This window comes from Myiozetetes cayanensis, unplaced genomic scaffold, assembly GCF_022539395.1.
Source record: "Myiozetetes cayanensis isolate MyiCay16 unplaced genomic scaffold, myiCay2020 scf2-11, whole genome shotgun sequence".
Classification (NCBI taxonomy): Eukaryota; Metazoa; Chordata; class Aves; order Passeriformes; family Tyrannidae; genus Myiozetetes; species Myiozetetes cayanensis.
The window spans coordinates 1,082,885-1,200,052 of NW_026087411.1; the positions used below are offsets into that span (position 1 = coordinate 1,082,885).

The 117,168-nt window shown below is 50.0% G+C and overlaps 1 protein-coding gene across 6 annotated transcripts; it reads left to right on the top strand.

The window, feature by feature from the left end:
• Positions 1 to 3,582: 3,582 nt before the first annotated feature.
• SPTBN1 (spectrin beta, non-erythrocytic 1) lies at positions 3,583 to 115,183 on the top strand. 6 transcript variants are annotated; one of them, XM_050316968.1, is made up of 36 exons: positions 3,583 to 3,715; positions 36,736 to 36,932; positions 68,298 to 68,449; positions 72,413 to 72,586; positions 73,140 to 73,231; positions 73,821 to 73,901; positions 74,619 to 74,734; positions 75,567 to 75,679; positions 76,254 to 76,441; positions 77,682 to 77,799; positions 79,061 to 79,219; positions 79,798 to 80,100; positions 80,874 to 81,027; positions 81,675 to 82,545; positions 82,670 to 82,804; positions 83,424 to 84,180; positions 84,436 to 84,638; positions 89,218 to 89,308; positions 92,738 to 92,884; positions 94,329 to 94,592; positions 95,165 to 95,389; positions 95,587 to 95,676; positions 95,909 to 96,187; positions 97,326 to 97,456; positions 98,691 to 98,895; positions 99,042 to 99,416; positions 101,117 to 101,361; positions 101,833 to 101,971; positions 102,844 to 102,928; positions 103,842 to 104,038; positions 104,720 to 104,829; positions 105,407 to 105,470; positions 110,375 to 110,613; positions 111,800 to 111,973; positions 113,297 to 113,339; positions 113,732 to 115,183. In XM_050316968.1, exons 2-36 carry the CDS (start codon positions 36,785 to 36,787, stop codon positions 113,945 to 113,947), a joined length of 7,083 nt encoding a protein of 2,360 aa, XP_050172925.1. In that variant the 5' UTR covers positions 3,583 to 3,715; positions 36,736 to 36,784; the 3' UTR covers positions 113,948 to 115,183. The 6 variants fall into 6 exon arrangements, with proteins under 6 accessions (XP_050172925.1, XP_050172926.1, XP_050172928.1 ...); XM_050316969.1 differs by lacking the exon at positions 3,583 to 3,715 and adding an exon at positions 3,978 to 4,081; XM_050316971.1 differs by lacking the exon at positions 3,583 to 3,715 and adding an exon at positions 4,295 to 4,412.
• The last annotated feature ends 1,985 nt before the right edge of the window (positions 115,184 to 117,168 follow it).

The following is a 117,168-nucleotide window of genomic DNA, read 5'->3' on the forward strand; positions in this document are numbered from 1 at the left end:
AGCACAAGGCAAGAGAGTGTTTGGTAACAAGGGGAAAAGGTTTTTACAGAGAATTGTGCAGATTTCGTTGGGACAGATAAACACTGAGGCTTTTGGACACCTTCCCTCCCTGTTTCCCTTTGGTGCCCACGAGGAAACTTCGGTGCATCAACACCTTTAACCCGTGGGGTTGAGCCTCGAGCTGCTGCACCACCAAGGGGGCTTTAGAGGGGCAACAAACTTGACTGTGCATCCTCTGGGACTGGGTTTCTTTGTAGCCATACCCTGTGAGTGGATCCTTCCCTGTGGAGCCCACAGGACGTGAGAGCAGGTCCCGAGGCATTAATGTAATGCCTGGAACACAACGGGAGTGTCTGCAGGGATGTTGTGGTAGGCTGGCCCCAGCCCCTGCCAGCTCTCGCTGATGCTTCCTGTCCCTGCACAGGGCCTCCTGCCAGGGCTGCTCCGGCCTGGGGATGCTGGCAGGGCAGCAGGAAAGCCATCTTGCCTCCACGCTGTCAGCGTTTCCACTGCCGACTCCGGTGGCGTGGGAAGGAGGCAGCAGCTGGCCAAGGCCAAGCCTCTGCAAGGGCCCTGTGCTTGAGTCATTTTCCAGGGTTTGGGATGTGGGACACGTGGAGAAATAGGCCTGAAGCTCAGGGGAGCTGGTGGTGGAGAAAATGGTTGAGAATAAATGCTGTGGGCACAGAGCAGGAGAACAGAGACATAGGACTTCCTCAGCAAAAGGGTATGGCCATACCCTTTTGCTGAGGAAGTCCTGTGTCTCTGTTCTCTGTTTGCCGTGGCTGATGGGAAACAGAAGTATCCTGGTAAATGGATGGCAGGGAACGCTTTGCTACAAAGTGTTGCTGAAGGTATTGGTGTAACAGAGCTGGGTGTAACCCAGGTGAGGAGGAGAAACAGAGTTCTGTGAGGAAACGTTTGTGCCAGAGGAGCTTCCAGGCACCTTGTGCACGTAGTGAGGGAGCTGAGTTTTCCCCTCAGGCAGCTGATTGCCCCTCTTTGATTTTCCTCCCAAGAGCTTGGCCGAGTCTGCCACGAGGCAAAGCAGCAGTCTGGGTCTGTGCCTTTGAGCCGTGCTCTGTCTGCAGCCGGGAGTTGAGGGTGGAGGGCAGGTGTGTCTGGTGGGAGGAACGTACCTCAGTCACGCTGGGAACCTGTGGAACTGGAACTCTGAGAGCAGAGGGCTTTTCCAGTCTAGGGGTACAGCCAGGAAAGAGTTTATTGCAGTCTCTTGGTGTGTGTGTGTGTCTTCCATGTTCTTGGGAATTGCCAGCATCCCTGAACAGAGTTTTTTGAGTTTAAGTATTGCCTTGGTGATTGTGTCTCTTCGTATCTCATCTAGATGTGCTGCTTTTGTTTCTGCTTGGAAGTACCTTGTGCAAATTCAGATGTGGCCCTTGGGGACGTGGTTTACTTGTGGTGGGTTAATGGTTGGACTCAATGACCTCAGAGGACTTTTTTCCAACCTAAACCACTCTACCATTCTAATTTTGTTTCACTTTATTTTTAGGAGTGCATGAGGTTATTTCAACTAGGATTTATTTTTAAACTGTCTGTCTGAGTCTGGCAGGTGTTTACACACCTGTGCAGTGTTTTCCCCTTGGAGAAGGTGTCAATATGCACGTGGATATATTTCTGTGGGATGAACATCAGACAATATGATTGAGTGCAGTGGCTTGGTAGATTTTCAAAACTAAAAAAACCAGATTAAATCCATATTTTCCTGGGCAAAATGCGTGTAAGGGAAAAAAGCCTTGAGCTTCTGTAAGTAACTACAAAGTAACAGCAGAAGGGGAATGACTTCACCCAACTTTTTGTTTCCCCTTCCAGTTCATTTAACAACAGTTTCTATCATACCCATTCATCCCACCCCTTTCAGCTCGGTTAATTGAAAGGGAATGTGGCCATCAGTGGGAACAACCTGTCTGTCTAACTGGGATTACTCAGTGATATTGAGAATTGCTGGTAATTAACCTTGTAATTACTCCCAGATGAGTTGTCACCAGGCTGGATGTTTGGGCTTTGTGGCACTGTGAGTGGAAAGTTCGTGCTGAAAATACAGACCAATAGTTGCAGTAATTTTCGAAAATGAAACCATCATCCTTTCTGTCAAAGCTGGAGATGCTGCTTTTATCCAGCAGCAGCAAAATGTCTGTACCTGCCCCATTCTTCACCAAATGTGGGCTCTGTAAAAAGAAGAAAGTGACTGTTAACTGGGATAACTGGTTGGAGCCCACAATGCCCCGGATATTCTGGTTCTTGCTTCTCCAGGCGTTCATTCCTACCCAGTTATTTCCATGGGAATCAATGGCCCACCCTTGTTTGAGCTGTGGGGGTTAAGACAGACACAATCCTAAAATACGCTGCATGTTCTCGCTCACTCCCAGACATTGCAATCTCTTGTCCCTGCCAACTTGCTTGATGGATATTAATAGTGGAGTGAAGGGTGATTTTTTGGGATGTTTCCTAATATCCTAGCATTTGAATATAATTTTTAGATATATATTTATACACCTATTTTTACTGCATCCCAAGGACTGGATGTGAAGCAGCACAGGTGACAAACGTGGAAGTATACTCTTATTGAGGTTCTTGTAGGCTTCACGGTGACAACATTTCAAAGAACCTTTCTCAGTGCCAGAGGAGCTTTTCCCAAGTTTGAGGGGCTTAGTCCATTCACACTCCCACTGGAAATCGGGTGTCTGAGAAGCTGTGGGGAGGTGACTCTAGGGGAGTGGTCTTGGAAACCAGCGGAGAACAAAATATCCCAAAGAGCCAGGCTGATAATTCTGACAGGCTGGGAAGGAAGCAATATTCCAGAGATTACGCCAGGAAGTGGATATTATTGCTCTGGCAAAGCAGCTGAGTGTGGAGGGGCAGGAGCCAGAGAGGGAGTTTGAGAGGGGCACAGAGGAGAGTACCTGCAGACAGCAGTTAAAGAGTTAGGAGTGAGTGCGGGGATGAAGAGCACGGAAAAGGGAATGATAACTAAGGAGGTGAACTAATCCAGTGGTGGTTTGTTGATTCCTTAACAAAGGACATGGATACCCCTGGTCTGTAGCTGTACTGAAAGCAAGGGGTGAGGGACAGTGGAGAGGAGGGAATGAGTATGGACACAAGGAGGGTGAGGATACACATAGGTGGAGCAGAGGGACCAGGATTAGCACAGAAATGTCTGCGTCTGACCTTGGCTGTGGAAGAGGGCATGGGGGAAGGAGGAAAGGCAACCCTGGCTGTGGAAATAGCAGCTTTCTCTGGAAAGACAGGCAAAATCCAACCTAGGAAAGGAGGAAAAGGGAAAGTACCGCAGAAGGGCAGCTGGGGTCGAGTTTCGGGGGTTGCATTACACTGTCAAAGGGAGGCTGTTTATGTGGGAAGGTGGCAGGACTGGAGCGGGAGAGGATGACTGCAGTGGAGGAAGTCAAAGCCGGGATGGGGTTTCCACTAGGAATGACAGAGCAGCGGGAGGGAGAGCAGCACTAGAGGAAATGGATGCTGGGGGCGAGCCAACATTGTCTTTGCGACGGGAGCGGGTGTCAGAGGAGGAGGGGCGAGAAGGCTGGAGAGACCCAATAACCAAATAAATGTACGGGAGAAGGGAAGGCGAGCCGGGAGCGGCTGGGTAACACCCGCGGGAGGCTGTGGGAGCGCGGGCCGGCGGAGGGGCAAGACCTGGCGTGAGCGCAGGGCAGGCCCCGCAGCAGCAGCACAGGTGAGGGTGCCCGGGGGATGCGGGGAGATGAGGGGGGCCGTGCCGAGCCCCCCGCACCTCAGGGTCCGCAGAGCAGGGATGCGGGGCCGCGCCGAGCCCTCCGCAGGGCAGCGATGCGGGGCGAGGGACGATGCGGGGCCGCGCCGAGCCCTCCGCAGGGCAGCGATGCGGGGCGGGGGATGATGCGGGACCGTGCCGAGCCCTCCGCAGGGCAGGGATGCGGGGCGGGGGCTGCCGCGCTGTCCCCGCCCCTCGCTCGCCCCTCGCTCCGCGCCGGGCGGAGCACACGCAGCGCAGCGCCGGGGGCTGCGGGCACCGCCGGCACCGCCCGCCCTCCGCACCGAGCGAGAGCCGCGCAGCACGGAGGTAGGGCCGGCGGGGAGCCGCGCATCGGGAGCCGGGGGGAGCTCCGCGCTGCCGGGCGCGGAGCGGGGAGCGCGCAGCGGGCCCGGCGCTGTCAGACGCGCGGCGGCCCCGCCCTGCCCGGCCCTGCCCTGCCCTGCGGGCCCGGCCCGTCCCCGGGGCCGCGGCCGCCGCCCTGCCCTGCCCCGCCGCCCGCCCGGCTCGCTCCCTCCCCCGGCCGGAGCCGCCCGCGGTGCCGCCCCCGCGCAGCCGCACGCCCCGCGCGGTGCGGTGCGGACGGCGCGGTCCTGCTGCTCTGCTCTGCTCTGCGCTGCGCTGCTGCCCCGGAACGCACGTAATGCCCGATTGCCTCGGCACCCTGGGCGGGGGGCGGCGCGGGGGGCGCTGACAGCGCGGCCCGCCGCGGGGCTTTGTGTGCGGGAGCGCTGCGGGCGGGGGCGCGGGGCTGGGCGCGGGGCTGCGGTCCGAGCGCTCCCGCAGCGAGCGGCGCGGTGCGAGGGGCGGTTCGGCCGGTCGGGGCTGGCTCCGCTCTTAGGTGGGTACAGGCCTGATTTAACAAAAAAAATATGGCAGACTTGTGCTAGAGACACAGACTGCAGCAGCGCCGAACGCCGCGCTCAGGGCACCGCGGCGGCAGGGTTAGGCAAGGGCTGATGTTTTTCCTCTCGGAGCGGTATTACTAAAGCAGAGCGAGCGCTGAATTTGTGATGTCGGTGTCTTAATCGTGAGTAAAATTGTTTAAAGGTGAGTAGTGATCTGTATTTCTGTATTGTGCTCAGCGTTGTCTGTAGGTATAAACGCTAAGTGTTCAAAACCAGGAGCAGGATTGCGGGGAGAGGGAATAAACTGTCAAGATCCGGAGCGTTCGGCACATCCTTCGACCTCTATTGACAGGATACGAGCATTATGAAACCTGCTCATTGAGCAGTTCGCGAGAAAGACTGGAATTCCCGCAGCCCGGCGGCCGCTGACTGGCATCTTGGGGAACAATGCTCCCCGGAGCCGGGGCTGGGGAGGCAGGGCAGGCGGGGGAATCTGCTCCGAGGGATATCAGCCGTGTGAAAATGTCAGGGGGGGCTGTGACTCCTCAGGCCATTGCAGGAGGGAGGACTTGCATATGCTGAGCAGGCTCTGGAGAGAGAGAGAGGCAGGAGATGAAATTGCGATGGGATAAAGGGCTGGGAAGGTGGGTGATGGCAGTGAGATGTGATTTCTACAGAATTGGTATTATCCTTCAGAATTCTGGTTTTTCTCTCTGTTTCTCGGTAACGCAGAAATGGCTGTAGTGATGCCTCCATGACTTAGCAGTGGTTGTGGGGCTGTGGGGAGGGACTAGGGGCTGGCTCTTGTGTCACAACCAGTGCTGGATAGGCAAAAAAAAAAAAAAGAAAGAAAAAAAAGGGAATATCTCGTTCCTTGATGCAGTAGCAGAACGGTGGAATTACCGAGGGGCTCAGGGTCTGGAACAGCACCCGGCTGGGTTTGTCTGTAATGCAGGTTAAGTGCAGCAAACGGCACTCACTAAAGCAGGATGCAGCATTTGGGGATAAAACAGCAGCTTGCAGCAGTTGTGTGGCAAAAAGCATCAGAGATGCTGTTTCATCTCTGAGGTGGCACCGATCCTGCAGCTTCGGGGTTGCTGTGTGTTACTGAGCCCTGCCTGCAGCCAGCAGCGAGCAGAGAGGGGCAGACCCCTCACGGTCTGTGGGAACCCAGGGCTCTGCCCCTGTGCAGCACAAACCAGTCTCATGGAAGATGTCTCCTTCTCCTTCATCCCTCGGCAAATGGAATCAGCCGAACCCCCTGTGTTGGATGGGCCTGGAATGCTCGTGTGCATTACGTCACCTGACTAAGGATTTATTTTTCATGTGGGTCAGTTACGGCGTTTCACATCTGTAGTTGGATTGCCCGTAAAATTATTGTATTTCATGAGCAAGGGGTGCCTGGAGATCTTCTGTGGAGCACGGAGGGGAAGCTCTGTTCGTGCAGATGTTTAAGGCTCGGGCTGCAAAAGTTATTCAGCCCCTTAATCTCTACAGGCACCTAAATTCCTTAGTCATCTGATCTGGGCACAAGTGCACTACCAGGACAACGGTTTGTCATTGCCCATTAGCCATGAGTCAGCTCCTAAATCCTGCCCGGGCCGGTGGCTGTGGCCACAGGCCTCCTGCTCCCCGTTTCCTGGGCCCAGGAAAACCTCTGGAAGTGGTGGAGCCCCAAGGGCTGGATGGACAGCCAGGGCTCGGAGCCACCAGCACCCCTGGGATCCTGGGGGGTTGTGTAGGAGAGCAGAGCCTGGAAAGTCCCAGTGAGACCAGGCCTGTGCTGGTGGTAGGAGCTGTGTGGAGCCATAAGGGATTTTCTGGCACACCAGCTCACGCCATGGGCTGCTCCTGTTCCCGGCTGATGGAGCTGCCAGCACGTTGGACCCTTCCCTCTGGAAGCTCATGGCAGCTTTCCCAAGTTAAACCAGCAGGAATCTGGCCTAGAGATATTAAATGTGAAAACCTAGTTGCCTCCTCTTGCTTTCTAGTGTATTTGCACCTTGGAAATCACCTCGTGTTTGGCTGTTCTCACCAAATACCACTTGTCTGGTGGAGCAAGTGTTGGAGTCACATGGCACCCAGGGGGGTGTGATCCCTGCTCTGCAGAGCCTGTGGCAGAGCCTGCTTTTCCCCAGTGCTGGTTTTTTTTTCCCCCCACATCTGGTTTTCATTTGTCAGACTTTTATTATTGCTCTTAAAATGATCTGTTGTGAATTTGTTTTTCTAATGAACACGAATGCAACGTTGCAGCAGTTACAGCTGGACCTCTCCAGGCTTTGCCTTCCTTTAATGAAAAAAGGGTTTCAGAGAGATTACATGGTAAAAAACAAAAAGAGAAAGACATAATAAAAATTCTTTTTATGCCCAGTAGACCCTAACTTATTCAACAGCTCGATCAGAGTGATGCAGATCAATTCCACATAGACTTAAGCAGACAGGGTTTTTTCTATTTTGTCCAACTTTATTTCATTTTCATGTATTGTTAATCCCAGACATATTTTTTTGCTGGCCATTCCTCATTAGGAAAGCCCAGTTTTGCATGGAAAAAGCTTTGATGTGTATTGTTAGGTGATGGTTGAGTTCCTAACAGATTTTATGGCAGGGGGGGTTGTGTCTGGAAGTGTTATTAGTGCTTGCAGTGAAATGTATGTGATTAGCAAAAGATATGCACCAGGGATTGTGAACATCTTCCTATGGCCAAGGGCAGATTAAGGTTGAGGATTATATTGAGCTATTGTTTTTCAGCACCATTAACATTTTTCTCGGCCTCTTCTCTGCGAGGGTTTCTCTCGTCGAATGGTGAACCTTTCAGGATGTTCTTACTTTGTCACGTCTCTTCACTTTCCTGATGCTGTCTTAATGTGTTGATTATATCTAATATATAAATATATATATTCTCTTGCTTTATTGCACAAACTCGTATTTATTTCCAGGCTGTCATGTGTTTTATCACAGCAGAAATCCCTTTGGTGTGTCACCAGAGAAACAAATGACACCATCGTGCTGTCACTTTTATTTCACCGTGTGCTGAGTACTGGAACTTTACAAAGAACTGTGAGTTGGTTTGATTTGTTCAGCAGCCCTTCACGTCCAGAGGGCAGTGGGAGCTCGACAAAAGAGCCCCTCCTGGAGGCAGCAGGTGCTGCCCCACACCTGTCAGGCACTGGGAATAGCCTGGCTGGTCATGCCCTTGGAACAGGAGAGGTGTGCCATTAACACCCTGTCCTGGGAGCTAAAAATACTCTGCCATGGAACTGCTCACAGGTAGATCTTCCACATTTAGCAGTTTCGCTGTTTGCTGGGATTCCAGACAGGGGCTGTTCCCTTTTGGGAGAAGTAACCAGCCCTGAAGTGACACCTGCTGAGCAGTTTGCCAGTGATGTGTGAAACACACTCAGGAGTGACGTTCCTAGATTTGGTCTCCTGGTTTTTGTTCACACGTAGAGCGGTGCAAAAAGGGAAACCATCTCTCCTCTGTGCAGGAAACATGGATGCTGTTGTGGGTCAGAGAAGCTGTGGCCTTGCCCTGGAAAAGAATGAGAAGCAACGTTTTTGTATTTTATTTTTGAGACAGGAATAGAGACTGACTGAAAGCTCAGTTTGACTGGTGTGGCCACTGGGTTTGGTTTTGCTGATCGTGGTTCAATTCAGCTGTGATGATCCCTGAAATGGGCATTTGCTACTCTGCATGTGGTATGTGGGGTCTGGAGGATACAGAGTTGCAGACATGGAAAGATTTCTGGGGTGGAAGCTGTAACCAGAGACAGGAGATGCAGAGCTGGAGCAGAGCAGCTCAAGGAGGGACTGGCACCCGGGTTAGTGGGTTTGGAGGAGCCAACTCGATGAAGTGAGTGAAGTCTCCCTGTAGGAAGTGCTGGAGTGGCTGTTGAGCTCCTTCCTGCCCTCGGTCTGGAGGCACTCGCAGACCTTTCCCTCTGGCTCTTGTTCTTTCACTTTGCCTCCAGGTTTGGTGAAACAGCAGCCCATGAAGGTAATACCTGTGCTAAAATCCCGGGGGCAGGGCTGCAGTGGGGTGCCTGTGCTGGTCAGGAAGGATCACACCCCACCCCAAAATGTGAGGAGTTCTATTTTCCCTTTGCTCCCCTCCTTGGAGCCGTTATTCCCAGAGCTGGGTGGGAGGTGCTCCGAGGTGACGCAGAGGTTCCTCTCCAAGCCTGGCCTGGCTTTGAGGTTACACTGGTTACCCAATTTATCCCAAGCCAGACCTACAGGCACCTTTGGGAAGGCTTTAATTTTCCCTGGGGCATTCAGCCCCTGTAGTGTCCCAAGAACGTGGTCAAGGTCTTCCACAAGACATTGTGTGTCCAGATCTGCATCTTTTGGTTCTGTAAGTTCCTGCCTTTTGTTCTGGATTAATCCTATTGCTCTGTGGGTTGATTTATTACAGAATGACATGGAGGGTCTGCTTTTGACTGCTACATGATAAAAGGGAGCCTTGTGTTTGGAAGGGCAAGGAAGCTGGGGATGGATCTTGTTTCTCAGGGCGTGGGCAGGTCAGAGCCTGGGTACACTGGGGCTGATCTGTGGGTAACACAGAGCACACTCTGCTTTCATGCACCAAATGCTTATTTTTTCCACTCATAAAATCAATTTTGCTCAGTGTCTGAACACCACAAACGCTCCAGCTAATTATAGCAAGTAGCTCCTCTGGTTTTCTGGCTTAGAAGGGAAAAGGTGCTGCCTGCTGTCTGTAAACTACTTTCAGATAGATAAATTTATTTGGGCACCCACAGGTTCTGGTTTGGGCATTCCAAGCACTGGGTTTTTTCTGCAGCTAAAGTAATGATGAGATTTTCTTCCCAAGGGCTTTCACTGCCTTTTCTCCCAGCAAACAGATATTTAGTGGGAATGTTTTGGGGTGATCTGTAGCAGTCCCTGCAGGGGGGTGCCAGTGGCACACACATTTATGGCAGCACTGGAATGCAGCATGGAGCTGATCACTGGACCCTGTGCTTGGAGAGAGCAAGTTTTACCCCTCACCAGCAAATTCCTGGCTCTGTGCTTTGGGAAGGGGGCTTTGGGCCTAAATCTGCCTGGTGCAAGGCAGTGGGTGCTGGTTCTAGGGAGGATCATCCCATAGAACCCCCGTTGTTGGAGCCTGGATCACGCGGGGGCTAGTGAGGGGAGGCAGGAGAGTTCTCCATGAGTTACCAGGAATTCCTTGTCCTGGGGGATCCACATGTGGCAAAGAAAACATGGTTAGTTTAACACTTGCTTGATTTTTTGTAACTTAAAATATTGTGACCTTTTTCTGATCATAATGCTATGAGTAATTCCCTACAATTCATGATAGTAAGAATCGAGCGGATTAATTGCTACCTTTTTATTTTCAACCTTTTTTTGCAGTAACATATTCTTACAGTAATTTAAAATGCTTTTAGGAGGCCAGATCCTAAGCCTGGAAGGAATCTGGTTGGCTTTGGTGGAGCTATGCTGGTTATCACCAGCTGAAAAATCTGCCTTGCAGTCCCTAAGTTTTGATAAAACAAACACTGGAGCCCGTTGTGTTTTATTCTGTTGGTGTTTTTGGCATCGCAGAAGCTTTTCCTGATTGTTTTCCTCGTTTGAAGGCTGATTGTACTGAGTGACCTCTTGCTACTGAAGGGTGGGTCAGTTTATGTGGGAAAGTGTTAGTCAGTGTGTCTGGGAGATAAGTGGGACTGCATCCCAGCGAGCCGTGTGCGTTAAATCCTGGAATGTGCTGGGGCCGTGCCAGGAGATTGGGAGCAGGACTATGCGACAAGCGCGAATGCAGTCACACTCTCCCAAAATAGCCCTGTGGATAACAGGAGATCTGCAAAGTTATCACTTACCTCATTTTCGCACAAATTCCTTCCTAAAAATGGATTATTGACTGGGGGCTCGGTGTTGGTTTGTTTTCTTGGTCACGTATTCCACTCGCGTTTTGAGAACGTTCCGGGCGCTCCCAAGGCTTTGGCCGAGGGTGGGATGGGGCTGCAGGGAGGGAGGGAGAAGCTGTGGTAAAACCACACAGCCCCACAGTCCCAGCACAGGAAGAGCCATTTTACATCGTCATCACCTGAATGAGAAGCGAGGTGGGTTTCATCTCAGTGTAGGTCAGTAGGAGCCTCTTCAAATTCACCCTGAGCTGCCTGGAAGCACCGAGGCAGAGATGAATCAGTTGAGCGGCCTCAGACGTGCCTGGGCTGGCTGCGGGTGACAGGATTTTGGCACCAGCCCCCGGATCCAAGCAGCCAGTGTTTGGATATTCAAATGAGCAGTGGTTTACCACTGCAGACCGTACATGGGTTTGTTTGAGGGTAAAAATAAGCCAATTTGATGTTCGGCCCCGTGTCAGATGTGTCAGGGGAGGAATGTGATTGCACAGCTTTACTCCTTGGCATAAGCCCTTTAAACTTGAAAGCTGGGACGCCTCAATTACTTTCTTACAGAAAGAGGATGAGTTGGCTTCTAAATGGGCTGGTGTGAGCGAAGTGTGGGGGCGGCCAGGGAGCCAGGTTGGCATCCCCTGAGTCAGCAGGTGCTTGTGCTGAGCCCCGGTGTGACTCCGCTTAGGGAAGTGGGGGTGGAAGTAACCATTCCCTGGATGTTTGCACTGCTGCAGGGACCTGCACAAGGAGCTCGGCAAAGGGGAAAATAAAAGTGGGAGCGTTAGGGAATCGTGAGATTGAGAACAGAAAGTCGCGACCTTTCAGTGCCCGCAGATTTGCGCACCCTGGAAGAGGCAGATGGATTTGTTTCATCTGTGGAAAAACACCCTTCGGCTCCTGGGCTGGGGTCAGCTCTGCAGCACCACGAGGTGTGACTCTCCTGAGGAGCCTGCGCCAGAAGTGACATCCCAGCCCCAGGAATTAGGTGCGCACGGTGCCTGGGAAGAGCGGTGTCCCATCCCCTGCGCCGCCCTCCCTGGCAGGAGGCTTAGCCAGGCTCTGTGTTCTCCTGGTCTCCAATCCCTCAGGAAAGGAAGGCTGTGGCAGGGCTCAGGGCTCTGAGTGGTGGCTCCCTGGCTGTGCCCCCCGGGGGGATTCCCTGACCCCGGGTGCCCCTCTAATCCAGCTTTGCAGCTTTCCAGCGCCCGGGTGTGCAAAGGAGCTTTAGTGCCGCTCGGGAGCTGCTCCGGGCACCGAGGCTGCACCAAACTCAGGTAAAAGGTAAAGAGAGGCGAAGGGAAAAGGTGCAATCCGATGGAGTTCCACTGAGCTTTGTCTGCCCCGGCCTTGCACACTTCCAGATCTTGTATTGGGAGGCATCAAATTGTCCAGAAACGGCGGTTTACGTAAGAGATGTGAATAATGGCTAATAATAAGTTAGACTGCCCTGAAGAGCTGAGAGAGGGGGGAAGCAGGTTATTTTTAGAGGTCTATTCTCATTGTATGCTAGACAAACAAGAATTAGATGGCTTTGAGTTAAACATATACCACAAAGAAGTATTTTTCCCAGAAGAGTATTGAAGTCACCGTGGTGCTGTGATGATCTGTTCTATCTGCCAGATTAGGAGTTAAACTCACAACTGCTTCTTCACTGTCTAGTAAGAAAGAAAGGTCCTTTTATGCTCATTCTCACTGCAGTAGTGTGAGTCTTCTTGCTCTGTGATGCTTGAGAGTGAAGGATCTGAACCCCTGGCTGTTGCACGGCTAGATCCCAGCATGGCAAGTTGTGCCATTTACACCATCACACTGTGGGGAGTGAGGATTTAAATCATCTTCAGACAGAAATATTCACAAGACCATATCTGAGGTAATTTTGTATCACTCAGTTACATTTCTGAACCCTGCTAGGAGTGTAAAGATTGTAGAAAACACGACAGGAGGCCGAACCAGGAGTGCGGGTGGCGATCCCTGCCTGCGGGCAGGTGTGGGTGACAGGGAGCACACAGCTCTGATCTAGCTGTGTTTTTAGTCTGAGTAATCCTAATCAGGTAGTAAATCCCGAGTGAGATTATGGTGCTGGAGCGTGTGGGACAAAGATCAGCCGTAGGGGCAGAGCTCCCCAGGGGCCTGGAGGTGCCTGGTGGGACATTTCCCGAGGGGCTGAGGTGAGCCCCAGGCGTGGCTTTAGGGGACCTTCCCGTGGGCGGGCGCTGGGCTGCGTGTGCTGCAGCAGAGCTGACAGGTGAGGAGCACATGGACATTCCAGGGCGAGGCCGAGCTCAGGGATGTTGCTACAGCTGCTGCTGACCAGCAGAAAATGCCAGGAATCACTGGGGCTGCAGTGGCACAGCTCCCTGCAGGGTTCACAGTCCCAGAGTTCCCCACATTCCTTCACCTCGGGGGCAGCTTTGCGAGCAGCACACCCCTCTGTTCCAGGGGCCTGCAGCAGCAGGACAGCTGTTTGCCTTTTTAACTGCTGGTTGGCAGGAGCTGTGGCAGGATGCCAAGGAGCCAGGCAAGAGCCTTGGGCCTGCAGGGAATTGCCAGCCCGCTCGTGCGATCGGCGCCCTCGGCAAAAGTTAAATGTGCCCGTGTATTTTGGGATAAATCCTTCTCCTTTTGATGTTTAGTAGCTGGGCCATAATATCTAAGAGCGAGCTGGGGGGGCATGCAGAGACATAAAACAAGGGACAGAAATATCTTTGGATGCATTTTTAATGCTCTGGTTTGCAGCTTGATCAAAAGGGTGCAGTTTGATGGCGATGAGTGTTGGGAAATGGTCACTGTGGAGGCAGCAGGATTGCTTTGTCAGAGTGGGATGGATTTCCAAATTGCATCCCAAGCGTGTTATTAGAGGATTAAAGGGATGGGCCGTTCACCTTGGCTAACTGTCCTGAAACTGTGCTTAATAATACCTATCAATATTATGGAAATGCTGCTGTAACAACAAACCACAGTTTGAATTTGCTTTGTGCCTTGCAAATGACAAAGTCACTTGTTCCAGTGTTGGGAATGATAATCTTGTTTTTCCCAAACAAAGAGTGCTTCAGTTGCTGGTGTAGTGATAAATATTTAATTTTCAAATGTACCACCTAACTTCCTTTTCTCTGAATTGGCCTCAGCAGAGGGTAACAGCCTGCAATGTTACTCCTTCATTCATTAAGTGAAAACTTAAGAGGAGTTCCCATTTTTGTTGTCTTCAGGAGCAATAAATCCTTATTCCTTATGAAAATTCATCTGTTGTGGTTTTGACTGACATCACCTGCTGCCTGGAAAAGGCAGGTTTGTCTCTGCAGAGGGGAAATAGCCTCAGTTTGCACCAGGAATGTGTAGGTTGGATATGAGGGACAATGTCTTCCCCAGGAGGGCTGTCCCGCCCTGGCACAGCTGCCCAAGGGATGGTGGAGTCATCCCTGCAGGGTTTCCAGCCGTGTGGATGTGGCACGGGGGGGACACAGGCAGTGGTGACCTTGGCAGTGCTGAGTTCATGGTCGGGCTTGGTGTTCTCAGAGGTGTTTTCCAGCCTAAATGGTTCTGTGATTCCGTGGTTTTAGCACTTCCAGATCTGCTGGCATTGCGGCAGAAGAGCCAGGGGAAAAAATGCAGTATTTATTGACTTCAGTTCTCGGGGCAGAATGGTAAGGGAATTGGTTCAGAATTCAGAGCCTGGGTGGCTGCTGGGTTCTGCTTCTGAGTGCTCATCTTGTCTGTGCTGATAAATGGTCCTTCAATGTTGCACCTCAGGGTTTGTCACCAAGAATCACTGGGAAAACCCCTTGCTGCTCCTCTGAGAAGTCAGTGAGCCGCCCCTGAGACGGGATGTGACCTGCCAGAGGGAACAACCTGTTCCCTGGGGTGCTGGTTTGGGAATCAGGGCGTTATGGTGGGTTTGGGAGGCTCCAAACTATCTGCAGCATGTTTTCTTCTTAATAATAATAATAAATACCCTGTTGTGAAGTGATTGTATTACCAGCTGGTTCCTGCTCCTCCAGCAGTGGCATGACCAAGTCAGCCTTGCCTGGGGTTTGGGTTTCTCCTCCGGGGACTGCTGAGCCAGTTCCCAGAAAAGGTGTCATGTCTGGGGAAGTGAAGTGCCCTTCGTGTTTGGTGACGGGCACTTGGCACATTTTGCTGTTGATTAATTGCTACAGGAGCCAGGTCTCTTCACTTGAGGAATGATCCTGGGTCTGTTGGTGTGGAGTGATTTCCCTCCGGCTGTTCCTGATGGTGGCAGATTTAGCCACGGAAGCCTCTGGGGACCCTCTGTGAGGTGGGGTGGGGTGGATCTGAGTGGTGTTTGCGCTGTGTTTGGCAGTATGTTGTTTAAAAGTTGTGTTTTGTGGGGGGAAACCCAGACTAACCAAACTTTGTGGGCTTCCTGAGTCACTGGTTTAGAAGGAAGGCCACGGGCTGTCTTGTGGTGTCAACAGCAAGGGGGAGGAGGCTTTGTAATTTGAGCATCTATCCAGACAGAAACCCAGCAAAGACCAGAAGAAATGCAAACCTATAGTTAATTTTAGCTGGGAGTTTGGGATGTAGGGGGTTTCTTATTGACTTTTAATGTCAAGGGCTGTTAAGGGATGGGGAAGAAAGGAGCTTCTGGGGCAGTTAGTCCCAGAGCAGCGTGAGCTGGGACACCAGGCTGGGCTCAGCAGCTGGTGCTGAGGAGCTTTCATAACAGGAACCTTGTGTTGTGCTGCATGGTGGTGTCTGTGATGTCTCCCCGGCTCTGTTTCCATGCAGAATCCCAGAGGCACGGGAAGCACAAGCCCCACGCTCAGAATTGACTGTCACACTGTCGTCTTTGGTTGCCTCTCCCTGTATTACAGTGCTGTGATTGTAAATCATCCACAGAGCCACCGCATTGCTAAAAATAGGCCATCCCTTTTACAAATGCTATTACAATTCTGATATTCAAATGCTAAACCCTTCTCTGCAGCGTTAAAAATAGCTGTGAATAGATGGAGAAATTCTCTCCTTGGTCTCAGCTGAGCAGTTAAACATGCAGTGTGTCCAGGGCTTGATCCCGAGCCTGGCTGTGTGGGAGCTGGGGCTTCACCCCTGTGCCTTCACCCCTCATCTGCTCCTGTTGTTGTTGAACACAGAGGACAAGTGGGTGGGAGAGAGAAAAGAGCAGGAAATGGATCAAAGGAAAGTGAAGAGCAGCCAAAATGAGATGGGGGAAATAACAGAGCGGAGGGGAAACAAAACCACAGATTTAAAGCAGAAAAGTGGACGAGGCTCCCTCCCAGCCCCGATGCCGGTGGGACAGGGACCGGGGTGTCAGTCAGACCTGCCTCCTCGGGAGGCTGCGGGTTCAGCCCTCAACCACTGAAAATTGCAGCAAGCCACTAATTGCCTTTGGGAGGCCACTGACAAGGGTGGGAGAGATCCCAGGGATTGAGCTTGGTGGGAGGATCAAGGGCTTGGCAAGTTGGGATGTGTGCTCCCAGTGCTGACACCCACAGCCTACATGCTCCAGGAATGCACAAATGAAAGGCAGGTGTTTATTTCCCTCTCCCCCCACAATGTTCTTGTGCATTAACTGAAGTAAAATTTAATAATAAAATACCATTTCGGCAAAATAACTTCCTTCAATTTGCCATCAACAAAAGACTTATTGGAGAAGAGAATTTCTTCCAGGGTGAAGTAAAGGACAGGCAAACAGGAATGACCATTGTAGATTTAGTGGGGAAAAAAATGGACTTGTCATGTGGCCTGAATGTCATCTTAATGATATTATGAAGCAAGGAAGGAGCCAAACAATGCCCACCTTTTATCATGGAAATGAAGGCCAGAAAGGCTTTCAGCAAACACTGTTTAGCCAAAAATAAGGGCAAAGGAAAATCTAATTTGACCATGTAATGCAGTTGGTCCAGGTGAGTGATGGGAGGACTGTTCTTGCTGCCTTTGAAATTCCAAGTGCAAAGAGATCCTTTTCTCTGTTCTGGAGGGAGGAGACCAGCACTAATATTTGTCAGCTTAACCTGGGTTCAGCCAGTTCCCTTCAGATGGAAACCTCTCTGATGATCAGAGTGCTCCTGGGAGAGAGCCCTGGGGCAGGATATTCCCTGCAGTCCCTGCCCTGTGCAGGGCAGATCCCTCAAGGCAATGAGTTTGGGCCCTGGCACTGTGATACATGGCCTAAGGGGCTTGTCCTGGATTTATCCCAGGAGGAATGCTGCCAGGCTGGGGTGCTGTGCTGCCAGGCTGAGGTGGGGAGGGAAGGGCACTGGAAATCTCGGTGCCGTCCGTCTGTCTGGGACCGCGGCCCTTCAGCCCCGTAGTGCTCCCCCTCCGTGCCCAGCAGCTGCCTCTGGAGCTCTTCCCGCCTTCAGGAGGTGCTCCAAGGCAGGCAGGGCCCCTCTGTGCTCTCCCACCTGCTCTGGCACCATCCTGCTCTGCTCACAGCTGTGCATCAGCTGGCTCTGGAACCACAGCAAGCCGAGTCACCTAAACCCAAAGGGCCACGGATTCCAGTGGCAGGTGAAGCACCAGGAAAAGCCCTGCTGTGGAGAGGGGAGGGGATGGCTGGTCACACACCACCCCCAGGGTTCAGTCCTGCTTTGCAGAGGCCTCTGGGTGCTGTTCAATTAGCCAGTGGTGTTTCCCTGGCCGGATCAGCTGCTGATGTAAGCAGAGCCAGGATTACTGAGCACATCTGTTCACCTCACACTGGGTGCCTCAGGTGAGATTCTTGTTCCTGCTGTCCTGCTGAAGGTGGCTGCCTTAGCTCAGGTCTGGACAGACACGCATTCATTCGGGACCCTTCCCTCAGCGATCAAGGCAGGACTGAGTGGCTGCTCCCTGGCAGGTGATGCTGATGTGGGGAGATGTCCCCAGGGGTGCTGTGCAGCCCTCAGTGCCCCCCAGGGCCTTTACCTGAGCCCAATTATCCACTTTGCAGGAAGGGTCTGACGCAGCTGTAGCACCTTGTTAGTGCTTGGTGAGCACTTAAGTGCATTATTTTAATTCAGTGGCATCCTGGAGGGATTAAATTCTGGACACTGGCGTTGTTTCCTGGGCAGAGCACACTCACTGTGAGCACAGGGCCTGCCTCTGTTCATTCTTATCCTCCTCTGTGTTGCATTGGAAAATGAGGGATAGAGAAGATGGAAGTGAGCAGTGCCAGCTCTAGATAGTCCAGGTGTGGAGGTTGTGCATTTCCCTGACAGTGTGGTGGCACTTCCCAGTGGTGTCAGTGATCCTGGTGTCTCCTGCCAGCTGTACCAGCTTCCCCTTTCTGTCTGGCATCCCCACATCCTTCGCCTCATCCAGTTTGCTTCAGTTATTTTCATTCTGAATGTCATCTGAAGAGCTGTGTGGGGCCACAGGGTCCCTCCAAGCCAGTAAATCTCCTGACCCTGCCAGCCCGTGCCCGAGTTGCTGCAGCCATGGCTTGGATTTTCTGTTGGAGGATATGAAAGTAAAAGTATCTGAAATAGCTTAAGGGGCCTTGGCTTCAGTGCTCATTTTTCACTGACAAAATCCAGGCCAGCTTTGTAAAGGTGAGCAAAACCCAAAGTTACGTGAGGAGGAATGCTGAGACTTTGGCTGGAAGGGAAAGAGAGGCTGTCCAGACTTCTGGCTGGCTGTTCTCAGGAGGGGTTGGTTGCTGATCCCTCATCCTCAACTGGCTCGTAAACCACCCTTGATTAATCCAGTAGCAGGTTCCAGTGGGAGGAGAGGGAGCTGTGCTAGTCTGGATGAAGGAGAATGTGCCCGAGGAGCAGGCAAGGCCAAGCTGCAGCTCCTGCAGAGCTTCCAACCTGCCCCTGATTCTGCTGACTCAGGACCCCCTTTCTGCAGCCGGGAGAGCCTTCCCTCTGTGCTGGGAATCAGGATGGCCCAGGGCAGCGAGCGGGGATCTGACAGGGCTCACGTGTGCAAGGGTGGTTTGGGGGAAAAAAGACCAAAAAAAAGCCCTATCAGCATTCCCAGGGCTAGAGAATTCCTGCACAGCCCTGTGGCCACCTGCTGCTCCCAGGGCTCCTCCCGGGATGTTTTCTGGTGTGTCCACTTTCCTGTTTAACTTGCAGTGAATTCCGTGTTCTGATGGGTGGGATTTTTTTCTGGGGGAAATCTTTGTGGGTGTTCCCTGGACTTGCAGAGAGGGTGATAACCCCCCTCTGATCCTGGGAGCCTCCCTAAAGCCTGGGCAGGGTGCAGGGTCCCAAAATCCCCGTGCTAGAGACAGAGCTGCTGTAGGGTGACTGTCTGGGGTAAGGGAAGGAGGGAGGTGATGGCTTTGCCTGGGGCTTGGAGCATTGGAGACCCAGTTCATTTGGATGGGAGCTGCTGGTGTCCAGCACCCAGGGAAATGAAGCTGCCAGCATCATGCAGGTAAGGAAGACACTCTGGACTGGAATCTCGGTGCTGTGTTGTCTCAAATGAGGTGTGTAGAGATTGTTACTTTGGGGGTAAAACATTGCTTTTGTTGTTTCCTGCCAGTTCTGTTGATAAAGAGAATGGTGATGAGGCTAAATGTGAACCCACCAGTGGAAATGATTAGTGTTAATTAACGTGCAGTAGCTGTGCAGTCACCCTGTCTCTGCACAGACCCCGTGCTCTGCCCTCCTCCCAGCTCAGTGTGTGGGAGGGACACTCAGTACCCAGCAATCCTGCCCCCTGGTACCAGGAATAGGTGGGACGTGGAGCTTTCCTGTCACTCGGTGTCAAAAATCAGTGGGGGGAGGTTTAACACCAGAGGTGCAAACTGGAAATGTGAGTATCCATTTCTCCCAACCCGCAGTCTGCCCCCTTGCTGGTTTATTGACCTCTCCCAGCACCCGGCTCTCCCCGTGCGCGGTCGGTGGTGCCTGTTGTGTTCTAGCTGACAAACTGTGTGTGTGGGGTTTGCTCCTGCCTGACACCTGGATAGGGAGCCCGGCCCCTCCCCTTGTGCTGGCTGGGTGGGAGATGAGCTCATGGATCCCTGCGTTGCCTGGGAGGAGCTGGGAGGCAGCAATCGTTTTCATCCCTGGAATGCCAGCCCTGCTGACTCTCAGAGGGAAGGCAGTGCCTGGCAGCCCTTGGGCTGGACGGAATGTCTGAGGCTCTCCATGATTTCCTGCTCTCCAGATTCCCCTCCTGCCTGTAACCCACACCCAGCACTGCTTTGCCCTGGGTTTGGCCAGTCTGGAGAGGTGCCTTGCTGTGCTGCAGCTCTGGAGGCAACAAATCCAGCCGTGTGTCACGGTGCCCAAGGCCTCGGGATTGGGATGCTGGATGGGGCTCTGATGGTCCCAGCAGGTGCCAGCATTGCTGATCCTGAGCTGTAAGCAGCCTCAGGGAGAATGGCCTGTTTTAAATCAGTGTTCAGTGCTGCTGTTCCTGCCTGGTACGTGGGTTTCTGGTGTTGAGTCAGGCTTGGACAGTCCCCAGTTTTGAGTTTCACCCCCTCTGTGTTCCCTGCAATAGCATCTTTTAATGTTGTGGTTCAGCAGGGAGAATCTGAGAGCAGCCACTGCTGAAGGGAGCAGAGGAATACAGAGGGCTGGGTGCCTGCCTTGGGAAATTGGAGGCTTTCAGCAGCTTCCAGAAGTTCAGAGGTTTTATTTTAAATCAGGATTTCTGTTCATCTCTCAGTTGATTTCCCAAAATTCAAGCTTCTGGAACAGGGTAGCACTTGTATTTGTGCTGCTTACGCCCATTTTACATCAAAATACATCACAATAGGCTCTGGGAAGTGTGCAGCAGAACTGAGCTGCAGAACAGCCCCTGTGCTGGTGTACAGGACCTGTGATAATTTGGAGTGGCATGAAGTTCTAATAGGCATTAAATCTTTGCTAAATATCCAGCATAACTCCTGTGTATCTGCAATTAATAAGTAATTCAGCCATGCCAAAGTCAAGCAAGCACAAATCCCCTTTATACTGTACCATCTGTCTAATCTATCTGTGTCAAATATGGCTTGTTTGGGTCTGCCCTTCTACAGTCTGTGCCGGGCAGATGTCAATTAACATTTCTGGTCACCAAAATACTTTTCTCTGGGTGTTTGTAGCTCAGGTGATCAGCCTGGCTTTGGTGCTAGTTTGGATAAGGTATTGGGTAAAGGAGAACATGGGAGTCAGCACAAATACGTTTTTGTCATGGTTGGCCAGGGGTTTTTTACAGCTCCAACCCCTTCCCAGCAGTTCCTGAGCACAGCATTCCTGTGGAGTGGCTGAAGAAGGGCTTGTCCTTCGGGCACTTGCAGGGTGACAAGCACCAAAATGGATCTGTGGATCCCTCTGTTGCCCAGAGCCTGTTTGGTGTGGGTTCACTGCTGCCCTGGGACAGCTCTGCTGTGTTTGGCTGTGACTTGCATTGCGTTTGTGGAGTGCCAGAAAGGAATACTTTACAGGAGCTGCTGTTCCATCCCCGCTCCGTTGCTGTGTGGGAGCCCTCGGTGCTGGGGCAGTGCAGGTAGAGGTGTTGCAGTGGGACAGGACTAAACCCTGGGTTTTGCAGGCACCCTTTCCTGAGGAGGTCCTTCCAAGCCAAAGGGATGCAGTGCCACGTGTCCTCCTGGCTTCCAGGGGTCGCAGGAGCAGAGGGAGCTCCGGGGGCAGTGCTGGCTCTGGGGGCTGTGGATGTGTGGCTGCACCAACACATGGGGGCTTGTTCTGCCTCCCTCCTCTGCACACGGGGTGAGTGACTTTCAGGAGAAATAGGGATTTGCAGGATTCAGAGGTCCTGGAGGGTGTGTAGGACAGAGCCAGCCCCCGGAGCAGGGCAGGGGGGCCTGCAGGAGGGATGCTCAGGGGCGGTGTGACTGGTACATCCACGTGATGCCCGGGTTGTGATGCAAAGCTCTCAGCTTTGCCAGCTCTGGTGCCCCTGCCCTGCCCTGCCCAGGGTGTGAGCACAGCCTGCTCCCTGTGGGTGTGAGCACAGCCCACTGCCAGGGCTGGGGACCCAGCACAGGTTTGCTGTCTGGGGCTGTTACTGGAGCAGCACACCCCCAGCCTGCACTCCTCATCCCAGGAGAACCACACTGCAGAGCTTCTCCTGAGGTGCCTCTTCGGAAAAAGCAGCCACGTACAATCTGAAAACTGTGCGCTTTTACTTATTCAGTGGCCTTGCCACGCTCTGCTGCTCATCCACCACCTTCCCTCTGCCTCACTGGCTTGGTTTTTGTCTCCAGCCTTCACTTGCGTGTGCTTTACACAGAGAGACTCCTGGTCTCCAGACAGCCCGCTGAGCAGGGAGAGCAAACTCCAGCATTCAGGAATTAAAATGGCTGAGTCGCTGCGTGGTGAGACGGTGTTAAGATGGAGCCAAGCAAGCAGATCCTTCTGGAAACAAGAGGGGTGGCTGTTGCTGTCCCTGGTGAAGTGACGAGGCTCCTTCCCGGGTGTTGTTGGCACTGGTGCCGTCACCAATAGAAATGTTTGATTTAGAATTCCACCTTTGGTGCTTCTCCCCGGCCGCAGTAAATCCCAAGTGGTGCACGAGTAGAAGCCAACAGGAAGAGAAAGGACAAAGCCCTGCTCCCAGCTCAGCTTTAACCTCTTGCTGTCCCCAGCACGTGGCTTTTTGTGGCGAGTATAATAATTGAAAAACTGGCATGGTGTAATCCCGAGGTTTATATCAAAGCCTCTTACGGGTGCATCACGCATTTCCAAACACTCCCATTAATGTATTCTCTTGGAGAAATGCACTGATCCAGGCGCTTCCTGGGTTTACCATTCCAAATAAGGATGCCTTAATTACTGCTGACCTGATTTGAATACGGGCCGGGCTGATTTCATTTAAAATATTGATTGCATTGGATTGGTTATGCTTTTGCTTTATTCCTGGAACAGCCATCGTCCCCTCTTAAATCTGTGTGTTGGGATCCAGCCTTATCCCTGTTCCCATCATAGAGGGACGCAGTGCTGGGCTGACCTTGCCAGTTAAAGCTCTCCTTTTGCTTTGCCGTGTCATTCCTCAGTTTCTGCAGTGGTAGCCGGCTCTGGTGTGTGGGTGGAAGCCGTGGAGAGGATGGTGGTCAGGGCTCCAGGACACATCTGGTCCATCCCAGGCTGCGGTGCCAGCACCACTTGTGAGGTCTGGGGGAGCTGCACTTTCCCTGAGGAACTGTTCCACTGCATTTCTGGTAACGGGGGGAGCTGGGCTTTCTCCAGATCCACGGGAGCTCCGGGGCTGACATCAAAGCACAGCTGGTCGGGGAGCGAGGAGAGCATCCGACCACAAATAATTGTTCCAGCTAGAAATGCCAAGTGACAGTGAATGGCATTTGAAACAAGTGCTGGGGTGGGTCTGCTCAAAGCTGTTCCTGGTAGGGCTTAGAGAACTGGTCCCACTGCATTTAAACTGTCCAACCAGTGTCAGGTCTGAAATCCTGCAAAAGAAAGGACTTCTCTGGTTGAGCGTTCCTTTGTTTTCCCTCTGTGCTCTCGTTTGGCAGTGCTTTGAAAGCCTGAAGATTTTGGGTTTGCCTTGAAAGTGAAACAAGGCTGAGGATTTCCCGCAGGAAACGAGGCTTTTCGAGCCTGCGGAGCCAGCGAAGAGCTCTCTCCTCTGGAGGCTCCTCCTCGCCCAAGATGGCTGTGGAGGGATGTGTGGGAGAAGGGAGAAGCAGGAGGATCTGGAGCGCTGCCAGCCCTTTACAAGGGCTGTGTAGTAAACAGTCATTAGGTGGAAAATGATCAGGATTAGCGCTTTCTAAATGGCCCCAGGGCTGTGATGTTTTTTGGGGGGGTTGTTGGGGGTTTTTGATAGTGTAAATCTGTGGGTGAAAATGTGAAATTTGTGAGAGCCTGAGCCCTTCCAAAGCAAAAGCTAAATAAGGTTCTGCCGTTGGGCTGTGAGTGTTCCTTCATGACTGTATCACCCTGCTGTTCTTATTCTTCCTTTATAGCTTTTTAATCCTTACTAGATTAAAGAATCATTGTAGGTACATGAAATAAGATAATATTGACATAGGGACTCATCTGTTCAGAGGCCAACAATGAGGGCAAGTGAAGGATGCCTCTTCCTTCCCGTGTAGGAATTGCTTCATCTATTTCCATAACCCGAGACAATTCAAGACCTTAGTCTGCTGAAATTCAGGGACAAGGCATTCCATGGGAAGCCCTGGATGCAGGGATGTGAGTGGCTCCAGAAACTACAGTGGAGCTGGATATGATGAGCCACAGAGACTGCTGCAGCTTTGCTGTCCTTGGAGGCACTTGGACAGATGCAGATCTGATGATGAAAGCAAAGCAAACCCCGACAAAATGAAACACCAAAACCCCGTGAATTGAATTGAATTCTGCTTTAGTGCCTCAGGTTGGAATTTAGAGCAGATTTGGGTGGCCTGTGCAAATTCTGAGAGAAACAGCACCGTTTCTGAGCCACGTTTTATACACCTGGAAGAACCACAAGCAAAAGGGCTGAGGGTTTCAGGCCATCACTCCACCCCTTGTGAACAGCAGAAAACAGCTCAGTAACTGCTCAGGCATGGAGTCAGTGTGTAGTGGAGGTGTTTCTTCCCTGAAAGCACAACTGTGACTGATAAAGTGCATTTCAGAGCTGTAGGAGAAACTTTAATCTCCTTAGACTTATTCCAACCAAATGTACCAGACTGACTCTTTTTCAGCTGGGAACTGGGTGTCTGAATCTGTACCGAGGTCCCGACCTTCATGTGACCTGTGATGTGTCAGCCAGGGGCTGGGGAGGATGAAATCACCGCTCAGGAAGGATTTACCAGCAGCTGTGGGAAAGGTGGAGGGAAATGCCAGGTTTTCTGGCCAAGTCCAGGTGTGTTTGGGCAGGGAGGGGAGGGAGCCTGGGTGCCGCAGCAGAAGCATCGCTGTGTTGGTTTGCAGCAGTACAACCTCTTTTTGGTGGTTTAGCCTCCCCTGTCAATGCCTGGAGAAACAACCAAGTGGAGTGTGCCTCATTCTGCTGTGTTGTGCTGGTGGACAGAAACTGTGATGTAATTTGAAATGGCAAAACCATCACAGGCCAGTTATGAAAAATGCCAGTGACTTCCCTGTGTTTGTCCTTTCCTAGTGGTTGCTCTCAGCCCCAGAACTTTGCACCTCCCCAATATTTTGTAGAATTGGTTTTTAATGAACCAGACTGGCTGGGACTGGGTGACTTTTGCAGGCAGCTTAACCTGAGCCTTGGCCTTGGTGAGGTTTGGGCTCTGTGTCCCAGGGAAGCAGCAGTCCCCAAAAACATTGAGCAGATGTTGCTTGCCAGATAATAGAAAGGAAAAAAAAAAATGGTGAAAATCATTAGGTATTTGGAATACTAAGAGGTTTAATCATGCATTCTAACTGCTGGGGATCTGGCATGATGTGTCAGGTTTAGTTTTTGGGCCATGAAGTAAGAAAGAAATGGTCTGATTGCTTTCGAAAGTTGCCAGATAATGAAAACAACTGCCAAGATCTTATTTAAATATGAAATGAATATCGAGTGGCATTTATGGAACTCTGAAGGGAGATTGTTACTAAGAGGAGACAAGTGGAGATCAGAAGTTATTGGTTTCTGCAGGAGGAATTCTGGAATATTCTTCCAGGATAGCACACATAGTTATCTTATTAAAAACTCCAAAAGCAAACAGGTGATAGAAACAATCTGAAAGATCCTGTCCACTGGGGAGAGCTCCATAAATCTTCAACATCTGTACCTAATTATTGAGCTTCTCCAGGCTTTTTTTTTCTTCCTGTAGTGCACATTTCTCACTATGAACTAATAGTACATAATAATAAAATCTTGGGTGTCTGCCAGCACAAACAGGGCTTTGGCTGACTTTTCCAGTGTTTGTGGAAGTAGGAAAGCAATGCAGCTGTTGGGTTGGGCCTGTGCCAGCTCAGGATCCATTTCCCAGACAAAAAACTCCGATCAGAAAGAAATAACCATCAGATATGTTCTGTATCGTTGCTTTGGGCAGGTTTTTTATCGCTGTCGTGGCTGTGGGGTCTGTCGGCGGGTCTGGGGCTCTGCACCTCGAGTGGCCACACAGTCACAGTGGGTTTGCTCGAGGTTCTTCCCCCGTGTCTCAGGAGATGGGTCTGAGACCATGGTGTGGGAATACTCGGTGCTGCTTCACTGTGAGCCCAAGGCAAAGAGCCATGAAGGTTTTGGGCCAGTTTGCTGTTATTTTGTTCCCGTTGCCGTTTCCCTTCCCGGGGTGTGCGAGGCGGGCACTCCCTGCACACCAAACCCTGCCTGTGTGGGACCAGGAGCTGTTTGTAGCCAAGTGCCAACAGCAGTAGTGGGATATTTGGAAGGGGACAATGTCATTGGTGTGTTTGTTTGCCTGTTTTGCTTGGAGAAGGCAGAGCTGTGAATAAGGCGCAGGACCTCGTGCCCTGGGCTGCTCTCGGGGAGCCAGCGTGTGTGGCCCTGGGGAGCAGAGGAGCCCTTTTCCCGGCCCTGCCTCCTGGAAAACGCCTCTGGCTGGTTGTGCAGCCGAGTTCCAGGCTTTGAGGGGTCAGTGGGCAGGGCTGGTCGGGGTTTTTGTGGTGGCTGTCCTTGGCTGGAGGAGCTGGAGTCGCTGGGAGAAGTGTCTTGGGCGTGGTGTGCAGGACAACACTCTGAGTGTTAGCAAACTGACATGGAAAACCTGGAAAGAGCCATTGCTGTGTCACACATAAAATGGTAAATATCTCTGTCTCACATAAGGCAGCACATAAGGATGTGCACTAAAATATTTATAACAACAACAAAAAACCCAAAACTCAGCCACAGTAGAAACATCAAAGAACTGAAATACCGACCTGAGTTATTTAAGATGTAGCTTTTCTGGGCTTTTGCTTCCCTCCTCTCATCTTATTTCCCAGGGTTTTAAATTCTGGCCCTTGTGCTTTTTCCTCCCGGGATGCATCTCAAACTGTTTGGTCACAAATGTCCTGAATAGCAAATTGACTTAATTTAGATGGCATCAAGGCTCTTTAACCCATCTCCAGGGCGGGATGCTCGGAGGGCCTGCAGGCGTGCATTGCAGTGAAGGCAGTTATGATATATATTTCTTTTCCTTGCCTGACTATTTTATCTATGCATCAGATGAAAGTTGAAGGGGAAAGGTTTCTGTTAGTCTTGTCGGGAGTTGGCCGAAAAAAATGTGAAGAATGTAGAAAGGAATTAACAGCTGGTGTCCATTTAAAACTTCCATGTGGGCAAACGCAGGGAATCTGCTCGGTTTTACCTGTTGTCTTCCTCTGGTCAGGGCCCATTAACCCCCAGAGGTTTAGTTCAGGATGAGGAGGCCAGTTTGGATGTGGTGCTCTGGGTTCCCTTGCCAAGAAACTAATGAGTGGATGATGTGTTTTGTTTCCCCTGGGGAGGATGAGACACATTTCCTCCTCTCTGGGAGCCAGCGGCTCAAGCTGTGCCTGGTTACTTGAATCAGAAATCTTGTTGGCCCTGTAGGATCGTGCCATGCGCTGTCTGACTTGGTGATTTACTTGACTGCTGACATTCCCCTCCTTTCCCGGGGAAGGATCCTTCTCCAAGCAGCTTTGGCTGCGGTTTTGGTTTAGCACAGCCAGGGATGTGCATGTGCAGTGCTGCTGCAGTTTGTGCTGATAGGCAGGACCATTTTTAACACCCCTGTTTTCAAGGGGGTGTTTAGTATCAAACTGCTCTGTTTCTCAGTTCACTTTCCAACCCGTCGTTAATCCAGTATTCCCTCACCATCAGCTAAACTCTGTCTTCACATCATCTCACCAAAACAGAAGTTGTTCTAAGTTATTCTGCGTTTATTTTCCTTGAAGAGAATGACATTGACTTCGGGGTTGGTGCTGGAGCTCCGTGTGCTGCAGTAACCAGCTGTTGCTCCAGCTCTGTGCCTGCTGTTCCCTTTGGGAGCGTGTCAGCAAACCCTTCCCCGCTCCCGCCCCCGGCATCTGGGGTTTGTTGCTTGTTTGTTTGCTAATTCAAAACCTGCCGACTGCGTAGCAGGTTATTTCATCCAGGCTGGCCCTTTAAATTGCTTCCATGCCTGCCTGGCTGTGAAATATCGCTAATAAACAGAGTCCAGAACAAAAGCCTCCACAACAAAACATCCTTTTCTCCCTGGGCGTCTCCCTGGGTGCGGTTTCCCACCGCTGCTCTGCAGTTCGGGGGCAGAGCCAGAACAGCTCGCTCTCATTCTTCCTCGCTGGAAGTTGTCATCGATCAGGCAGCCTCCCCCGAGCAGCAGCTCCGAGAGGGAGGAGGCTCCTGCACACAGCCTGTCCCGGATTTCTCCTCCTGGGCTGAGTGATGGAGCCTTTCCCTGCCCTTACATAAAAACCTCCGGCACGGGGGAGGTTTGTCGAGGTGTAAATCAGCGTAGCTTGACATTCCTGCCTGTTTTCGTGCCCTCTCCCTCAGGGGCACGGCAGGATTGGGAGTGTGCTGAGCCTCCCACGGCTGCCTCTCGTTCCGGCGGTGGCTCAGCTCGGCACTGCGGCAGGAGCCGGGTGGGCGGCAGCCTCCTCCTGGGCTGGGATCGGGAAAGGGAGCACGGGCAGAGCTGCGGCTCCCGCTCAGCCACAGCTTCAGTGTGTGCTGGTTGGGCTGGGGCCGTGCGGCGGGGTGGAGAGGGGGGACAGAAGGGCAATGGGGACGGCAGCTGGCTGAGCGCTCAGCCCGGGGACTTGGCAGCCTCCTCCCGTAAGGAGGTCAGAGCGATCGCATCTCCTCCGGAGACAGGAATGTGCTCCTGAGGGAAGCGTGGCAGTGCCCGCAGGCAGCCCCTGTGCTCACACAGAGCCAGGGCAGGGCTGGGGGGCTCTCGCTGCGAGTGTAGTTCGGGGTCGTTTCTGGGTGGGACGCAGAAGTGGGGCAGAACCCTCCGGGTCTGGCTTTGCGGTTGAAGCAGCCCCGTGGCACAGACCTCTGGTGCCTGTCCCTCCCCAGACACTTGGCTGTGGCTCTCTTCACTTGAATGAATAAAACAGACACAAGCCCATATCAACAGCTGTGTGGTCACACAGAGGCAATCGCAGCATTTACTGAATGACCAAGTGACTCCCGAGGGGCACCTTTTCCCTGAGGGATGTTGAGCTGTAGGTTGCAGACTGTCAGGGCCCTTGGGCTGCCGTTGTCTCCGTGATGCTGCTCAGCCAGGTCCCACCTGGCACTGCCAGTTTGCTGGAGCGCTGTCCAAATCAACAGTGATGTCACCGAGGGCACTCGGGGTGTCTGGCACTGCCTGCCAAGGTTGGGTCGTGGCCGGGGTCGAGAGTGAAGCTCCTTCTGCACAGACAGTGGTGCCTTCCTCCAAAGGGGAGCCAACTGTCTGACAGACCCGAGGCAGCAGGACTGGCTCTGCTTCCAGCCCTTCCCACACACACAGCAGGTTCCCAAGGCTCTGCTTCTCCTAAGCTGGGTCAGAGCAGAGAACAGGACATGGGAAACTCCTTTCCAAGGGTACCTGGTTTTTACTGGGACTCTGCTCTGCATGAGCACTTGAAAAATACTAAAAAAGACTTTTTGGGTTTTTTTCTTCCACTGTGGAAAAAGGTAAATACCACTGTAGACAGTTGCCCTGTATTTTCACATTCCTTTGGTGAAGGTCAACCCACAGATAGCCTCCAGAACATGGTGATACTAAATATTGTCCTCTAAATGCTCTGTGACTGGGGAAGGAATTTTATTTGGTAGTTTCTTTGGAAGCCTGCTGATAACTAGTGAAATACATCAGCAATTCCACGGTCAAAATCTTCTGAGTGTTTGTTAGTGGCCTGCTGACAGTGGTATTCCTCAGAAAAAGGCCTGGCACGCCAGCTGCTGGGTGCAGACGAGCCCCTGGATCAGTGCACACAGGAGCTGTCCTGTAAAGCCCTCACAGCATGCAGGATGCTATTCCAGTCCCCTCCAGAACACAGGCCCTGGGTTTGCTGCTCGTTTCTCACTTTTCAAAGTGACCCAGCTGCGTTTGCTCTTGGATGGCCGAGCACCGGGACAAGGCTGAACGGCAGATTTGGCAGATTTGTTTAAAACTCGTTAACTGACACTTGAATTTTCCTCCGTGGGAACACCTTCCCCAGGCCTAGGCTTTGGAACAGGCACTTTCTGGATGGGTTACCCTACTCAGAAATGCAGCTCTGCCTGAAAATGGGATGTAGAACTTAGAAAGGATGCAGGAATGGACGTGGGGAGAGAAACTGCAGAGCAGAGCTGGTGCCCCAGGCGTTCTCCAGCTAAGCCATTTGCATGGCAGGGCACTCCCAGATATCCCAATAGTTCCAGAGCTGTCTTTCACTGACACAGGAAACCCTATGAAGGTGGTGGAAGTGTTTTTCAAAAGTGATTGACCAAGAGCTGCGGATTGAAATCTGCGGCAATGCCTTTGTTGCCTCAGCAAGAGAAGCAGAAAACAGGATGGCGGGTTCAGAGAACGCCCAGCTGATGTTTCAGTGGATGCTTTGGGTGCTGAGTTACATCTCTTTTGGCCATGTTGGATACCAAGGTGGTTTGTGAGTCGAAGCCGTGCGTGATCCGTGGATCTCACCGGAGCAGCCATGGACTCCCTGCTGTGGGTACTGCAGTTGAACTGTACTTGTACAAACCTCCCTTGCCCAGCAGTGATCCTTGAAGGACAGCCACAAACACACAGGGAAAGAGGTTGAGTGCTCTGTGTTTTTCCTAAAAACTAAACCAAGGGTTGTATTCTTTGAGCTGGGCCTGGCGCTGGCGGTGTGGGGGGTTTATTCCCACAGCCCTCCTGGGTGTGCTGTGTAACACAGGCTCTGCTGGATCCCAGCAGCCTTTCCCTGTCAGAGGGATGGAGGAAGGAGCTGAGGGCTGAGCACAGAGCCCTCCCCTCAGCAGCTTGGCACAATGTGTTTTACATTCTTGAAGTGATGAGGGGAAAGGAAAGGCAGTCCCAGGAGGGATTCTGTGCTCGCTCACTCCACCCTGACGTGTTACGAGTGGTAAGTTCAGTTCTGCCTCATCTTTGTGCTCCTCTTTATTAACTTCTTTCCAAAACCTGCCACTTTCTACCTAAAATGTCTCCGATTTTTTCTGCTTTAGACTTTTCATGGTTTGTACAGTTGGTGGAGGAGCATGGGCTTCTCTAGAGGATGGTCGAGGCAATGTCTACTCGGGGATGAAATCCATCTGAAGCCTCTCCCTGCCCCCTCTGTGTTTAGGAGGCTCTCCAGATAATATTGCCTCATCTTGGGTTGCGTCCTCAGCTGGGTGGAGCTGCCTCAGGTTACAGAGGACAAAGCAGGATGCTGTATATCAATTAAATTATTGAAGTTATATATCAATTAAATTATTGTAAAGTCTTCAGGAAAAGGTGGGATCCAGATTTGCTAGGTAGTGGATGGGAAAGGGGGTGAAACTTTGTCCCTCTAAATGCAGAGAGAATCAGGTCAGAAGGTTTTAATGGTCTGTGCTGGAACTGGAAGGTTTGAAGTAGAGATTCCTGTTCACTAAATAAGCTCTTTTCGTCTCTCTGAGCTCCTCTGTGCCCTTGGCTGTGCTGGGCTCCTTGTCTGTGCACGTGGTGCTGGGTGTGCACCAGTGCCCTGCTGGCAGCACTGGGGTCTCCAGCGGGGCACTTGCTGTTCACAGTGAGCAGCACAAACACTTCCTCAAGTTGTTTCAGTGCTCATTTCATATGTACCCATGTCCCAGCGGGAGCCTGATATCCCAGGGACCTCAGAAGGAAAATAAGAGGCTGCAAATCACTCCCAGCTCCCTGGTCGGTGGTTTCAAGTGATGGGTTATCTGAGCTGTGGGAAGCAGAGCTCACTCGTGAAGGACGGGCTGCGTGATTTTAATGACCTTTGCAGGCTTTTCCAGCCTGGATTGGGAATAAAGAGGCTTCAGTCTTGCCTCGTTTGTGCATTCCTGGAGTGCCCTACACGCTGATTGTGGCATTTGAGTCCCTGGTAGCACAGCCTGTCCCCCTTGGCTGTGACCTTTCAGGGAGCTTTGGGCTCTCGGCCTCCACGTCCCGGGGCCTGGACAGCCAGAGGAGCCGGCACCACAAAGTACAATTGGCTGGGGAAGCAGAGACAAAGGCATGGAGCACTCTGGGGCTGGAAAATGCAGAAACACTGCGGTTCTGTTTGCTGAAGGAAAGATGGGATTGGGAGCCAGACCCTGCATGCGAGAGAGGGAATACTGGAGGTCAAGGGAGTCACAGCCTTGCTGAGTTACTGCCTTCATTATTTTGGGATTGGTTTGGCAGCTGAAACAACAAGCCAGAATGGGAGTGTGTTATCCTCACTGCCCTGTCAGGACAGGGAAGCTCCTGTCCCTGGAAGTTCTGTGCTGCAGTTCAGCAGCACAAAGCCTGGGCAGGGGAGAGGCTGGAAAGCATCTCCTGGGCTCCTGGTTAGGGAACGGCTGGAACTGGGAGGTGCATTTTCCAGTCTTTCTAAGCTCTTTTATGCTCAGGAGTTCAGTGTTTCAATCCAAGGGGTCTGTAGAGCCCTGGGTTTCTAACCAGTGTTTTGTGAATACTTGAGGATTTGACTTGTGGGGGTGTTTGTGTATTTTCATTTTGCATCCACCCTCAAGCCTCTCCAAAGATGTCCCTCTTGACCTGTGCCTGGGCCACTTTCCTCTTTGAGGAAGCTTAAGGTGAGAATCCCACCCTGATGGGGTGACAAAATGTGGCCGGAGGCTGGGAGTTCAGAAGAACTTCCATTCCCTAGCTTAAATATCAGTTTAAAATGACATTTCAAAAATTATTAAATGCTTGTTGTGCTGCTGTTAGGAGCGAGCTGAATGTTGCTCAGAATAAATGCAAAGTTTGTTTATATTTTAATTAGATTTTCCTTTTTTTAATAATAATCACTGCTGTAAAGTGAATTTGTTGGAGTGATGAGATGGTCTGAGCCACCAGTAGGAGAGAAGTACAGACTGGGAGGGAAAGTATCCTGCAAAAAGGGTGATGGAATTGATTTCTGTGCTCACCCAGCCTTGGTTTCAGAGGGGTACCAGACAGGAGGGAGTGTGTAATTCTGGTTTCCCTGAGGTACATATCTGATCTGTAGGGTCCCTGTCACAGTGGTTGTGCTCGTGCTTGTCCCCAGACCCGTGTGCTCTGGTGACCTGCAGGTGTCCCTGTCCCCTTTTCAGCCCCGTCACACGTGCAGTGGGAATGCAAGATAAACACACAATTCAGCTTTATTGCCAGAAAAAACCCCTGTGATAGGTTGGGTAGTGTGTCTGTTTACATAAGCAGTGAGACCATTTGGGCATTGCTGTTCAAAATAGATTTCCTTCAATCAGAACCCCATGAAAACCTCTTGACAATCCTTGGTAAGAGTAACATGAGTCTTAAGTACAGCTTAGCGTGTTTCTTGGAAGAATAGTAACTCTTGAAAAAACAGTGTTTACTTTAAAGATAAATGTAACTATTAGGAAGTAATTCCAGATGTGTGGTTATGGCAGAACTTCAGGGATTACAGTCTCAGCCTGTTTAGTGAATTACATGATTGCATTTAAAAGTAGCCAATGAATTTTTTAAAATGAATTCATTCTTCAGATGGGCTGAAAAAACCTGTTTATTTTCTATTATCTGAGGAGAAAACAGAGCAGAATCTGGTGTATTTCTGTAAATAAATACAAAAGGTCTGACCCCTGGATATGGCCTTTGAAAGCTGTCTGAGAAAATGCTCTTCCTGGTAGCTGACTTTTTTTTCTTCCAGCCATTCCTTCTTTTTGAAGATAATGCCAACCCCCCCGCCCTCCACTTATGCAATAGGTTTTAAAGAATGCTTTGAAACGAAATGGTTTGATCTCTTTTGTCTCATGAGGTCCTCTGGCACTGTATCCGTGGCAGAAGGCAAGTGTTGTGTTTTATCAGTGAAGAAGTTTGGGGCTGTACAGACCTTTCTTTGCCTGTCCTGGTGGGCCTGTGCTGTGGGTTCAGGGCCTGGAGCTGCTCCATGCTATTTATTAGTACACCCCTGTGCCTCCTCGTCCCTGGAATTGCCTGCTAATATCTCCAAGCCCAGGTGCAGCCAGCGCTGGCAGGTGACTTTAGGAGCATCTGGACTAGCTGGGAAACCCCAGAGCCTTTTAAGCCCTATATAACATCCTAGAGCCTGTCTGATTTGGGAATGGTGATGAAACCGGGACCTGCCATTCCTAAAGTGCCTCGATCCCAGTGTGCCTGTGTTTACCAAACCTTACTGTGGCTTGGCTTGGAGGATGCTGCCCGGGATGTTGACAGCTGGAATTTGTGCTGCCTTTGGCTCTCCCCAGAAAACATTGTTCCTTTATTAGCTGGGTGTTTCAGCTCAAAGCCAGGCCAGGATGTTTAATGACAAAGGCTTCCCTCAGTGCCTGTGCTCTGTGTTCCGTGGGGCTCTCTCAGTGGGGTTGGTGGGTGCTTTGTGCAGAGCACTGCAGGTGTCAGGTTGAAATAAATCTGTAAGTGTGTGCGTGTGACATGTTATACACACACAGGGTGTTCAGCACGTGTCCTTCAAGTGCAGGGCTGATTCCATGGGTGACAATTACACTCAAGGTCGTTAATAGCGGACTCAGCTGCTTTAGGAGCTCCAGAAAAATTCCCAGCCGTTTCCCCCCCGTTATTCTCTGAGCGGTTGCTGGTGTCTCTCGAGTCATATGGGGACATCCTTAATGTAGAACCAAGATGTGCCGCTGTGGCCCAGCCCAGCTGCAGGACCTGCACTCCTGCAGGCAGAGCCTGGAGGTTTCTGCTGGAGCTCGTGTTTATCTTCCCTCCCTGTTCCCGGAGGCTCCGGCGGGTTGTGCTGGATCAGAGCTGCAGCAGGAGTCAAGGAAAACGGTTTTCCAGCACAGGCTGGAGGTGGTGGCTGCACACTGTGGAGCTGGGTCTGTTTTGGGATCAGGATTCCATTGTGTTGCCCCCCCCTTGCCATGGAAGGTGCTGATTTTTATCCCTGCTCTCCCTGTTCGCTGTCCCTGTGCTGTGGAGCCACATCCCAGGAAAGGGAGCTTGATGTCAGGGAAAGAGGCACTGCTTTTATTAGATTCAGAACAAGGATGCAAGTTTTCCAGCCCTATAGGTGGGGGGATAACAGGCCATTTCATGCTCAATTTAGCTTTATCTGGGATAGATTTTGTTTGTGTGATGCTCAGGGAGGCTGAGAGAAGTGATAAAGCACAAGTTGGAGCTGAATTTATTCTGGATCTAGTTATGTTTATGTCTAAACAGCACAGATACATAAACAAATGAAACCCCATGGCTTGTTCCATCTATATTAAATTACATGTCACTGCATCCCGATTTTGGGGTCACAGCTTTTATTTTGACAGCTGGAGATGCAGCTTTTCTATCTTCTCTTACTTGGGCACTGGTGAATATAGACAAAAAGGAAACTGATGCTGTCGACCAATCTGTTCCCCCTTGTTGTTTATACCCTGGTTGCTGCATGGATTTAATTGGAATTAACCCTGATTCGTGCCCGTGTCCAGGGATCACTGGGAGGTTGTTGCCTGGGCCTGATGCTCGCTGAGGATCAGCTGGTGAGTGCCGTGCAGCGTTGCCGCGAGTGGGATTTAATCCTTCCCCCCGCCTTCGCTCCATCCTTTTGTTTGTCCATCGCGGTCCCCGCGGGGGGCAGGACCGATCCGTGCGCGGCTCCTGCGGGCATTGCCGCGGGATCGCCGTCCCGACGCCCTTCCCCGGAGCCCTTTCCCTGGCGTTCTCCCTGCGGGGCTGAGGCAGCTCCTGCCCTTCCCTTCCCTGCCCTTCCCTGCCCTTCCCTTCCCTTCCCTGCCCTTCTTTCCCTTCCCACCTGCTGCGCGGCCCGAGCGCCGTCACCGCCGTAACGGCCCCTTATGTAACCGCGGGCCTTCTGCGGGACGGAGACACCCGGGCGGGGCCGCGATCCCGGGGCCGGCGGGGCACTGACGCCGCCGATGAGTGACGGTAACACGCTGTTTGTCGCCCGCGGGATGATTTATGTCGCGACATGTCGGGAGGAGCCATGCTGGGCCCCCCCGCGCCCGGCAGGTGGCGCCAGCGGGGCGGGCCCTGAGGGCGGGATCGGCTCGGCCGTGAGGGATGGGCGGGGCTCGGCCGTGAGGGCGGGATCGGATCCGCCGTGAGGGGACGTACCGGGCCTGCTGTGAGGGCGGGATCGGATGCACGGTGAGGGGCGGCCCCGGCCGGGAGGGCGGGATCGGCTCCGCCGTGAGGGGCTGTCCCGGACTTGCCGTGAGGGCGGGATCGGATGCGCGGTGAGGGCGGCCGCGGCCCTGAGGGGCGGCCCCGGCTCCGGCCGTTCGGGGTCGGCCCCGCCGTGAGCCCCGAGCCCGCTGCCCGTGAGGGCGGTTGTGGCCGCAGGCAGCCCCCGTTCCCCCGGCCGGGCCCCCGCGGCAGCCGTGAGGGGGCTCGGCCCCTGTGAGGGGGCTCGGCCTTGCTCACGTTTAACTGCATTTCTAGTGAGTATTATGTTTTACAAAGGCGCGCAATGTGTTCTGTGTTCCCTGTGCTCCTCAGGGCCGGCCCTGGGGTCTCCCTGGGCTCTGACTGATGCCCAGCCCAGTTCCCGCAGGGTTCAGATCCCTGTACAACCTCCCTCCTCCTCCCCAAGAGGTGTCTGCCTCACTTACAGCTAGTGCTGATAAATACATGCAAATTCCTGCTAGAAAACAGAATAAAAATGGCAACAGCACCCGACTGCCTGAAAGAGGAGAACCTCACCCCAAGAGCTGCGTTGGTGGGTGCCATGGTGTTGTTGGAGAGAGTTCAAAGCAATGCATTAATTAGTTGGTTTTATCTGGATTAGTTCATAAATAAATTGCCAGGACCAGTCACAAAGTCAGCATTTGCATGCAGAGATGGAAATATTTCTTCAGGTCCATGTCAAAAGGCTTCTGCTGGTCAAATGCTTACGTGGCCTTTTAAGAATCTGCTTTTTTTTTTTTTTTTTCCATCAGTATTTACACCATTTTGTAAAGGTACTGAGGTTGTCTTTGCGCTTGAGGCTTTTTTTAGCTGAGTTACCCGCAGGTCCATATGTTTTAGCCAACACTCACAGATCTATAAAGCTCTTGGGCTGCTTTTGAAAATAACAGTTGTGAAAGTATCTTGCTGCACTATTCCGTACATATCCCACTTTGTGGCTTGGAACATTCTGGATATGTGTATGCAGCAAAGCTGCTGGCTCTTGTGAAGTACTTAATTTTTAAAGAATATGCGTTCAATTATTTGTCCTCTGAAGGACTCGTTGATATCTCACCTGTTCTTGAGCTTGTGCTTCAAGTCACTGATTTTTGAAACCAGAAGTCTTGAGCTTAAACTTCACGATTCTCTTCCAATGTATGTATATCGTCTAAATGATTATTGTTGTTATGTCTTTCACAGAGGTTTTTAAGAGGAATCTGATGGTGAGGAGAGGTTAGGAAGACTCAGGATGACGACGACGGTAGCGACAGACTACGACAACATTGAGATCCAACAGCAGTACAGCGATGTCAACAACCGCTGGGATGTGGACGACTGGGACAACGAGAACAGCTCTGCTCGCCTGTTCGAGCGCTCCCGCATCAAGGCCCTGGCTGGTAAGCACTGACCACAGCAGGGACATCCCATCCCAGGCTTTCCTTTCACTTACAAGCTTGTACTGACTCCCCTTCTCACCTCATCAGTCTCATCAGTTATGAACCTTTTTGGCTGTGCATTCAAATGGTTTTGATTAGGTTTCTGTGATTGATAATGATGTCAGTTTCCAGATTTGGGAAAAAAAAAAAAAAAAAAAGAAAGCAGAGGGATAACAAAGCTCTGGTTTCAAATATTTTCCTTTGGAGGTGTGCAAAACATGTCTCTTGCCCTGGGAAGGAGGAATGTGGTAGGTGGAGATAGCTGTCACATAGTGACAAATGCTGGCCTGTACATTTTTTCTGAAATACTTGCTGTCTCCTGCTGAATTCCACTCTCGTCAGCAGAGACATGAAATTGGATTGGATCTTTTTGTTTTTGAAACACTGGATTATTGCGCATTAGAGTCTGTACATTAACCAAATTTGTTTATGCAGCAAAGAGATGATGTCATGTCCTCTCAGCTCTGAGGCACTGCCCTGCAGAGCAATTTTTATGCATTCTGTAAATGATTTCCTGACTTTTACGGTAGCATGCCCACATTTCTGACCTCTGAACAAAATGCCTTGGCAGTGTGGGACAAGCACAGAAAACAGCTCAAAATATGCTGAGCGTTGTGCCGGTGAAATCCAAGCCCCAAGGACAGTTTTAAACCCAACACCCCATGAGGTGTGGAAGCAGGTTTATTAAATCAGCTGCACTGAGACACAGGTATCAGCTGCTCCATTTGTGATTCCGATGAGGCTGGCTCTGGAGTGCAGGGTGCCCTTTCTCCTCTCAGTTCCAGCTCTGGGGATGTGTTAGGTGCAGAACACCTTTTTGTGTCAGGCACAGGGCAGGATCAGGTTTGGAGCTGAGCAGCAAGGGAATGAAGGAGTTCATGCAGGTGGGCAGAGAGCAGATCATATAACTCTTCCTGAGGATGAATAGTAATGGTATCGACTTAATGGAACTGCTCACAGAGAGGGTGTGTGTTAAATTTTGCCATCTTTAATTACAGCAGTTCTCGTCACGAGGTGGGTTTGGAATGACAGGGAAAATGCCCGATCTGGACAGGGCTGTGCCAAGTGGGGTCAGAAGCAGTTTGTTGTGGGGGTAGATTGGTGGTGGACAAAAAGAATCTCAACTTGGGTTGTTTTATTTTAGCAGTTTAATCTTGTTTGAGGAAGAAACTGTGTTTTACTCCTGCCACCTTTAGTGGTTGTAGGTTATATTCTGCTGCTTGGGTGGGAAATGCTTTTGAGTACAAAGCTCACGAGCCACGTTCGGGTCCCACATCTCACCTTACTGCAGTCGGTTGTTCCACTTACTTTTGTAGCAAACAGAGCTCCCCACCTGAGTAATGAATAATAAACATGAAACTCTTATTTCAAGGAGAAGTAATGTAAGGAAAGTACTTGAATTATTTAGACAGCCTAAAACAAATACCAATGTCAAAGCAAATAATTTTGCTGAAGATTCCATTCAGAGGCATATTTAAACATTTTCCCACAGTATGGTGTATTTATTTTTCTTCTGAATAAGCATTACTCATAGTTATTTTAATTTGATACATTTTCATACCTGTAATTCTCTCCTGTAAGTGCTGAGACTGCCGTGTGCTGCCAAAGCTTGGCTTAGCATGCTGCACTGCTGCAGCACTGCTTGAAAGCCTAATCATGGTGCAGGGAGAGAGGAGGGAAGAGAGGTTTGTGTTGCAAATGGGGGGCTCTGATTAAAGGCTGAGCCGAGGTGCTCCTGGCACCATTCAGTGTGTGTTTTCAGATGTACTGTCTGGTGGGTCATTTTGTTTTGCTTCTCCCCAGGAAGTCACTTGCAGGTCTTTAGCAGCTGCAGCCCGGAGCTGTGCTGGCAATAACCTCTGTCATTGTTCTCTGTCAGTCGAGACAGGCTCTTTCTGGAAAGGTGTTCTGTAGTTCAGCTGATTGTCATGGGATCAGGCACAAGAGTGGCTGTGTGAATGCCTGTGGCTGGTAATGCACAGTTGTGCTGGGGGATGTCAGGAGGTTCCTCTGAGCTTTACAACCCCTACCTTTCTCTGGATGTTGCACCATTGCATTCCTCTGGGTGAATTTCTCTGCTCTCTGAAGCAGAAGTGGTTGTGTTCCACCTTCAGAATCTGTATTTACTGATTAACACTCCAGTTTGACTTAGATAGGCACTGGTTCTTTGTGGGCACGGGCCCCTTCCCTCATCTCCAAGGCTGGCCACCTTCTGAGAACAGCACTTCTCTCTCAGAGGTCCTGAATGAGTTGTCTCCAAGGGCTGCCCGTGGCTGTCCCTCTCTAGCAGCATGCCAGTGACAAGATAAATCAAAAGGCTGTCAGTGTTTTGCAGTTTACAGAGTGCTCGTGCATCATTGTCCCCCCATCCCCAGTATGAAAGGTTTCAAATGGGCAGGCACTGGTTCTTTATTTTCCATCTCTGAGGTGGAAGCTGTTGCATTCCAGACTAGAACAGCTGTGGGCATGTTGCACTGCCTGACTAATGGCTGTGTACTCGCTCCCCTGGTGCAGGCGTCTTCTGTCCACGTTCTTCTGCAAGCTGGGAAGTGCCTCTTCAGCAGAGCTTCCATCTCGTGTTCATTCTGGTTTACCGTAATTTAAGTGAAACTTATTTCCTTTGAGGCTAAGTAAGGTTAAGAGTGAGTAGGCAAGAAGTGAGGTCTGTAGCTGGAGTCTGAGACTCTGTTCTACAAAGACTCATGATGGCCCCATGTTCCATCAGGGTGCTGAAATATTTAAACAGCAAAGGAGGAGATGGTGGTCAGCCTAGTCTGTGATGGGAACAACGTCCTGGAGAAAAGCTCAGGTAAAGCTTAGAAAAACTGTTGCCAGCACAGCAGCTGGGAACTGATGCTATTGGAGTGGTCTGTGTGCCATGAAAACCAGAATGCAAAGGGATGTTGGGTTTAAAACCAGCAGATCATCTGGGAACTCAGCTTTCAATCAGAATCTAGATCTGAAGGGATGTGCAACAACCAGATTGGTTGCCACTCATGTTGAACTAACTCACTCTGCAACTGATATGAGAAGGAGGTAACCGATCCCTTCTTTGCCAAGTAAGGTATCTCACTGTAGGAAATCATCTTTCACCTGTCCTTGCTCTCTGTGGTGCTTTGGAAGGTCTTGCTGGAAGACCAGGTAATTCTACCTGCTCTGTAGGAGCCAAAAAGATATCACATTTGTCCAAGATTCTTCATTCACAAATCCTCCAGGGTTGGATTTCGTCTGTTGAGGACCATTAGCTAACAAGATTTGTTGTGCAGCTCCTTGGGGCATCGAGCTCTGGCAAAGGCCTTCAGAAACAGTCCAGTTGTTCAGCAGCATTTTCCACACTCAGCCTGGGACTGTGACGTTCAGGGGTACTTGTGCTTGCCACCTCAGGTGCTGCTTTCGGGTAGTATGAGAATTGTCACCTCCAAAACTTTCCGTTTCTTCAGTTGGCTAATTCAATATTAAAACCACTTGGCTGAAGTTGCTCGCTTTTCTGCTCACTGGTGTTTTGCCCTTTTATCCTCTGGGTTCACCCTTGTGACCAGAGGGTCTGTGACTCAGTGCTCTGGCACATGAATTGAAATCAGCTTCAAAGTTGATGACGTAAGAGCAGTTTCTTAGTGCAGGCAGGGGAAGCTGTGCCTTCCTTTTCCAGCTTCAGCCAAGTGAAGCTCGGGACACTCACGGGTGTTGCACAGCGTGCTGTTCCTGAGCCTTACAGGGGAACCCAGGCACAGAGGCTGTGTTTGGTGTGCAGCTTTCCTTAGCAGTCCCTGTTGCACAAACTAGGCTTGGCATTCCTGCCAGTAACTTCAGTTCTCCCAGCAGCAAAAGGGAGAAATTGTTCCTGAAGTTACACTACTAAAACATTTTTCTGGTTAAGAAAGTAGAATACCCATTTCCTAAGGTTAAAAAACTAGAGAAACTTTGCAGTGGGAAAGTTATGGGTACCATAAGTGGGGCTAATTAGCCCTTTTGGCCCTGATATTGAAGTCATCCCTTTTACAGCTCCAGTGCAAAGAGTCAGCAGGACAACTCCCTAAAAGAGTGAAGAGAAAGATCCTGCTTCTAGTGCTGTCAGGGTGTCACACACCTGCCTGTCCCTGCTGTCAAGCCTCTCTCATAGCAAAGTTTCTGTTTCCCCCTGCGTATAAACTAAAGATAAAAAGATAATGTGCATGGTCAGAGTGAACTTTCAGGTCTCAGATCAATAAAGAAGGACAAAGTACAATGATTTAGAGCTCAAAAAAATAAACCTTTGGTTTCTTCTAGGCTTTGAAAGAGCATTCTGAGAATAAGCTCTTGCAGGATGTTCCCTGAATATCCAGTACCTGAGCTATCCAGGCCTTGAAAATCAGTGACTAATTTTAACAGTAGCAAGAGCTTAAGGAAAGAGAACTCAGCGTTATATTGACACTTGGAAATCAACTTGGAAGGGCACCTGAAGGGTTTGCTTGACACTAAAGAGTAATAGAAACCTCCCAGCAGTGCAGTCTCCTCGGCACTGGCAGGGCAGTGCTGGTCGTGAGCCCCTGGGTTAGCTTAGCAGCCAAGGGCCTGATGCAGGCCTTCTCAGATAAGTGTGGAAGGGCTTGTTTTGAAAAATCCTGCTTTACTCAGATAAAAGTTGATGGAATTATTTTAACTAAAGCTCTTCCAAATGTTGACCTCACCCAATGCTTTCCTTCTGGATTTTACTTCTGGAGCAGTCTCTCAGCTGTTGTTGCTGACCTTCCCAGAATCCACAGAGGCTGGTGTTGGGAGCAGGAGTCTCATTTGGTGGGCTGTGTGTCGTGCAGGCACGTCTGTGAAACATAGAATAGCTTCCAAGTAAACAGGAACAACTTGTATCCATTGATGTCCCTTTGAAAATGTAACTTGGTGCAGAGGTCATTTTTATCTTTCTACTATAACAACGTGATTTTGGGTATCAGTTAGGCATAGTTTGGGGGGGTTCTCTCTCTTTAGAATCAAACAAGTAGTGTTGCAAACTACATGGAGGTGTAAGTCAGATTCTTTGTAGTCTGATTAGATCCGTGCTCCAGTGTAGCTTCCTGATGTAGAGCCAAACTTGTGAAAAGAGGCAGGCACTGCTGAACGTACCTCTGGAGTTTTCTGGAATCACACGTGCTTGTCTGCTCCGTGGACAGATTTGTGAGTGCTTGGTAACAGAGTGACGCATGACAGTGGTTGCATCCTGGTGAACAATCTGGCACACGTTGTGCAGGCAGGATGAGCGGAGCTGGGAAAATAGGCTTTTGCTTCTTTGGGAGGGAGCAGGATAGGAGCAGCTGCTGGCAGCCCCACTCTGGAAAGTCTGACACTGCCGTCAGGGTACGCCCCTGCTGAAATCCTTTCAGCACTAAGCAGGGCCGGGTTGGACACGTCCACAGGACAGCCCAGCGTCCTGCCAGCGTGAGCCTGTATTGATGGATCCTTAGATCTTTGAGTTCCTGTGCACTGTGCTCCTGCACTGGAGCACAGGCCCATAGCTGCCTCTCGTGGCTCTTGTGGAGGCTCCAGGCATACCCAGTCCTCACGCACAAAGGAGCTGTGCTTGGACAGCAGCTCAGTAGTTCAGCAAACAAGGGACAGGAGAATTGCGTGCTGCGGTTCAGATGAAATATAAAAAGCCATCTGTACCCAGAGGAAGAAGATGGAAAGCCAATGCACGTGTGCTGCTCTGTGTGCATAGCTGTATTTGCTTTCAGGATATTACCTGTGCAATATGCTCGGGGATAATCCTGGAAGCAGGTAAATCTGCGGGATCGTTTGAACACCTTGGCACTCACTGACCTCCACAGGGTGCTTCCTTACGTGCACTGCTTTGAGCTGAGAACCGTGCCTGAATTCCCAGAGCAGCACAGCACACTGCTCACCTGTCCACTTCAGTTCTCCTCACCTCTTCATTCCCACGGCATCACTGAGGGGTAAGAGCTCTGGAGCAAGGCTGCCCCAAACACTGGGCTGAGCAGGAGGCAGCGTTCAGCACCAGCTGGTGCAGGTCAGGATTTGTGAAGAAAGTAAAACTCTGGCTGCACCAGCTGCTCAGGGAAAGGAAAATGTTCCCTGGGAGACTCCCTCCATGGAGTCAGTGGGAGCTGAGCCGGGCACTGTTGTGGGGCTGGGATAAAATCACGCTGAAGCTGGTGGTTTAGGAGGAACCTCCCAGCCAGGTTGTCAGCTGGTATACACTGGCATTCTCCCGTGGCTTATGTGAGGCTGTGCTGACTTACACTGGCTGGGAACCTGGCCCAGAGTGGCCCAGTGTGGCAAACCTGAAGACTGACAAGAGTGTAAGTGTTCATTGCTGTTGGAATCAACGTTTTAGGGATATTTAATACACAGAAATCATGGCAGCCTTCACTGAGACAATGAGATTGTTTTTAGATAATTTGCTGAGTCTTCTTGATGGAAAGGATTTCTTCTTTATAGAAACTACATGCCAATAATGGATTCTTAATTTTTTTTTTTTTTAATAATGACTTCTCTCAGGGGTGAGCTTAGCTATGGATGAATTTCAAAACCGAGTCATGAGCCTGTAATTCAAAAGAAGTCTTTTCACAAAAAATGCGTACGCAGAAGAGAATGTTCTCGTCTCATGTCCTTAGCATCTAACTAGCCATTTTTCTGTATTTATGTTATTTATTCAGCCAAATCTGCAATGTGCCTTGCATTTTTTCCTTCTATTTGTTGCTGGGATACTGCCTGAAAGCACTCCCTGAAGTATAAATAATGTCTAGCAGAGCATACTGCAAAGCGAAATTCAATACAGGATTCCGAAATGTTTACTAATTTCTGTTAACCTTGGAGCTCTTCTAATGGCGAGAGATTAGCGATGAAATCATTCCCTCAGATCAGAGCTTTGATTCTTATCTGGAGGTAATATCCTGGAGAGATAGAAACCCAGATTGCCTGGAGACTGGAGTTGTCTTGGTGGGGAAGAGACAGAAAGACCAGGAACGGGGATGAGGAGCGGCCAAGTAGAGAGGATGATGAAAATCCACTGCCACGTTTGTGTCCAGCATTCTCCCGAAGAGTTTTGAGCTCTTCTACTGGGCAGCACAAACACTACTATTTTTTTTTTTTTCCAACCATTTTGTATGTGTTTGTTGTGTGATGGTTTTTGAGGTTTTTCTTCCTTTAAACATTTCTAAGCCTTTAAAGCAGAGGGGTGTCAAGCGGCAGGATTCATACATCTAAGTATAGAAGATATCGGTTTTTTCTAAACATTGTATAAAAATGAAATAGTTTGCTCTGTAACAATGACTTCATGTGTTGGACACAGAAAATACTTGTCAATTGATCACTAAGGGTTTTTTGCAGGGAGAGCAGTTTCCAGATGGGGAATACTCTGGCTTATGAGGATTTGTAAAGATCAGTGTATTCTGCTGCTTGTTTTCATCCAATTTCCATTTTGCTCAGGAGTAGCGGGAGATTGAATTTTCTTGCCTGAGTGATTTTGGTGTAGCAACAGTGCATCTTCTGTGTTCGTGGTCAAAGTGGAAAAAGGAGGAAATGGTGCAAAAGAAAGAAGAGAAAAAGGAGGGTGGGAATCTCTCTTTCCCTTACATAAGAACATAGATGCAATTTAGATGGAGGGGAAAGGAGGGAGAGGCAATAAAAACAATTTCAGCCTCTAAAATAGGACCTTAAAGGCCATAAAAAAGAATTTTCAGGATGAAAATCAAGAATTGTTTTCAAGCCAAAATTTCCAAGCAAGTGTGTTGTGTGTACTTGCAATGTGCTTGATTTGAGCTGGATTTTTAAGGGTTATTCATCTATGCCAGGGGAAAAAACTAAGTGCATTTCATGGGCAACAAATGAAGCCTGGGCATGTAGCTGAGTTTTTCGGGGATTACCTCCCTGCATTGGGGAGTTCAGGGAGCATGGGAAGCATTACAGGTCAGCAGAACCCTTTGGGCTGGAATGCAAACCAACAGAAACCATCATTCCTTCCGAAATGGTCCCCGAGTTTTCCTGTAGCTCTGTCCTGGGGGCCTTCCTGGCAGGTGCTCCACTCCTGCAGGTAGCAAGGACATGCTGTTGCAAAAGTCATGTCAGCCTTCCTGTTAATCTGGGACTTGTGTAAACTGAAACCCGAAACCAGGTGGAACTGACCCAGTTTCAGTAATAAGCTGATATTCTGGCCGGAATTGTGAGAAGATTCCCCAAGGTTTTGTGCTGCTTTGGTTTCAGGTGTCACAAGCTCCAGGCTCATCTGGAGCCCAGAGCTGGATAGTGCCTGGGACTGGGTGTGGAGCTGCTGAAAGGCCAGCCTGGATGTGGCAAAAGGAAAACATGTGAACAGACCTTTCTCTGATAAAAATCCTTGTCTCCTGCCTCTTAATCGGCCCCTTTCCCTTGCCTTTTGATGGCGTTGGCTCTCAGAAGCCCCTGTGGGTCCCAGAGAATGTCTGGAAAGGACTTTGAGGACAAGGTAGTTGCCACTGACCTGAAGTCCCCTTTAAAGAGAAACGTGGAGATACTTTGTGACATGGCAGTGTTACTGAAGAGAAGCTCTCTTGGTTTGATTGTATCTCTCTCACCTGTGAGCCAGTTCCCAAGTGTTGCAGGACACGGCAGGTTACAGGATGGATTCTGCTCCCATTAATTCCTGCAGCACAGGTAGTGGGGTTGGCAGGCTCAGTTGGGCTTGGTGTGTGGGCTGCTCTGCTCCAGTATCTCAGATAAAAACTGGAGGGGAACCAGCTACCTCCTCAGGATTCATGTTATGCAAATTGCCAAATAGGATAAAAATAACCATTTCCCATTACATTCTAGAACAATCCACCACAAAGCCTGTCTTTCCTTACCCTCTTGCATATACAGGGAGAGATTCTGTCTTTGCTGTGTGGATGGAGCCAAGTGTGATAAGGAGTTTTCAGTTCTCAGTTATAGTGCTAAGGGGATGTGTAAGAACTTTACCCTCCTTCAGGAGAAGAGCAAAATGTTACGTGATTTCTCTGGCATTTTAGATTAATAAATCATCCTTTTTATCTTGTAATTTTTACCAGTTAGTCACCAACTAGAGAATTTACAAGAGCAAGAAAGAGTGAAGACAAGAGTGATGATTAACCAGATTTGTAACTATTGTAAGCTCTGGCTTAGAAGCAGTGATAATTAGGAATTGGAAATATAACTTTGCTAGATCCAACAGTAGTTTCTTCTTTGGAAACATCAATTTTTCCTTTGTGGTCAGGACCCACTCACTTCAGCAGCGATTTTCAGAACCACATAAAGACAGAGCCCAGGACAGATCCTTTTGTGTTCTGGGGTAAGCAGCTGTCCCCAGATGTCCCTTGTACATTCATAATATTGCTGTAATCAACCTCTCATTCTCCTTGAGGCTTTGCAAAGCTCTGATCGTGCCAGCTAAGACACTCTGCATTATGGCTAAGTGGATAATCAGATGTGTGTTTATTTACTCTGGGCAAGTACACAAACAGTGCGAGCCATCCTCACTTGCCAGGTGCTGTAGGAGAGGGGCAATTCAAACAGTACCAGCAAAAGTTATTTCACAGCTCTGGGCAAAAAAAATTTAGCAGGGAAAAAACCCCAACAAGCTCCCTCCTTGATATTCCGAACTTTATTTATGATCTGGCCCTTCTTTTCCTCCAGCGCTGTAATCAGTAATTAATTACAGCACGGCCAATTTCCAGCTGTGTTCACTTGATAAGTTGCACTTGGCCCAGTGCTCAAAAGCTATCTCTGGCTTTAAAGCACTCAATTCCTCCATAACACATTATCTAATTAGTATAGTCTAGGGCTTAGTCAGTGAAAGATAACCACAGAAAAGGAGGAGCAGCCGGTGTGACAAAGGCCTTTGTGCGTGTGAGCCTTGGGATCGATGGCGCAGCGCTCAGTGACAGCAGCAGCCAGGGCTCAGGTTCAGTCCCTGCAGTGCCCAGCACACCCAGGGATTAGGCTGCTGTGACTCTCAGACAGGACTGGGAGCTGGCAGGATGCCTGTCTTGGAGCAGCCTTGCTACAAGTGGTGTAGCATTTCACAAACACAGACACGTCCCCATTTTGCTTTGTTCTTTCCCCTGAATTCCCACCACCCTGTTCGGCGGAGCCTCCAGCGCGTAGGGCATCGCCCGGCAAGGTGGCAGGAAGGCCCTGGCAGCTGAGCCATCCCCAGGGCCATCTTGGCACCAGGGCCATCCCCGGGAGCCGAAACCATCGGCAGCAAAGTCTGTCACAGCTGCTGTTGGGGCCTGTTGGTCAGCCCGAGTGCCAACCTGCTTGGCAACTCAAGTGAGGTCAGAATTTCACAGCGAGTGCTGCCCACAATGTGTGAGGGTCTGGTGCTTCTGTTTGCCAAACCTGGGGCAAAACAAGCTCAGTTCAAACACAGGTTTGAACTTTTAGCTTTTCCTTTAGCTTTCACCCCTACCTTCTGTGTAGCCTGCACTGTTCCATCCATACCTGCTGCAGTTCCTTTTCTTTGTAAGGAAGCGTTTAGCGCTAGTGAGCAGGCCGAAATAGGGAGAGGGCACACAGAGGGAATAGGGACAAAAAGAATACCAACCCCCACATTTTGTTCAGTATTTTTTGAAGCTAACCAGGTTGGGTTGTCCCACGGAGGACAATCTGAAGTGTAAATTCGTGTGTGTGGTGGTAGCGTTTCGTGGTGGGGTGGGTAAGGCCAGCCTGTGCTTTATATGGGCCAAAGCCAAATGATTATTTTTAGGTTTTAATATTTTCCTTTTGTAATACTTCACTTTTTAATATTTTTAATAATGGCCCACGTGCGTTAGAGCATCGCCTGCCAAAGGTGTTGGGAAAGCTTTCAGCTGGGGAAAAGTTCCTGACTTGTGGCCTTCATGGCATTAAAAATGCTCCAGCTCCCTTGTCAGTCCCTTGGACTTCAGTTTTACCTGTGAGCTCACACAGCAACACCTGTTTGCTCAAGGTGGGATGGCAGTGAGCTGATATGCCTGCAGGTAGGGCCTGGCTGCCTGCCTGCTCTCCCGGGGAAGGGTTTGCACTTAATTATATCATAGGTCAGGCAGTGCAGGCAGCTCCTGCCGTTGGGAGGAAGCTGCAGGGAAAAACTCGGTGACGGAAATAAGCCTGTACTTGTGTGCTGGGCAAAACGTGCTCCTCCAGCTCGGGGGAGTTCTCCTTGGTATGTTAATGGCTTTGCTTACCCAGCTCTGCTCCTGGGAATTTTGGAGCCTTTTGTGTTAGCCTTCTTCCCTCCCACCCCGGCCTGGAAATGCCGTGGCCAGGGCGGGCGTGTGGGTGCCGAGGGACAGCTGGCTCGAGAGCACGGAGATCAGCAGGGGAAGGTTTAGCAGAGCCCATTGTTGTCAGGGAGCAGCATCCTGCCGCCAGTGCAGGTGCTTCCTCAGCTCCCCCTGCCACGTTTCTGGGCCACGAGTGCCCTGCTCCCTTGCACAGCTGTCCCTGCAGATCGGGAGTCCTCGTGCCCAAGTGTGGGTGCTGCTGGAAGGATGACTGAAGGCCAGCTTTCCTGAGTGTTTTAGGCTCTGCTGAGGTGTGCTGTAGGACCAGAACTCTTGTGTAAATACAGCTACAGTGAAATAATGGGGTGCGCTGAAATACAGCAGTAACAGCCCTTCTGTGTCAATATAGCGAATACTCTGGACTAGGTGGTGTTTTGAGTAAAAGAGTAGAGTTAAAAGCCATGAATATTTTAGGTGTATTTATGACCTTGGGAGCAATGTGCCAGCATTTTCAACAGTCCATGTGTTTTTGGAAACCTTCAGCTGAGATGTGTCAGCTTCCATCACTTCTCCCCAAACTGGCGGTGTTCGTGGTTGGACTTCTTTGCACGTTTGTTCCCTGGTGTGCTGGTAATGGCTGGTGGAATTTCCACCTTGTGCCCAGCAGGACCTTGGGCTGCAGCGAGTCGGGGGAGTGGGCTGAGCTTCTCCCACAGAAATTGTCCTCACAGAAATTACTATATGACTTAAACCTTGTGAAATAACAGTATCAAAACAAAGGCAACATTTTGAAATGTTTAATGAGGGGTTGGAGTGGGAGGAGGAGAGAACATGGATTCCAGCGGAAAGGAATTTGGAAATGCAAGAGAAGGAGAAAAGAGAAAACATTTGTGTGCATGTTATCAGCAGTTTTAAAAATGAGCAGGCAAATGTTACGTACTGAGAATATGAATGTGGAATTGACCTTTTAATTTCTCCGATGAATAAGGGAGGGCTGGGAGCTCACGTCCCCGAGGGAAAACCGACATCCTCTGTCTGATGCCAAGTGCGGGAACTGACTTCTGGTGCCGAGTGCTGCCGCTGCTGTGCACGTTTGTGCTCGGGCAGGGTACTGAGGTGCCAGGCATCCTCGTTTACGTTAGAGCCCTCCCCCTCAGTGCGCAGCCCATTAATCTTGCAGTAATACCCAGCACACCGATAACTGGGCAAGGAGCCACGCACACAGGGCATGTCAAAATCCCCGGTATCATCCAGGAACGTAAACCGAAGTGACAGGAATTGGCCGTTTAAGGAACCTTTGGACAAAGCCCTCGTTTGTTGGCGGTGTGCTGGAGCGTACATCTCCCCGCGTCCCCTGCGCGGCCGCCGCCGAGCGCTGAATGAGCGCCTCTGTGTGCGCGCGGGGCCGGGGCGAGCGGGCAGCCCTGCAGATAAATACCCAGAAGTGCCCTCCTTTTCATGTGATAGTAATCTGAGAGTTTTCCGTTACATGAGGCTCCTAACAAAAGGCTGTAATTCCAGCAGCTCGGCTCGGGAAGGTACCACCGTGTGCCGCGCGGCGCCGGGGCGCGGGGCCGGGACCCCGCGGGCACCGCTGCCGGCCGCGGCGGAAGGACTCGCTGGGGCGTTGCGTGAGCTCCGCCGCCCCTTCGCCTTGGTACAGCCTTCCTTCCCTCCACCGAGCCGTATGGTAATCGAGTGACATCAGCCCGCGCCCGGGCGGCTGCCGATTATATTACAAACCAGCAGGAAGGGCTGAGGTGTGCGCGGCTCCTGGGAGCGCCGGCCGGGGCGGCAGCGCGTGGCTCCATGCTGCCTTTGCTTTGGGCTCAGTCGCAGCCTTGCTTTGATTTCGCTTCGTTTCGCCAGCGCCAGACAAGCATTTGAACCAGATTCGAGCACTTGAGAGTTGCCTGTTGTGGAGCTGGGGGAGAAAAAAAAATCCACGCTCCTGGTGCTTTAAGTTTGAATCCATTACAGAGAGCTTACCCGCCAAGCCACACTGCTGGATTTTGAACCGAAGCTGTTATTTACTTAGGGCTCAGGGGGGAGCGTTTTCGCTAGGGACTGAAGCCAAACTGCTCAGGAAGCTGGGATTTACCTGCATGTATGGTAAAGAAGCCTGTGGTTCCTTTATGCTGCACTTCGTCGTCTCGCTGCGTTACCTGTAAATGGAATTACAAAAATCAGCCAGTATGCCCGGGCCGTTGTCCCCAGGATACGCAGCTCAGGTGCCCTATAACTATAACCAGTTAGAGGGAAGATTCAAGCAGTTACAAGGTAAGCCTGTGCGGGTTTGGGGGAGGTGTTGCCGTGCTCTGATCCCCATAAACATGTTAGTCCGGGCTTGTTCTCATTGCATCGAGGTGAGAGAGGCCAGGAGCGCTGCTGTGGGAAAAAGCTCCGTGCTCTTTCAAGGGAGCCCGTGTGGCGTTTCTCACTCCAGAGGTGTCCTGTGTCTTGCTCAGTGCGAGGTGTGTGTCCAGCCCCGGAGACACCCAGCCTGGCAGATGAGGACTGACCCAGACCGAGTTGCTTAGAGCAAGAAGGGTGCTTAGAACAACGAGAGTGAGGAAGCAATCTGCTATTTTTTCTATCCTTGGATAAAATCCGATCAGAACTCTGGACACCAGACACAAATCCTGGCTGTGTCTGGGGACAGTTTGCAGAGCAAGGTCCCTTCCCAGCCCCTGAATACCTCCTGGAAAGGAGGGTAGCTTCGCTTCTTCAAATGGGGAACAGTTGCATAATTCCCCAACGAATTAGTTTGCTCACGCCATAGATCTCAGAGAGAGCACTCATGTACTTTAACGTTCTCCTTTCTTTTCATTTTTACTCTGCTTTTAGTAGAGACTGTCCTTTAAGGTTTTCCCGTGAGAAGCAGAGGGTTCTTCGGGGAATGGTCGTGCTCTCTGAAGGGAGGGTGGGCCTGGGCCTGGGCTGCAATCCCCCAGTGTGAGTGAGCAGTGCCCAGCGGCTCTGCCCCAGGCAGGGTGGAACAAACTCTGCTGTTTGTCTGTGTAAGACACAGCCCAGGAATGAATGAACTCTAGCACTGCAGTTGCAAAATAAAAAAGAATTCTTCACTGAAACCAAACCTCCTCTTCCTCTGGATCCGTGTGACTCTGTAGATAATCCCAGGGCAGCAAAGTGCGCCCTTCTGTGCGTGGTTCTTATTTGATTCTGGTCTGGGCTGCAAGTGTGGCCTGTGGTTCCTGTCAGAGAGGGAGGAAGAGCCTGGTTAGTGCAAAGAAGGTTCCGATTTGTTGGCTAAAGGAGGGAGGGAAAAAAAAAATCTTTCATTCATAGCACTTTGTTTATCTTGTAAACTGGCACAGCAGTGGCTGCATAGGGCATGTAATGAGGCAAAATGACAGCATCCTAAACACTGGGAACAGAGACATCCGTGGGGCAAGGCACGGAAAATCCAGGCTCCAAACTGGCACACGAGGGGGGAATGTGTTAGAGGCTTTATTTTGGACATCTGTCAGATCTCAGGCTGTGGTATTTGTGTTAAAAAGAACGAGGTAAGTTTGTGGCACTGGAGAAAAAAAAACCTTGGGAAAAACCCTGGCTCAGTCTTCTTTCTTTGCTGGTTAAGTTAGCAGTCTAAAGAAGGCAGATTTTATCATTTTCAGGGTCACTGCTTCAGGAATCCGTTATCTGTGTGTTTACATCACACTGAAAGAGGAAAGCAGGCTGCATTGTTGAGAGCACAGAAAGTGAGTTTTCCCTTCAGTGGAATGCACCATGTTGACTTTAAAAAAAAGTTAAAAACAAATGCAGTGCTGTCCCTAAAGGTACTGCAGTTTCCTCCAGCAGAAGAGATAAAATGCAGTGAATTCTCTGCAACACAGCACAGCAGTGTAAGGAGGGATTTTGTAGCAGATCATCCTGTAGTGTTTACTCACATCCCAGGCTGGGAAATGAGTGCTGTCGGTGATCTCGTTCAGGGTGGAGCTTGGGTGCAGGAAGTGTTGTGAATTATGCACCAGATACTCCCTGAAATGCTAAATAACCATACCGAATATCGGGTGTGCTGTAAAGGGAGTGGCTTCACTCTGCTGACAAGAAGATGTCTTGCCTTGGATTAATGGCTCTTTGCTTGAAGAATATGTGCAGAGCCATTATTTTGGGGTTGTCCCATGTTGAGGTGCTGGCAGGCTGTGGTGCAGACATGGGGTGTTGTGTGGCACTGGGCATTGCTCAGGGCACCCAGGCTCAGAGCAGCAAGGATGAGCTGGATGGAAGTACCATTTCTAAATTACAGAGCTAGCACCAGTTTTACCTTTTTCACTTAGGACATGTGCAAACAAGTAAGAGCAGACACATTTCAAACCTTCATCAGTCTGCTAAAAAGTCCTTTGGGAAGCTCTCCTGCCTCGTTGGTTTTGTGTTTTCCTCCTCTATAACTGTTTTGCTGCTCCCGCCTCCGGTAGGATGGCTCTCTAGAGCAGCACCACACAGGTTGCCATAACCTCTGCTCATGTTCTTCCCACGCTGAATTTGTCCCTCTTTTTTCACAGTTCCTGCAGTTATCACGAAAAAAACAGTCCCCAGCTTTGCACTGGATTGTAGCAAGGCACAGGTCTAGTGAATGTTGGGAGTTTGCCTCAAAAAAAGCATTTGGGAGCATATTGTTCTGTCTAAAACAACAGAGCAAGTGCTCGGGCCCTGTACAAAGAGAAGTCTGAAGGAGTGAGCAGGAGACAGCTCCCTGTGACCTCCTCTTTCCCAGCATTGACAATGCAGGAGGTTTGGCACTGGCAGCTTCATATGAGGAGAGGAGCCAGCCAAATTCTGCCCAAAATGCTACAGACAGAGCACGTTCAGATCATAGGTGATCCCCATGGCGCTCCTGCCCTCCACCTCTTTGAAATGCCTTGAAGTGCTGTTTGTAAGGAAACTCTTGTTCAACCTGATGCTGCTTGTGGGGCGATTAAAGCAGGTTTTGCAGCCCAGTCCCACCGGGGTGTGAAGCCGGTGCAGGTGTGGGACTGCACTGAAGGGCCCAGACCGGCTCCTTCTGCAGCTGCCAAGGGTCACCTCCAGGGAATCCCAGCTCCCGTTTGCCTCCATGGGCTGCAGTGAAGCAGAGTGAGTCCAGGCTGTCTTTGTGCCTGAAGAAAGCCTGAAGGCCTGTGTATGGTAATGCAGGAGTTCACATGCTCAGTGCTTATGCTCGTGAGAATGTCAGCGCAGGTGTGGGGAGGAAAACGCTGCAGCGTTGTGTTTCCTTCAAGAAGTTTCACTCAGTTCCTATTATGGTTAGTTCCCCCAGTGCTGGAACGATAAGTGAGCGATACCATCAGTGGTTGCTATCATCCTAAAAACCTAGGTGTGGAGTTTTGGTTCTCATGGCCACTTGTTCAGCGTGGAGGGATCATGTTGCAGGGCTGGAGCTGCTCTCTGCAAGTAAAGACAGAACCCCAAAACTCGTTTGTGGGAAGCACGTTTCCATGGAGCTCGTGCAGGTTGTGTCAGTGGAGGAGATTCCTCCTGCTGAGTCGGGAACAGTCAGCCAGACAGTGAAAGTCAAACCAGATCTGTTGGTGTAAATGAAGGCTGTCATCTGTGCTACTTGAGCGTGGCAGGAGCCTGTGCTTCGGCTGGGCACCGGTGTAGGAGCTGGCAGGAAAAGGTTAATGCGAGTGGGGAATTTGGAAGGAGATCCCTGGAGCTGTATCACCTTCCAGCAGGAAGGCAGTGGTGTCGGTGCCCAGGGAAGCAGCTTTCAGCACTGCTCAGCGGCTCTGCCCACCTGCTTAGCAGGGTATTTATTAACATCCCTGGCATTTGGGAGCTCGGGCACTTTGTCAGCTCCGTCGGGTCGCTGCAAAGTCGGGCCTCAGCTCCAGAGCTGTGCCTGAGGTGTGAGATTTCCAGCGGCAATTACAAATGTAAGATCCGGGGGGATGGGGGCAAGCTAGATCAGTGCTCCTGATAAATCCCAGAGGAGAGCCAGCTTTCAAAGGAGCTCTGTCCCATGCCCTGCCGTGTGGGACATTTTGGGTCTGGTCAGTTTTGGAATGCTGCATTTCAGGTTGCAGACCGGGCATTTTTAGTGAGAGCCTGGTGTATTTTGGTGACCAGGCTGCCTGGGAGCAAGTGCCTTTATTTTGAGCCATGTCAGAAAGAGTATGTTTGAAAAACTGCACACTGCAATAAGCCTGCAGGGAAGGTGAGCTGTCTTTCCCATCAGAGGTGTTTCAGATGAGTTCTGAACTCTGGGGACACAGGCTGACTGTGGCTGTACCAGTGAAGGCAACAGGACTGTGTTTTGGGTGTTTGGAGCAGATCCCCTCACTGTGATAGCAGGGCAGCTCCTTGGCTTGGAGCCTTTGATCTGCAATGGCCAACTAGTTTTGCTCTGGAAAGTGACCATTTTGTGAGTGGGCACTGGAACATTATCACTTCCATAATACGTGGATCTGTATGTGTAAATTGGTTTCCATCCAGGCTGCAGGACAGCAGGAATATCTTCCTCACTTTCTGTTCTTAAGCAGGGTTTTCCCCAGCTTTTCCTGCAAGAAAATCTCCCCCCCAATCCCTGCCTATGGCCAAGGATAAACTGGGAGCTGCCCTACCAGCAGAGAAGTTTGCAGGAGCTGCAGTGCTGTCCTGCCCCGGGGCACAGACACATCCTGGGACAGCAGGATCCTCTGGGGTGCCCTTTGAGCAGCCAGTTTAGCAGTCACCTTCCTGCTTCCAAGATTTACCTTGGAAAGGCTTTGATTCCTGGGAGCAGTGACCTGCATGGCTCCAGGGGGTGATTACTGACCTGGACACCCTACTTTGCCTACCAAATGGGGCACTGGCATTTCTTGTCATGGTAATTTCAGGTAAAGGCTGAATTTCATTCCACATGAAATGTGTCTGTTCGTGTGTCTGGTTTACAGGGATTTTTGTCTTTCCCTCCCCCCACCTTCTCAAATCTACCAAAGTCGCAAATATATTCCTGTTCTGTGACAAATTTTGCTTGATTTCCTGCTGTCTGCAAGACTGCAAAGCCTGCATGTGTCACAGCTTCCAACTCCTGGGTTTGGTGAGCACCTGAGCACAGGCTACACGGTTGGAAGCCCTGTCAGAAGGGTTTTAAAGGGATCTCAGACTCACCTGAATGTGCATTTCTGTGAAAGCTGGACCCTTATCCTTTCCAGTGCAAAGATTCCTGCAAACACACCTGAATCCTTGACTCAGCTTTTGGGCAAAGATTTACCTTTTCTGGGCATGGGGTTTGGTACTTGTGAAGATAGAGAAGGCAGGTTAAAAGGGCTCAGGGTAAGGTATTTATGCTCATGTGGTCAGTGTTGATACAGGCTGAAAAGTAAACATTTAGACTGGCTTTGGCTCCTCTCTGAAATAACAACGGTGAACATTTACAACTCTGGCTGTTGGCTCAGGTTTTCTGCAGTCTGTTCTCTTCAGTTTTCATTGAGAGTGTATTTGTAACATTTGGGGTTTTAGCTGTGTGTGTACGAAAGTTGATTTGCAAACAAACAGAAATCTCTGGGTGCTGTAGCCCTTTCAGAAAGGGCAATTCTGGTGCACTTTTCGGGGCTCTGAGCTGGTGAGGTAAACAAAGCCTGTCAGCAGGTATTTTCACATGGGACAGTGAGGTGGTTTGAATACCCTGGGGGTGATTTGTAGGCAGAGTTAGAGCAGTAAAATGATTTGTGTGGTGCTGGTAGCTGGTGTAAATCCCCCTGGCTCTGTGGATCTGGGAATGCAGCACGGGAACCAGCCCTTGGGTGCTCCTGCATTCCGTGGCTTCAAGAAGCTCCATGTCACACTGTTTTGTAGGCATGTTGTAACCACCCCCTGGGAGTACAGGCTCCTATTCCAAATATTTTCCCTATCCAAGAGCCCTATTCAAATGGATTGTGGGTTTTGCCATTAACTTGTGTGGAAAGTGGGGCAATAAAAAAAGCCAACGGACAGAGATGAAAGTGGTGATAAAACACCAGAACAATGGTTGTCTTCCATTCCTGAGCCCTTCCCCAAGTGGGGTTTGTGATTTCCTCCTTTTCCTTCATTTCTTTCATCTTTCTGTTTTCTGTTGGGTGCTTGCTTCAACTATAAAAGTGGAGGAGCTGCTGCCTAAGCTAAGTAAAAGTGGTGAAGAAAATCAAATTACAAATTGTGATTCACAAAATCCCCATTGCCTCTCCCCTGAGATCCCAGCACAGGGTGCAGGGTTTGGTAAGTCACCCCTTCTGCTCAGAGGCTGAATTTCATGAGTGTTTGAGTACTGACAGCTCTGAGGGGCTTTATGTCCCAGTTTAAGTTGAATTGGGAAGTGGTTAGTATCAGCTATTAAGTGGTAGGATATGACACGTGAAAATGAATTATCTTCATTGAATAGGTGGGTTTGGGAAAGCTGTTACACTGAATATTGGGAATTAGTCCCTGTTAACTTTCAAAACTGTGCTGAAGGAGATAGAATACCAAAACAAGGTGTTTGAGAATCTGCTTTGCTCTTCCCACAAGAAATGGAATCTGGAATTTCATTTGGAAGTTGATATCTGGGCCTGGCAGGTAATGGCCTTTATCCCAGTGTGATTGAGTGAAGTGGCGTAAGGACAGCAGAGATTAAGGTTGTTTGACGAGTATTAGTAAACAACTGCCCTCCCAGCTCCAAACGAGTCCTTTCAAAGGACAGGGTCATTTGTGGAGAGTAAGGAACTCTGCATTACTCACTATATGCATTTTCACGAGCAGTGAGCAATTTTCGGCTCCCATGCCCTCCTTAATTACGTGAGGCTCACTGCTCCTGCAAATGCATAGAGCTGAGTCCTCACATTTCTGTCAGGGCAGAAAAGACCAGAGGGACGGATGGGCAGCGCTGGTGCTTGTGACTTGTGCTGTGGAGCCCAAGGTGGCGGTGGCCGGGAGAGCCCACGGTCACACAAAAGCCCTTGTGCAGTGGCTGCTGGAACGAGGATATCCCGGGCTGAGAGCCTCCTTTGTTGGGAGGGAACTACTGTAGCCAAACTAATATTAACCAGGCTGGGAGCCCAGCTCAATGCCCCAGTGTTCGGGAGAAAGGAGCTTACAGAGAAAGGCCCCTCAGTGTGCGGGGACAGCAGACACGCAGGCAGCCCTGGGCCATGGGCTGGGGGCCACAGCCTGGCCTTTCAGAGCCTTCTCAAAGGCCTGCCATTACCCAGGGGCCTTTTCACGGCATAACTGGAAGTGCTGGGAGTTCCACGTTCAGTCAGGTTGGGTTTGTGCACAAAAATGTAACTCTTGAAAGCACATGGACACGACAGGCTGACACTGGACAGCGCCACGTTGCTGTTGGTGGGAATCAACAGTGTACACAGTCCTGCACTGGTCTTGGTAAAACTGTATTGGGTGGTCATAAATAGTTGTTATATGTTATATATTATTGATATGGCAAACAGCAAAAGCATCATCCCAAATGGCATTGTAAAGGAGGCAGATGTGGTGTGCCTTGCAGAGACCTCAGACATCTCTGCCTTGGATATTGCCAGACAGGCAAGGCATGTGTTTCTGAGGACTGGTTTGGGTTTGGGGTTCGACTCTGTGAGTTCTCCTATGTGTTGTAGTCCTGCCAGCAGTGAGTTTTCAGGTAGAGTGGCTGCACAACTGCTCCCCAAGGAGCCAGTGCAGACAGCGGGGTGGCAAGGTACACACACGCTCTGGGTGACCGCAGCGCTCTAATCACAGGCAAAGGGCTGACCTTATGCCTGCAGAGATTAAACAAAAACATGTGGTTACAAAGAGATTTAGGAGTTTATCTGAAGAGAATAAACGCTGCCTGCCCGGATTTTTCTTGGAAAAAAACCCTATGTTTTGAGGAAGATGCTTAAATTTCACTTAATGGCTTGGCGTTTCTTCAGAAAATCAGCCAATATGCAGTACCCACTTCCAGATAATCTAAACCAAGGCAGCCCCGTTCAAGGAACTGCACAGCAGCACAGGGCTGAGGGATTTGTCTCTCAAATCCAGGCCTGCTCCTGCATTTTTCTGAAATAACAACTCCTCTTTGGTTTCAGCTTCTCCATGCTAGTGCCATATGTTGGGTTCAGCCTTCTCCTTCCAAAAAAACCCCAAAAGCACAGTTCTCAGTGCCCATTTTGTCCAGGCAGTGTTTCTAGTTTTTGTAAATATGATCTGATTGTGATTTGTTTCCAGGAAAAAGGGGAAGTGCAAACCTGGCTGTTACATCTGCAGTCAACTAACTACGGTTTGCTTTGGGTAATAATTAATCCTCCATCTAGTTTAGTATCTTTCCACAGTTATTCCCAGGGAAACTAGACTTTGGTAGAGCAATGGCTGCTTGTTTCAGGGTGTGCCTGGCAATCTCGTGGAAGAGGCTGCTGTGAAATCACGGATGTGACTGTGGTGTGATTGCAGTGTGGGATGAGTAACAGCCATTAGGGAATGGCAGTTAGGTAAGGTCTGAATAAATAGGGGAGGCGTCTGGGAACAGCAGATATTGGTTGTGCTCTGAACTTCTGACCTTTCTGTTACTCATGACAGGGAGTTCGATAACTTCAGTTAACTGTGCCTGTAAACGCTCAGTGTCTCATTTCCCTCAATAAAAAGGAATTCCTTGGGACACGGTGTCCATACCCATTGCCACCCCGAGTCAAGGGGCTGTGCTGTGCCCCCACCTGCTGGGGCTGGAGGTGCTGGTGAAAGCCATGGGGTCTGTGGCACTTCTGTGCTGAAGTGGATGAAGTCTAATTGGATCCAGGCTCTAACCTCGAGCCCAGAAAAGAAGGAAAGGACACTGGGAACTGTTTTAGCCATGGCTATGGGAACTGCATCTGCTTCCTCAGAAGGGAATTGTCCCCCATTCCCTCCCCATGTCTTTGTTCACCCTGTGGGGTGTGAGTTGGGTTCCATCCTCGTGGCCTCCCCTGGGAACAGGAAGGTGTGTGTCGCTTCCAGCTCCAGGAAGTTGCTTTAGAAAGTTGCAGTGCCTGCAGCCCGTTTCCTGACTGTTCCCAGGGTGAGGTCCTGACCACTGTCACTTCTGCAGGTGCCCTGATAACCCCTCAGCCCTTCACAGATGTGCTCCTTGCACCTGGACCCGACTGCTCTTAGCTCTTGCCTGAGTCCTCACAGGAGGAGCTGCCAGGGCGACACATGGAACTGTGGCACCGCTTTTCCATAACTCCACTGCTGCTGGCACGTTGCTGACTGCTTCTCTCTGTCCCAAACAAATATGTCTGATAGGGTATGTTATAAAATCCCTGGGATATAAACCTCATTTGCTGGAATGTTTGCTCCCAACAGTTGGCTTGCCCTGGTATGTGCCAGCCTGGGGGTGCTAATGATGCTCTGTGCCCTGTGCTCCTGGCGCCAGCCGAGTCCCAGCCAATTCCTCACTGCACATCCTTTCTTCCTAAAGAAAAGCAGCCTCAAGTTGTCCTGGAGAGCAGACAACACTTCAGGACACCTCATATGTAAAGCCCTGAGCCGTGCAGCGTGTCCTGGCAGTGCCATCCCCACAGGGATGGATTGGAGCTCTGCCCTGGCGCCAGGAGAGCTGCTCCCCAGGCTGGCTCTGGCAGGGCTGGGACACACAGGGGCACAGCAGCAGCTCAGAGGGGACTTCCCCTGCTTTCCCCGAGGGACTGAAATGACTGGGCAGGGCGGTGCCATCTCACAGTCCCCATTTCAGGGTGCGGGCTACGGGGCTGTCCCTTCCCTCTCCTCCATCCTCGGGAGCGTGGCCCATCCCAGCCTGTCCCTGGCAGCTTTCAAATGTCCCTGTGTGAGCCACCTAATGCCAGAACACCTTTTGTTTTCTCTGCTGCACAACTCAGCTCTCCCTTCTGGTGTGGCCCCTGCTGCCAAGTTTAGAAACGTGTCCCTGGCATCAGCTGCAGGTCACCGTGGACTTCACATTCAGGGCTGTGTTCGTGGAGCTTTTCCTCTGCATAAACACCTGGCGTGTTTGAGTTGGGCTGAAATGTGCCTGGAAGTTTGGAGACCTGGAAATCAGGGAGTTGTCACAGCTCAGGCTCCAGGAACACACAGATAGTGTAAGGTGCCATAAATGCATTTTCTTGCCTGCGTACCCCTGTGTTCTGTGGTTTGCCATGGGGCTGTGTGAGGTGGGTGCAGGATTCCTTAGTTCAAGGAACCTCTGCAAACATGCAGGAGTTCTGTGCTTAACCAGTACCTGAACTGTGTTCTGATGACACTGCTGTCACATTAGCAGGCAACTGGAGCACTAATTAGACACTGAGCTTTCAGAACTTCCTGTGCTCTGCGTTTCCCTTATTTATTGCCATTATCTTACAGTCTGCTTGGGTCTGCTTGGATTCTGGTTTTGGGGTTTTTGAAGAAAATACCACAACACTGCTTCACGTTCTGAGGGAGAGAAAAACCCAGAATACAGAGCTTTTTTTTTTTTTTTTTAACCCAGCTAATTCCTTCAAATTTGCATCACCTTTTAAATCTCAGAGAGACCTTTGAGGGTTTCAAAAAAAGGGGATTTTTAAAAAAATTTTTTGGAAGTTGTTATCTGGGTAGGAAATACCATGCTGGAAAGGGATCTCTTTTCCCCAGTTTTGCATAACTCCAGAGGCTAAAATGGTTTTGCTTAAACATTCCACATTGTCCCACAAAAGCAGATCCATAAATGGCCTTTGGATTGGAATCCAACAGAGCAGCAGGAAAATGTTGAGGTGAGGAAGTAAAATGCATGTGCAACTTGTTTGTGCCTCAGGAGTCCCAAGAAGGATTTCTTACTATTAATTATTATTTTTCAATTGCCACATAGATTTCTTTAAAAGCCCTTCAGTACCCAGAGAGCCTGGTTGGAATGTGAGTTCAGGGTGACCTTGTGGTTCAGTTGGCTGGAGTTTTCCCCAAGCAAATGAACAGGTGAAGCTGTCGGTTCCTCCAGCCTCTAAAGACACCAACTCCAGGACTCCCTCGGGAGCTCTGCATGATGGGTTTGCAGATTAGAGCCAGAGAAGATTAGGGATTTTTCCTCTAATGCTTCTTATTGGCAGTTTGTTTCAAATCTCATTAAAATTAATGCATTTTTAAAACTCCTTTTTTAGAAATAAGTGCCTTTTATAGATACCGGGGTTCCTTCAGTTACGCAAGTGATTTTAATTGTAATCTACGATATTTTTGTTGCTGCTGTTCATTCAACTGTCACCTTTGGGATTTATCTTGGATCCCAGGCTTGCTGAGCTGTGGCCTGGCTTACCTGTGGTGGTGCTGCTTTCCTCCAGCATCCTGTCAGCACAGTGTAGTGCATCTGACTGCACACAACAGCACGCCCTTAACAATGGCAAATCACTGTGTGGCCATGGAAACTGCAGGAACTAAACACACTGCTCAGCAAGGCTCGGAATTCAGCTCCTATTAATCCCTGATCAGCACGCTGGTTGGTTAAATATGCGTCCTTCCTTTTCAAATATTTCTGTGATAATGAAAATTATAATTTAACAGCAATTAATTATAATGATAACATCTCTTAGCACAGAGGTTTAATATTTTGAAAGGATTAAATGCAGCCATCATGGGTTTCTGTATTTTCTAGTCACGCTTTTCTGTCATTAAGGTGAAATTAGATTTAAACATGAACCGGCAGAGGTTTGGCATTTCTTTCATCTCTTTGGCATTTCTTCTCTGCCATTGCTGGAAGTGTCCAAGGCCAGGTTGGACGGGGCTTGGAGCAACCTGGGCTGGTGGAAGGTGTCCCTGCCCATGGCAGGGGGTGGGATGGGTGATTTTGAGGTGATTCCAACCCAAACCATGTGATTCTGTGATACAGTTTGGGGCCAGGCCTTGGTCCTCGTGGGCATTTGTCTCATAATGGCCCTCGATAACGTGGGCAGGTGTGTGTAACCCAGGGCACAGGGGGTGCTTGAAGCTGCAGGTGGGTGTAGGTGTTTCCAGGAGCAGCACCCACAAGTGTTCAACACTTTAATCAGCCACTGGAAAGGTGGTGTTGCTCTAGTTGCTTTGCATTTGGTAGAGAATAACAAGCAGGCAGTGGGTTTCCTGGAGCTGCAGAGAAGCAGCTGAGTGGTGGCTGTTGGTGCAGTGGCTGTGAGGGGTGTTCTCCACAGCAGGGAGCTGGACCTGCTGTGGGACATCATTCCATGGGTTTGTATTCCAGTTCCCCTAAGTTAAACAGGCAGTTCACATAACCACTGCCAGTGCAGGGACAGCTGAGCACACACTCCTCTAAAGCTGCTTAAACATGTCATCTTCATCTCCTGAATTAAAGGAAAAATCAAAATCAGAAGCTGAGTGCTTCCCCCAGTTTAATCTGTCAGACCCAGATGACTGTTACACGTCTTTTATTTGCTGTGGGAGACTTTGCAGTGACTTTTTGCAGATGAACATAATCGTTCTTGCCCATGAATCCGAGGCTGGCGTTGGGAAGGTTTATTTTTGTGTCGCTGACACCAAAATGCCATAAAGTCTGTGCAAAAATGAAGACAATGAGGGGACCTGCCCTTCCACAGCCCGGATGGCAGGGCTGGCTCCCGGCCATTGTTCTGTGCATCGTGTCATTGTGGGAGGGAGTTTGGTGCCATCACAGGGACAAAGCAGCACAACTGTTTGTCCCACACGCTGCACTGTGCAGCTTTCCCTTTTCTCCTTCCAGAGCGTTTCCAGCAGTGAAAGTAGTCACATGCTGTAGTGTTTAATAGGGAAGGGTAGATATTTAATAGGATTTAGGAGCTGGCTGCTGCATCCTAGTAAAAGCAAATGGATTGCTGAACACACCCCGACTTCTCCACAATGATCTCCATGTAGCAGAGTCAGGAAAGCAGCAAGGATTTTGCTCCTAAAGAAACCACCAGCTAAACAAAACACCAACAAAATCCCCCTCGTTGCTGTGTCATCTTTAACATTTGCATTCAAATTCTTGTCTAAGTCATGTTGGAGCACGTAAAAGCTTTGGTGTGATCTCACCCTTTGGGATGGGAAGTCACTCCACAGATTACTTTGTGCCACAAAATAACCACTAACAAATGCCTCCTATTTGCATCAGAGCCATCACTGCTCCATCCCCTTTTCTCCAAGGTAAACTGTGGGCAAGGCTGAAAGGGAAGGAGGTGCCTTTTCCTAAGCCCTGCACCCACGTGTATCATGCTCTCTGGGTGCCATGTGTAGGTTTGACTTGCTGCAGTTTTCCTTCTGGTTTGTTCCTTGTCTCTGCACAGGTGTGTCAAGGACTTGTGTTTTCTACGTTAAGCTCCTTTTCCCCCCCATTTCCACCAACCCCAGTTTTCAGTCCTGCCCCTTTATCTGCAGCTGGGGAAAAGCAGCATCCACTGCTCAGTTTATTGCCTTGCTGCTAGAGGGGAGATGGTTATAGGACACTTGAATGTTGACAGAAACTCATTTTATTTCTTTTTCTCTGCAGGATCCTCCTGACTGAGTGATCCTTCCTCCTTCCTTCCTCTTCTTCCTTATAGATCAGTTCCAGTATATTTTTATTTGGACTCTCTGTGCCTTTACTGTGCATGCTTATGCATTGTTCTCTCTGGGCTTCCTGATGCCACAGGGCCTGACAGAGGCTGTGTGGGACCATGTGGAAAGGCCATCATTTGGGAGTGTTTATCCGAGCAGATGTTTCTCTCCTCAGCTGCTCCGCTCTGGATACACAGAGGTGCTCTTTTCCCCTCTGGGCTATATTTAGTGCTGATCCCTTGAGTCATTTGCAGTGTTCGTGCCTCCTGAAACAGCATAGGTTTGAACCCAGGTTAGAATTATTCTGTACTCACAATTGCTCTTGGGTTACTCTAACAAACGGGGAAGGTTATCACAGCTCATCCACTCGTGTTGTTCCTGATTAAATCTGGTTTGATCACCACATTCTGGTCCCAGTAGCTCTCAGGCACCTCTCTCAACTGAGAAACCTCCAAGTACAGCTGGAATTTGTGAAACTCTGACTAGTCCTGGCTCTCTCACTTCATACCCCCACAACTGTGACAAAGCACCCTGAAAATCTACAGCAATGGGAACAATGGCCTGTGAAAGGAAACTCTGTTTTCTCTGTGCTCAGTTTAGCAAGGTTATAATCTGGGAAGTTCTGGGGAGCTGTGGACAGTGGATATCAGCAAAGGTGGTGTGCCTGGAGCAGTGCTCAGCTGATCTCTGAGTCAGGGTGTTCAGCAGTGCTCCGTGTAGGGCACACACAGGCTGCTGTAGGGAAAGCAGGGATTTTTCTTATCAGACTGGTGGAGGAAGATTTGTCTGTCCTCAGGCGAGGAAGGCACTGGCTGCCTGTTTGTGATCCTTTCCAGCCCTGTTTGTGTGAGTTCCAGTGTACAAACTCCGGTTTATTTACCAAACTCCCAAACAAAAGTTCAGTCCTTGATGTATCCCAGTCACAGCGCTGGAGTTTGCAAACCCCTTTGTGGTTGGTGGCATTGTCGTGTCCTTCCTCACGAAGGACATTTCCTTCCCAGTGTTGCCTCAAGATAAGTTGGATTCTCCATTATCGATTCCGCGGCTTCCGTTTCCCCGCTGTGTGTGTGTGTGTGTTTTGCATGTTGTGTGTTTCTCTTTACCCCCCTGGGAAACAGATGTTTTCACAAGCTGGAGGACACTTGGGGCTCCACCCATATCCTCTACTTTTGAATTAACCTTCAAAACCCGTAGCTGTGTTTTCGAAAGTTATGAAGGATGTTTGTGAAAACCGTCACTTGGGGTTCATAAATAGCATTCGGGACCCTTAGTGTGGAGGGTTTTGCACAAGAAGAGAGTCACAGTTGTGTTCTGTGCTTAAAAAGAAAGGTACGTGCAGAAAAGTGGTACTCAGAGCCCTAAGGGCTCTGAGTACCACTTTTCTGCACGTACCTTTCTTTCTCTGGAACACACAACCAAAACTCACAGAATTAAATTCTGTGCATGTTTTAACCCCAAACCCCAGAGCAGAAAAAAATACACTCTATCAGTTAGAGAGGGTTGGTAAAAGCATTGCAAAAACCTCGCCGCCGTTGTGAAACGCCGTGTGGAAATAATCGGGAGAGGTTTTAACACGACCAGCCCCGGTCACCCCACCTTCCCAAACGGGCTGGGTTCGCTCTTTCCCACGTTGTGGGAGCACGAGAGGGGGGTAAGAAAGGGCTGGGCCTCCCCCCTGCGGGGGCTTCCATGGCTGAGAGAGCCGGTGGGGAATCAGAGCTGTGCCCTGCCCGTGCCAAGGGCGGGATAAAGCCTGGCCTTCCCGGGTGAGCGCCCCATTAGGGGCCTGAAAGAGCTGCTGTGTCTCGGCGGTGGCATTTGCTGAGATAAGTGGCTGGCAGGGAGCGTGTGGGGCCTGGCTCCCGTGCGGTGCTGCAGGGCTTTCCCACGGGCTGCAGGCTGCACCCAGGGCAGGCAGGGATCTCCCTGCTTTTGGCCCTTCTCGCTGGGAATCAGAGGGCAGATGGGAAGCAAAGCTGTGGGTAGCTCCGGCACTGAAGCTGCCCGAGCACACGTGAAGAGCCGGCTGTAGGCTCAGCTCGAGCGGTTGGTGGTGGAAGCGGCACGGCTGCGGTGCCAGGAGACGGTGTCACCCTGCTTTGGTGTGGGGGGCGAGCAGCAGGAGGCCGGGGCCGCACAGGATGGGTGGGGAGCAGGTGAGAGCAGCACGGTGACAGCAGCACGGTGACAGCGGCACAGCCAGAGCAAGCGGGGCGGGGGCGGAGGGGGTGCCCAGAGAAACCAGCCCCGCCAAAAACAGGAAACCAGGACCACAGAGAGCAAGAGGGAGGAGACGGGAAGGCTGAGGGGGAGAGGCGGCCACTGCTTGAACTAGAGCAAGGAAAACACCCGTGGGGGCACCACCATCAATCAGCTCCCGAGGCACAGAGGGCCTGCAGTCCGGCGGGGAGGGCCTGTAGGCTCTGTCCCTCCTCTCCCTCCCTCACCATTCACTGTGCTTAAGGATGCTGAGGCAACACGGAAGACAAGGAGTCAGTGGAGCTTTCTCAGGGTGCTTTCCCTGAGTCCCCTCTGCCTGCAGAAAGCACTGTCTTGTCCCCCTTTAAGGCCACTGATGGTGGTGGGGAAGCCTTTTTGGGAAGGTGGTGCCTGGGACACATCAGCACTGTCCCCAGGAGGGACCCACCTTCCCCTCCTGGAAGGGCTGCCTGGTCCCTCTGCTCTCTTGGCTTCCTGGCCTTGCTTTCAGCAGTGGAAGCTCCCAAGCTGCTGCCAGTTAATCCCACGGCACCAAAGGCTGCACAGCCTCACTCAGCATGTCACTGCATCTCCCACGTCGTATCTTTCATCTGCTCAAAGTTAGGCATCTTCTTTTTTACAAAAACCACATGGAAGCTTTTTCCCACCCGTTACTTTTGCCAGGATCCCAGACTGGGAGGGCTGTTGATAACCATAACTTTTGACCACAGATGTTTCTGATGGGTGGCTTTATGATGGTATTTGGTGGCTTTTTTTGTTTTATGTAATATTTTCTACATCCAGCTTTATTTTTAGGTCCTGTACATCTGCATTTCTCTTTCGAGTGAATGTAACCACAGGGATCTCCGAATGTTGTGCTTCTGTGTAGACACTTACAGCAACTAAATAAACAAACTTGCTGAGTTGTTTTGGGGCTTATTCAAGCTGGTGAAGGGAGATGTGGTAATTTCTGCTGGAATTTTCTTTAAAGAGCAGCAGCTATTGCAAGGTTTCTCTTCTGTGACTCATTTCAAAAAAATACTTCAAGTAAAGGCATGGATTACCAGACAAGCAGATAGGCAGATCCAGCATTCCTGGATCTTGCTATAAATAGTTCATAAAATATGTATTTTGGGCTAGTAGACACTCAGTGCAGTTCCTGCTGATTTCCTGTTCTCTTCCTCTATCTTTTGTCACTAACCCCCCCTTTTACAGCTTGCCAAGGCCCGTTTTTGTTTCACACCTTGCAGAGAGGTAAAAGCTGTCAAAACAGGGGCAGTTTCAGTGCAGCAGCTTCGGTCACACCCTACCCATGGGTAGCAAGGACGAATTCAGCAATCAGTGGGAGGAACTGAAATCCCAGGGTGGGGTTTGTGCAGCTGGGCAAACGGCCACCCCAGTGCAGGTCTGCTCTTCCTCCCACTGACACCATTCTGTTAGCTGACTTCTGTTCTGACTGTCTTTATTCTTTCACTTGTTTGCCAGCTTTCTGTCCTCTTCAGCCCCATGACTGTGCTGAGGTCATGCCCACATCATGCCATGCTGTTGGGAAGGGGGCACATCTTCCTTTGGAGGAAAGCACCCACCAAAACCTGTCAGATCTGCACTGACATGGATGTTTTCTCTGTTTCAAACGATGTACTCAGAGCTTTCAGAGCTGGAGACGCGTTGCATTGTGGTTTAGGACTCACCTGTCTCCATGTGCTGTTCCTGCACGTGCCAGTGACTGATGGAGGCTTGGAATCTCCTCTGCTTGGGAAAGCAGAGCACTTCCATTCATATGCCTGGCTGTGGATTCCAGAGTCTGAGCCTGAGCACCTGTGTTTTGACAACTGTGGTCTGTAGTAGTTCCCAGCTCAGTGAAATGACTTTTGGCTGACAGGGAAGGGCTTCATCCCAGCCCTTGGCAAAAGAATTTAACCACGGAGATGTATAATGCTTCTGTCTGAGAGTTCTGGGCTTGGCAGATGGCTGGGTAGGAGTTTGTGAATTAATGTGGACTGCAGCGAGCTTGTGCAGTGAGAGAGCTCTCAGCCAATGTTTTCCTGTATAAACAGTTGTGAAAGACTGGGAAGGGAAGGTGGAAAGAATCCATTTTTCTATGGCTTTAAATTAATGCAAGTCCCCGTGAGGCATGCAGTTATGGAAAAGTTCATCTTGACATTGTGTAAATACAGTTACCAGTGTTGACTCTGCAAATAAATATTGTCATCAGGAAGGAAAAAATCAGTGGGAAGCTTTGGTCTCTGCTCTCTTTTGTACCTGTCTTAATCCAGAGTGACTTGTGGTATTTCGGGGATCTGTTGTGGGTTTGTTTGCACACTGCAGAGCAGGTGAACTCAGCAGGTGAGGAAAGGTGGGTTTTCAGTGGGAAGTCTGAATTTCACCAATGGTTCTCCCAAGAAGACAAGCCATACCTTTCATTTCATGTGAGGTGTTTGAGCATCACATGTTCACGCAGCTCCGGGAGCTGGGATTTGCTGGGAGTAACGCTGTGTTTTCCCCCCAGATGAACGTGAGGCGGTTCAGAAGAAGACCTTCACCAAGTGGGTGAACTCCCACTTGGCACGTGTGTCCTGCCGGATTACAGACCTGTACACGGACCTTCGGGATGGAAGGATGCTCATCAAACTGCTGGAAGTTCTCTCAGGAGAGAGACTTGTAAGTGCCTGTTTGTGTCCACTGTGGGGCTTTGGTTTGGGCTGGGCTTTTGGTGAGGCCTTGGCTCCACCCGAGAACAGCAAAGCCGAGTGCCGAGGGTTCAATACTGCCAATGTCTTTTTACACTGGAAAGGAGAAAAAAGAGCTCTGTTGCTTCAGCTGGATCCAGACACCATTCAAATGTCTTCCTGCTGGTTTCAGTGGGAATCAAAGGCAGTCTTCTTCAAAGGTTCCTTGCTGGTGAGATGCTGAGTGCTTCCAGCAGCAAGTTCCCTGCTCCCCAGTCTGACGGGCACAGAGCACTGGATTGTGCTCAGAGAGATAAGGCTTGGGCTCTCTTTGGCTAGGGGGACGTCTAAAATGAATTAAAATATGTGGGTGAAATTCTTCCTTTGGCTGTGCTGAGACACCCACTGACAGCGGCACAGGGGAGTGGGGAGTGAGAAAGACCCTGCAGTGAAAACTGGGTGTCAGGGAATGGCTGGGGATCAGTTTTTCCCTCAGTTCCTGAAATGATGGCCATGCTCCTAACTGCCTAATTTACAGCAATCTTTTCAAAGAAATACGGGTGTGTAGCTAAGACCCAGGGCTACGTGGGGCTGCAGCTGTGTAATCACTTGTCATCAAGCTCTCCTATTAGAGCAGCTCCATGGCTTAAGACTCTGCTTAATGAGTCGAACATATGGCCAGTGAAGTGTGTGCGTGGTGAGGCAAGAGAGGAGCTTTCTGAGTGCCTCTGTGAGGGCAAGGCAGCTCAGGGGGACACAGCAGTGCCTGTGTGGGAGCAGGTAACTCATGGGTGTGCCAGCTGCAGGTTGCTCAGGAGCCCTTGCTCTCTGCCAGGAGTTGGGTTTGACGTGCTCCCTGCAGGCAGCAGGTGTTTCCTACAGGGATAACCCACACCAAGGTGCCCCATGAGCAGAGGGCTGAGGCAGCAGCTGTGCCAGCTCTGCCGAGCTGTCCCTGCCTGCCCCCAGGCCTGGCCTGTCCGTGGCACAGAGGAGGCTCAGAGCAGGCCCGGGACTGTGGCCACGCCGGTCACTGACATTTGTCACTCCAGCTTTCGGGAAATGCAGAGCGGGGTGGGGAGCAGCCACTCACACCATGGTTTGCTGTCACCCTGGCAGCTGCCACACCACCACAAATTCCTTTTGCAGCGTCCTTATCTGGGGCTGAAGGACAGCAGGCTCTGTTTGAACAGGACATTCCACCACACCTTCCTCTGCAATGCACTGAACCTTGAGACAATTACACACAACCGAAAGTATTCCAGGAGGATGGGCACAGCAGCCACTTGCTGATGTTCTTCACTCTTTTGGAATTTATTTTAGTGGGTATTGCTTAAGTTCTGATACACCCACGGCCACCAAGAGAAATCTAAAGGCAGAAAGCCTAAAATGCAGAAAGCTCAAAATCAAGAAACATGAAATGCTAAGAAAGCAGAAACTAGCCTGCATAAGTATTTTAATGTGGTATGTTAGCTGTGCAGTGGAACAAACAGGAATTGCTTCCTCCCTTTTGAAACTGGGATTCACAATCTGGAGCCATATTCCTGTGGAGCAGTCTGGGATTTAGGATGCTGATCAGGGAAGCAGGGCTTCTCTTTGCCCTCTCTAACACCTCCAGCCTCAACCCTGCATTTTTCAAAAGCTGTTGTGATTCTTACTGATGAAAACCCAGAGCCTTGGGGGGGTGTTGGGGAAACTCAAAATAAGAGCATCCAGTAAGGACAACACCTGCATCTTCCTGACTTTGCTAAGCTTCTTTCCTAATGTTAGTGTTTAGCCCAGACCTTACTACACAAGGCCCTCTGTGAGCACAGTGTTTGGGGAGAAGCTGGTGGCATGCCATGGTCTCTCTGAGCACAGTGGGGAAGGATCCAGCCTGCATGAAAGGACAGCTGTCATTTGGTTTGCACACACTGTTCACCAGCTTCTCCCAGACAGACAAATAAAGCTGGGAATTGTTTTCAGCATAAGATTAAGCATTTAGCTCAGTTTCTTCCATAACTAAATAAAGGATTAGTAAATTCCTTACAGTTCCTGGATACTCAAAGGTCAAACCACTTAAGCACATTCTCTGTAGCGAGTTCTGTCACGTTTTTCCTTGGAAAGGGGAAGGGGTTTTGATGTAAAAGCAGTTTTCTTGTAATGTGTGTGTGAAGACTCTGGGTTTAGATGCTTCCTTTCCCTCTGCTCAGTACCTGGAGCTGTGCAGCCCAGTAACTGTGCGAGTTCTGGCTCACTGTCTCATCCTGAGGCTGTGCAGGGGAGTGTGGCAAGCACGGCCACACCTTGCACAAACCAGACTCAGACGCCTCTTGCTCTAAATAAAACATGTGTTGTGAATGGCTCTGCCACCTGGGGGCTGGAGCTCCTGCGCGCACAGGGGGAGCTGCTCGAGCCGTTTTCTTTCTGCTCAGCATTGTGAGCGTCAGGGACAGTGCAGGGAGAGGTGAGGAAGGCTGTGCCAGGGCATGGGACAGGCTGGGGTGTGCCACCCTGCTGGGAACTGGACTCAGACACAGCCCTTGCCCAGGGCTGGGCACGTCCTTGGGAGAGGAGCCCGCCTGCCGAGCTGCTCTGGCTCCGGGTGTGGCACAGGGCTGGCATGAGCCCGGGCCTCCTCCCGCCTGGAGCAGCGTCCCTGCCCGTGCTCTGCAAGGTGCAGCCAGGGCTGCTGGGCCAGCTCACACTGCTGGCTCATGGACGGTACAGAGAGGCTGCTCCGGCCGTCCCTGCGGGAGGAGGACCTCACTGCCGCAGTGCTGCTGCTGCGGGGCCCTGTGCTGGCAGGGGTGGCTGCACAGCCACGGGGGGCTCTCTGCAGGGACCTTCGTGCCCCAGAGCAGTGGCAGCCCTCGCTGAGAGCTGGGGGTGACTCCGTGCCCTGGGAGGAGGAGGGAGCAGGGCTGGCTGAGCCTGCAGCTCAAACCACCACCTGGCCTCAGGGTCTGTGTGTCCCAAAGGGCACCTCATGGCAAGTGTTCCCCTGCACCATCCCCTGTGGCACAGGCTGTGTTTCCAGGCACTGTACCATGGCTGTGGCTCAAACTCCTCCCTTCGGTGCGGGCTGGGGGGAGGATTTTGCCTGGGCTATTTCTATGGCCATGTAATTACTTTCACTGCAGAAAACAAGGAAATTATGTTGATTAGTCGTTTGGCTGAGTACCTTTGGTGACATCCCAGTGAGCACTGAACAGGCTCTTCAGCTGTAATCCTCATCTGCAGAACAAAGTGCCTTTAATTTTATTCAGGTTTGCAGCAGAGTTCTGCAGGCTGCTAATAGATTCACTGCTTTTTTCAGTTGCACTGGGCCTTCATAAAATTGTGTTATGTTGGCGTAGCTGATTTTTTAATTAGTATTTTTACTTTTTTCTTCCTATAAAGAAAGTTTTTGGAATAAATCTTTGTTATTTTCTTACTATTTGTCCTATTTACTGACCCCCCCAAAAATAAAAAAATAAAAAAAAAAAGCAATACCACTTCTTGCTTGAGGAATTTTATTGAGTAGTTTATTGTTCAAACCTGAGCTGCCTTTTTGGAGAGAGTGTATCTGTATTTCAGAGCATTCATTACCAATTCCCCCAATTTGCCAGTTATCAGCTGGTTTCATATCTTTATCTTAGCAGAATCTTCTCTTTTAGTGAGGAAGAACTTGTACTTGGGAAAATGTAACAGGTGTGGCACGATCCGAACAGAATAATTTCCAGCTAGTGAAGGAATATCCCAGACAGGAAAGATGAGGGAAATAAGAGGGCAAAGTCCTCTGAAAGGCAAATGAAACTGGTGCTGTGTGTTGGCTTTTCCACCGTGGGTTTGAGTTGTGTTATCATTATCCTGGTGAAAAGGGGCTGGAAGATGCAAGGAGCAGTTTTGTCCCTGGAATTTGAAGGACAAATGCAAACAGTGTTGCTGGCTGGAAGTGCAGAACAGGGTGTTTATGTTTCCTTTTCCCTTCCAGCCCAAACCAACTAAAGGAAGGATGCGCATCCATTGCCTGGAGAACGTGGATAAAGCCCTCCAGTTCCTGAAAGAGCAAAGAGTGCACCTGGAAAACATGGGATCTCATGATATTGTGGATGGGAATCACAGGCTGACTCTGGGCCTTATCTGGACTATTATCCTGAGATTCCAGGTAAGGCTGTGTGCTTTGCAGACTCCCTAGGAATGCTCCACTAAGGAGCAGAGTGCCCCAGCTGCTCCCACATGATGGCACTGGGAAGTATTTGGGTTCCTCAGGATAAATTAGTCCTTGTGGTGCTGCTGCTGTGCAGTGGGAGCTTCCTGAGTGCAAAGCCACTTGGCTTTATTTCTAAATCCCTGATAAACACGAAGCTTCAGTCCCAGGCCTCTTCCCCAGACCCAGGAGGAGGTGCTGCCCTCAGCTGCTCCCACCCCCAGGGGGTTATCCACACTGACTTGGCACTGACAGGATTAAGGAATTGCTTTGGTGTCCAGCTAAAGGCTGACATTTCTTGTTTTCCAGCATGTTGGTCTTTGCCCACAGTTAAAAAAGGCTGCAAAGTCCTTTTGCAGAAAGAGTAATGAATCCATATGCTAAATATATAATTTATAATAAATAGCATAGTAATAAATATTTAATAACGTTAACTTTGGTGTTTCTCAGTGTTCTTTTCATCTCATGTGTTCTCTCAGAGAAATAGTAAAAACTTCTATGTTAATTTTAGATCCAAGATATCAGTGTTGAAACTGAGGACAACAAAGAGAAGAAATCTGCTAAAGATGCTTTGCTTTTGTGGTGCCAGATGAAAACAGCTGGGTGAGTGTGGATTAAGTGATTATCTCTAAAGCTCCTACAGCATTTTGAGTTTTGATTGAAATAATTTTAAATGGGCAAACAAATATCTCTCCTTAAGTGGATTCAGCCAAGGGAAGTGAACTGACGTTTGTAAGTCAGAAAATTCTGAATTTCTGATATTAATGCTGAGAGATAAACATACAAATCTGATAATCCATGGTATATATAGTAATATGCTGACTTTCTCACCCTATTCTGAAGAAATAATGTTGCTTCAGATGTTTGCCACCAACTTTCCCCTCTCTCCATATATATGGAAATATTTCCAAAGTGTCGTTCTTGACAGTTGAATATCCACTTGGAGGAATTCAGTGTGATTCCTCCATGAAACCTGGATGTCCCCGTGTTGTTATGGGACACTCCAGCATTATTCAAGTGGTGCTTCATCTTCTTCTTTCAAAAACTCTCGTGAAGGTGATTTATGAGCAGCCTGAAATTTGTGGAGATGTGCAAAACACCCAGAACAGCAAACCAGTAATGTTTGCTGTGTATCCCGTGCTGCAGTGGGGCTGTTGTGTTGATTACACTGTCCTGGTTTTTGTTCTGCCAGTTACCCCAACGTCAACATCCACAACTTCACAACAAGCTGGAGGGACGGGATGGCTTTCAATGCACTGATACACAAGCACAGGTATGGGGGGTGAGGGTCTGCCCTGGCTTTGCAGTCACCTCTCAGCTCGAGTTTAAAATCCATGAAGAGGAGGAAGCTGAGGAATTGTTGAGAGTTTTACAGCACCTTGCCTTGTCTGGGGCTTTACAGCCCTTGTGCTCACTGCGAGCTCAGCTGGGCAGCAGCTTCTCACATCGCAGGTCAAAACAGGTTGTGTTTGGCTTCAGGAGAATGAATTACACCCGTGACTATTTGGGTTTGGTTTGGTCCTTGTACCTTAGTGAGGAACCCGTGACCAGCTCTGGTGGCCTAGAGTTTGGGGTGGGAGTGGGAACCAGGCACACACAGCATCCTGGAGGGGAAGGGAATCCCTGCCCAGGGACAGCAAACGTGGCTCTGTGCTGGCACGGCTGGGGATGGTGCCCATGGCAAGCTGAGGCAGAGTGATCCAGATGGCTCTCACGCTTCCATGGCCAGGAGGAGACACTCGTGACCACAGCTCAGTTCTTTCCTCTCCAGGGTGACCTTGCTGCTGTTTAGCTCTCCTCTGTTGTGTCCCGTGGTCCTACCGTGCCATGTGCTGTGCTCTGTTCCTTTCACACTGCCCTGCAAACGCACGGGGCTGAGGGGCACTTGAAGCCTTGGCCGGGGTTCTGAGGGTTGGACATGTTAGTTAGTTCATTTGAGGGTGGCTGCACTGTGCTTTGGGAAATCTAAAGAATTTTCCATCCTGTCTAGGCCTGATCTGATTGATTTTGACAAGCTGAAGAAATCAAATGCACACTACAATCTGCAGAATGCTTTTAACCTTGCAGAGCAACACCTTGGTCTTACCAAGCTCCTGGACCCCGAGGGTAAGAACTGCTGCAGTTTCAGCACTTCAGGGCTCTTTGTGGGCTCTTTTCTCCCACCCCTCCTTGTCAGAGCACATCTCTGTGATAGCTTTTTGTGCTCAGGAGCAGCTGGGTGCTGCTGACTCACCTGCTGATACAGCCAGGAGAGAATGCAGGGTGTCTCCTGCAGAAAACTGAGCAGCAGGAGCACCAGAGCCTTAATCCTGGCCGTGTATCCATAAAGTTATTCCCATCAGGGGCATCCTTCTGATCTGCTCCAAGAAGCAGAGGAGTCTCAGCCCATGCTGTCACGGGAGAGTGTGCTCAGTGCTGGGACAAGCACCTCTCCTGTCACAGGGCAGAGCTGATGTGTTCGGGCCAGTTTCTTCTTGCCTGTTTCCCAGTGCCTCACAATTGCTGCAGGAGAGGAACTATTTTGTTTTCCATCTGTATCTCTCAGGTTTGCCTGGACAGACAAACCATTAGGTTTGAATTCCTGTCTCCAAATGCTGACACAGCACTGAAGTTCTCAGTTAACAGCAGTTCTGTCAGCTCACACAGGCACCAGAGGAGCAATTTGTGCCCAAGCTGTGGCACAGTCTGACTGTAGGGCCCCGAGGCCCTGTGCTTTAGCCCCAGTCCACGCTGACCCACAGGGAGAAAGCTGCACTTAGTGACAGAGTTCAGTACTGTCCAGAACCAGTCCAGAGCTGCTCAGTTTATTTCTGATTAGGAGACAAACCTGGCACTGACCCATCTCTGACTGCCCAACACCTCCTCGGTGCACTGTGAGCTCTGGTGGTGTAACCCCCGCACCCTCAGCGTGCTGACATAACTCTTGTTTGGTTTGCAGATATCAGTGTTGATCACCCTGATGAAAAGTCAATCATCACCTATGTGGTGACCTATTACCACTACTTCTCCAAGATGAAAGCTCTAGCTGTTGAAGGAAAACGTATCGGCAAGGTTTGCAAGTTTAAATTACAAATTGTTGCAAAGCAGGCAAAATATTGCAGAGTTTTTTTTTTCCAAGTGGGTGTTAGTTTTTGAAGAGTCCACTCCGTGGTAGTTTTTAGTTTTGCTTTTGAACATGTTTTGAATGTTAAATATTCCCACATGACTGTGAGGGAGTAGTTAATTTCCAGCTGCCTCACATTAGAAAACACTTGGCTGGTGTTTTATTTTTGCTTGTTAATTTTGCATCGTTGCTGCTTTGCCTTCCTCATTAACTGCTCCTCACCCTCCGGGTCCTCTGTCCCTTCTGGAGCCTCATTTCAAACATGTGCAGTCACTCTGTGCCCTTTGGGGACGTTGCCCCCGCCCTTCCAGCTGGCAGACTGACCATGAATCCTTTGTAAGCTCTGCCCCTCTGTCGCCCTGGGATCATGGGAATTCCCTGCTGCAAAATGCTCCCGTTCCTCAGGGATGCCGCCCCCGTGGCACTCGGAGCTGTGACTCACAGCCTCTTTGATGTGGCTGGTGGGATGGGAGGGCTGAGGAGCACTGCCCTGCTGACTCAGGGGTGCCGTGCTCCGTGCAGGTGCTCGACAATGCCATCGAGACCGAGAAGATGATCGAGAAATACGAGTCGCTGGCCTCCGACCTGCTGGAGTGGATCGAGCAGACCATCATCATCCTCAACAACCGCAAGTTCGCCAACTCCCTGGTGGGGGTGCAGCAGCAGCTGCAGGCCTTCAACACCTACCGCACCGTGGAGAAACCCCCCAAGTCAGTCTGGGCACAGCCCGCCCCTCACTCTGGGCTTGGGGGTTGGGTTTGGTCACTCGGGGGTCTCTTTGAAAGCAAACACACCTGAGTCATCCCAGTGGTGCCGAAGGGTTTATTTTGCCATGGCACTCAGGCGCCTGTTTGCTCTGTGCTGCTCAGTGTGCAGGCAGTGACATAGCAAGGAGAAACGTGTGTCTCCTGCAGGAGCTGGGCGCCCTGGAAGCTGTCCCTGCCCTCAGATGCCTGGCTTATCACATGAGTGGCAATAGCACAGTGTGGCAGTACAGTAATATCACCACTCGAGCTTTTAATAGCAGTGTGTGATACCAATACAGGGCTATTAAAAGATCCCCACTGTTTATCCAAAATCAAGAGGAAGTGTGTCTGGCTTGGTAAAACAGCCCTGCTTACTAAGACTGATACAAGCAAAACTGCAATTTATTTTGAGAAAGCTTCTTTTAGCATCATGATATCAGATCTGTTTATTTTTGTCTAATGTAAGTTCTAATGGATAATAATCACAACTCAAAACATGGCAGAGTATCCAGACGTCTTCTAAAATTGCAGACTATTCCCTAGTGCCTATGGAGTTTGTTTATTTCCCAGGCGTACAACTCAGGGAAAACAGTGGGAAGAGTTTAGTGACTGCAGAGGGCTTTAAATAAAACTTCCATTTCTTGTGCTGATGGACTGAACTAGGACGAGGCACGTAGCAGAATAAAGAAAATGCTGTTTTCTGTCCCCCAAGGGGGTTTAAATCCAAACACTCAGAAAACTGACTTCTGTGGGGTTGCTTTTGCTGTCTGACCCAAGTGGCTCCAGGGGAAGTGTGGGCTATTTCCATCGCTTCCAGCTTCCACACAAGATGGAGGTGTTTATCTGAATGCTCCACTCATCATGTCAGCATTTCAAAGAAGCTCTTTACTACAGTTTATTACAGTTGACTGTATTCAGTATTTTATAGAAGTGTCTCCCTGTGAGGGTGGGCAGGCCCTGGCACAGGTTGCCCAGAACAGCTGTGGCTTCCCCATCCCTGGAAGTGTCCAAGGCCAGGTTGGAGGGGCTTGGAGCAACTGGGATAGTGGGAGGTGTCCCTGCCCGTGGAAAGGGGAGTGGGACTGGATGGGCTTCAAGGTCCCTTCCAACCCAAACTGTTCTGTGACTCCTTGTGTCTATGTTTACACTTTAGTGGCAATGAAAGCTTGATTGTAACTCAATTCTCTTGCAAAACTTTGTTTAGATTTACAGAAAAAGGAAACCTGGAAGTGCTGCTTTTTACCATCCAAAGCAAAATGAGAGCCAACAATCAGAAAGTGTACATGCCAAGGGAGGGCAAACTCATCTCTGACATTAACAAGGTAAATGGGGCCAGCCTCTCCTGTGGGGCTTGGGGTTTTGTTGTGCTGTCTCAGCAAAGTGGGAAGGACACCATTTGTGATGTCCAGCCTTGCTGTGGGGCCGTAAGGGCTGGGTGAGGGGGGGAGCCTTTCGTGTGTGCCGGTCCCAGTGCCCTGAGCCAGGCCCTGTCCTCAGCACCTCAGGAGCCCTCGGTGCTTCTGGGCCCGGGCTGGCAGCCTGCCTGGCCCTCCTGGGCCTGGCTGCTACAAGAAGGGACAGAAAGCAGCAGCAGCAGCAGGAGGTGTTGTACCCTCCTCCTTCCCCGGCACTGTGGGATCCCTGCCGGGGCTCCTGCAGCCTGGTTTGTGCTGGGGCAGCTGCCAGAGCAGGGCAGAGCTGACGAGCTCTCTCAGGGATAACAAGCAACTTCAACCTGTGGGCTTTCCTCCTCGGGGTTTGATCCTGCTTGGCATTCCCAGAGCAGCTGCTCTGGGTGTCTGTGGCCTCATCCCAGGGAGCAGCAGCCTGCACAGCTCTCCTGGTTGCAGGAGGAATGCCCAAAATACTTGTGCTTCAGGCAGTTACACATCTGTTCGGATTTAGAAGATTTAGTTTGTGTTTAATTGAGGGTATTTTTGTTGTCTCTGTAAGAAGATCTGAAAGGTGATTAGCTGACTTCCCACATGCTTCTAAGACTTCTGATTTCTGTAATATCACTCTCATGCATGTGAATAACATCTGGCTTTGGGGGAAAAAAGACTTGTAAGCACCAAAAATAACTGAATTCTGCAGCTGGTGTTTTTTTTCCCAAAGTGGATGTAATAAAAAACAACAATTGTATCTTGATTTTAGAGGTGAGAGGCCATAAATCTCTAATTCCCATTTCCTAAAGGAGGAAGGTAGAATCTGCTTGTTTGGCAGTTGTGCTCAGGAGATTTTATTTTTTTAAACAAATACTTTCTTACGCATTCAAGCCAGTGGTTTGCTCAGGCAAAGAAAGAACCAGAGAAAATGCATCTGAGATAAACAACTCTTACAGCCCTTGCTCAGAAAATGACTGACTAAATTGGGAACAGATTGAAGTCATGTGCTTATCCTAGCAAACAAGGTGTTTTGTAGCCAGAGCAAACCGGATTTATTGGCTTATAACTTAATGAGCCAGTGTGGTGAAAGTTGCCTGTGGTGACTCCAGTCCTGATTCCATGCAAAAGAGATGGCATTTATCATGGCTTGTAAGAATGCGTGTTTACAAGACGTGTGTTTTTTCCCCCACGTCCCCAGGCCTGGGAAAGACTGGAAAAAGCTGAACATGAAAGAGAACTGGCACTGCGAAATGAGCTCATCAGACAAGAGAAACTGGAACAACTCGCGCGGAGATTCGATCGCAAGGCGGCCATGAGGGAGACCTGGCTGAGCGAGAACCAGCGCCTCGTGTCCCAGGTGCTGCTCTCAGGAGTGCTGGGGCACCAGTTACAGCAATTAGAGGGCACAGTTCTGGCAAAGAGAACATCTTCTCCCCTGTGCCCTGTATTTGACTGAATCCATACATGTGTGTGTTTAGTTCTTGTGTTTAGTTAGGGCATATCGGTGTGTACTGTAGGTCCTGTCTTCAATGCATTTGGGATACCCCTTCCTTGGATCTATCAGCCTGGGCTCAGGAAATCTGAGGAGGAAATAATAACTACCCACAGTCAAGATTTTCTTTATCTGAATGTTTTGGTGAATTCAGTGAAATTAGCCCAGGAATTAATTTAATTTTTTAATATCCAAAGCCCCAGCATAATCCCAGTGGCCACGTGATTCTTCCTCTGAAGGCAGTGACTGATATCTCTGATTTTATCAGTGGTTCTGTTATCAGAGGTGCCTCTTACTTTATTAAGGAAGACTTTTTGGACCATTTTGAGACGCCAGCTTTGCTAACAGGTGTATTGTGCACAGCCAGCACTGCTGTCAGAGGTTGAGCAATGGGGCTTGTGTCCTCAGCAGCCATCCCTGAAGAGGTGCCTCTGTCTTTGCAGGACAACTTCGGCTTTGACCTGCCGGCGGTGGAGGCTGCCACGAAGAAGCACGAGGCCATCGAGACGGACATCGCGGCATACGAGGAGCGCGTCCAGGCCGTGGTGGCGGTGGCCAAGGAGCTGGAGACCGAGAACTACCACGACATCAAGCGCATCACCGCCAGGAAGGACAACGTCATCCGCCTCTGGGAGTACCTGCTGGAGCTGCTGCGCGCGCGGAGACAGCGGCTCGAGATGAACCTCGGCCTGCAGAAGATCTTCCAGGAGATGCTGTACATCATGGACTGGATGGACGAGATGAAGGTGGGTGGAACCCCTCAGAGAACTTAGACCAAATAGTGTCCACAGGTGGATGTGTCCTGTTTGGTCAAGCTTTAAGATTCATTTTGCCCCTCTGGTTTAATAGACAAACACAGAAGATCCACATTCCCTCCTAAGAAACAAATTCCTTATGATGATTTGTTAAAAATGAAGATTAAAAACAAGTAAGGAAAAGGAAAAGGTTCAGTTCTATAAAAAGCCACTTTCCATCTTCAGACCTGTCTCATAAGGGCCCCAGGCTTTGGTCACAGTGCCTAGGTAAAGAGGACAGGTTTGGTGCAAGGGAATTAAATCATCTCTTTTCATCACAGTGTACATGGGGAACAAGTCACCTCTTCACCTCTGTGCTTTAAAAAGCACGAATTTCTTCCTGTTTGTTCTCGTGGGATCTGGGAAGGGAAAGGACCGTGGCTGGTCCATCAGCCAGCAGAACTTGGAAGCTGTGGGAGGAAAGCAAGCTGTGTGGCTCACTGGGAGCCCACAGCACCCGGCCCCAGTGTTGCTCCATGGTCCTGCTGAGCTAACTCAGCCTCTCATCATTCCAGACTTAAAACTCATTAAAGAGCAGGCAAGTTCTTCATGCTTGCCAGTGATTTTAAAAATATTGGCCCAATTTCATATCAGCCTTGTCTCTCTACATTTGGAATGGATGTCTTTAATGTGCCAACAGAGAACAGTGTCATACCTGGTGTCAGGAAGAAACAAACAGCTTAAGACCTTCAGCCCGTTTCACTTGTCCTTTACATTTTGATCAGGTGCTTCTGCTGTCCCAAGACTATGGCAAACATTTGTTGGGAGTTGAAGACCTGCTGCAGAAACATGCTCTGGTGGAGGCTGACATTGGCATCCAGGCTGAGAGAGTGAGAGGGGTCAATGCCTCTGCTCAGAAGTTTGCCACCGATGGAGAAGGTAACCAGCACCCACACGCCCTTCTGTGTGTTAATTACCTGTGAGATTAGCTGCAAGGCTCATTCGTCCTGCAGGATAGGTTAGGTGACATTCCCCACCGGAATCAGAGAATTCAGCTTCAGTAGTTCCTTCTGTACTCACTATGTCAATGATTCATTGGCCCGGGAGCTGAGTGAGGCCTGGTGCTTTGCACAGCATGCCACTGTCCTCAGCAGCAGCTGCCCTGGCTTTGCAGAGGTCATTGTAGTTCCCCTTCTGTGTTCCTGATGCAAACAACACAGGTTGTGGGGCACAGCCTGATAGTGTCCCACTTTATGCCAAAAGGAAGCAATTCCCTGGGAATTGTCATTGACTGGAGGAAATGACGCCCATTTTGTGCAGCTGTGTATGAAGCTGGTATAAATCTGAACTCGGTCAATTTTGGTTTGGGTTTTTTGTCTTTGGGCAAAGAATAGTGTTTTCTGACCTGTCCTGTCATGTGGTGGAGCTTGAGCAGCTCACACTCCCTTTCAGGAGATTACCTGTGGATTCTTTGGCCTAAACTCTGTAGCTGGAACAAGCAGGAATTGCGGCCTCGGCGTGTGCCCCAGCCATGGGTTTGATGGTGAGCGAGCCCGGGCTGTAACGTGTGCTCTCTGTCCGAGCAGGGTACAAGCCGTGTGACCCGCAGGTGATCCGGGACCGCGTGGCCCACATGGAGTTCTGCTACCAGGAGCTGTGCCAGCTCGCGGCCGAGCGCCGGGCACGCCTCGAGGAGTCCCGGCGCCTCTGGAAGTTCTTCTGGGAAATGGCGGAGGAGGAGGGTTGGATCAGGGAGAAGGAGCAGATCCTGTCGTCCGATGACTACGGCAAGGATCTCACCAGCGTGGTCCGGCTCCTGAGCAAACATAAGGCGTTTGAGGACGAGATGAGTGGCCGCAGTGGCCACTTCCAGCAGGCGATAAAAGAAGGTGAAGACATGATCGCGGAAGAGCACTTTGGGTCTGAGAAGATCAGAGAAAGAATTAAGGATATCCGGGAGCAGTGGGCCAACCTGGAGCAGTTATCTGCCATTAGGAAGAAGCGCCTGGAGGAAGCCTCCCAGCTTCACCAGTTCCAGGCTGACGCCGACGATATCGACGCGTGGATGTTGGACATCCTCAAAATTGTGTCCAGCAACGACGTCGGCCACGACGAGTACTCCACTCAGTCCTTGGTCAAGAAGCACAAGGATGTGGCTGAGGAGATCGCCAGCTACCGGCCCACCATCGACTCGCTGCACGAGCAGGCCAAGGCCCTGCCGCAGGAGCACGCCGGATCCCCGGATGTGCAGGGAAGGCTGACCGGGATCGAGGAGAGATACAAAGAGGTCGCTGAGCTCACTCGGCTGCGCAAGCAGGCCCTGCAGGACACCCTGGCTCTTTATAAGATGTTCAGCGAGGCAGATGCTTGTGAGCTTTGGATTGACGAGAAGGAGAAGTGGCTGAATAACATGCAGATTCCAGAGAAGCTGGAGGACCTGGAAGTGATCCAGCACAGGTGAGAGTGCCTTCACCAAGAAGTTAGGGAAATATGGGTGGAAGTTTTTTTCCAGCAGCTCGCCTGTGGCTCAGTTCCCTAATGGCTGTGGGATGTTTTGTTTGTTTGTTTTCCCCGACTCCAGGTTTGAGAGCTTGGAACCGGAGATGAACAACCAGGCGTCCCGTGTGGCCGTCGTGAACCAGATCGCCAGGCAGCTGATGCACAGCGGCCACCCCAGCGAGAAGATCAAAGCACAGCAAGATAAACTCAACACCAGGTGAGCCAAGGCCTCGTGCTCAGGGACATGGCACTGCCTGGAACGAGTACGGTGGCGTCATTTGGGTTTCTAACACGTGTTTTTTAAGATATTCTGATCCTGGTACCTGGAGTGTCTTCAAGGTGGGCCTTTAATGCTTCAGAAGGAAAGAGCTGTGTCTTTCAGACATTTGATTAACAGATGGGGTTTTGCTCTTGACTTAATCAGGCCCTGAGTGTGTCAGTGCCTTGATTTGAGAGCTGGAAATTGAGTGGAATGATTATTATGAAAAGAAAAGAAACCAATATAGTTCTGTGTAAACTCGCTCATTTTTTCGCTTCAGAGTAAACCAAAGGAGTACATTTAGTGTGAAAAATGGATGTAACTGGCAATTTTTCACTTGAGGAGAAATGATACTCAGTGTGCTGCTACTTGTCACATTCTAATATTCACTACAGCTTGGTTAATGGTTGCTTTGCTAAAAATACTGATGGTGTGGGAAGGACTGGGAAAACCAGGAGCAGCTGGGTTACTCCATAGCTTACCAAGCTGAGGGGAGCAACTGCTCGCTCAACAATGCTGCCACAGCCTTTCCACACAGGTCTCAGTTTCTCTGCTCTCCTCTCCTCACATGTTTCAGGTGGAGCCAGTTCAGAGAGCTGGTGGATAGGAAGAAGGATGCTCTGCTCTCCGCTCTGAGCATCCAGAACTACCACCTTGAATGTAATGAAACCAAATCCTGGATCAGGGAAAAGACCAAAGTGATCGAGTCCACCCAAGACCTGGGTAACGACCTGGCGGGAGTGATGGCGCTGCAGAGGAAGCTGACGGGCATGGAGCGGGACCTGGTGGCCATCGAGGCCAAGCTCAGTGACCTGCAGAAGGAGGCGGAGAAGCTGGAGTCGGAGCACCCTGACCAGGCACAGGCCATCCTCTCGCGGCTGGCAGAAATCAACGACGTGTGGGAGGAGATGAAGACCACCCTGAAGAACCGGGAGGAGTCCCTGGGAGAGGCGAGCAAGCTGCAGCAGTTCCTGAGGGACCTGGATGACTTCCAGTCGTGGCTCTCCAGGACGCAGACCGCCATCGCGTCCGAAGACATGCCCAACACCCTGACAGAGGCCGAGAAGCTGCTCACCCAGCACGAGAACATTAAGAATGAGATCAACAACTACGAGGAAGATTATCAGAAGATGAGGGACATGGGGGAGATGGTGACACAGGGGCAAACGGATGCTCAGTACATGTTCCTACGCCAGCGCCTGCAAGCCTTGGACACCGGATGGAACGAGCTCCACAAGATGTGGGAGAACAGGCAGAATCTCCTTTCCCAGTCTCATGCCTACCAGCTGTTTCTCAGAGACACCAAGCAAGCAGAAGCCTTTCTTAATAACCAGGCAAGTGGTCAAGATATACCTGTCTTAATTTCTGTAAGATTTTGTAAAATTGCACTATATACTGTAAGCAATTAGCAGACAAAATCATTTGGCAGGAGAGCCACAAATAGATAAATTGCCTTTTTCTAACTGCATTTTACTTGGACCGGTTCTTGGGAGATGTTTGTTGGGAGATGAGTGGTGAGTGTGTTGTTGGAACAGCAGCATAGCCTGGGTGTAACCCTTTTCCCTCTGTGATCTCTGCTGCAATCCCAGGAGTACGTTCTGGCACACACAGAGATGCCCACCACCTTGGAAGGAGCAGAGGCTGCCATTAAAAAGCAGGAGGATTTCATGACCACGATGGATGCCAATGAGGAGAAGATCAATGCAGTTGTGGAGACCGGCAGGAGGCTCGTTAGCGATGGGAACATTAACTCTGATAAAATCCAGGAGAAAGTGGACTCCATTGATGACAGGTAAGGTCAGAACCATGGCACAGTGTAGCTGTTGGTAACTGAATTCTGTTCTCTGGGAGATGCTCTGTTACCAGGATCCAAAGGCAAAGGCACAGCTCAGAAAATGCCTGTTGCAGACTATTTCCTTTGTCCTGTGCAAAAATAGGAACTACCGTGTTTCAAAAATGTGCCAGCTCATCTTAATTAAATAACACCTCTCCCACTTCCTAGAGGCTTGCTGGGTAATGAGCTCCTGCCCAGGATTTGGCTGTTTGAGGGGTGCTGTGTAATTCTGGAGTTAGAGCAGATTGGAGCTGTGGTGGGAGCTGCAGCTGTAACTGTGTCTGGTTCCACAAGCCTTGGTTTCCTCTGCTCCCTCCCAGCGGGTTTCACTGTAATAACGTGTTCCTGTCCTTCCTCTGAAGGAGGAATGTGGCTCTTCAGGAGTGGAATTGGCACTGCATCCACCCCACCCTCAGCTTTGATCGCCTCTTCCAGCTTGTCTGGCCCCTCTGCAATCAGATGAGGCAGCGCTGGTACAAATGTGCCTTTCATCCTGGAACGAGTCCTTTGCCTTCTCTCTCTGGCTGTGGCACGGGTGCTATAGAACATTAAGAGTTCTTTTGTCTTTGAAACCCAAATGCTCAGTTTCCATGGCTGTGATTCATGTTCTTTCTGCTTTTGGGCTGGATAAAAGTGCAGTCTTTCAAGGCACTTCTCAGTTGTGAGTGTCAGAACACAGCAGTGAAACTGTCCAGTGTTAGTGATGACCCTTCCTTTGAGCCCTCTGACAGCCCAACCCCAAGGATACCCCACATTCCCATTCTCCAACCAGCTTGACTCCAGACCCCACAGAGCATCTGCAGAGGCCAGCAAGAGGAGATTATATGAAAGCAGTCAAGGGGACAGCTAGGACAGCAATTATCCTTATTTACCCTCTCTAACTTTCAATGTCCTCTGTTCTAAGTTTTCCCATCCACCTGTGAAACCAGGAGAGCTTGATCCCAGCCTTCTGATCAGGTGTCTTCTTCCTGCGGCTTTTGGAATATTAAAAGATCAGCTGCTTCTTGCAGCCCTGGCTGGGGTGGCTGGGGTGGCACACAGGCCTCTGCAGGGAGGTTCCTGCCCCTGTGACTGTCCCTCCAGTGCAGTGCTCCCCTGTGTCCCCATTGTCCTGAGGCAGCCCTGTGGGATGGACTGGAGTTCCTCCTTGGAATGGCCCAGCAAGTCCTGGAGCCTGTATTCCTTTGAGCCCCCTTTTTCCCAAAGCGTTTCCTCAATCCCAAGGCTGTTTATGCCGAGCACTGCAAAAACCATCCGGTGGCTGCTCTTCAGGAAATCCGTGGGATTGCTCCCGAGTCTGTCAGGCTGATAAGCCTGGAGAACAAAGCCTTGGGGCTGGGTGCAGTGGGAGTGGTGGCAAAGGAAGCCTCTTTGCTTTTACAAAAAGTGGCTCTCCCGACCCAGCTCCTCCTGGATGTGTAACAAAGGACCAAAACAAACACGTCCAAGTATGTGCAGTGGCTCCACACTTCCCACACGGAGCCCTTTGTACTTTCCGGTATTGTTCAGTGGATTTTACAGTCGGGCTTTTGAGCTGTACCCGAGGAGACCCCACTGTCCCTTGGTGCAGCACAGAGACCCTGCCCTGGAATGGTTCCCATGGAAATAGGGACGGTACCAGGGAGAGGAGAGTGCAACAGCAGGGAAACATTTCAGCTTCAGTGCAGCTCACAGGGAAGAATAAATGGGAATAAGGATGTGGAGAAAGGGTGTGGGAAGGAGCAGATGGGTTTGAATCAAGCTCTCTGCTAGCTTTTCCAGCTGGGAAAGAAGCTGGTCTCCCTGCTGCAGCTGGGCCTGCTCTGGGCACTTCTGCTGCTCTGGAGCATTTTCTCCTCCATTCCCTCTTGCAGGAGTGCTGGGGAACTGCCCCATCCATGTGCCTGTGCATGGCCTCTCTCACTCTGCTAGGGAGGGTTAGCTTAAAGACAGCAGCAGATCTGGCACGAGTTGTGATCTGGGCCTGTCTGACATCAACTTTTGTATTTGTGCAGCTTTCTGCTCGAGGGAGAACAGAAGTAATTTTTGTTCTTGCCCACTGAGAAGGGAGAGGGCCCCTTGTTCGCTGGGACAACCAGGGGAGCTGAAACTGCCTTGCATATATCTCAGTGTTCCGAGCAGGCAGCTGCATTCACATCCACACCACGTGGAAGATTTATTAGTTCTGCACAGGCTTTGAAACCCACAAAGCTTTTGCAGTTAAACCACAAGTGGGTTTGTCAGTTCTCAGCACCGTCAGCATTCTCAGGGGCCTCTGGGAGTCAGCGTGGGGACACTGGGACAAATTGTGGTGCTCTGCTCTTGGAATAATTTGTGTCAGATCTTACACTGAGGGTGTAAGTCATGTGTGTGATACAGGCAGGGGAATTCCAAGTCATTCTAAATAATTGGGAGCCTGAAGAGCAAACTTCTCTGCAAGTGTGGGATCTTCTTCCACAGACTATTGTGACAAATTAGTGAGAAGCAATCAGTGACAACTTTAAGTGTGAATTCTTTTTAAGAATTTGGGGATATTTGGCAAGCAGTTAATCAGGCAGTTAATGTAGGCAGTCTGGAACAGGAGAACATAAAATTGTCAATGATGAAAACTCAGGAATTCCCATATGTTCCAGCAGTGTCCATTCTCAAGATGCTTCTCCCTTGTTACAGTTCAGCTCTGTTCTTCAGAGAACTCTCCTTGTCCAGTGTCACTCCAGGTCATCTTGGGCAGCAAAACAACCATTTACAGTAAAATCACTCTAAGCACCACAGTTCATATTTGCTGTGGTATGTCATCCTCTGTTTGAGATCCCTGCATGGTTTCCTTCAAAGTCCTTGGAATTAGTATTTCCAACACTCTGTGGGAGATAATTTTATTAGTTTTTTAAACTCAAGGTTTCTCAACATAACAACCTCTCTACTTAGTCTTAATTCAAATGAGTGTCATGAAAGTTCTCCTTCTAACTTCATCTCTTGTGTCCTCTCCAGAGTGCAAGAGTCTGTAATGTAATCTAGCCTTAGATCTATGAAATCATCATGATAAAATCACCCCAACAGTTCTTTGCTTCATTTTAGCCACCTGACTAATGCACTGGGTTTGCCCAGGCGTGGAAAAGGCAGCCAGGAAGGGGTGGGATGGACCCCGGGGTTGTTTGCTGCCTTGGAGAGGTTTCTCCCTAGGCACAGTTTACCTGTCTTTTCCTTTGTGCTCTGTCAAAACTTCAGGCTCCCCTGGGCTTGGACTGCAGGCTCTTGCTTTGATGGTTACTTGTGTCTTCCCTGCCATCCAAGCTGTAAGTCCCTTTTCCTGACCTACAGCTACAGAGACCTGCTCTCCTGGTTGTTCACAGGCAGCTCTTGAGACCAAAGAGAAGCAGACTGTAATCCTGCAAAGCATCTTCTCCTTTTGCTCTGCCTGCAGACCTTTGGCTTTTATAGCAAGTGTATCCCTAAGTGTTCCTTGTGTTTCTGAAGTCACTCAGTCCGTGCCACAGAGCTGGCTCTGGTGCCTCACTGTGGATCAGGGAAAGTGCTATCGTAATCCAGTTGTTGTCATCACCGCGTAATTTATAGTCCTCTGGAACATCAGGAGTCTCTGGAGATCTCCACTAACAGGGATTTATTTAGCTCTTGCCAGCATGTGCTGAGCTCATCTTATAAATTGCCACCCTCTAAAATAATTTCCAGCTCTTGCTACCTATTTATCTTATTACAAATGGCAGCAATATTTCACCTGAAACCCCTGCACAGCGCAGTAGGAACAAATAGAAATTATCTCCTTTACTCTGTCTCTTCCATGTAAATCACCTCATAAATAATGAAAGGACAAGGATAACTACTCCAGATTAAGCAGTTTTTCAAAACCATGCCCAGAGGTACCTCGGGATCAGCTCTTCAGGCCCCATTCCATTTGAAGAACCCACCAAGACCTTTGGGATTATCAGCGTGACTCATCCTTTGAGTGATGCATGAAAACCAGGGCTCGTAGGACTAACCTTCTGTTTTACTCTGTGTGCTCTCAGACACTGTGTCCCAAGGGTCACAGAGCTGCTGTTTGCAGAAAGCCCCAGGGGTGCTGCCCGTGCTGGTGGTCAGACACAGCGTTGGGAAGGCTCTGCAGCCCCCCAGCCTTGTGCAGGACAAGGAGGTGTTTCTGAAGGGCATTCCAGCAGGTCCCTCCTCTGCAGTGGCCACACAACCTGATCTTATTGTTGTAATTTGCAAACAGTTTTCTTTTATGGGTTTTGGCAAACAGGCTGAACTTTCCCATGGGCTGCAATGATCTGGCCCAATTCTGTCCGTAACAACTTGTGAGACCCTGCTGACTTCAAAACCTTCTCTGTGTATTTAACTGGTGACAAAAACAAATAGATGCTGAACTTCCTTAAGCCCATTAAATAACACACAGACCTGAGCCTCCAAAATGCCCTGCTTTGAAAGGCAGCAAAGGACACAAAAATTCCCCAGCACCTGGCTCCCAAAGAGGCTCCAGAATCCAGCAGTGCTCCATGAAATGCCTGTTTCAAGCTCTTCTCTCTGCTGTTTTTTGTGTGACCAGACATAGGAAGAACCGTGAAGCAGCCAGTGAACTTCTGATGAGACTGAAGGATAACAGGGACCTCCAGAAGTTTCTTCAGGATTGTCAAGAGGTAAGTCATGTCCTTTCACTTTTATTGCTCGAAGCTGCATCCCGCAGAAGGGCATTCACTCCATGTTTTATGAGGACTGGAAGGCTCAGCATTTTGCAGTCAAGTCATCCAGTAGTATTTAGTGTGGAGTAAACACAAAAAACCCTGCAAAAATAAGTGCCTGGTTCCTCTTATGAGCTGCATTTCTTTTGTCATGAGACCTAAAGGCATAGAAAACTGCCAAAAGCAATGAAGATTTTCTGCTGTGGTATAAATTACAATCAGTGGGATGTGGTGGGATTAGCACTGCAGTTAATAAGAATTTTGTCTGCAGCTGTATGTGGCCTGGTGAAGGAGGTTCCAAGTGATGTCTCCCAAACATTAGTCAGAAGAATGGGAGGTTAGGAGTAAGAGGGGAGCAGGATTAAGCTGGGTCGTTTATAATGTGTGATTTACCTGCTAGTTTTCATGTGTTTAAAACGGTCAGGTATATTATAACATTTGGAAAAAGAAACCGTATCCATGATTTGTATGGACTCTTTACACCAGAAAAGACAAAATTTTAAGGTTCAGAATGCCCTTGTCCTAGCACGAGGAATGAATCAAGTAATGTTCAGGTTATCTCCTGCAGTGCTGGCAGATGTTGAAGAGCCTCTCCTGGGAGGTTTTGCTCCTGCCCTGGGGAGGGGTGTTGTGGGTGGTTGCCTGGGTGCAGTCTGTGTCCCTGCATTGCGTAAGCCAGCTGTGGGCTTGCCCTCAGCTCCTTCCTTGGTAGTAAAAACATGACAGATTAGCAAAAATGCTGCTGTTATTAGCAGCAGCTTCTTCCTTCCTGTGTGCCATCTCTGGCACAAAGATCCCCCTGGCTCCTGGAGCTCTCCTGGAACTCCCAGTCCGTGTGGATGTGCTCCCCAGGAGCTGGGTTTGCCCCTCTGTCACTGAAAGGAAAAGGTGAAAGCTGCAGTGCTGGCTGCCTGAATGCCTTTCCTCTCCAGCCACTCCAGCATGGCTGTCTGGACTGCACAGTTCACAGGCAAACTCGCCATTCCCCAAATGTCACTGGTGTCTCCACTCCTCTTGGAGAGGGCATTGGTGCTGGCCGTGATGGAAGGGCTGTTTCCTGAGGAGACTGAGCCTGGTGACACTCAGGATTTACAGCAGCGTGGTTACCAAGTGCTGCTGACGCCTCCCTGGGCGTGATGGAGCAGCACTGTCCTGGGGGCTGGAAGGGAGCCATGGGAACACCTGCCCTGGGCTTCTTGGTCAGCCCTGCCTGAGGGGCTGAGAACTGCCAGGGAACAGCTCTGAGCCAGTCCCTGTGTGACCTGGCAGTGATCCTCTGGCCTTCCTGCCCTCAGGGACAGTGTCCATCCGTCTGTAACCCGAGGAGAGGAAGAGTGTTCTCTGCAGAGTGTTCCTTCCCAGGGCAGCCACTTTCCTCCCCGTGCTGGGTGTTGTTGGAAGAGTGGCCTCCTGCCCCTCGTCCTTCCTGCTGCTGCTCTGGGCCAGGCCCTGAGCAGGGTCAGTGGGGCTCAGCAGTGGCAGGATAATGCTCCTGCCAGCAGCTCAGCAGTGATAAACCTTCCCTGTGGGGTCACAGGCAGGGGAAGCAGCAGACTGTGTTGTTAGGAGTCACATTCCCCGTCACAGGTTAATCCTGGGGCGCCGCTTCTCTGGCCACACATTGCAGAGTCAGTATGAATGAGTTAAAGAAAAGAAGTTTGTGAGTGAGTGGAAGAGTGGCAGCAGGAAATCCTGAGAGGAGGAGGCCTGACAGATGTTGCCATTTAGCTTGCTTTGCCTTCCTGCTCTTTCTCAGCTCACCTTGGAAGAGTTTCCAGCTGCCCTTCCCTGGGAGTGCTGAGGAGTCCCAGTGCTGGGTGGGCTCCTTTCCCTGGGGACCCCAGTGAAGGGCCTGGCGAGGCTCTGTGCTCCGAGGGCTTTTCCCGGAGCGTGCTGCCAGCTTTGGCCACGGGAGCCGCTCCCAGCAGGATGGGCTGTGTCAGCCTGGCTCTGGGCAGGGGCTGGGAAGGGCAGCAGCACTCGGGGCCCTTTCCCCTGCCCTTGCTGCTCTGCTAGGTTCAGGAGGGGTTTGTCTGCAGGCCTGACTGGCACTGCAGGCTGTCACAGTCTGGGGAGCTGGAGCAGGAACAGGGCTGTGGGACAGCTGCACAGGATGGCGGGAAGCCTCGTGCTCTGCTGGCCCTAACAGCTCACTTAGAGGGTTCTGGAGAAATAAAGGCTCCAAGGTCAATCTCAGATAATCCAGGGAATTGTATTACTTTCTAAAAATCTGCCTTGGATGGGAGGTACTGACTTGCTGTGCCTACAGTGATTGCAAAATCCAGATTTTAATTGTGAGCCTTTAAGTACCGTCTCTGCATTTCTGTGCCCTCGGAAGGAGCAGAATAACACTGAGAGAGGCAGAGAGGAGGGGTTTATCCCCCCCCCAGCTGGTCACAGAACAATGCTGCCTCTCCTTGGGAAGCACTTTGAAATCCCCAGGAGCCCTAAAGCTGTGGCTGAGTAAAAGCAAACAGTGAAAGCCAAGCAGTGCAATTTGCAGGGCAGAGCAGCTGTCTGCTCCCCAGAAGGGCAGGAGCAAAACCACTAATTCTGGGTTATCTCCTGATCTCCACATGGCCTTGCACTGGTCCGTGGCCTGTTCTAACACCAACCCCTGCCTACAGAGGTCTTCATTAACATGAGCACTTTTCTATTGAGACGGGATGGGAAGGCCTAGTGAGGAGTTTCTCTGTTTTCTCTGATAAGTTTTCCTTTTTGTGGAACTTAATGTGCTTTTAAGGGACAATTGGAAACAAGGTTGTGAGTGCTCAGTGGAATTTGGTGCCCCCTGTCCTGAGCACACAGTGGAGACCAGGGCTCTGTTTTTGGGCTGCTTGCTCTCCCAAGTGGTGTTCTAGAAACCAAGCTGAGATTTGTTTTGACATTTTCCACTTGGGTGGGTCGCTCTAAATATGCAGAAAATGAACCTTTTCAGATTCTTTGAACATTCCTGTGAATGTGGTTTTTGTCCACACCTAAGGGGCAGATGAAGCAGTCAGAGTCGCCCTGGGAGGAAATGTGATGTTGGCTGCTAGGATCATTTCCACATTCCATTTGCCCTTGGCACATCAGCTGACTCTGAAAGTATTGGTTTTCTCTAGGGGTGATATGGAAATTGTTCCCAGTGCCTTTGTATTTCCAGAAAGAAAACCCATCTTGCATTTATATAATGGGGAAAGGAAAGTCTCCAATACCAAAACTCTTCTGGAGATTGGACAAATGAACAGATTATGTGTATAAACATAAATAGAGGAAGGACTGTGGGGAAAAGGTACACGCGTGGTGTGAATTAATGGTACAAAACCAGCTCTACTTTTGATATCAGTAGAAACAGGGATTTCTCATTCGGAGTGTCCACAAACCCCCATGTATTTTCCTTTCCAGCTCTCCCTCTGGATCAATGAAAAGATGCTTACAGCCCAGGACATGTCCTATGATGAGGCAAGGAACCTGCACAGCAAATGGCTGAAGCACCAGGCATTTATGGCAGAGCTCGCATCCAACAAAGAGTGGCTGGAGAAGATTGAAAAGGTAAGTAAAGAACAGCTGGAAAATGCCCTCATCTTTGTCCAGGATGGTTGTGCACAGAGATGGGAGCTGCTCCTCTGCAGCATTGGCTCTTGAGTCGTCCCCCAGGGAGGGCTGAAGGAGATTCCTGCTGCACTGTGTCTCCAGCTGACCCACTTTATTCCTCTCTGATGTTAAACGGTTCCCATCCACGCCATCCTCACAGGCTCACACTGGACAAGGTGCCAGTTTAATTTCTCTGGTCTTTCCCATCTGCCAGGAGGAGGCACAGCCTGGTTTTCGTACCCCAAGGGTAAACAGGGCACATGTGGGGATCTGAGCTAGCAGAGTAGAAGCGCTTCCCGGGAAATAATGGAATGCAGGGGAAGCTGAGTTTGGTCTCCCGTTCTCCTTCATTCAGGACTAAACCAGGCTTCTTTCCCCTTGCAAAATTAGTGCATGAGGTAAAGTACAGCCAGTTTTGTGATTAATTAAGATTCACAGCTCTGTATCAAGTTACTTTGAAGCTTTAATAGGCTGTGATGAGCTGTACTTCCCCCTGTTTCTCCTGCACAGCTCTGGAACACTGAGGAGGTCTCCTCTTTGCTCTGACAGTGGGTTTCTGTTCAGTGTAAGTTAGCTTAATTGCTCATTTCCTCTCCCACTTTGGCACTCCATATCCCATTAGAGGCTTTTCTGTGATCTACAAATGGCAATACCCTTTAATGGTGTAATTAGGAGGCTGCTCTTAGTACTGAAAGTTCTTTTTTAGTGATGCTAATACATCCTCCCCCTTTGCCTCTGAAAAATCAGATTGCAGCAAAGGACCAGAGTTGTGACAATCCCTGGATTAACATTCACACTGCTGGGTTGGGAGCAGCGTTCCAGGCGCAGAGATAGAGGGAGAGTTAGAGTAAAGAAAATACTTCCAAAACCAGTGCAATTTTGCAAAGGCCAAAAGGGGTCCAAGTGCCCTGCTGGTGCTGGGCACAGGGCTGCAGCTTCCCGAGGAATCTTGTTCCTCTCTGGCTTAGCCCCCTGGTGGTTGCTGTAACCCGCTGGCACAGCCCTCCTCGGTGGCACAGCTCAGTTTTGGGGCCATCAGCCCCCTGTCCCAGTGTTACCCTGGGTCCCCGTGGCTCTCCCCAAAAGCTGGACACGCAGTGTGTGCAGCTCCTGCTCCATTCCCCCCGAGCCGTGTCCCCAGGAGCTCCCACCAGGGATCACGTGCAGCAGGGAAGAGAAAGGAGGCATTGCCTGACCTTCCCAGCGCCCAGAAACCTCTGCCAGGCAACAGGGGCCCGGGGGCTGATGCTCTGGAAGGAGTCACTGGATAATTGGAGATAGGAAATGAGCGGCTGACGCTGCCAGCAGATGAGGGATCCGGAGTGCTCCCTAATCAGGATAATTGTCCTGACGGGCTGTGAGTGCTCTGAGGAGGTACCATTTGGTGCTCTTTGCTTCACAGGAGGGAATGCAGCTCATTGCAGAGAAACCAGAGACCGAGGCCGTGGTGAAGGAGAAGCTGACGGGTCTCCATCAGATGTGGGACGAGCTGGAATCCACGACCCAGACCAAGGCGCAGCGTCTGTTCGACGCAAACAAGGCCGAGCTCTTCACCCAGAGCTGTGCTGACCTGGACAAGTGGCTCAATGGCCTGGAGAGCCAAATTCAGTCCGACGACTACGGGAAAGATCTCACCAGCGTCAACATCCTGCTGAAGAAGCAGCAGGTAAACAGAGCACAGGGGGCAGGGAGGGCAGACAGCAGATGCTGCAGTCGAAGGAACGGGAGGGGGAGCCTTTCAGTTTAGAACAGAATTTATTGGCTTGTCTTTCTTCCTGTTGTTTCACCTGTCTTTCAGAAGAACCAGAAATAAACACAGAAACAAATCAGATGCAAATTTCTTGATGCCCTCTCTGCACATGGCTGCCTGCTGTGATTCAGACTTGTCCGTGGCTCCCTGCTGTAAAGGCAGCCAGGAGTAGCAGGACCAGCGGGGAGCAGTTAGCTGAGTGTGCTCCCCAGTGTTTCAGGGTACCCTGACCCACAGAAGATCTGTGTCATTGCCAAATTGAGCATTTACCCAGCATGCAGAGCTGAGGGGATCAGTGAGTGCTCCCAGTTGTGGATCTCTGTTTAAGCCTCATTCCTTGCAGTGTGAGTGCTGCAGTAATTGCTAACGTGGTGAATCCTCACTGGCCAGCATCTGTTCTTCCTTCTGAGGAAGCTGTTGATGGGCCCTAATTGTACCAACTGCTTTTAGCCTGGTTTTCAGGAGGTTTTTGCCGTGTTTGTGTTCAGATGCTGGAGAATCAAATGGATGTCCGTAAGAAGGAGATCGAGGAGCTGCAGAGCCAGGCCAGGGCTTTGAGCCAGGAGGGCAAGAGCACAGATGAAGTCGATGGCAAACGCCTTATTGTAGAAAAGAAATTCTTGGAGCTGCTGGAGCCTCTGAATGAGAGAAAAGCAAACCTGCTGGCCTCCAAAGAGATCCACCAGTTCAACAGGGACGTGGAAGATGAGATTGTGAGTATGGAGGATCCTGTTCCCCAGCCAGTAGGAACATGTCACACCTATTGCAGAGCTATGCCAGGAGGAAGCCTCTTGGCTGTGTCTCTCCATAGCATGTTAGAGTGCTGCTGCTTTCTGCAGCCTCCCTCTGCTGCCCTCCCTGTCCCTGGGCTGGTTTGAAGTCACATGTGCTGCTCTTCTCTCCCTTGCAGCTGTGGGTCGGAGAGAGGATGCCCATAGCTACATCTACGGATCATGGACACAACCTCCAGACTGTGCAGCTGCTAATAAAGAAGAACCAGGTAAGTCGGTGCTGTTACAGCTCCACACCTGCTGCTTCTCCTTAGTGCTGGCTACTTTGGGAAGGAAGGGTTGGAGTAAAGCAGTGGGTGCTGTGGAGTACCCACGGGTGGTGGCACAGCCCCACGTGGGCTGATGGTGTGTGTTTTGCTGCCCCTGTGGAGTTAAGACCCCTGACTTGCGTTTCCTTTCTGTTGGTGCATTGTCTCATCAGTGAACTTCTTTCCCTTGTAGACCCTTCAGAAAGAGATCCAGGGCCACCAGCCTCGGATCGATGACATTTTTGAGAGGAGTCAGAACATCATCACAGAGAGCAGCCCCAATGCTGAAGTGATCCAGCAGAGACTGGCAGACCTGAAGCAGCTGTGGAACCTCCTCATCGAGGAGACGGAGAAGCGCCACAAGCGCCTGGAGGAGTCTCACAGGGCTCAGCAGTACTACTTCGATGCGGCCGAGGCTGAGGCCTGGATGAGTGAGCAGGAGCTCTACATGATGTCAGAAGAGAAGGCCAAGGTGAGCAGCCCCACAGCAACACCAGTCTGGGTTCAATTGCTTTGTAGAGGCAGGAAGGTGGCATCATTTAACATGGCACTGGTGATGTAATGGCAACAGAAACATATTGATTCCTGGTGAAACCTCGAGTGATTGTCGCTTCTATCTGTTACACATCTGGCAGTGTGGAGGGGAGGCCTGGCTGTACAGAGCCAGAGAGGCATCCTCACACTCTGCATGGCCACTCTGCCTGCCTTGGTGTAAGGTGGGAGGTACCAGGGTGGCCCAGCCAGGTCCAGTTCAGTGTTGGTTCTGCAGGCACCTGGCTGTGAAACAGGGCCTGGTTCCACTGTCACCAGCTTTGACTGCCAGCGACAGGAGACCAGCACAGCATCACACCGTACCCAACTCCTGCTTTCCAAGGAGGTGTTAGTGCTGGAGCTTATTTGTGTTGACATAAATGCACTCTGTTCACTGCCCTGATAAAATACAGCTCGGCTGTGTGTCAGTGTAACACATTCTGTGGGTGTTCAGTCTCCAGTTAAAAAGGGCTTGTTTTCTTTTCTCCATCTAAGCAATGCAAATAAGGAATATTAATGCAAATAGTTCATTATGCAAAATATTTTAATGAAAAGACTTATTGACAATACCAGTTAACACTGAGAGCTGGAGGTTGTTTTTCTTAGTCATAACAGAGAAGTTACGGTTGGTTTTGGTTGGAACTTCTCCAGGCACTTTGGTGGAGAATCCATTGGCATGGGCTCCACAGGATTTCTTTTCTTTACCTGGGAAACCTGCAAGTGATGTGCCTGAAACTATTCCATGATTCTGAGCCCTGCACAGTCACCAGTGTTGTGAAAACACACAAAGAGCTTCAGACCAGAGGAAACTCCACGTTCTCAGTGCACAGCTGATGTCATTTTGTTCTGCATCCTAGGGTTAGGGGCTGCTGCATTCTCTCTTTCACTGTTATTTTGCTGTCTGTGGGTACCATTTGCTGTGACAACTGTTACGTACTTGTCTTCAGGCTGTACTTGGGAGCAGGTCCTTATAGTTTCTCCCTGGCCATCACTGTTTGCTCCCACCCCCAGCTGAACCTGCTGTGTGGTGTTCGTTCTGTGGAGTGGGGGCCTGACTGTCCCTTGCTGTCCCCTCACAGGATGAACAGAGTGCCGTGTCCATGCTGAAGAAACACCAGATTTTGGAACAAGCTGTAGAAGACTATGCTGAAACTGTGCACCAGCTTTCAAAGACCAGCAGAACTTTGGTGGCAGACAACCACCCAGAAAGGTATTAACTGCCATTTTTAATTGGATCGTGAGTTCTTCCAGTAGTTCAGTCCCTTCACTAGGTTGTTCTGACCCACAAATACTGCAGCACAGAGTAAGTAGCTCAGAAGAGGAAGAGGAGTTCAGCCTCACTCAGTTCAGGGTGCAAGGTGGACCACTTGGCCAGAGACAGGGTCAGTAGGTGCAGCTGCTGATTTCCCCTCAGCCAGTGTGTGTGGTGCCCCTGTGCAGGCTGCTGAGCCTCTGGAGGTGTAGCAGAGCTGAGGGACAAGGTCCACACTGGCCCTTCCAACCAGCTGTCATGTCCAGCCCCTGAGGTCACACTCATTTATCCTCCTGCAGTGCTCCCCGAAATCTGCCTCCTGTCCTTGAGATTCCAGCAGAACCAGTGCCTGGAGTCAGATGCTTTAAACATGGGCACATTAACATCTTGCTTTTGGTAAATTGATCTCAGCTCTCATAAAGGGCTTTCCCTGGGGGAGAATCCAGGAAGCTTTAGAACCGTTTTGCTGTAGGAGCTGAAGCTCAGCACACAGAATTCTCCACTGGCTTCAGCTGCAAGGCTGACTCCGCTCTGAGGCTGATGGATGTAACTGCTCTGCCTTTGCTGGGACTGGCTTGGGACAGACACCCTCTGCCTCTGGTGGAAGGTTGTTGCTGAACTCAAAAACACTCTCTTGTGGTCGTGATCATTTCTGATGGGAGTGGATTCTGGCTGAGCTGCCTGAGTACTGGAATAACATCACCAACTTTACAAGGCAGAGGGAGGGCACTCTGACAGGGCTGTATGGCTCAGACAAATGTAGGCAAAAGAGATAGCAAGTAGAAATATTAATGCTGTGTGGAAATGCTGAGCTTTAGGGGGTGAGAAACCCATGAGTGCTGCTGAACCTGGAAGCAGTGTTTAAATGAGAATTAACTGCCCCTGCCTCAGCAGCCTGGGTCCTAACTGTAGTTTGGGGAGAAGACTGGTGTGGTCTGTGGCCAGACAAATGGAGAGCTTGGCTCCCAGCTCTTCTGTCTGTAAAGCCAGAGGGTTTTGGTACAGGACAGACAGGTTTCCCAGCTAGTGCAGTCACTCTGCCAGCAGAGGTGGGTGCAGCGTGTCCAGTCAAACCCCTGCACAGCAGAGGTGTGTTCTGCGGGTGAATCCCCCGGGATTTCACCCCGTGCAGTGTCCCCCATTCCCACGGGGCTGTGGGGCCGGCGCAGACCGAGGGCTCGTTGTGTTGCAGCGAGCGCATCAGCATGCGGCAGTCCAAGGTGGACAAGCTGTACGCCGGCCTCAAGGACCTGGCCGAGGAGAGGAGGGGCAAGCTGGACGAGAGACACCGCCTGTTCCAGCTCAACCGCGAGGTGGACGACCTGGAGCAGTGGATTGCGGAGAGGGAGGTGGTGGCGGGATCCCACGAGCTGGGCCAGGACTACGAGCACGTCACGGTGAGTTCCTGGAGGGAATGGGCCGGCCTGGCCTCCCTGGGTGCTGCACACCCTGAGCGGTGGCTGCAGCCCCTGGCAGGGTGACGGGGCTGCCTTGGCTCGCCCGGGCCGCTCTGTAAGCGCAGCGCTGTCGCTCTGCCCTCCAGATGCTGCAGGAGCGCTTCCGGGAATTCGCCCGAGACACCGGGAACATTGGCCAGGAGCGTGTGGACACTGTGAACCACATGGCAGATGAGCTCATCAACTCTGGACACTCAGATGCTGCCACGATCGCAGAGTGGAAGGACGGACTCAATGAGGCCTGGGCTGACCTCCTGGAGCTCATTGACACGAGAACACAAATCCTCGCAGCCTCTTACGAACTGCACAAATTTTACCACGATGCCAAGGAGATCTTAGGGCGTATTCAAGACAAACACAAGAAACTGCCTGAGGAGCTTGGCAGAGACCAAAACACAGTGGAAACACTACAGAGAATGCACACGACGTTCGAGCACGATATCCAGGCCCTGGGCACCCAGGTGTGTGACGGGAGTGGGGTGGGTGGGAACCTGAGCGGGGCAGTTCTGCTGCTGCCCTTGGCCCCTCCGTGCTGGGGACATAGAGTGCTGCCAGCTGCTTCCCCAGTGGATTGCTGTGGGAATAATTGCACCTGCATCGTTTTCTTATCTGCCCGTCTGCTTCTCTGTCAGTGCCTTAGGTTGGTTATCTGAAATAGCCATCTGTAAGTACACATGTTTCTGAACATGGCAGCAATTGCTTGACATCGTTCCATTTCCTGCCCTTGGGTGAGGAAGAAATGATAAAGGCAGAGGGCTTCTGTATTGACCTAAAATGCAAGTATGAAGGAGTGTGTAAGCCTGGTTGGTTTGTCGGGGTTTGGGGTTTTCCGGCTGGTTGATTGGATTGGGTTTTTTTGTGTTAAAAAACACCAGAAAGCCCCAACCAAACCCTCTTGTGCCAGGCACTGTTTATCTTTCCTTTCTGAGAGGCAAAGGAAGCCTAAAGATCTGCACAGAGGCTTTCTGACTTGATTTAAATATGGCCTTTCCTGGTGCTTCCTAGAGGCAGTCTGGAGAGATTTAAAGTCCACAGTCCAGGCTAAGATTTTTAAAAGCACCCAAACTTGATCTAATTCCGAATTTTTTGAATTTGAGGTATGTTAAGTACAAGGCAGCAGCTGCTCATACAGCACATGGGGGATTCTAAACCAAAATACAATGGTCAGCTGCCAGAATGAGAATTTGGGAAGGGAATGAGTTGCTTAAGGAATGGAAGAATTACAGCTGACTGCATTTATCCCAGTAGGTCAGGAAAGAGCTTTTATGGCCAAGCTGCCAGCCAATTCTTGGTTATGTTGCAATTTGCACTAGAATAAAGGGGAAAGAGCAAGTATGTGATTTTCCAAGTGTTTTACTTTCAGAAGCTGTAGATTTTATACAGAAAATGGGAGACATTCACAAAACATCAATCCCAGTCTCTCAAAAAGGTAATTATAATCAAGCCCTAAATGGAGGAATATGTAATCATAGCACAGAGCTGTGGGGAAAGCACTTAGGGCAATTTTTGGCTGGAACAGCCAGAGCACTGAGATGGATCATTATGAGAGGCATGATCTCTGTGCCTGTAGCTAGAAGGCAGTTTGTTTTGATGTTAAAAAAACCCAATTATTAAACAAGAGCTAATAGAATGTTTCCTGGCTTGAAAAATAGGTGAAACAGTCAAGAATTAGCATTTGATGTCCCAAGACAGTGTTTGAAAGGAAGAGATTTCTAATAGTAGTAAGATCTTAAAATTTCCAATTTTTCTTTTCTTTGAAGTCATCATCTGCACTTTTCAAAAATCCCCTCTGTCAGCTGGAGTAGTGGTTTGGATACAGAGATCCTGAGTGCCGTTGCCACTTGTGTGAGGTGAAGGAGATGTGGTGATGAAATTGGCCCCCACTTGCCGTGACATTTAACAGTCACTTTGTTTTGGCACCAAGTTTTCCAGCGGGTTTAGGCAGTGGCAAATCTTTGCTGTTTTGGGAGTCCCTTGACCCACCAGTCTCGTCTAAAATGTTCTCTGAGGGATTACCAACAGAAGAGCCCTTTCAGTGCTGACAGAGCAAATGCATTTCCAGTGCCTGGGGAGCCGTTGCAGTGGTGGGTGAGCCGCTGAGTGTCCCCGTGCGTGTGTCTCGGGAGCGTGGCCCCTGAGGGATGTGTCTCTCCCGCCCCAGGTGAGGCAGCTGCAGGAGGATGCCGCGCGTCTGCAGGCCGCCTACGCCGGGGACAAGGCCGATGACATCCAGAAGAGGGAGAACGAGGTGCTGGAGGCCTGGAAGGCGCTGCTGGACGCCTGCGAGGGCCGCAGGGTGCGGCTGGTGGACACGGGAGACAAGTTCCGCTTCTTCAGCATGGTCCGGGACCTCATGCTCTGGATGGAGGACGTCATCCGGCAGATAGAGGCCCAGGAGAAGCCAAGGTAACGGGAGGCATCTTCCCCATGGCAAGATAAGGCTCAGGTCACTGAGGAACAGCTGTCAGAGCTCCTGTCACGGCTGGGGGGGCAGCAGCTTGTTCTGGGTGGGGCTGGGGCTGCTGGAGTTGTTGCAGTGCAAAATCTGCCTAAAGAGATTCGGTCTCTGGTTATCCTCTGATTCAGGTGGTTAATCCAGTCTCTGATTCAGGAGGTTATCCAGTCTCTCATTCAGGAGGTTAATCCAGTCTCATTCAGGTGGTTATCCAGTCTCTCATTCGGGAGGTTATCCAGTCTCATTCAGGTGGTTATCCAGTCTCTGACTCGGATCAGAATGGTGCTGCTCCTGAGGAAAGGCTTCCCAACCTGCAGAGACAATCCAGGAATCAATTCTTTTGCCGTTTGGTTTGAAAATGTAACTTGTTTGCAGATGTAGCAGCCGTTGACTCCAGCATGCGTGGTTTTGGTGCTTTGTAGGGACGTGTCGTCTGTGGAGTTGCTGATGAACAATCACCAGGGTATCAAGGCAGAGATCGATGCGCGGAACGACAGCTTCACCACCTGCATCGAGCTGGGCAAGTCTCTGCTGGCCAGGAAACACTACGCCTCCGAGGAGGTACTGTGCTCCTGGGGGCCTGGGCTGGTCCAGGGGGACAGACTGGCCCTGTGTCATCTACACAGGCGTGATCTGCGTGTTCACAGGGACTCGTGTTACCTCAGGGTGGGAAATCAGTGTATAGTCTCACCCTGTGAGCTCATGTTGGGGAGCAGAGGTGGCACTGGGGCTTTAAAGGGTCATTTTCAGCCCAGGGAATGCAGAATTCCTCTCTACATTCTGTTCTGCAGAGAGGGGGCTCTGGGAGGGAAAGGTGGCTTCCTTGAGCACGGGCAGCTGGGAGGCAGCCTGGACTGTGTGCAGGGGAACTGGAATGCTGTGGAGAGGCCTGCGAGGGGGAGGAGCAGGAAAAAGTTTGTCTTGCAGGGAGTAAATCTGGGGAATATTAAGAGAAAACCATATCCAACTGCTTAAGGCCTTGATTTGTTTTCTGATGTGTCCAGGCAGAGAACAGAGGCTTAACCTGTGTATCTCCTACCTCTCTTTGGGACTAAACGTTGGGAGCCACTGCCCACTCGGGGAGGGGAGGGGTTGTGGAACAGCCCTGAGCAGCAGTTCTGCACTGTTTGCTGTAAAAAAGGGCAGAAGATACAGTCCAGAACTGCTCTGTTTACATCTGGTTTTCCATTGCACCCTTTGAATCAAATGCTCTTGGTGCTGTAGTTTTTAACAGACAGCGAGTGCTTATGCAAATGTGATATTTTAATGCAAATGTCATATTTATTTATACTTGGAAGAGAAAACCAGCTGTTGTTTCCCTGCTGAAGTCACTTCCTGACAAAACTCCCAGAGTGTCTGTCAGTGCAGTGTGTGGGGGTGGGCAGGTTTTTGGTGCTTGTGTAACAGCCCTGCCCTCTCCTCTGCCCCCCCAGATCAAGGAGAAGCTGCTGCAGCTGACGGAAAAGAGAAAAGAAATGATTGACAAATGGGAAGACAGATGGGAGTGGCTGAGACTGAGTAAGGACACCCTTGGATTTCTTCTGGGCTGGGCCATATCTAACTCTCTTCACTGTGTCTTTCTGAGCATTGAAAAAAACCCCTGCAGCTCCTTCCTTTTGTGTTACAGCGCTTGGAATGTGTTTGTGCTGGAATAGCTGTCAGGCTCCCACTTGTTGATAGGTTGATGATGGAGAATTGGAACCCAAGAAACTGCCCCGAAGGTCTTGCCCTATAGATCAAACCTGGAGCTCGGTGCAATAGCTTTAGCTGTTTGGCAGGTGTCACATTCCAACTGCATTTCCACAGAGGATGCACTATGCAAAAATAGGGAGCAGTAAAGCCCTGCTACCTCCTGCATGTGCTGTGCCTGCGCTTCCTGAGGGTGGAATGTGGATGGGCAGTTCACTGGCAAAGGTGTACTTGTAAACACCACAGTCTTGCAAGTTTTACACCGTGGACAGCCCAGTTCTGACACTCTTAACAAGGGCAGTGCAAACCTGCAACTGTAGCACTGTGGAGAGGCACCCCAGGTACAGAAATGCTGTTTGCTGGAGGGAGCTGCAGCTGCTGTCCAGCTGTTCCCTAGACAGGGCAGCCTGAGGGAGAAAACCAGCAGAGAACAGGATTTCTATGCTAAAATTAGTATGATACAGCAGGTTAGAACAAACCCCCCCCCCACTGAACCTGCAAAATTAAATAGAAGAAATGGAAGTAGGCATTAACTTGCATTTTTTCTCCAAAGCAAAGGCAACAGGAGTATTTTCTGTCTGTTCAGTGATCCATTTCATTGAGCTTAGTTAAGGAAAATACTTAGCCAAGCACATGTTCTTTGTTCCTGAGCTGTGTCTGGGTAAATCCAGAAGCTGCCTGATGACTTCATGCTGCTCCTTGTGGCGTGAATGGTGCTGATTCCTGTCCCCTCTGTGCTCAGTTCTGGAGGTGCACCAGTTCTCCAGAGATGCCAGCGTGGCCGAGGCCTGGCTGCTGGGACAGGAGCCCTACCTGTCCAGCCGGGAGATCGGGCAGAGCGTGGATGAAGTGGAGAAGTTAATCAAGCGGCACGAGGCCTTTGAAAAGTCCGCAGCCACCTGGGACGAGAGGTTTGCAGCGCTGGAAAGGCTGACCACGGTGGGTGCCTGAGCCTCTGCTGGCCTCTCCTCCGGGCTGGGGGTGGGGAGGAACTCCCAGCATCGCCGACCTCATCTGCACGTGTTGATGCCCTAGAAAGACACAATAAGGGATAAAACCCCAAAGCCCATTGTGAGCCCAGCTGCAGTGTCGGTGATTAATGCTTGGGGAGCATGTTGCCATCTTTGGAGGACAGTTTGGCTTTAGACACTAAAACTGAAGTGGCTTGGTTCTTCACACACACAGCTGCAGACAAAAGGAACTGGAGTTTCTCAGCATCTCCACCAATCAGGCTGGTCTGTGGAGATGGTTCATTTCAGGCATTCAGATGTGGAACATTTTATTTCTGTGTATGGCAGACAGACAAGAGGATGTCACTTTTTGGTATTTTAACTACTTGGTTGTTTTCTTGTTTGTCTGGGTTTTGTTCTGATAGAATGAATTGGAGAACAGCCCCACTCAGTGTCAGAGGGTCTGATGCTCTGTGCCCTCAGTGGCAAACTCAGTGCCACAAACGTGGCGTGACCGATACCTGCCAAGACTGCTGCCTTCCAGTTGTACTGCAATTCACTCTAATTTCAGTTATGTTTCAGGAGAAGGTACAGGGTGGTTTGAGTTTCTAGAAATCCCCCTGAAAAACAGGCAGTGCTTTTAACTTCCCAAAACCGTTTCCTTCCCCAGCTGGAGCTGCTGGAAGTGCGTCGGCAGCAGGAGGAGGAGGAGCGGAAGAGGCAGCCGCCCACCCCGGAGCCCGGCCCCAAGGCAGAGGATGCAGACTCCCAGCAGCAATGGTGAGCGGCACTCTGCACTGCACGTGGGCTCTGCCACGGGGTCCTCAGGCTGGGAGTGGGCTGTGAAAGGAAGGGAAGTTGTTGGATTTAGTAATGTGACCCCTGTTAGAAGACTTGGTGGTTTCTGGGCACAGGACCTTTCCCAGCCCCCTGAATTCTCTGCTGAATTGGATGCTCCCATTTTCCATCCTGCCGCAGTGTTGTGATTGCTGAGGTGTCCCTGGCATGAAAGCAGGACTGCTGCTTTTCCAGCCCCTGGGTTATGAGTTGCAGTTCCTGAACAACCTCAGCTTTTTCCTTTGATGAGCATCACTTACAGATTTGAAGCCACATCCGTGGCACATTAACATTTATGAAATTACTTATGTGAGAGGAGGCTTATTTGAAAGGTAACTGTCAGTAGAGTCTGGTTTGATCTCACTTCACACTGGATTTATTCAGTTGGGCCTGAGGATTTTAGGAACTTGCTTAAATTTCTTAAATTAATATTCAGTAGGAAAATCTCATTTTGGTGAACAAGACATGTGACTTCTGAGAACTTAATACCGTTTCTTTTCTTTTTTCCTCTCTCCACCAGGGATGGGACAAAAGGAGAGCAGGTTTCCCAGAACGGTTTGCCCTCAGACCAGGAGTCTCCACGGGTTAGTTACCGCTCCCAAACCTACCAAAACTACAAAAACTTTATTAGCAGACGGACAGCCAATGACCGCTCGTGATCTGGACTGTGACACAGAGTCATGTGCAGCAAAAGACACCTTTTTTTCAGTATGGGTTACTGGTACTGGTTTCATCTTTTGGCTTCAGATTTCCCTGCTGCTTTTCTCTTCCTTCCCATCAGTTGACTTTTATTTGATTAGCAGCCCCTTGGAGATATATTTGCTTCACTTTAATCTTTGTTTATTTGAATCTCCCCACTGACACTCAGTTGCTTTAAGGTGACACATTTATTTCATGTTATTTACTGTGAGTTTTTCATGTCGCTAATAGTGTTAAGATTTTCCAGCTAAATCGTCCTTTATATGAGTAATTGAGATTAATGAGATTACAGCCTAATGAAGAAGAGCACTAGACCCTGACAGGTATGACGCATCGAGCTGTACTAACAGGTCTCAGCACGGCATTATTCGATATTATTAAATCAGCTGCCTTAGCAAGAGAGTTATTTACAAGGCCAAAGATAATCCACACAAGTGAGCTGGGCAGGAAGGGCTGGGGGAGAGGGGGGAGTGTGACTCTGGACAAATAAAAGCCTTCAGGTTAGTTGTATAACATTCCATGCAGAATGGACTCATTGACTGCAGAGACAAATAAACGTGAAATAAACCATTAAAACCCAGTATCTAGATTTATCTGGGGGTTTAGTCCTCAGGAAGGGTTGTGATCTTGCTGGAGAGCTGTGCTGGGCCCTGTTTGGCCTCAGTCCTGTCCAGCTGGCACTGCAGCAGTTCAGTATCCAGGCACTGGAGAGACAGAGGGGTCAAAGAGAGCAGGGCATGGCCCCTGGGGAGAGGTTGTGATGCTTTAAGAACTCAATAAAATGCATTGGTGTAAGATCCAGCTCTTTATTTTACCTAGATGCAGGCTGAATGCTCCATGCCTTACTGGTTCCTTCTTGGCAGGGGGGTGTCCCAGTGGAGTCAGGATGCATGCCAAGAACCTTGCTGTGCTCCAGGAAAATGCCAGGCTATGTCTCCAGAGTTAATGCAGCACAGGAGCTGGGCCTGGCTCCTCCCCCTCCTGCAGAGCCTCCTTGCTGCCAGTGGGGAGAGAAGTGGCACTTCTTGTGGTTACTGAGCCTGGCTCTCCGAGGTTACATTCCAGGCAGGAAGGTCCCTGGCAGGCTCAGATCCATGGATATCGGGGCTCGTGCAAAGCAAACACGGGTTCCAGCCCAGGGCTCTGGAGGAAATGCCTTTCAGCACCAGTTTATCTTTCCAATAGCCCATCCCAGTGAGGTCTGAGTCTGCACACACTCAGCAGTTCCACCTTCCTCTTTCTGAGCACAGAGCCTTTTGGGTCATCTTCAATATTCAGTTACAACATGAGCTGTTGTGCATTCTGATGTTCATACATTCTGTACAGTTGTGGCAGGGAATGTGAGGGACCTGCAAGCAAGTCCCAGATCATCATCTTGCTGGTTACCACAACCTTATACATCACCTGTTTGCTTCTTTCAAAATTTTATTTTTTTTTATTGCCATGATACATAATGCGTTCCCACATTCATCTTTGCCATCTTCAGTCTTTTGTGGGGATTTTTCAGCTCAGTTTGTTGAGTCCTGTGTTGCAATAGCTCAGGTGTACCCAGCTGTGTCAGTGCTGATGTGAGGCACCAGATCTGCTGCTGTTGATGAGACTTTTGGCTCTGCCAAGTGGCTGAGCAGTGCAGCTGGATGGTTCTGGATGGGCTGAGCCTGTGACGTGAGAACGGGCACTGAGAGGCTGTGCTTCAGTAACTGTACCTTTGTCTTTCCACTTCATGATGCATGTTTTTTTTCTCTTGTCAGGATAACAACATATAGCTTCTTAATGCTTTTAAAAGTTCCCTGTGACTGTGTGGGCACGCTCTGGTGGCTCCCACAGCAGTGCTGCTCTCTGTGCCTGCAAGGGCTGCCAGCTCTCAGGGCAGGACAGCTGGAGCTTCAGACTCCACCATCCACGAAGCCTTCACGTGTCCTCTGGCTGAAAAGTAGTGTGCAGGAGTAATTTAGAGAGAGAGACTCTTCTGTTTGTATTAGTGCAGTTCTATAAAAATTCCATTTTTATGATGAAGAAAAGTTAATGATGTCATAGATTAAGGTCATCATTTTAGGCACTAGAAGTGTAAGATTTCACCTGTTTGTTACAGCCTGTGGGACTGGCTTAATGCATTAGAGAGGTCCTTTTGCCAGAACAACCTGTCATCTGTTTGCATCTGGAACAGGCAAATCCATCTCTGTTTTTTAAGCTGTGCTGCAGAGCCTTGAGTTGATGAACTGAATACAATGTTGCCTCAAGCACTGTGAAAACCAAAGGGGTGTCTCCCGTCGTTGTCACCAGCTGTCCTGTTGCATGTCACAGTCCTGCTTTCAGTATCTCCAGAGCAGCCACTAAAGCACGTCCCACTAACCCTCAGTCCCTGTGAGAGCCCTGTCTCGTGTCCCTGAGCCCTGTTGTGCTGTAAGTGTTTGCTGTTGGTTTGTCCCACGGCGCTGTCTCCGCATGTCCCACGCATGTTTCCATTGACGTTTGTTCGGCTCCTGTTTCCTCTCCGTGTCGGTGACACATCCTTGGCAGAGCTCTTCATGATTCCCGTTTATTTTGCTTGTTTTCTGTTAATTGTAGATAAACACGTGACAAGGAAGTAAAACCTGAGAGAGCAGCAGGAAGGCTTTTCCTAGCCCTTTCACAGCCAGTAGGACTGGACGTAGGAGTCGCAGGTCTGATGGTGTGATGGAAGCTGGCAGTTGTCACTTAAAGACACAGGGCTGCAGATGGCAACTGAATTCCATGCTATTTCCCAGAAAACACCTTAAGCAGCTGTGCAGTGGCTGCTGGTGTGAAGCTGGTGTGTTTTCCCTCAGATCAGTGGTTGCAGGTATCCCCAGGGCAGTCACATTGTCACATCTTGCTGGTATCGCCCCAGCAAACGCTGCGCTCTCGCTGTCGGGGCAGGGGACAGGTGGTTCTGGGGAGTTTATCTCATTTTGGAGGCGAGTTCCTGTGATCTGTGTAATTCCTCAGAGGCCTCAGGTCCCTCAGACAGGGCTGCAGCAGAGTTTGAGCGGCAGGAAGTGTCAGTGGACAGAAAGATGTGCCAAGGGCACTCCTTGTTCCTGAAGGTGATCTGTTGGCTGTGGGTGACCCCTGGTTAATTGAGGTTCCAGGGGCGTCTCGCTGGTTGTTCATTCCAATGCCTGTGTTCTGGCAGAGTTCAGATAATCTTCAGCCTCATCTATTGACCCTTTTCCCCGCTTCAATCCAACATTTTTGTTATATGTTGAGATTTGGATACAAGTAGTGAGGTTTGGTGGCTTAGATCGATCCTAATTGTGAAGGAGCAGCAAAAGGCTCCAGGTGTGTATGCACAGAGCAAAGCAGACCTGACTGCAGTGCAGTGTGAGCTGGGATCCTCTCCCTGTTCCAGGGGTAGTGTCTGGGTTGCTGAAAGGCAGTTAACCAATCCTTCCCACATTCAGAGCAAGCTGACACTCAGATCTTCCCGGGTCCGTGCGTGAGGGACGGGGCGTGAGGGCCAATGACAGATACTGGGTAGGTGTGAGGAGTTGTAGCAAACGGTGGCAAAATTGAGTTTGTTGCATAATAATTCGGCTGCTTTTGATTTGTCCAGGCCATGTGCAGAAGTGGGAATGTCTAATTATTGTGCCATTCACAAAAACCTGCTTGTCTGCATAAAAACAGTCCAGAATGTTTGTAATCTACTAGAGCATTAGCAGCACTGAGCTTTAGTAACTTGCTAATAATAATACTACACACTGGTTGTGTAACTCCTGAGCTGCTACCAACAGCTCTGTATGTCAAAGTAATGGTACAGGAAAAAAAAACACTGGGACCAAGCTGCATTTCAAAAGCTTATGGCCATTAGGATTCCAATTTAAATGATTTTTGGATGAATGGCTCCTGAAGACGTCGACAGCTTGAGCAGTGAGAGCTGCTGGAGTCACGGCTGCTCTCTGGGTATCGCTCCCAGTGCGACAGGCAACGCGACCAACAAAGCAAGTGATGGGCAAGGCCTTGGTTCTGTCTTTGTTTGGGGGTAAATAGCTGTGTGATGCTGTGTGACTGTGGTGGTTTTCAGTTCCTTTAACCAAAATCCAACCCACCTAATAACGCCAGTCTGAACAGACCTCGATAATTGACTCGTGACCTCATTTCCCTTGTCTTTATGATCCAATATCCTAACTGGGATGGTGGAGATGAAATGCATGGTGTAATCTCTCTAATTTCTGCATGTTTTGATTTTGTTGTGTCACTAGGGGAACGGGGAAAGTGGGAAAGGAGCTTTTACAGAAACAAATGAATTGCACACATTTTTGTAAATGCTCCTGGGCGATTGTGAAATCTTTCTCTGCTGACTCATAGTTAATACCTTTTATGGACTTTTAATACCCCAGTAATGCCATAAATGTATTTAAGGTGGCTGATGTGTATAACTTCTACTGTTCCTCTGGGTCTGCAGAAAGTGTGATTGTTACTGTTCAAACATCGCAGTACTTAGCAACAGAATCAAATGCTCTCATTTTAGGATAACAGTATATTAAAGAATATGAATTGACCAGCAGAGCAAAGCACAGTAAAATTCACACTGACGTTCAGTTGCTCTTATTTTCCCTTCTCTCCACCTATAAAATGGGTACTAATCCATTCCAACCTTCTAATTTCCTTGGCCTCCTGTGTCTCCATGGAGTGCGAGAGAGAACTTATTGGCCTGTGTCATTTTCCAGGCAAAGTTTATACACAGCCACGTTGTGCAGGGAGGCAGGTTAACTGCAGGATAGCCCAGTGCTGGGAGCTGCAGGCTGAACGTGCTCTCCACTCTTCCCAGGTGGCAGAAACTGCAGACACAAACGAGATGGTCAATGGAGCTGCAGAACAGAGGACGAGTTCCAAAGAGTCCAGTCCGGTTCCTTCCCCGACGTCAGACCGCAAAGCCAAGACCGCTGTTCAGGCCCAGACTGCTGCTACCCTTCCAGCCAAAACCCAGGAGATCCCTTCAGCTCAGATGGAGGGCTTCCTGCACCGCAAGCACGAGTGGGAGACACACAGCAAGAAAGCCTCCAGCAGGTAACGTGCCAGTGCCGGCCACGGCGGCCGAGGTGGCACACAGTTCACTCCAGCCCTGCTGCCACTGTCTCCTCACAGCTCCCAGAGGCCTGCCAGGTTCTCCCTCCTGCTGCTGCAGGGACTGTGGCTGCGGGGCTGAGCGGTGTATGGGGGGAAGTCTAAAGATACTTGGTAGGAAAGGCAGCATTAGCCATATTTGGCAGGTGGAAAACTGAGGCACAGAGATAGCACGACCTCCCCACTGCACAGGATGGATTTGTGGCAGCAGTGGGATTTGATTCCACATCTCTCAAGTTGTATCTTACTACAAGAAAAGAAAACCACGTAGGTGTGAGACTAGAAATGTTCGTATTCTTCTGACATTTTGTGTTTGCACATTACCACTTCCCACCTACTCTGTGATCTGTTGGGCATGAGCAGGAGATGATTGGTGTGCCATAGTCAATTCCATTCCCAGGACCCAGGCCTGCAGGTCTCAAACAGGCAGAGCTCTGACATTTGTCTGTGCTGGAAAAGCAGAGTGGGGTCCTTTGTGAGCCGAGAGAGCTCTTGGAACCCCATTTGTGACTTGGCTCACAAGGAAAATATTCATGGCAAGAGCTGAGCTCCAGCAACGTCTAGGGGGTTTGGTAGGAGCAGAAGCCCTTGGCAGAGCTGAGATCACACATGAGTACAGTACTCCAGGATTTGTGTTCCACTGGGGTTGTTCGCACCAGAGGGTGCCTTGGAAGCAGTGACAGCCACCAGTGCCACTCTCTGGGTGCTCTTATTTCCAGTAATCGTTAATTTTCACAGCTCTGTTAGAGAATGAGACACATGATTTGTGTCAGTCAAGGATTTCACACACAGTCCATTCATCAGTTTGCAGCACAGTGAGAACAGAGCTTTGCCTTAAAAGGTCAGTTGGTTTCTCTCCCAAGAATGCAAAGTGCCCACTGTGCCTGAGTCCTCCCCCGGTGAGCTCAGGCTGATGTGCTGTCACAGGGAAATCTCTGTTGCATTTGGCTCAATGGCAGTGCTTCCATGAGAGAATTCCCTGTGTGGTTTATGGCACAGCGTAGGCCGTATCCACATCCTCACACTGAGCTAATCTCCGTTATCTTAAGAAATAACGGGGTTTGGTTTCCCCACTTCTACCAGTAAGAGCATTAGATTTATAACTGGCCTTGTTTCCCCTGTCCCCCAGGTCATGGCATAACGTGTACTGTGTCATAAACAACCAAGAGATGGGCTTCTACAAGGACTCCAAAGCTGCTGCCTCCGGCATCCCCTACCACAACGAGATCCCCGTGAGCCTGAAGGACGCGGTCTGCGAAGTGGCGGTCGACTACAAGAAGAAGAAGCATGTGTTCAAGCTCAGGTAAGGCTGGGCAGCAGTTTGCTGTGGAAATGCTGTGGGGGTGTGTTTGCTGTGTGAACCCAGCCTAGGAACTCGGCTTTGCTGAGCAAGCTCTTCCCAGCACTGACACAGGGGCTGTTTCTCAAAGGGAGCACAGCACACTGTCCCAATAATCAGTGCACTTGATGTTTGGGACCAGCCCCGAGGAGGGTGCCTGAAGTTAGGAGCCTGAATTTCACAGTGCCTCTCACAGCTCCTCAGCTGCTCCCTCTGAACTGATTGAGAAGAATGTTCATGGCTCTGCTCTTTTCAAAATCAGACCTCTTGTTTAATGTTTTCAGTATGAATTTAGGAGACTCCTGAAGACATCTATCATGTTTTCAGGCCCAGGACACGTAGTGACAGACCATTTCACTCTGAACTATGTGAAGGACCTGTTGCTCAAAGGTTAAAAAAAAGGCTTTTCCTTGTGAAACTGTATTTTACTAAACAACCTTCAGTTAAATATATCTTCAAAATATTTTATCTTTACACAGCTACTAGGTAATCCTGTCAGAGGACCCTGACTTTATGAACTGATCAGGTCACATATTCCAAGACAGAGGTGTTTTGGTTTGGTTTTTTGGGGGGAGAGTATAACTTTATATTGGTACAGGAATCCTCTAAAGATGTTAGAATCCATATCCGGGGAAAATTTGCTTTATAGAAAATATATAGGGAAATATATGGCAAATATTTAGGGAAATGTAGCTTTCTTGAAGACAGGCCTGCAGCTATGTGATTCATCCTGGAGACTATTTTAAACCCCTCTGAATTGCTAATGTAAGGATGTGCTGTTCCAAGTGCAAAGTTAGGCACAAGAGCCAGCTGCCCTTTTTTCCCAGTGCCCCGTCACAGGCGCCAGGCCCCTCGGGTACTTGCAGGTAGATCTTTTCTTTACTCACTCACGGTTATTTCACTGTTTAATGCTCAATTTCATTTCGTAAAGAGATGTTAAAATGCTCGGGTTTTGTGGGGAAAGATGGGGAAGGCTGCAACACAGCTCCTGCTGCCCCTGCCTCCTGCCTGTTCAGGTGCCTGGCCTGGTGTTACTCCATTGTTTTTTAATTCATATGTATCTTCACATACACTGTTAATTGTATCCCAGTTAAACCATTTGAGTACAGTCAGCAGAGGAATGCAGCAGAAGGCAGACCCTGGCCTCCCCCGTGAGGAGAGGCAGCTCCTCGCGTGCCACCCCGTGCAGTGCCTCGAGCCAGCCCGGCAGTGCGAGAGCAGAGCAGCCACAGGCTCTGCTGGCGTTGACGAGAGCCGGGAAAACTCTGCCTGTTGTTTCCTTTGCAGATTGACCGATGGCAACGAATACCTCTTCCAAGCCAAAGACGATGTAAGTTTGCTTTTCTCGTGGTTTGTCTGTGCTGTGAGGTGTGTGCTGTGGTACCGAGGGAACAAACGGCTGCCGAGAGCTCGGGGCCCTCGACGGGCCGTCCCCTGCAGGGCTGGACTCCGTGGGTCCCTCCCAGCTCAGTGTCCAGGGGTCTGTGATCTCAGTGTGCTTTGATTCCGTGGTCTGCAGGGGGTGTGGGTGATGTGCAGGTTCAGGGCTGCTCAGGTGCAGCCCTGGTAGCCACCTCTGCGGGAGCACAGCCAGAGGAGAGCCAGGGCCTGACTCGGGGCCGGATTCCTCCCGTTTCCCACCCGTGTCCGTTCCCCCTGCGCAAGGCGGGTCAGAGCAGGCTGTGGGTTGTAACGGCTCTCTGCCTTTGGGGCTTCTTGAAGGAGGAGATGAACACGTGGATCCAGGCCATCACATCAGCCATCTCGTCGGACAAGATCGAGGTGTCCCCGACCACCCAGAGCACTCCAGCCTCCAGCCGTGCCCAGACCCTGCCCGCCAGCGTCACAATAACCAGCGAGTCCAGCCCTGGCAAGCGGGAGAAGGACAAGGAGAAAGACAAAGAGAAAAGATTCAGCCTTTTTGGTAAAAAGAAGTGAACTCCATCTCCACACACTGCACTTCTCTGACCGTTCCAGTGGAATTCCAGCATGCGAGCTCAGAACCAATACGTTACTCTCTGTGCCTCATGTTCCTCAATGTGATTGACATTTTTTTATTTATAGAGCGTTTTAAAACAAAAAAAAAGCCAACAAAAAAAAAAATCTAAAGTTACAAATGTATGAGGTGCATTGGGCAGCTTCTGTAGGAGAGGGAGGACCAGGTTTTGGGGGTTTGTTTTTGTTTTGTTTATTTTTTTTTTTAAATGAAGTTAATGTAGATTAGATCTTAATATTTAAACTGTTCCTCAATTTTGTGAGGCTGTCTTGGAAAATAACCCACTCCTAGTGCTATTGGTGTGCAAGGCAGCGGTGCTTTCAAATCTACTGTGCACATGAGAAACCAATGTCCCGGCTCGGAGCGTTCCCTCAGCTGAGGGCGCTGCGCTGAGTCCTGCCCAGCGGAGCCTCCCCTTGCAGTTCTAACCCCTCCTGAAGGGCAGTGTGTTCTCTTTGCTGTAACAGAGTGCAGGGCTGTTGACTCACACACCACGCTGGTTATTAACGCGGCCCCAGGCGTTCCTGCATCGAGTGCGACACGTAAGAATGTTGGTGTTCCAGACGGATGAACAGGCTGAGACAGTTTCAAATAAGCTGTAATTTCAAATTGGGTTTGTTTTGTTTTCGTTTTTGTTTCCTTTTTTTTTTTTTTTTTTTTTTTGGCCGAAATACATTATATTGTATGTTTCAGATAATTCTAGTACAAAGTATAATAAGACTAGATGTATAATAAACCCTTTAAAATCATCGATAAGTGTAAAAGTGGAACTGAAGCATTTACTGGAAAAGTAATGTTACTCAAATGGTTACTTGCTTGTCAGCTGCAGCACTGTGTGTTATAATTTTGCTACATTACCTTGCTCTTTGATACATAGTGTGCATTTCTGTCACTGTAACTATTGTAATGAAAAATTTTCATCTTACTGCACAATCAAAAATTACATTTAATAGGAATGAACTTTCAATGACTGGGCCTGTAGTCAAGAGTAGTACTGGAACTGGCTTTCAGTTGTATCGAACTGTACCTCTAGACTTTTACCCTATCTGTTAAATATATGCGATGTCATTAAATGCTTTTAAAACTAAATATGCTGGGTAAGTTTCTTATTTCATTTCTGACGATGTTAAATCATAATTTTGAAAGAGGATCAAAAATAAAGTTATTTTAAAATGTCATCTCTCCTGTGCACTGAAACTGATGTCTCCAAATGTAATTCCATTCTCTTGTGCTAAAGTTCATTCTGAAATAGCTGTTTTCTTTCTTCCCACTTTTCTTTCTCCTCACTTCCCACCTGCCCTCCCTTTTACCCTGCTCCCCAAATTAAGTACCAAAAAAGGAATGAAATCAATATTTGATACAATATTTGGACATAGATGCCGTTTGTGAGAAGTAAATCCAGCAGAATGGCTGGGAGTAAAGCATAAGCAGAGGCTGGGGCGGTGCAGTTACCTGGACATTTACCCGATTGGGGTAAAGCTCCATGTAAGAGCTGGCAGCCAAAGCACATCATTTGGAGTAAGTGCCATTCTCCACCTTTTGCTCAAGTGCTCAAGTCCTTCCCTTACCTTGGGGGCTGCCTAGGGAAGCATCCAAGAGAAATAGCCCTGAGAAGCTCCAGTATGTTCTAAAATCAGGGAAATGTAAGGAACGTGGTTTTTACTGTATTGTAATTGTTGAAATACACTCAAATATAACTTCAGGTGGAAAGACAAACTGCAAACAAACGTGTTTCCAAGCGACAGTTTCCTGAACATGTGACCGATATACAGTGTCTGAATTCTTTTCTTGGAGTGTACAGTGTTCTCTGGGTTCTTCTTGTTTTCCAAAGTTTTGGGTTGTTAAACAGCAGAATATTCATGCACATGGATTTTTACTCTGTAATGTTTCATTGTTCCAGTCTAATTATTAGTGAAATGTAGGCTAACACTGCTAGTATTGTAAATGTAAATTTTAACACAGCAGAAAAAGCTGAGGTTTAACATTATTAGAGGCTATGAAACAATGTTCTTAGTTGATTAAAGTGCACAGAGATGTGGATGCCTTAAGTATGTGTCACTTGATTGAGCTGGTACACTGAGCAGCGACAGGTCCATCTCGATGGCCTGTGGTGTGTGATTCTGGTGTGACTGAGATGAACATGTTTCCTTCTTTGCCTTGCTTCTCACTGAAAGTTGTTCCCTAAACTGACTTGAACAAAACTCCTTTGTGCTTAGGAGCTGCCTGGAGGTTGGTGAGGACCAGGAGGGAGCCCTAGTAAGCCCTGCAGCGTAAGGGAGCAGTGAGCTGGAGGGTCAGGAGCAGCCTCCGCACACAGCCAGGCCAGAGCAGGCAGGTCAGTGGGCACAGCCAGTGCCAGGGCAGGGAGCAGGACTGCGGGAATCTCTTGGACCAGGGGAAGGGAGGGACTGCTGGAAAATCGCAGGGGGAGAAGAAGGACTGGTAAATGTAGGTGTTGGAAAGGGGACTGCAATGGGAGCAGCTGCCGTTGCCACCAGCGGTACCTGTTCACAGGTGGCTGTGTCACCTCCCAGACTGCAGTGTCACCGTGGCCAGACTCCCAGCACAGTTACCCACTGAGGAGGGAGGAGCTGTAGCACAGTTTGTATCCTGAAGGGTCCTTCCTGTATCCTGGCAAACTGAGTGCAGTGTGGGGGGAAAACCAGAACTCCTTAGCCATTGGAATTGAGCATGTGTTGGTGGGAGGGCTTGCTTTTAGACTGATGCAAATAATCTAATGCAGATTAATCCATCTGTTCTGCACAGAGAATATGTTCTGTGGTAGGGCTGTCCTCTGCACAAGGAAGATTAATGGTAATGGTAAAGAAAGGAAGGATTAATCTCTGTCCTGGTGAAATAGTGGTTTAGATGGTTTTCCCTTCACATTTATGCTTGAGTTCACAGAGTATGGACTTTAAATGTGTAGGGTCTTTAAGAATATACTTTTGTAATGCATAGCTTGCAGGTATGATGTAGTTTTGCTATTTTTGGTGGCTGTTTGGGGTTTTGCTACCTTAACCAATCACGGGTAGCTGAAAAATACAGAAGCTTAAATGACTATGAGTTGGAACAGACATGAGTCCTTTTCATTAAAAAAAATATCAGAAGAACAGGCTGTGCTAAATGAGTGATTAATGCTAAGAATTAAATCACTGAAGAAGTG

Bases quoted from the DNA above. Each gene is read 5' to 3' on its own strand.
- SPTBN1 (XM_050316968.1), top strand. From the start codon at position 36,785: ATGACGACGACGGTAGCGACAGACTACGACAACATTGAGATCCAACAG. The intron at 77,800-79,060 runs GTAAATGGGGCC...CCACGTCCCCAG, and splicing joins TCATCTCTGACATTAACAAG to GCCTGGGAAAGACTGGAAAA. The intron at 99,417-101,116 runs GTGTGTGACGGG...CTCCCGCCCCAG, and splicing joins TCCAGGCCCTGGGCACCCAG to GTGAGGCAGCTGCAGGAGGA.